Source organism: Crassostrea angulata, unplaced genomic scaffold (assembly GCF_025612915.1).
Source record: "Crassostrea angulata isolate pt1a10 unplaced genomic scaffold, ASM2561291v2 HiC_scaffold_47, whole genome shotgun sequence".
NCBI classification, from domain to species: domain Eukaryota; kingdom Metazoa; phylum Mollusca; class Bivalvia; order Ostreida; family Ostreidae; genus Magallana; species Magallana angulata.
This window is the reverse complement of record NW_026441602.1, coordinates 251,463-376,981: the sequence shown is the minus strand read 5'-3', so window position 1 is coordinate 376,981 and position 125,519 is coordinate 251,463. Positions and strand designations below refer to the sequence as shown.

General features: G+C 36.4%; 3 protein-coding genes, 1 long non-coding RNA gene and 1 pseudogene across 7 annotated transcripts in view; 1 reads left to right on the top strand and 4 right to left on the bottom strand.

The window, feature by feature from the left end:
- Positions 1-18,736: 18,736 nt before the first annotated feature.
- Positions 18,737-93,661, bottom strand: LOC128168765 (uncharacterized). Its single transcript, XM_052834902.1, has 34 exons — positions 93,562-93,661; positions 81,572-81,748; positions 80,943-81,129; positions 80,481-80,555; positions 74,627-74,708; positions 71,671-71,749; positions 71,312-71,456; positions 70,937-71,034; positions 70,366-70,470; positions 69,804-69,888; positions 68,852-68,949; positions 68,344-68,493; positions 67,419-67,659; positions 66,764-66,894; positions 58,442-65,687; positions 58,127-58,166; positions 53,794-54,873; positions 53,247-53,369; positions 51,830-52,344; positions 50,935-51,050; positions 50,462-50,580; positions 50,063-50,181; positions 49,256-49,397; positions 48,684-48,934; positions 46,137-46,194; positions 45,598-45,677; positions 44,813-44,990; positions 44,337-44,446; positions 37,496-37,610; positions 36,022-36,159; positions 27,143-27,333; positions 24,094-24,321; positions 23,538-23,766; positions 18,737-19,565 (listed from the first exon to the last, which is right to left on the bottom strand). Exons 1-34 carry the CDS (start codon positions 93,575-93,577, stop codon positions 19,416-19,418), a joined length of 12,897 nt encoding a protein of 4,298 aa, XP_052690862.1. The 5' UTR covers positions 93,578-93,661; the 3' UTR covers positions 18,737-19,415.
- LOC128168766 (uncharacterized) lies at positions 30,623-32,834 on the top strand (annotated as a pseudogene).
- A 7,799-nt stretch (positions 93,662-101,460) lies between the features above and the next one.
- On the bottom strand, positions 101,461-102,549 carry LOC128168786 (uncharacterized). Of its 3 annotated transcripts, none has more exons than XR_008241451.1 (3): positions 102,024-102,549; positions 101,735-101,858; positions 101,461-101,599 (listed from the first exon to the last, which is right to left on the bottom strand). It is a non-coding gene; the product is annotated as an uncharacterized LOC128168786 (long non-coding RNA). The 3 variants fall into 3 exon arrangements; XR_008241452.1 differs by having other exon boundaries at positions 101,735-101,849; XR_008241450.1 differs by lacking the exon at positions 102,024-102,549 and having other exon boundaries at positions 101,735-102,017.
- A 5,082-nt stretch (positions 102,550-107,631) lies between these two features.
- Positions 107,632-114,835, bottom strand: LOC128168763 (uncharacterized). The gene is made up of 3 exons (XM_052834899.1): positions 114,628-114,835; positions 112,973-113,064; positions 107,632-108,456 (listed from the first exon to the last, which is right to left on the bottom strand). The coding sequence occupies exons 1-3, from the start codon at positions 114,767-114,769 to the stop codon at positions 108,094-108,096; spliced, it is 597 nt and encodes a 198-aa protein (XP_052690859.1). The 5' UTR covers positions 114,770-114,835; the 3' UTR covers positions 107,632-108,093.
- A 4,035-nt stretch (positions 114,836-118,870) lies between these two features.
- Positions 118,871-125,519, bottom strand: part of LOC128168773 (serine/threonine-protein kinase LATS1-like) — a 30,149-nt gene continuing 23,500 nt past the window's right edge. For both annotated transcript variants that reach the window (XM_052834923.1, XM_052834924.1), the window contains 3 exons: positions 123,876-124,055; positions 123,531-123,637; positions 118,871-120,936 (listed from right to left, as the gene is read on the bottom strand). In XM_052834923.1, the coding sequence (XP_052690883.1) occupies positions 120,469-120,936; positions 123,531-123,637; positions 123,876-124,055 (755 nt within the window). In that variant the 3' untranslated portion in view covers positions 118,871-120,468. The remainder of the gene's footprint in view (positions 120,937-123,530; positions 123,638-123,875; positions 124,056-125,519) is intronic.

The following is a 125,519-nucleotide window of genomic DNA, read 5'->3' as shown; positions in this document are numbered from 1 at the left end:
TAAGTTTTTGGGAGTTGATTTTAATCAACTCTCCTATGCAGTTACTCAGACAAACCGAAAGTGAAACAGTGTTTGGACCTTAGCACAAATCATTGCTTCTGACAAGACTTAGTTCTTGAAAATAATTGATAAATTCGATGTAATGCATATATATGCTAAAGCATTGTTTTTCAAGGAAACTTATTTATAAATACTTTGAAAATAGTCAGATTTTAAATGGTACGAACAATTTAAATATTTTTTGTAGTCGTATGTATTCCTACGCACGAGTTCAATATAGTCTCGTTCAACTCGACGCTCGGCTGTCTCCGTATATCATTGTCGGGGATTTACGGTGTCAGCCGAGCGTTTGGTTGAACGAGACTAGAGTTCAATATTGCTTGGATCCATACAATTTTCGAGAAATTTGTTTATTTCTGATGCACAGTTTGATTGAATTAATTTTATCTTTAAATATTATTTAACAAGATTCATATTATAAAAATGTGCATAATTCAAATTAGAAACTACATGTACTTGTCATGCAAAATAACGCATCGTTGATTTTAAAATACATAAACATCGACAAAATCAACTCCCGTCAGTTCTTCAGTACTTTGATTTTAATTGCAAAAACATGCAAAATTAAAGATTACAGATTAATTTTATTTTGATGAATTGATTACCTCTAGCATTATATCTTGTATTTTAATGCATTAAGGGAAGCCGTGGGTCAAGCTTACAATCACTCACAGCTGGCGAGCGGTAGGAATTCTAAACGTTTCGTTATTATAGACAGAATTGTTACATGTTTAATTAATATTCATGTTCAAGATCAGATAGCTTAATTCGAAGAAAAAACAATATCAATAGATGGTTTTCCACAAAGATTAGCAGGATTTACCTCCTGTCCGCGGCCATGTTGCAAGTTAACACAGTGGGTTTTCTTATATGAGCAACCAACTTTAAAAGAGATATATAAACAGTCAAACGCTTTCTTTGATGATTCATGCAGGTTATGAAGGTGGTGACATTGCAGAAAAAATACAGAACCCGCATAAGCGAGTTGTGTAAATTTCTTTTGCAATGATCGCTACCTTCATTCATGTTCCGCATGAAACATCAAAGAAAGCATTTTATTGTTTATATTTACATAATTTTAAAAAAAAATTAATAAATCGATCGTAATAAGTCGGTGAAATTACTAAATAAATTACCGTTGATGTACATCAGTACGTTAACTAAGGAAACAGCCAAATCATCTTTTAAGGGAACTGGAGTCTGACATCATCATGATTATTTCGTGCAGTCCGTGATTTTTCTCAGGTCGATGAAGGTTTCGATCAATCAATACACGAGGCCTGTAAACTTCAGTCCTGTCATAGAAATAAACAGGGCGAAATCCACATATTATCTATTTAACAAGTTTAAGGAATAAACCTCAGAAAAACATAGCTATCTATATTGACATGCCCAGGATAACAAGTTGAACTCGGTAGAATGATTAAAAAACTGGAAAACCATCTATCAGATTAAACACAATACAGCCAGTCTGTTAGAGGGATGTATATTGCCCGTGAAGTGGTAAGTACAGGGAATCCATTTCAGCGTTACGTCATATCCGTCCTATATTAATATCGAAATTGTTGGAATTTTTTATTTTGTCTTATATTTATCAAAGTGGGTCCTACTCACTTAGCCATATTTTGTTTAAAGTGGTGTTTTTTTTCTTTTGAAATCTTTACTTTGACACCATATGTTATTAAGTAATCAGAAAGGTTTTGCTACACAATATGTATACATACCCCTTTTTCATAACACGTTTCCACCCTTATTCCATTTTTCCCCCAGTTTTAATTTACATTTTTTCAGTGAAATAAGATTAATCATAATCATTAGATTTTTTCTATGAATTTAAACTTATTTAATTCTATTCTATGATTACTGAAGTTTTTCATTCGTCAAGTTTTGGCAAGAAATTTATAAATCTAATCTAAGAGCGGTAACTCCGAAAAGTCAGGAAGTTCTAAAGTCAATAAATATACACAAGCGTGTATGCTTTACCAATGATTTACTGAAAAAATTATACGATTAAGTAAAAATTAAAATAATTTCCCGACCATCAAGTCAAATCTGGGGATATGGGGTCATTGTAATAGGGAGTGGATGGAAACTAAGTTTGAAGTTCCAATGACCTTTCATGAAACTAATGAACACTGTGGATACATCTTATATTTTTCAATATAAAGAGAATAAAACTTCATTTGTACGTATATTACATTCTACAAGACATAGAATATTGATATATGGACACTTTTATGTACAAACAGTAAACTACACTTCTTCATATGAAATGATCATTACATATTTAAACGAATTGACTATTACAAGGAAATATATCATATATCTGTAACGTAAAGAAATTATAGAACTATGTAAAAAAAAAAAACAACGCACAGTTCACATTATATATACATGAATTACATACTTACTTAATATGCCTTTTACCATTCTAGGGTACAGACCGATGACAATTTTTTCCACCCCTCTCCAGTTTTTGTTCATTCCGGCCATCTCTCAGCCAGGCGTTCTTTGGCCTGCCCCTCTTGCATTTTTCTTGGGGGTTCCAGGATAAGGCTAACCTTGTGATGTTATTATGTGACTTGCATAGAGTATCCCTATACCTTCACCTTTTCTGTATAATTTCTTCGTCAATAGGGTGACTCTCACCATGCTGGCCTCTTAACTCTAATATGGCAATCATCAACACTCTCATCAAATGTTCCATACCGCTCGCTTTATCTTATCCTAACAACTCTTATCCTGCTGTCCTCACCATTCTCACCATGCTCTCATCATGCTGTCATTACCATTTTTGGAATGCTGTATTAACCACTTTCATCATGCTGTTATCACCACTCTTATACTGTTGTAATCACCATTCTCATCCTGCTGTTATAACCACTCTCATCATGCTGTCATCACAATTCTTGTCATTCTGTCATCACCACTCTTATCATGCTGTCACCACCACTCTCATCATGCTGTTATAACCAGTCTCAACACGCTGTCACCTACACTCTCATTATGCTGTCACCACCACTTTCATCATGCTGTCATTACCATTTTTGTCAAGTTGTATTAACCACATTCATCATGCTGTGACAACCACTCTAATAACCATTCTCATCATGCTGTCATCACAATTCTTGTCATTCCGTCATCACCACTCTCATCATGCTGTCACAATCACTCTCATCATGCTGTCATTACCACTATTAGCCTGCTGTAATCTTCCTCATCATGCTGTCATTACCATTTTCATATAACTGTCATCACCACTTTCATCATGCTGTTATAACCAGTCTCATCACGCTGTCATCACCAATCTCATCACGCTGTCATCACCACTTTCATCATATTGTTATAACCAGTCTCATCACGCTGTCATCACCACTTTCATTATGCTGTTATAACCAGTCTCATCACGCTGATATCACCGATCTCATCACGCTGTCATCATCACTTTCATCATGCTGTTACCACCATTCTTGTCATGCTCTTTTAACCAGTCTCATCACGCTGTCATCACCAATCTCATCATGCTGTCATCACTACTCTCATCATACTTTCGTTACCACTCCTATCATGCAGTCCTCACCACTCTTATCATGCTGTCATTACCACTCCCATCATGCTGTCATCACAATTCTTGTCATTCCGTCATCACCACTCTCATCATGCTGTCACAATCACTCTCATCATGCTGTCATTACCACTATTAGCCTGCTGTAATCTTCCTCATCATGCTGCCATTACCATTTTCATATAACTGTCACCACCACTCTCATCATGCTGTTATCACCATTCACATCAAGCTGTCATATTCACCCTCACCCCACTGTCATCATTCTTATCATGCAGTCACCACTACTCTTATACTGCTGTCATCACTTCTTTCATTACGCTGTTATAACCACTTTCTTCATGCTGTCATAACCATCTCATCATGCTGTCATCACTATTCTTGTTATGCTGTCATCACTATTCTTGTTATGCTGTCATCACCATTCTTGTCATGCTATTATAACCACTCTCATCATGCTGTCACCACTATTCTTAACATGTTGTCATCACCATTCTTGTCATGTCATAACCACTCTAATAATGCTGTCATAACCATTCTTATCATACTGTTATAACCACTCTCTTCATGCTGTCATCACTATTCTTGTCATGCTGTTATAACCACTCTCATCATGCTGTCATAACCACTCTCTTCATGCTGTCATCACCATTCTTGTCATGCTGTTATAACCAGTCTCATCACGCTGTTATCACCAATCTCATCACGCTGTCATCGCCACTCTCATCATGCTGTTATAAACACTCTCATCTTAATGTCATTACTACTCTCATCAAGCTATTACCACAATTCTTGTCATGCTGTTATAACCAGTCTTATCACGCTATCATCACCAATCTCATCACGCTGCCATCACCACTTTCATCATGCTGTTATAACCAGTCTCATCACGCTGTCATCACCAATCTCATCACGCTGTCATCACCACTTTCATCATACTGTTATAACCAGTCTCATCAAGCTGTCATCACCACTTTCATTATGCTGTTATAACCAGTCTCATCACGCTGTCATCACCAATCTCATCACGCTGTAATTACCACTTTCATCATGCTGTTACCACCATTCTTGTCGTGCTCTTATAACCAGTCTCATCACGCTGTCATCACCAATCTCATCATGCTGTCATCACCACTCTCATCATACTCTCGTTACCACTCCTATCATGCAGTCCTCACCACTCTCATCATGCTGTCATTACCACTCCCATCATGCTGTCATCACCACTCTTATCATGCTGTCATTACCACTCTCATCAAGCAATCTTCACCATTCTCTTCATGCTGTCGTTATCACTCCTATCATGCTGTCATCACCATTCACATCATGCTGTCCTCACCACTCCCATCATGCTGTCATTACCACTCTCTTCACGCTGTCATCACCACTTTCTTCATGCTTTCATCACCACTCTCATTATACTGGTCATACACTGCATAGTAATATGCTCTCATAACCACCCTCAGCGCGATGTCATCATCCTTATCATGCAGTCACCATGCTGTCATAACCACTCTTATACTGCTGTCAAAACCATTCTTGTCATGCTGTATAACCACTCTCATCATGCCCTCATCATCATTCTCATCACGCTGTCATTACAACTCCCATCATGCTGTCATCACCACTCTTATCACGCTGTCATCACCACTCTCATCATGCTGTCATCACAATTCTCATCATGCTGTTATAAACACTCATCTTATTTTCGTTACCACTCTTATCAAGCTGTTACCAACACTCTCATCATGCTGTCATCATCACTCTCATAATGCTGTCCTCACCCATCTCATTATACTGGTCTCACATTGCATAGCAATATGTTTATGCAAAGTCATTCACATTTTTATAATGATCTTCTTAAAATTATGGTTCCTGTAAAGGGCGAAACGAAACAAATAATTTCTTACATCTTGTTGACATTACTGGTAATGGCATATTATATATTTATACTAAGCATTTATTCACATCAAATTTTAAACTCTACAGTGCGTTACTTGCAACCAAAATAGATTTTCTACTTTTTCGAGAAAAAAAATCGTATAAAAAATTAAGGTCATATATCCTTCTTTGAACAACGCTTCAGAAATGATACTCTAACGATCCATAAAATAAAATTATGGTGTAGCATTCCACCTTAAAAGGATAATCAAACATTGAGAGAGAGAGAGAGAGAGAGAGAGAGAGAGAGAGAGAGAGAGAGAGAGAGAGAGAGAGAGAGAGAGAGAGAGAGAGAGAGAGAGAGAGAGAGAGAGAGAGCGCGCGAGAGAGCGAGAGAGCGAGAGCGAGAGAGCGAGAGAGAGAGAGAGAGAGAGAGAGAGAGAGAGTATAATACAAATGTCAAAATACAATGTCCAAATTCATGTTATACTAGTATATTGAAACAATTCTTATTGTATGTTACAAACTGGGAACCGTCAAGTATGCTCTAAATCACATTGTATTCGATCGTTTTATTTTTACAATGTTTCAATATTTCATATTGAAAGAGAAAAAAAATTGTAGTTCATCTCTGTAACACAGTCTAAATTTTAGTACCTTTTCTTCAGCCCACAGAAGAGGATTCATAAAAAAATATAAGGACCTCCACATTCTGGTTTTCCCTGTCGGGTCTGGTCGCCTGTGTATAAGCAACTTCTTTAAACTATCATGTTATGGAAACTTACTTGTAAATAAATATTATATATTATATATTAAAAAAAGACAACATGTTCCGATTAACAACTCATGAATTCACTGATTAACACACGTATATTTGTATTTGCTAGTGCTATATACATGGTATACATGTATATTTCAAAAATCTGCCTATTGAATCGCTTTAATAATCTGAAATTTGACTAATCATAAATCTACTCTAACTTCCATACAATACGATCAGAGCATCGGGGATGGATTTATAAACGACTGTTATGTATCAAAAAATATTTTCATATACATTTCAATTTATTCTTCTGAATAACATCAAGTTTTACATATGTTGAATAACTTAATACATGTACAATGTTAATATTTCCTAATTGTAAACCAGATTTTAATACAAAGTGCTTGTACTGTCGGGATAAAATTCCTGGTCCACAATAAATCACCGATATGATGCTCTATAGATTGTATACAATGTACATGTGTCAATAAAAAGCCTACGTTTTATTTCACACTCCTTAGTAGGTTTTTAAAAAAAAAAACATTCCAAGAAAACAGTCATTTAATTGGACACGTATAACTTTGAATACGATATTTTTGGCCATAATATATCAATTAGTAAAAACCCTCAAAATACTTAACAGGTCGAGTACACTACCTTATATGGATAGCATTATTTAACACGTGACAGAATTTTCGTCAAACAGATTCTCCAATCCAGTGAATGAGTTGCAATGCATGACGGTCTACAACGTGTTTACGATTCAACAGACGCACGTGGTTTTTGTCTGTTTTATTCACAATATTTAATTGCTTGCTGGAATGTTTGTACATCTTGATTTTTACTTTAGAAGGTAAAAAAGGAAAGATTACGTACCATTAACTTTGTTCCATGCTCACAGTGAAAAATACTGTTGTTTTATTTGATCAATTGTTGCTTCAAAAATGATCAGTATCAAACGACTGACAAACATACGCATACAAGTACATACAGGTTTTGATAAGAAAAAACTGCACAGTTGTGTATTGGTAATTTTTTTTATTGTGCACTAGAAATAAATACAGGTAACCGTACATTTTTAACATACGTGAATAGCCACGGTAGTAGAAATGCACAAATATACAAACGCAGAAGCGCAAGCTGTGCAGCATATACTATTTTGTCCGTTAAGCATTCTGATGAATGTCCCTGAAGAAAATATCAACGCGCATTCTAATAATGTTGTCTTAAATATGGGATATCACGTGAAAAAACGGTACTCGCTGCTTCATATTCTAGAGGACGTACCTCTCTTTTGAACGTTGACAATGGGGTATTTAAATAGGTTGATATAAGTGCTCATATGCAATATTTTTTAAATGTGAGCATAGAAATTGAAGTTCAGACATAATTGTCCATATTAATTTCATAAATTCTGAAAAATCATTCAAAATGAGTTTCCAAAGAACAATTCAAAATGGTATATATTTTCAATACGCTTTGTATACACTGAAACTTGTAGTAGCCCACAATGCCTTGCAACTCATTCACCTGATTGGTTTGTCGATAAAAGTAAACAGATGGCTAATTTAGTATGCAGATTTATGCCGACGTCACAGATCGCTTTGCCTGAAGGAGAATACCGGTAATACACGCTAAAAATAGCCTCGACCTTCCGGCTCAGAGATGGCCAGGACAACAGTACATATATGAGTAGATCTTCATATATCAGTTACAGTATTTAAGGAGTAGTACATATAGCAGTAGATCTACTTTTATCAGTAACAGTATTTAAGGAGTAGTACATACAGCAGTAGATCTACATTTATCAGTAACAGTATTTAAGGAGTAGTACATACAGCAGTAGATCTACATTTATCAGTAACAGTATTTAAGGAGTAGTACATATAGCAGTAGATTTACATTTATTAGTAACAGTATTTAAGTGGTAGTACATATAGCAGTAGATCTACTGTTAACAGTAACAGTATTTAAGTAGTAGTACATATAGCAGTAGATCTACTGTTAACAGTAACAGTATTTAAGGAGTAATACATATAGCAGTAGATGTACATTTACATCAGTAACAGTATTTAAGTGGTAGTACATATAGCAGTAGATCTACTTTTATTAGTAACAGTATTTAAGTGGTAGTACATATAGCAGTAGATTTACTTTTATCAGTAACAGTATTTAAGGAGTAGTACATATAGCAGTAGATCTACTTTTATCAGTAACAGTATTTAAGGAGTAGTACATATAGCAGTAGATTTACATTTATTAGTAACAGTATTTAAGTGGTAGTACATATAGCAGTAGATCTACTGTTAACAGTAACAGTATTTAAGTAGTAGTACATATAGCAGTAGATCTACTGTTAACAGTAACAGTATTTAAGGAGTAATACATATAGCAGTAGATGTACATTTACATCAGTAACAGTATTTAAGTGGTAGTACATATAGCAGTAGATCTACTTTTATTAGTAACAGTATTTAAGTGGTAGTACATATAGCAGTAGATTTACTTTTATCAGTAACAGTATTTAAGGAGTAGTACATATAGCAGTAGATCTACTTTTATCAGTAACAGTATTTAAAGAGTAGTACATATAGCAGTAGATCTACTTTTATCAGTAACAGTATTTAAAGAGTAGTACATATAGCAGTAGATCTACATTTATCAGTAACAGTATTTAAGGATTAGTACATATAGCAGTAGATCTACATTTATCAGTAAAAGTATTTAAGGAGTAGTACATATAGCAGTAGATCTACATTTATCAGTAACAGTATTTAAGGATTAGTACATATAGCAGTAGATCTACATTTATCAGTAACAGTATTTAAGGAGTAGTACATATAGCAGTAGATCTACATTTATCAGTAACAGTATTTAAGGAGTAATACATATAGCAGTAGATGTACATTTATATCAGTAACAGTATTTAAGTGGTAGTACATATAGCAGTAAATCTACTTTTAACAGTAACAGTATTTAAGTAGTAGTACATATAGCAGTAGATCTACATTTATCAGTAACAGTATTTAAGGAGTAGTACATATAGCAGTAGATCTACATTGATCAGTAACAGTATTTAAGGAGTAGTACATATAGCAGTAGATGTACAATTATCAGTAACAGTATTTAAGTAGTAGTACATATAGCAGTAGATCTACATTTATATCAGTAACAGTATTTAAGGAGTAGTACATATAGCAGAAAATTTACATATATCAGTAACATTATTTAAGGAGTAATACATGTAGCAGTAGACCTACATTTATCAGTAACATTATTTAAGGAGAAATACATATAGCAGTAGATCTATATTTATCAGTAACAATATTTAAGGATTAGTACATATAGCAGTAGATCTACATTTATATCAGTAACAGTATTTAAGGAGTACTACATATAGCAGTAGATCTACATTTATCAGTAACAGTATTTAAGGAGTAATACATATAGCAGTAGATCTACATTTATCAGTAACAGTATTTAAGGAGTAATACATATAGCAGTAGATCTACATTTATCAGTAACAGTATTTAAGGAGTAGTACATATAGCAGTAGATCTACATTTATCAGTAACAGTATTTAAGGATTAGTACATATAGCAGTAGATCTACATTTATATCAGTAACAGTATTTAAGGAGTAGTACATATAGCAGTACCTACATTTATATCAGTAAAAGTATTCAAGGAATAATACATATAGCAGTAGACCTACATTTATATCAGTAACAGTATATAAGGAGTAGTACATATAGCAGTAGATCTACATTGATCAGTAACAGTATTTAAGGAGTAATACATATAGCAGTAGATCTACATTTATCAGTAACAGTATTTAATGAGTACTACATATAGCAGTAGATCTACATTAATATCAGTAACAGTGTTTAAGGAGTAATACATAAAGCAGTAGACCTACATTTATCAGTAACAGTATTTAAGGAGTAGCACATATAGCAGGAGATCTACATTTATCAGTAACAGTATTTAAGGAGTAGTACATATAGCAGTAGATTTACATTTATATCAGTAACAGTATTTAAGGAGTAGTACATATAGCAGTAGATCTACATTTATCAGTAACAGTATTTAAGGAGTAGTACATATAGCAGTAAATCTACATTTATCAGTAACAGTATTTAAGGAGTAGTACATATAGCAGTAGATCTACATATATCAGTAACAGTATTTAAGGAGTAGTGCATATAGCAGACAATCTACATTTATCAGTAACAGTATATAAGGAGTAGTACATATAGCAGTAGATCTACATATATCAGTAACAGTATATAAGGAGTAGAACATATAGCAGTAGATCTACTCTTATCAATAACAGTATTTAAGGAGTGGTAAATATAGCAGTAGATCTATTCTTATTCGTAACAGTGTTTAAGGAGTAGTATATATAGCAGTAGATCTACATTTATATCAGTAACAGTATTTAAGGAGTAGTGCATATAGCAGTAGATCTACATTTATCAGTAACAGCATTTAAGGAGTAGTGCATATAGCAGACAATCTACATTTATCAGTAACAGTATATAAGGAGTAGTACATATAGCAGTAGATCTACATATATCAGTAACAGTATATAAGGAGTAGAACATATAGCAGTAGATCTACTCTTATCAATAACAGTATTTAAGGAGTGGTAAATATAGCAGTAGATCTATTCTTATTCGTAACAGTGTTTAAGGAGTAGTACATATAGCAGTAGATCTACTCTTATCAGTAACAGTGTTTAAGGAGTAATACATATAGTAGTAGATCTACATTTATCAGTAACAGTATTCAAGGAGTAGTACACATAGCAGTAGATCTACATTTATCAGTAACAGTATTTAAGGAGTATTACATATAGCAGTACATATACATTTATCAGTTAAAGTATTTAAGGAGTAGTACATATAGCAGTAGATCTACATTTATCAGTAACAGTATTTAAGGAGTAGTACATATAGCAGTAGATCTACATTTATTAGTAACAGTATTTAAGGAGTAGTGCATATAGCAGTAGATCTACATTTATCAGTAACAGCATTTAAGTAGTAGTGCATATAGCAGACAATCTACATTTATCAGTAACAGTATTTAAGGAGTAGTACATACAGCAGGAGATCTACATTTATCAGTAACAGTATATAAGGAGTAGTACATATAGCAGTACATATACATTTATCAGTTAAAGTATTTAAGGAGTAGTACATATAGCAGTAGATCTACATTTATCAGTAACAGTATTTAAGGTGTAGTACATATAGCAGGAGATCTACATTTATCAGTAACAGTATTTAAGGAGTAGTACATACAGCAGGAGATCTACATTTATCAGTAACAGTATTTAAGGAGTAGTATATATAGCAGTAGATCTAAATTTATCAGTAACAGTATTTAAGAAGTAGTACATATAGCAGTAGATCTACATTTATCAGTAACAGTATTTAAGGAGTAGTACATATAGCAGTAGATCTACATTTATATCAGTAATAGTATATAAGGAGTAGTACATATAGCAGTAGATCTACAGTTATCAGTAACAGTATTTAAGGAGTAGTACATATAGCAGTAGATCTACATTTATCAGTAACAGTATTTAGGAGTAGTGCATATAGCAGTAGATCTACATTTATCAGTAACAGCATTTAAGGAGTAGTGCATAGAGCAGACAATCTACATTTATCAGTAACAGTATTTAAGGAGTAGTACATACAGCAGGAGATCTACATTTATCAGTAACAGTATTTAAGGAGTAGTACATATAGCAGTACCTACATTTATCAGTAACAATATTTAAGGAGTAGTACATATAGCAGTAGATCTACATTTATATCAGTAACAGTATTTAAGGAGTAGTACATACAGCAGTAGATCTACATTTATATCAGTAACAGTATTTAAGGAGTAGTACATATAGCAGTAGATCTACATTTATCAGTAACAGTATTTAAGTAGTAGTACATATAGCAGTAGATCTACATTTATATCAGTAACAGTATTTAAGGAGTAGTACATATAGCAGTACCTACATTTATCAGTAACAGTATTTAAGGAGTAGTACATATAGCAGTACATATACATTTATCAGTAACAGTATATAAGGAGTAGTACATATAGCAGGAGATCTACATTTATCAGTAACAGTATTTAAGGAGTAGTACATATAGCAGTAGATCTACATTTATCAGTAACAGTATTTAAGGAGTAGTACATATAGCAGTAGATCTACATTTATCAGTAACAGTATTTAAGGAGTAGTACATATAGCAGTACCTACATTTATCAGTAACAGTATTTAAGGAGTAGTACATATAGCAGTAGATCTACATTTATCAGTAACAGTATTTAAGGAGTAGTACATATAGCAGTAGATCTAAATTTATCAGTAACAGTATTTAAGAAGTAGTACATATAGCAGTAGATCTACATTTATCAGTAACAGTATTTAAGGAGTAGTACATATAGCAGTAGATCTACATTTATATCAGTAATAGTATATAAGGAGTAGTACATATAGCAGTAGATCTACAGTTATCAGTAACAGTATTTAAGGAGTAGTACATATAGCAGTAGATCTACATTTATCAGTAACAGTATTTAGGAGTAGTGCATATAGCAGTAGATCTACATTTATCAGTAACAGCATTTAAGGAGTAGTGCATAGAGCAGACAATCTACATTTATCAGTAACAGTATTTAAGGAGTAGTACATACAGCAGGAGATCTACATTTATCAGTAACAGTATTTAAGGAGTAGTACATATAGCAGTACCTACATTTATCAGTAACAATATTTAAGGAGTAGTACATATAGCAGTAGATCTACATTTATATCAGTAACAGTATTTAAGGAGTAGTACATACAGCAGTAGATCTACATTTATATCAGTAACAGTATTTAAGGAGTAGTACATATAGCAGTAGATCTACATTTATCAGTAACAGTATTTAAGTAGTAGTACATATAGCAGTAGATCTACATTTATATCAGTAACAGTATTTAAGGAGTAGTACATATAGCAGTACCTACATTTATCAGTAACAGTATTTAAGGAGTAGTACATATAGCAGTACATATACATTTATCAGTAACAGTATTTAAGGAGTAGTACATATAGCAGTAGATCTACATTTATCAGTAACAGTATTTAAGGAGTAGTACATATAGCAGTAGATCTACATTTATCAGTAACAGTATTTAAGGAGTAGTACATATAGCAGTACCTACATTTATATCAGTAACAGTATTTAAGGAGTAGTACATATAGCAGTAGATCTACATTTATCAGTAACAGTATTTAAGGAGTAGTACATATAGCAGTACCTACATTTATATCAGTAACAGTATTTAAGGAGTAGTACATATAGCAGTAGATCTACATTTATCAGTAACAGTATTTATGGAGTAGCCCATACAGCAGTAGATCTACATTTATCAGTAACAGTATATAAGGAGTAGTACATATAGCAGTACCTACATTTATATCAGTAAAAGTATTCAAGGAATAATACATATAGCAGTAGACCTACATTTAAATCAGTAACAGTATTTAAGAAGTAGTACATATAGCAGTAGATCTACATTTATCAGTAACAGTATTTAAGGAGTAGTACATATAGCAGTAGATCTACATTTATCAGTAACAGTATATAAGGAGGCTATGTGGTCAACAAATCAACCATCACATCTGCCTCAATTTTTTAGAAATTATTTCATAAGCTATAAACTATCATTCAGAAGAGTAAAGAAAAAATCCGAATAGATAAGCTTCGGAATTTGGATATTTTGTTGTTAATTCTATTTATAGAGCTCTCCTTATTAAGGAGATACGTATAGTCCAAAAATGGCCACGACCATCGAGCCTTCTCAAGAGCAGAAATCTAAATTTAAAAAAGGTTTTAAATTTTGAGCATCTTATGAACTACATTCATTATCTCAATTGATACTTGTCAATTACAGTACCTGATGATAAAAATTGATATATAGTATATAGATACATATTTGTCAAATATTTATTGTTTTTAAACATATTGACAATTTGTAAACCGATCCTATTGAATAGTTAAAATTGCTGAATATGTAGGCTACGAATCGTTATTGTTTGTTGTGTACTAGGAATAGTTATTGTTGAATGTGTTCGCTACCTATAGTTATTGTTTAATGTGTACACGAGGACTTGTTATTGTTGAAAGGGTACACTAGGAATAGTAGTTGTTGAAAGTGTACATTAGGAAAAGTTATTGTTGAATGTGTACATTAGGAATTGTTATTGTTGAAAGTGTACATTAGGAAAAGTTATTGTTGAATGTGTACATTAGGAATAGTTATTGTTGAATGTGTACATTAGGAATAGTTATTTATTACGAATATTTATTGTTGAATGTGTTAAATAGAATAATTCTTGTTGAATGTGTACACTAGCAATAGTTATTGTTAAACGTGTACACTAGCAATAGTTATTGTTAAACGTGTACACTAGGACTTGTTATTGTTGAATGTGTACACTAGGAATAGTTATTGTTGAATGTGTACACTAGGAATAGTTATTGTTGAATGTTTACACTAGGAATAGTTATTGTTGAATATGTACACTAAGAATAGTTATTAATGAAAGTGTACATTAGGAAAATTTATTGTTAAATGTGTACACTAGCAACAGATATTGTTGAATGTGGAAAGTAGCGGTAGTTATTTTTGAATGTGTACACTAGGAATCGTTCTTGTTTAATGTGTTCACTAGCAATAGTAGTTGTTGAATGTATACACTAGCAATATTACTTATTAGGTTTGTTACTGACTGTTTAAAGAAATTTATGGGGTCGGTAAAGTCCATAGAAGGCGAGGCGGAGCCAATAATTATTGTTGAGTGTGTATACTATCAATAGTTATTGTTTTGCCTCGGACTAGAATGTCGCGACGTCATTGGATGAAACGCGTCACGTGGCTGCCTTACAAATTTCTTTAAAAGGCAAGCGTCAAAATTTATAGCGCAACATGGCGGACGTAACGTTATTTGAACTGATTTTCTACACAAACGTTAGTGTACTTATCAAACTTTAGGTCCTCGACAAAACAAAACACTTATTAGGTTTGTTCCTGACTGTTTAAAGAAATTTGTGGGGTCGGTAAAGTCCATAGAAGGCTCGGCTCCGCCTCGCCTTCTATGGACCCCACAATATATATATAGCCGTATATATAGCCGTAAATAGTAAAACCTCTGATGAAAATATTTTGTTCGTCCAAGCATGTGTTCAATTTTTTTTAAAAAGAAAAACTGTTTAACAATAACTATTCCTAGTGTACACATACAACAATTACTTTATCTATAGTCTGTCCCAAGATATTTATGCTGCATATTTGAACAATTTTTAATAAAAATACACATACCTGTGACTGAAGTGCAATGAAAATCGATGAAATGGAAAATTCCAAGGATAACTTCATTCACACATTATCATTTTGCCTCGTAAAAATTCACAGGAACGAAAATAGATTTCCTACGGAGATTTATAATGGGAAATGTTGACATCTTTTCTGCATTCGGAAGTACTCGGGACCCCTCGCGCAATTTTTCAACGTTATCATCCGGGCGTCTTCATCTCCTTGGCAATGGAAAAACCTCGTAGACTTTTTTTTTTTAGCCGTGTACTGACATCCGACAAGCTAGAGGGGGCGTTTCAAAGGGGTAATCTTGGGATTTTTTCATACTATTGAATGAACATCGTCTGAACCAAGAGGTTTTATAAATATTAAATAATTTAAGAAAATATGCGGCAAAAATATCTTGGGACAGACTATAATGTACACATTCAACAATAAATTCTTCTAGTGAAAACTTATGACGTCGTTTTTAATGTCGCAGTGACGTAAAGTTTTGTGTTCTATAACGTCGCAGCCGGAGGGTTAAACACTGAACAATAACTATTCCTAGTGTACACAAACAACAATAACTATTGCTAATGTACACATTCAACAATAATTTTTGCTAGTGTACACATTCAACAATAACAATAACTGTTGTTAGTATTCACATTCAACATTAACTATTGCTAGTGTACCCATTTAACAATTACTATTGCTAGTATACACATTGAACAATAACTATTCCTAATGTACACACTCAACTCAGTATGTAATAAATATAATAATAGATACCCTTTTCCATATCACAGCTTGTATCAGCCCTCGACCAATATCAACCCTCGGGCCTTCGGCCCTCGGGCTGATATTGGAGTCTCGGGCTGATACAAGCTGTGATATGGAAAAGGGTATGTATTATTCTCTCTCTCTCTCTCTCTCTCTCTATATATATATATATAACCAGTGTAAGAAATTAATATTTAATGTTTGTCTATTTGTAAACGTCATTGTTTCTGTGCGCATGTGTGTGTGTTTTATTTACATCTTCAGGTGAGATTGTTTACGTGTAATTGTTTATTTTTATTTGACCATTTGACTACCAGTTTGACCTGTCTGACAATATTCTAAGTTTAACTTCTACTAACCAAACTTCCCGCCTAATTCACCAGGCCCACGCACACTGTGTCTTGCATTGAGAGGGGACAAACCTGTATGAAGATTAAGTGCAAGCTTTGTCTGCGATTAGCTGCCGGTGTCCGGTAATTCTTGTGTAATTTATTACTTATTCATGTAAATATATTCTATGTTTATAATTTAACAATTCCGTGTTTTAAATTAAATAACCTTTATCCTAATAATTGTACCGTATTCTGAGATAATTGTCAAATGAGTCAATGTTGTATTTTTTAGGTTTTTTATATATATATATTGAATAAATACATTTTATCATATATAGTTCTTTGAATGCGAAAATTAAAAATAATGTTAAATATTCAAAGAAGGATTTCAATTAAAGGGGGTACAGAATTATTATTTCAAGTAATTATAAAATCATTTGATTATAAACTCTTAATACATGTATATGAAGATTCAAACTCTCTTAAAACCTTTTCAGTTGTTGTCCGCCCAAGAAAAAAAAAATGGGCTCATATAAAACAAAAACAGAAGGACAGTTTGTATGCTATATTTATTGGCAGTGATGTAGTGTTTCTTTACACAGACAACACAACTCTTCCAACATTTAGTAAACCAAATATAAAAAGCTACTGTCCACTTACTAAGTACTCACTGCACTACAACAATTGAGCAACCTCTCTCTCTCTTTCTCTTTCTTTCTCTCTCTCTTTCTCTCTCTCTCTCTCTCTCTCTCTCTCTCTCTCACACACACACACACACACACACACACACACACACACACACACACACACACACAAATATCTATATGAACAGATTCATCACATGATATAAGAAATATAAATATTCATATGAACTTTCACTTTGCTCACATTTCACCACAGCTTTACATACATAAACATTCCTAATCACTTGTACCAACATCAGATTTACCACATGATCAGAGAATATTCTGTCAATAATCAAACCCTAGAAGCATCTACACCACCTATACATGTTATAACGATTTAACAAATATCATACATGCACTAAATTTGGTAAAAAAATTTTATAACAAATAATATCCCTTGTAGGAACTCCTCTATAGGAGAAGTTAATATCCTGTTTCCTATAGCAGTGCCAAATGCAAAACTCCTTAAGCCTTTTGATTTTTTTTCAGATAATCTAAATTGAGTCAACAAAAACAATTATGGATGTGGTTAAAATTTGTTTTGTTCTTACTATGCAGGCAGGATATTTCGTATGATAATTCTAACTTTTTTCATGTGTTTATATTTTTTACATTTCAGGAGAAATGTATATACATATAAATTGCTGAAGAGTTCCAACAAGGGAGGTAACTCATTTTTATCACAACATTGAGTGAACTCTCATCATCAAGCACTACAACAAGTAAGCATTAACAGAAGATAAACATATGAAAGAGGAAACAGAACAAGCCATGGACCTTACAACAGTAACGGGTCAATAAAACACTCTTCAATGGACAATGTAACACCAAGTACAGATTCCATTGTAGTCTGTACATACAATCACTCAATGTGTATGTACACACAGTCACTCAATGTGTATGTACACACAGTCACTCAATGTGTATGTACACACAGTCACTCAATGTGTATGTACACATAGTCACTCAGTGTGTATGTACACACAGCCACTCAATGTGTATGTACACACAGTCACCCAATGTGTATTTACACACAGTCACTCACTGTGTATGTACACACATTCACTCAGTGTGAGATCTTGAGGGGATAAGTAATATCAGATATAAAACATGGACAAATGATATCATAAACAAAGTACAAGGAAAATGGAATCCACATCTCATCTTTACATCTCCAATTATTCTACAAAATAAAGCACCTACAATGTCTATAAAATTCAAGTCCAATATAGCTGCAGTAATTATCACAGATAAACGCCATGGAGACCAAAACCATGACAACAATACAAAACCATGACGACAAAAAACTATGGCAACAATACTAAGCCAGAGCTTGAGCAACTAGGATACATGAACCTGTCATGTTTACATCATGTGATGAAGATGATGAACGAATGAGGAAATGTTTTGTAAAAAATTAGTCAAGTAATGCTCTGTCCAACTCCTAAAAACAGTCGAATTAAGTTTTCTCTCTTTGATCTAGCTTGTCAAAGTGCTGAGTTTCTCTCAGCTTATGGAAGCACACATAAAGCAGCCTAAGCAGTCGATCTTCATGTCTCTCTGTCACCAAGCCGATAGAATAAACAGTTTCTTCGCAATTTGTAAGCTTACATTGTATATCATGTCCATGACAGCATATATAAATTGTTAAGTTGAGCCCAATATCACAGTTTTGTATTAACCCTGTGTTCTTATAAACTTGCAGAACATAGTTCTCACAATACTGATAGTAAAGGTAGTTTAGTTTCATTGATATACATTGTCTTCTCATTACACAGCAAACAGAAGCCTTGACTGTGCAAACTGTGGGGTAGACATTTCCTTGAAGCTGTTTCTTGTTCTGCTTCAGTAATTTAACTATTTTCATTAAGACAAAGAGGGATTTAATGACCAGGTGTCTCCTCTGTAAAAAAACACCATAAAGTTCCTGAAACTGGTCACATAAAATTCCTGAAGTCAACTCTGCCAGTTATATTCCAAAAGAATCAGAAATCTAAGACTTTGTTGACCACCTCCCGGAGTTGTGTCCCTTTCTGTACGTCCTGTTTAGCAAGGACACGGCGGAACATGATTGGACAGTCCAAAGACACGCATGGCTGACTCTCATCCTTGACCCCCATACAGGTGTTACACACCTACAAACAAAACAATGGCATGTTATCTACAGGAATATCACAGACAAAACGGAACCAACATTTGAACAAAATAATTCAAAAGAATCTGCAATAATGTACAAGTAACAAAGAAAACAATTCTTGGAACAAATTATAGAGCCTTTCACAGAATCAGAATATCGACAGTCTCTACTGTAGATTTATTGCATATTACATTCAAACAGATTGACAGCTATTCCATTGTTCACTGTAAACCAAATCTTCAATGACAGATATTATTAACTTGTACATCATAATAACATGGATAAAATAATTCCACTGGAGATTGTAAACTAAGTATTCTTAGACAGGTAACTAACTTGTAACCTGTGGTAAAGGTAACTAACTTGTAACCTGTGATAGAGGTAACTAACTTGTAACCTGTGACAGAGGTAACAAACTTGTAACCTGTGACAAAGGTAACTAACTTGTTACCTGTGACAGAGGTAACTAACTTGTAACCTGTGACAGAGGTAACTAGCTTGTTACCTGTGACAGAGGTAACTAACTTGTAACCTGTGACAGAGGTAACTAGCTTTTAATTAACTGTTACATAGTTAATTAATTTGTAACCTGTTTCAGAGGTAACTAACTGTAATCCTTGACAGAGTTAACAAGAGGCCCATGGGCCACATCGCTCACCTGAGGAACAATAGGTATGATAAAGTCAGCTTAATGGAGTCATAATAAAAACAATCTGGACAATGTACAATAATACATGTAGATTTTTCCCCCTTGGAACTGGGATAGCCCCGATTGCTGCCAATATTTACAAGAGCAGACTTTAATTACCTCTCCTGCACATGTATAGGGACTCAACGTTACGCAGGCAGGGATGTCCGCACACCTACGCAACTCAACAGGTACCAACGTTAACACAAGCAGGAATGACCACACACTTGCGCCAACAGCTCAACATAACGCAAGCAGGGAGTGCCGCACACTTGCGCTAGAAAGGCCAGAACTCTAGCAGAGATGACCATTTACTAGTGCTCCGCCACATCCACCACAAGCAAGTATGACCACACACTTGTATTTAAGCGATACAGGGCAGGAAAGAGCGCACACTCTGTGTCATAGGCTAGAAAACACGAAGATTAGATAGAGCATGGGTGTACACACACTCAATCTATCTGTAACTGTTCAAGTTTAACCCCAAACAATCGCACATTGTAATGCAAGAGACACTGTCCCTATATATGTGCCAGCCTAAAATAATTCATAGTATCTAAAAATTGGAAATCAAAAATAAACTAACTAATCCGGCCTAACCCAAAACTACTTATGCAGAACAACTTAAACACATTGAATATTTATTATTGTATAAAAATAATCATCACAATAATTGGTTAACAGTGGATGCATTAATTAAAATAATCAAGAATCAATAAATCAAGGGCAATAACTCAATACAGTAATACAAAAAGATTTTAATGAAAAAATAGCTGCCTGCCTCAATTTTATAGTCATATCACATGTTGAGTATTGCAGTTTTCTAAAAGATCCTTTTCAATTGTTTATATATGGGATATTTAGCTGCATCAAACTCTGAACCTTCTTGTGAGGCCGAAGAATTGTCCTGGAGCCAAAGTCTTAACAATTATAAAGAATCATCTTGCTGATCCGTTTCTAAGAAGAAGATTTTTAAAGATTTGCTCTATATATCCCTATGTAAAACTTTAACACCCCCCCCCCCCAATGTGGCCTCACCCTACCCCCAGGGATCATGATTTTCACAACTTGAATCTACACTACCTGAAGATGCTTCCACACAAGTTTCAGCTTTCCTGGCTGTTTAGTTTCTGAGAAGAAGATTTTAAAATATTACTCTATATATTCCTATGTAAAACTTCACCCCCCCCCCATTGTGCCCCACCCTACCCCCAGGGATCATGATTCACAACTTTGAATCTACACTGCCTGAGGATGTTTCCACAAAAGTTTCAGCTTTCCTGGCTGAATAGTTTCTGAGAAGAAGATTTTTAAAGATTTACTCTATATATTCCTATGTAAAATTTTAACACCCCCCCCCCCCCCACAATGTGGCCTCACCCTACCCCCAGGGATCATGATTCACAACTTTGAATCTACACTACCTGAGGATGCTTCCACACAAGTTTCAGCTTTCCTGGCTGATTAGTTTTTGAGAAGATGATTTTTAAAGATTTACTCTATATTTTCCTATGTAAAACTTCGACCCCCCATTGTGGCCCCACCCTACCCCCAGGGGTCATGATTTTCACAACTTTGAATCTACTGTACCTGAGGATGCTTCCACACAAGTTTCAGCTTTCCTGGTTGTTTAGTTTCTGAGAAGAAGATTTTTAAAGATTTACTCTATATATTCCTATGTAAAACTTCAACCCCCATTGTGGCCCCACCCTACCCCCGGGGGTCATGAATTTCACAACTTTGAATCTACACTACCTGAGGATGCTTCCACACAAGTTTCAGCTTTCCTGGCTGTTTAGTATCTGAGAAGAAGATTTTTAAAGATTTACTCTATATTTTCCTATGTAAAACTTCGACCCCCCATTGTGGCCCCATCCTACACCCAGGGGTCATGATTTTCACAACTTTGAATCTACACTACCTGAGGATGCTTCCACACAAGTTTCAGCTTTCCTGGCTGTTTAGTTTCTGAGAAGAAGATTTTTAAAGATTTGCTCTATATATACCTATGTAAAACTTCGACCCCCCATTGTGGCCCCACTTTACCCCCAGGGGTCATGATTTTCACAACTTTGAATCTACACTACCTGAGGATGCTTCCACACAAGTTTCAGCTTTCCTGGCTGTTTAGTTTCTGAGAAGAAGATTTTTAAAGATTTACTCTATATATTCCTTTGTAAAACTTCAACCCCCATTGTGGCCCCATCCTACCCCCGGGGGTCATGAATTTCACAACTTTGAATCTACACTACCTGAGGATGCTTCCACACAAGTTTCAGCTTTCCTGGCTGTTTAGTTTCTGAGAAGAAGATTTTTAAAGATTTACTCTATATATTCCTATGTAAAACTTCGACCCCCCATTGTGGCCCCATCCTACACCCAGGGGTCATGATTTTCACAACTTTGAATCTACACTACCTGAGGATGCTTCCACACAAGTTTCAGCTTTCCTGGCTGTTTAGTTTCTGAGAAGAAGATTTTTAAAGATTTACTCTATATATACCTATGTAAAACTTCGACCCCCCATTGTGGCCCCACCCTACCCCCAGGGGTCATGATTTTCACAACTTTGAATCTACACTACCTGAGGATGCTTCCACACAAGTTTCAGCTTTCCTGGCTGTTTAGTTTCTGAGAAGAAGATTTTTAAAGATTTACTCTATATATTCCTATGTAAAACTTCAACCCCCATTGTGGCCCCACCCTACCCCCGGGGGTCATGAATTTCACAACTTTGAATCTACACTACCTGAGGATGCTTCCACACAAGTTGCAGCTTTCCTGGCTGTTTAGTTTCTGAGAAGAAGATTTTTAAAGATTTACTCTATATATTCCTATGTAAAACTTCAACCCCCCATTGTGGCCCCACCCTACCCCCGGGGGTCATGAATTTCACAACTTTGAATCTACACTACCTGAGGATGCTTCCACACAAGTTTCAGCTTTCCTGGCTTTCTGGTTCTTGAGAAGAAGATTTTTGAAAATTTCTCGAAATTTTTCATTAATTTCTAATTATCTCCCCTTGAAAACGGGTGTGGCCCTTAATTTTCACAACTTTGAATCCCCTTTGCCTAAGGATGATTTGTGCCAAGTTTGGTTGAAATTGGCCAAGTAGTTCTTGAGAAGATGTTGAAAATGTGAAAAGTTTACGGACAGACGGACAGACGGACAGACGGACAGACAGACAGACGGACAGACGGACAGACGGACGACAGACAAAATGTGATCAGAATAGCTCACTTGAGCTTTCAGCTCAGGTGAGCTAATAAAAACTGAGTTTACCTGCACCAGGTCATGATAAACCTTCTCCCATCTCCTGATCCTATCACAGAGAGTGACACAAACATGCTGTGGGTCCTTGACACAGCTGTTACAGATCGGCTGATTGGTCTGTTTATCACATACTGGACAGTTAGTGGCTGAGAAGTATTGAGATATAGTTCCTTTCCGCTGGTCAGGGGCCATCAAGGACTGTGGGACAACCCTGACCACCTTGGGCATGTCGTTGTACCTGAGGTTCACAAAACAAGTACCAACATAACCATACTGGATAGGGAGAGACTCAACAGATTGGCAAGGGACAGACTTAACAGATACAATGAAAGTAAAATCAGACAACACCAGTTAGGCTGTCTCTTTCCTTTAATTCTAGATTCTGAAAAATCATGCAGAAATTATACAGAATTTTATTTCCATATTTATATAAGATTGAAATATTAAATCCTAAAAGAGTATGTTCTCTTATTGTAGTCAGTATTTGTCAGGTTAAAATATTTTTACCAATTTTCAATAAAATAATTTTCATATTTGAGGACAAATAAATACACTCTTTTCTCACCATGAGAAGACGTCGACCCCGAGCAGAGAGAAGACTCGGTCAAGCGGTGGCAGGATCTGCTTGGTAATGTAGTATGTGGCGTTGAGCCTGAGTGCGGGGTCAGACAGGACCTCCCCCGGCTGTCTCACCAGCTGTATGAGTGGCAGACCCGGACTGCCGTAGATGATCACGTACGGGACTCGTTCCCCCGTCCTGGGCTCGGAACGTCGGTCGTGTCGGAGCAGCTTCCTGTAAAACAAAAAAACTCTGTCACTCACTTCTACTTCTATCTTAGGGAATATGTCTATAACATTATACATGTATGAAGAACTGCTTATTCCCTTCATTTTACCTAAACAAAACATAAAGTAGTAGGCCAAATGTACATGTATGTAGAACTGATTTGTTCCCTTTATCTTATCTTAAGAACAAGAGGCCCAGGGGCCACATCGCTCACCTGAGCAACAATTGCCTTAATTCTGATCAAATTAGCATTACAGTATCAAAATATCTTGACAACTGAGTACAGTAGATCTTGCTAAAAAAAATTTGAAAATCTGCCAATTTTTATCCACCTCTTATTTTTTAGTAAAGCCCCTTTTGTTGTTGTACCTGTAAGAAGATTTTTCTCTATTCCTATAAACCCAACCCCCCCTCCCCATTTCATGGCCCCACTATTCTCTAGGGAATCATGGTTTCATCAAACTTAAATCTACCTTTAATCTCATAACCTGTGCTTTCACACTAAGTACTGAGTTTTGGACCTAAAACTTTCCCAGAATATTTTTCAGGATTGTAAAACTTGATCCCACAATTGTGGCCTCACCCTACCCCCGGGGACCATGATTTGAACAAACTTGAATCAACACTTCCTGAGGATGCTTCCATTTTAATTTGAGTTTTTCTGGCCTAATAGGTTTTGAGAAGAAAATTTTTAAAGATTTTCTCTATATATTCCTATGTAAAACTTGATCCCCCTATTGTGGCCCAACCCTACCACCGGGGACCATGATTTGAACAAACTTGAATCTACACTACCTGATGATGCCTCCACTCAAAGTTGAGCTTTCCTGGCCTAATAGTTTTTGAGAAGAAAATTTTTAAAGATTTTCTCTATATATTCCTATGTAAAACGTGATCCCCCAATTGTGGCCCCACCCTACCCCAGGGGACCATGATTTGAAAAAATTTGAATCAACACTTCCTGAGGATGCTTCCATTTTAATTTGAGCTTTTCTGGCCTAATAGTTTTTGAGAAGAAGAATTTTAAAGATTTTCTCTATATATTCCTATGTAAAACTTGATCCCCCAATTGTGGCCCCACCCTACCCCCGGGGACCATGATTTGAACAAACTTGAATCTACACTTCCTGAGAATGCTTTCATTTTAATTTGAGCTTTTCTGGCCAAATAGTTTTTGAGAAGAAGATTTTTAAAGATTTTCTCTATATATTCCTATGTAAAACTTGATCCCCCAATTGTGGCCCCACCCTACCCCCAGGGACCATGATTTGAACAAACTTGAATTTACACTACTTGATGATGCCTCCACTCAAAGTTGAGCTTTTCTGGCCAAATAGTTTTTGAGAAGAAAATTCTTAAAAGATTTTTATCTATATATTCCAATGTAAAACTTGATCCCCCAATTGTGGCCCCACCCTACCCCCGGGGACCATGATTTGAACAAACTTGAATCTACATTACATGAGGATGCTTCCACTCAAATTTGAGCTTTTCTGGCCTAATAGTTTTTGAAAAGAAAATTTTTAAAGATTTTCTCTATATATTCCTATGTAAAACTTGATCCCCCAATTGTGGCCCCACCCTACCCCTGGGGACCATGATTTGAACAAACATGAATCTTCACTTCCTGAGGATGCTTCCATTTTAATTTGAGCTTTTCTGGCCTAATAGTTTTTAAAAGAAATTTTTTAAAGATTTTCTCTATATAGTCCTATGTAAAACTTGATCCCCCAATTGTGGCCCCACCCTACCCCCGGGGACCATGATTTGAACAAACTTGAATCTACACTACATGAGGATGCTCCCATTTTAATTTGAATCTTTCTGGTCGATAGTTTTTGAGAAGAAAATTTTTAAAGATTTTCTCTATATATTCCTATGTAAAACTTGATCCCCCAATTGTGGCCCCACCCTACCCCCGGGGACCATGATTTGAACAAACTTGAATCTACACTACCTGATGATGCCTCCACACAAGTTTAAGCTTTACCGGCCTAATAGTTTTTGAGAAGAAGATTTTTGAAAAATACCAACAAATTTTCAATAATTCTCAATTATCTCCCCTTTAAAAAGGGCGTGGCCCTTCATTTGAACAAACTTGAATCCCCTTTACCTAGTGGTGCTTTGTGCCAAATTTGGTTGAAATCTGCCCAGTGGTTCTTGAGAAGAAGATGAAAATGTGAAAAGTTTACAACGACGACGACAACGACAACGCCAACGACGACAGACAATGGACAAATTGTGATCAGAAAAGCTCACTTGAGCCTTTGGCTCAGGTGAGCTAAAAACAATAAGTAGTAGGCCCACTTGGTTAACCAATATGAATGTGGGCTTAAGATCCCTTACTTTGACTAAGGTTTACAATATATTCAACATTACATAAGTTACCATGAGATCCCTTACTTTCATTAAGGTTTACAATATATTCAACATTACATAAGTTACCATGAGAGCCCTAACTTTGATTTAGGCTAACAATAAATTGAACATTACATAAGTTACCATGAGATCCCTTACTTTCATTAAGGTTTACAATATATTCAACATTACATAAGTTACCATGAGATCCCTAACTTTGATTTAGGCTAACAATATATTCAACATTACATAAGTTACCATCAGATCCCTTACTTTGATTAAGGCTTACAATATATTCAACATTACATAAGTTACCATGAGATCCCTAACTTTGATTAAGGCTTACAATTTATTCAACAATACATAAGGTACCAGTACTCATTTTAATCATATTTCAGTAAGAATTATATAAACTTGTTATTCCTCAAAAAGATTTACATCAAAGTATCTATTTTGATAGAGCCCTTACTTTGCTATCTCCAGGGCCGGGACACAGGCCCCTGGTTTGTAGCCCTTCATTCCGCGGTATTCCTTGGCAAACACACAGTCCTGCATGGAAACCTTGCCCTCCATGAACTTCCGACATTGTCTTAACACGTACTCCTTTACTTTGGAGACGTCCTTACAACCAAACAGGATCTTGATGGATCGCTCCAAGATCTACAATAAGTCTTTATCAATTAGTCATTCTGTCAAAGACAACATCTCATTAATCAAAGCACTGAAGAACTGACGGGAGTTGATTTTGTCAATGTTTATTTATTTTAAAAGCAATGCTATGTTATTTTGCATGACAAGTACATGTAGTTTCTAATTTGTATTTGAATTACACACATTTTTATAAAATGAATTTTTGGACTTGACAGGTACTTTCGACAAAAATGTCAAGAAACCCCTAAATGAATCATGTTAAGTAATGTTTAAAGATAAATTAATTTTAAACTATGTATCAGTAATAGAAATATTTCTCGAAAATTGTATGGATCCAAGCAATATTGAACTCTAGTCTCATTCAACCAAACGCTCGGCTGACACCGTAAATCTCCGACAAGCAAGAGAGACCCGATCTGCTAGTCGGAGATTTACGGAGACAGCCGAGCGTCGAGTTGAACGAGACTATATTGAACTCTGGCCTAGGAATACATACGACTACAAAAAATATCTAAATTGTTCGTACCATTTAAAATTTAGCTATTTTCAAGGTATTTATAAATACATTTTATTGAAAAACAATGCTTTAGCATACATTACATCGAATATATCAATTATTTTCAAGAACTAAGTCTTGTCAACAGCGATGATTTGTGCTAAGGTCCAAACACTGTTTCACTTTCGGTTTGTCTGAGTAACTGCATAGGGAAGTTGATTAAAATCAACTCTCAAAAATGTAGACACAACTCAAATCTTATGAACTCCCTTGTGTACTATATTTAGGGTCTAAAGACTTTGAATAAAAATTATTTATGTTTAGTTTCTCAGGCACCACTACATGGGGTAAAATGCTAGCTGCTACATTAATTCACTTTGTTACCATACTGAAAAGGGGAAGAACTCAATATACTAAAGTTAAAAACAAACAAAGGCTCAAGGGCTACATCGCTCATCTGAGTAACAACAGCCTAAATCTCTAATAAAAATATATATCTAAACATCTTATTTGAGTAGACCTTGTTTATATTAAAGATTTTCAAATTTATTCTCTACATATTTCTTCACATATTCTTATATTAAATATTGAGCCTCTTTTGTTGTTTCAGTACAAGGTTTTGAGAAGATTTTTCTCTTTTATTCATATGTAAATAAATGCAATGCATAAAAAAACAAGTTCAATTACGGTCATACACATTTACAAATTGATATTTATCCAAAAATATACCTCTTACAACAAAGTAACTATGTTACTTTGTTCTTGAGAATTTCAACATTTTATATATCAATTACTTATATAGTTTCAAAGCTCTTACAAAATTGATTTAATTTTTTTCAAATTTTGTTTTCTTAATCAAATTTGATACAAAGAGCAAGTTTGATTAAACGCTGAATATTATCTCAATAAATTACCTCTTTTATGAATTAAATCATTACATATCCAAAAAACGTAGCATACATTTACAATTATTTCATCTTAAAGAAAATTTCAGTTAAACTTTTGATAAAAGTTTTGCCAAAATTTAATACATTGATTTAAAGCAGATGGTTTTGCACAAGTTCCAAAATAAAGAAAACAATACTAAAAATATGAATCTGTATACAGTCTGAAGACTTTTTACGAACAAATTGTAAATCGTACGTTCACCATTCAAATAAATACACTACTCTTTAAATTTATAAAATATCTTTGAATCATATTTAGATATTTAAATTTTATAGGTAATTTAATATGAATAACAATGCTTATCTTTATTTAATTATCATTCGTATTCAATTACCTTTTAGATTAACATTTCAAGGTATATGATATAAAGATATTTCATGAATAAGAAAACTGTATTGGAATGACATGATTTATCAAACACATCGTTTTGACAGGATTGACATGATTTATCAACACATCGTTCTGACGGAACTGACATGATTTATCAACAAATCGTTTTGACGGGATTGACATGATTTATCAACACATCGTTTTGACGGGATTGACATGATTTATCAACACATCGTTTTGACGGGATTGACATGATTTATCAGCACATCATTTTGACGGGATTGACATGATTTATCAACACATCGTTTTGACGGGATTGACATGTTTTATTAACACATCGTTTTGACGGGATTGACATGATTTATCAGCGCTTCATTTTGACGGGATTGAAATGATTTATCGGCACATCGTTTTGACGGGATTGACAAGATTTATCAACACATTGTTTTGACGGGATTGACATTATTATCAACACAACGTTTTGATGGAATTGAAATGATTTATCAACACATCGTTTTGACGGGATTGACATGATTTATCAGCGCATCATTTTGACGGGATTGAAATGATTTATCATCACATCGTTTTGACGGGATTGACATGATTTATCAATACATCGTTTTGACGGGATTGACATGATTTATCAGCACATCATTTTGACGGGATTGACATGATTTATCAACACATCATTTTGACAAGAACTAAGTCATGAATTGACATATTGGTTTAACAACTTTGTATTCTTTTAAGTTATACTGACTTCATTACAAGACTAGTTGTTGATCTCGTTATTTACCGATCACATTTGTAGTATATTTTAGAATAATGGACATGTCATGTCCTTATCTCATTAATAGCTGTAGTATGCTCTCTATGTTTGTAAAACAAGAGACATTTCTGTCTTAATATCCTGTTTTTAATTTTCTGTTAAAGCCTTGTTTATCCAGTTACATGATTGCATAGAATAAATTAGGATTAGTTATTTAATGTCATCTATAATCAAATGTCCACAAATTGCATTTTTTCCCAGATTCTAATTCTAAAGGCTGTAAAATAGTAGTTGAAATAGATATTGAACAAGTTACTGATTCATTTTGAAAATGTCTACAAAATACAATGTAAAAATTATTATAATTTTTCTTTGAAAATATTTTAATTGCCATATATTAATTTTAAATACTTTTAAATTCCAGTCTGAACAAATTCACAATCAAGTGTAAACAAGTATGGAAATTATTTCACTTCACCTGACCATTAAACTTAAATTTCAGCCAAAATTGGAAAGACAAAAATTGCAGGACTATAAATACTAAAGTCACCTTTTACTCTGAAAGCAGATAATTTCTCTAAGTTGTGTATTCTTTACATGCATGTTTATCTATACAACTAGTAATTTTTATCTTTTTAACTCATGAATATTTTGACTTCCTTATGTTTGACTACTTGCAGATTTTGTGTATCAGAATAACAGCACCTAAGATAAAACTTCCTCCTCAACAGATACTGGGTGTGATCACTTTCAAAATGGAGTCTTTCCCCCAACAAATGTAAGTGCATTAAATTCGTGTCCTATAGTTTGATTTTTATTGTAATTTATCAGATAATTTTGCTGTATTTAATGATTTCTAAATATATTGAACAGTGTTATTGAGAAACAAAAAGATAACTACTTTCCCAGTATGTACATTTAAATATCAACAGATGTGAGGGACTGCAGCACATGTCCGAATCAGTGTTTGTGGTACTGTGTGAGATAGTGGGAATCTCACATCAGGTGGCCATAAGGAGGGAGACAGCGAACATCATAGAGATGGTGGAGAGACGAGTGGCACCGTATGATGGGATTATAAGGATGTTGAGTGGAAGTATGAGAGAAGGGTTCAGACTGGAGGGATCAAATCTCGCCACCATGCACTGGCCAAACGACCACCGAGTGATCATGGATATGTCTCAGTCCGAGTATTACAACACAGCCAATACAATCTTGATTCTCTCTGACAGTTCTGAGAGTCCACCAGGATTCACTCTACTTCAGTTACTGACACCAACAAGATACAGAGACATCCAATCATCATGTGTCACAATGAATGATAGAGTCTATATATCTAGTTCTAAACACAGAGGGTTATTTTGTTCAGCAGTATTTCCTAATTTTACTGTACATGGACCCTGTGGTAATGGTGTTAGAAGAGGAATAGAATATGACACTGCCGTCTGTTTTGTTAGTGACTCTTGGCCTGTGTCTGCCTCCTCGTGGATAGACAGATGTCACTCATGGCCTGCCTCTAAGGTTGTTGGTGATATTGTCAGAAATGGTTGTCACTTTGTGGCAATAGGACATCCATTAGGACCCCATGAACATGAAGAATGGAGAATTTCCTTTTCTCAAGCAGAATATAAACTTGTGTACTCTATGAATCACTGTCAGTTTTTGACATATGGGTTGTTAAAACTTTTCTTAAAAGAAGTAATAAATCAACAATCAGAAGAAACCAATAAACTGTTGTGTTCCTATCACATGAAGACAACTATTTTCTGAGCCATTCAACAAAACATGCTACCTCAATGGTGTCCACAAAATCTCCTGGCCGGTTTCTGGGTCTGCTTTAAACTCCTACTTAAATGGGTGTATGAGGGGATCTGCCCAAACTTTTTCATCCCACAAAACAACCTGTTTCTGACAAAGGTCCATGGCTCAGCACAAAACAGATTGTTCCTACAGTTACATGAATTGTACAAGAAAGGTCTGGCCTGTCTGTTACAGAGTTCCTCTATCAGGTCCTACATCATTGATGTCCTATACAATCCCAGACTTTCTATTTGTACAGATGAGAGTATCATGAGATCAGAAGTTGATTATGATAAAGAACTAATCACTGAGTTGGAAAGTGTTAGACTTATTAGTGTGGATCTGTGTTATATTACCAAAGCCATACACATGATAGAACAGTATGTGGAGTCACCAAAGTCACTTTATCAAGTTGTTATATTACGACATCTTACAGCCTCAATTTTTCAACAAACTGCTTCTTTAGTACAAAACGTGTTTACTAACAAAAGAGCCAACAAACAGATGTATATTGCAGACAAAAAATCCTATCACATGCTGAAATTAGCAGCCAAGTTTGGGTGTATATCTGACATGTTGTACATTGCCATGTATTATTACAAGACACTCAGATACAGAGAAGCTTTATCTGTTATAGAGATGACAAAGGTCAAGTTAACACAGCCATATCTGATGTATTATGAACATGTAGACAGAGAGAGGTATGCAGAGGCTGAAGGGGGACAGTCCTGGTCTACAAAGATCAGACAGGCTGTAGCAGTGAATATCATACTTATCAATGAAATCTGTTATATCAGTGAACTAATACCAGAACAACAGTCAGCTCTACAGAACAGCAGGCTTGCATTACATATCCCAGTGTTTGTAATGTTACATTTCCTAGAGTTCTTGTGTTACAGACACATTGATACAACATTATCACAAGAAGCTCTAGATGAGCTACAGGTCCTAGTCCACCATGATCAGAAACTGTATATACGTGATATATACAGAGAAATCTCCTGGGAGATCCTGGGGATCTGTCAACAGATCACAGGGAACCTCCAGGCTGCTCTATACTCATACCAACAGTCACTAATCTCAGAGTATTTATTCAATGGTATACAAACTGCTACACAGGGTAGAATACAGGATATGGTTCAGTTAACACCACACCAGTATCAGTAATTTGGAATATATATCTGTCTTAACAATGGAAAGTCGTTGACAAAAATAAAATGACTGTATGTAAAGATATATGTATAGATTTCAACACAGAAAAATAACATGCACTTAGTTACATCCCAATATCTATATATAATTCTTAAATTACAATCAAAGTACTGAAGTACTGAAAGCCGGGCTCTTTTGGTGTGTCTTTATGCAGTAAAGACTGAAAATCTCAATCTCTCTTTCTCTTTCTCTCTCTCTCTCTCTCTCTCTCTCATGCTTTTAATGTCGGCAAAGTATCATAGAGCGACCAAATTTTGTAAGCGGCTATAAACAAAAAATATGTCTGTCTAGTAGAAGTTAAAAAGTTTAACAGTTGCTGCCTTGAATTTTGCAACAAGCATTATATATTCAATCCCCGTTTCTTCATCGCGCAGCAAAGTAGTTCATGGAAATTCATGCGCATTGTATGTGTCCAAAATGCATAGTAATGTTTTAAAAGAACGTTATTAAGAAGAAAACTAAAAAAGATACACAATTCATTCGAAATTTAAAAAAAGAAACAAAATGCCAACCCTATTGACAAAACGTGGCTCTTTGTGTAACTATTTGGTATAGTGGAAGCTTTACCTTGACGCTGTTTGGTTTTTTGTTTATCTGTGGAATTCATAGTAACATTGGCGATTTGCCTGCCTATAGCCAGGACTCTGCTTTCAGCAGAGCCCGGCTAAAAATGATGTAGACCTGCATATATTTTGGAGAGCAGAACGTCATATCTGGGTCCCCGGAGATAACCAATGTATTCAGCGATCTTCGTAAGGCCATAATGTCCGATGACGAGAGCCGATCACCAGTTTACTCACCAGTCAAGACAAAGAGGTCTGTGTTTGTGAGACACAACGAATCCCCATTAAAAATACCACTTGGTGATAGTTTTGAGGAACCTGAGATTGGTAGTGAAATCAAAGCGGCCACAAAGGCGTCAAACAGACATTTTCTTTTATATATAGAGGATATCTATATTGTGTGATTTTATATTTGCTTTATCCAACGAGTTGAAATAGTGTATATATTCGCGAGGCTTGCCAAGCGAATATAACCATTTCAACGAGTTGGATAAAGCAAATATAAAATCACACAATTATAGATGTTCTATTTATCTCATACAATTTGATTTATATTATGAAGCTTTTGAGACAGTCCCTTGTGTGACCCAAATTGTTTTTTTTTCAAAGATTAAAAACGATGATGCAACGTTGTGTTATGCGGCTATTGTGACCTTGCGCAATACAATTTAGTACGTCATTCCTGAGATAAATCTAACTGTTTTAATGTAAAGTTTCACTGAAATAAACCTTAAAATAATTTTTTAGCTCTAGATAATTTTTCTTAGAGCTTATTCACTTGATTAAATGGAAATTCCGATTAGAAGACTTGAATAATCAAGTTTGCGTTGTTGACATACACAAAGTTGCGAATGCTCGTTAGTTTGAATTGACTCGAACGAAGAACAGTTGTTGATGCATGATGTTTAATAAAACAAACACTAGGCTAGCCTTATGATTCAAAATTGAAAATAGTGAATAAGGATGCTTACTGGTGGTGGAATAAAAGTCTCATGAAACATTATCTCGGTAAGTTCTTGTAATAACTTGAATTTCTGTTAATTTAATAGTGACTTCGTATTTCAAATAATTTTGGACATAGAATAGAGAAGTATATGATTTATGTTTTGTGCTGCTTTAAAAACAAAAATAAGTTTATTTTCTTATAAAATAGGTATTGGTGCTTTACAATTCAATAACTCATTATGGTTACAAAATTCGAAGAAATTTCAAAGTTCAAAAATAAATTTATTTTTTTTAAACAATTTTCACAAGTTCATGATTTGAATACTTTAACAGTATGTTCCTATTATAATAACAAAACATACTTTAATTTATTTCAATTCCCGTTTGAAACAAGATTCCCTATGGTACGGTTGTTTACAAACAAATCCACGACACGTGCTATCTAAAATGCTCGACCAGAACAACTACATTATCGTGTTTATTTTTAGCAACAAAAATCACTAGATACGTTTATCGCTTACATTTATTTTGGAGACCGTGCCCGATAACTAATAAATTTACATCGCAAATTTTATTTCTATCGAGCACGCTCTCTAATTAAAATGTAAGCGATAAACTAATATAATATTTAGTGAATTTTTACACCTGATTGTATTCATCCGCCATTTCTTGATTAAGAAAATTTATACTTATGCAATGAGTTGTCAATAACCAGGTAGGCAAAGTTGGTTTTTTTGTACACAATTTAGTTTCATAAATGGAATAAAAATCTTGTAATACGTTTAATACTATAAGGAACTTATTTCTTATGCGCATTATGCGCATTTAAAAGGTGGTGCAGAGCATGAATTTGGAGGATTGCCAATCCAGACAATCGCTAGAAGGCTGTCAAGCATTAGCTCGACGCCTTAAAAATACAGAGGGCAGAGTCAGTGTTTTCAATATTCATGATGTAAAGAGACAGGGAAATGATGACAAAGCCGAGGAGAGGTGTTCTGGATATAACAGTGTTGGATCTGGACATCATCTGGACCGATCCAAGGAACCTGTTCTGGATGTATAAATGTGCTATTCTATATAAAAGAAATTACTGTGAATAAAATTCCGTGCTTATTGCTCATGGTGATTAAAACTTATAACAGCATTCAACTTTCTTTGCGTTTAGACTCGGAACTCTTCTAGTGTTACCCCAGCCGCTAAGATAAAATTCAAAGTCTGATTTATCAACAACGAACACAGCATAACCAACAAACGAAGTGTCCTTTACATAAATATCTTCTGACTCTTTGGACAAAAGCAAGTTTCATGTCATCATCGACAGTTCACATTTGTATGCGAGTTAGAAATCAGTCCTTGTGTTCACTTTATAAAGAAATTTGGGTATAACTAATAATCAAACAATAACATTATATTTTTTCTCTAATAAATGGTGTGTTAGCTAAAAATCAATGTATTGGCACTTGTGTTTGTGCTAAGATGAGTATGCGCCAAATTTCCTCGTTTTACATTATTTACACTAAATTTCACATCAACCATTTCAGAACATAGTCTTTAAATCTTCAGAGAGTTTCTGATGATGCCATTAGAACTGTTAACCTTGGATATTATTGATGTTGTCCCAAAACATGCGTTACCTTGGATACTGCAGCACAGGAGTCTCGCCGGACTGTCTCGATTCCTTTGGCGTCAAAAACTGGTTCCTTCTGGTCCAGGGTCTCGTAGCTATACCCAACATATCGCTTCTTTGTTTGTAGCACACAGGGATAGTAAACCTATAGAAAAAATGGAAATCTTAGACGCAGCTCAACCTACGAGTTCTGCTAACCCAAGCCGTATTTTTGGGAAAATAGGTCGATACTTCTTTCCCCTGACATGTGGACCTCGCCCTATTCATCGCTTCGCCCAATTTATTAATTTTTTCCTTTTTTTGGTTGGAAAATTTGATATGAAATTTTGCAAAAATTTATGCAACCCTCCAATAAAATCATGAGTGTTTACTATAATACTGCTTGAATTTCTGTGTAAAAATCGTATGGATTTTAATCAATATACTGTAGTAATTTATCATTTAAACAAAATTAAATGTAAATAGATTTATTTCTTCTTACATTTCTTACTTAGATCACTGACTGAATCATTATATGCTGTCATGCATTTTGATCGTGTGCTTACGATAAACAGGAAATCGATTTCGCGCGGTAAAAGTAAAATGAGAACCGTACAAAGGGTAATTACGGGGGGAAATATCGTCGGGTAGAAATTAAAAAAAAAACAATTTGTTTTCATAATAGAATACATGAACAAGTTTTTTTCTGTATATTCAACATAAAACTTTCGATGAAATTTTAGCCAGGTGTCTCTGAAATCAGTCTGGGTAACGCTTACTTTGTTTATACACAGTTGAACTCTCGGCACGTGCTCCTCATGCCTCCGGCTTCAGTAAGATCTGAGGTTGACTCGTATGTATATACACAGTAAAAAGTCACACAGAGACACAGGGTGGAATGTGCTACCGTAGTCATGCCTCCAGGCTAGGTAACTATCCCCCGGTTAACAGTAGTTAACACCAGTTTGTACACATGGCAGGGAAGTAATAAAAAACGATCTTAAATTCAAACCGGCCGTACTGAATTATTTGGTTTGAAAATTTTGAAGCAATTTCAGACATTTTCTTACGATGTTTTCAAGAAATACATTTTATTTCCCTTTTGTTTAAAACTGTGAAATAAGATTAAAGGCTACTATATGATAACGTTATTGGTTTAAACCATTTATTCATTAGAACTAGTGGTAATTTTTCGACCAATTCTTCGAAGTCGACCTATTTATACTTTTTTTATTTTATGGCTAAAAACGACCTCCTTCGCCCAATAAACCGTATCGACCTAATTATCGAAAAATACGGTATACAAATGTATACGTATTTCTGTTCATTTCATATACTATGGACATATCTTATTAATTGACTTTGACATGTTTGAGTTATCATATTAAATGTACCACATTTTCACGAGTTATTTGTGCTATACCTTCTAAAACTTAAGCTTGATTGGTTGAGGGTATTTATCGTAATCACATTAATCATTACTGTACAATTCTGTGTCGTACCTTCTCAAACTTAAGTTTGATTGGTTGCGGGTTCATGGCGGTCACAGCATCACAGATCTCGTGTCCGATCCTGAATGCCTCCTCTTTACTGCGACCCTTCATCTCAATGAACATACTGAAACAGAGGTCAGAGGTCAATAAACATACTATAACAGAGGTCAATGAACACAATATAACAAAGGTCAATGAATATACTGTAACAGAGGTCAATGAGCATAATATAACAGGGGTCAATTATCAATGAACATAATATAACAGAGGTCAATGAACATAATATAACAGAGGTCAATGAACATACTGTAACAGAGGTCAATGAACATACTATAACAGAGGTAAATGAACATAATATAACAGAGGTCAATGAACATAATATAACAGAGGTCAGTGAGCATGCTATAACAGACTGAGGTCAATGTGTAATGATCACATTGGTGAACAAGCTTTATCTCCAAGGAGCTCAATATCTCCATTAATACTGGGATTCCTTCAGTTACACAACAATATCAAACTCCTCTCCCCATATCATTGGATATTAATCGGCGTACTCCTTCTGCATGCGCGGATCCAGAAAAATGTACATGAACTCTTACCCAACCATTGCTCTTCTACAACCTCCCAAGTTACTCATCATGTTTTTGTTCTATAACACACCTCATCTCATCTGTCCCCCACCCCTAATGTCAAGTCTGGATGTCCCACCAGTCTGAGTCTACATCACTACACTAGATCCCCTCAATGTATGTCCGAGAGCACACTTCGTGGAATTTAAATTCTCACTTTTATTTATTTAACTTAACTAAATGAATAATAAAAGAGCCCGGTACGTTAGTTATAGCAAACCGGCCCTATTAAATGCTTCAAAAATAAAGTGAGATGATTTAAATAATCCATATATGGTTTTAAAGTTTATGATCCCAGGGACAAGTATGCGAAAATATTTGGGCGGATCGTAGCCCTATCATCAAGATATATAATACCCAAACCTATCCGGGATCCGGAAAATAATAACTTTTTCTGATTTTTCACATTGTTTTTTCAAAAATTTGATATGGTCACAAGCATCGGCCAAGACAATGAATTAAACAAAAATGCGTTGACTTAAATGCAAACAATTGATACTGGTTTTATTCCGGCCGAAGGCTGTGGCCACTTTGAATTTTGAAATTTTGTGTCATCAATCGTCTGCTTACTTTGACTTTTGCGAATCATGGCGAACAGAGTAAGGCAATTCAACGATGAAAAAGGAATATTCTGAGGACACGCGATTCAACTTTAAGGTATGTATTAATTACAAGGAATCTAGATAACACACAACATGACACAAATAATGAATTTTAGAAAATTCCTTGCTACATAATGATTTTATTCATTTGATCAACATGATCAATTGTTATTCTAATGCGACGATCGACTTTGAAACTATAAAACAGAATCAAATGCACACACACGTATTTATGTCGTAAACATTCAGATAGTGAGTTGTAAAACACATTCTTTAAATGTTACTAAGGTTAATAAATCATGAAAATGCATTTAATACAAATAAATAGTGGCTTTTAATGCTGTACCCGTAGTCTAAATATAGAACTGTTTACATTGACAACTACAGGGGCATTCAAAATTGTCTTCCGTGATCTGCGCATTTTTACGGTTTTGTTGAACACAATTAAAAATAAGTTGAAGTTTTTACATTTTAAAATTCGTCATGAGAGCATCAACCGTTTCCTTTTGAATGCTAGAATATGCAAGAATTGTAAACATAATACATATTTCAAACATATAGGCCTAAATATTTTTTTAAAAGGTGAAATAAATGAATCTCTAGCTGACACTGACTAAACCTATTAAAACACTAAATTGTTTCCTAGATATAAATAAATAATGTATGTGAGTTTATTAAGTAAAAGATGACAAATTAAAAAAAATAATCATATATCATGATGTTTAATATTTTTTAAAAAATAGACTGGTGTTTTTTTTTATTTGTTTGTTTCTTTCAAATGCATGTATAAAGAGAAGCTATCACAGTAGGTTAAAACTAATTGTACTGTAGACATGTATATATAATCCACTGTATTTTATTAAGATTAAATAAAAACTAGGTTGTTTATATATCTAATAAAAAAAAATCTGTAATCTTTTAAAACTGTATTGAATTAAATTATTTATAATTAACTTTAACATATTCACACAATCACAAAAAAATACAGCATACTATATTATATATGTGATCACCTCTTTCATCTCATTGTTCATTTCTTTTTTAAATGAGGATATGTTATGACCATGATGAATTCATTAAGAGGTAATTAAAATAAAATCTATAAATTAATTGTGGATCAATAAAATTATAATTTTAATACGTGTATTTCAAATGATGTAAATAGTATGCTAATTTTAAAACCAAATAAAATATGATTATTTATGATGATCAAGACTGTCAATGCAAACAAAAGAGAGAGAGAGAGAGAGAGAGAGAGAGAGAGAGAGAGAGAGAGAGAGAGAGGTGTTATTCAAATCAGATACCAATGATTTTTTGATTTTAAATAAATGATTAATTTTGTTTTCTTTAAAGATATGCCTGGTAGTGGTCCTAAGAATTATCCTTGTACACTCTGCAAGAAGCGGACAAAGCCAGATGAAAGGAGACCAGTGAATAAAGACACCAGGAAAATTCTACGAAAATGTTTTATGATAGACTGTGCAGATGGTGTTTTATGCAGAAAATGTCGACACAAGTGTGGTAATTTAAAACCAACATCATCTCGTACAGAGAAGTCATGTGTCCCACCCTGTGCAACTCCCATACAGAGTCCTGTGGGAAAAAGCACTGTTGTGAGCATGAAGAGTCCACCCTCTGTTACTTTGCCTTTACAAAGCACAGCAAATACACATGCCTACTGTGTATTGTGTAGAAGACCTGGTCCCAAACTTATTGTGGTTCCTGCACAGACCAGGTTCACCTTTTTCCTAGAGCAGAACATTTTGATATCTTCAGGTACCAATTATTTTTTCCTTTAAGCTTATAAAATTAAAAAGAGAATTAGCTTTTAAATATCTGTACATATATATACTAGTACATTCATGCTTGTCATGGTACATTTATATACATGTATCTACTGTAGTTTTTTATGATTAAGTTTATAATAAATCAATGTAACAAATGCAAATTAAATGAGAATTTGTCTCATATTGTAAACTTAATTTTAAACTCTTAATTTTAAACTCTTCATTTTAACAGGTGCTCGTTGTTGTCCAGCCCACATTGTAAATGACACCATCAACACAGAGTCAATAGAAAATCTGGTTCCACCCAAAGATACAAGTTTTGTCAACAGGACTACTATCATGGAACTTGTAGAACAACTTAGAGAAGAGGCCCTACAAAGAGGATCCAAGAGAAAAGATTTTGATGACCCTTCATCATTGTCAGACAAGGACTATCTCACTTTGACTGGGCTTAGGAAGTGCGACTTTGATGACTTGCTATTGCATGTTCAATCGGCAGACATAAGACCATCAAAGACAAGAACTGTGAGAACTTGCTTAGCAATTTTTCTGACCAAAATGAAGACAGCAATGGACAATAACATGCTAGGAGTTTTGTTTAACATGTCAAAACCTCAGGTTGGTGAAAAGCTTATTACCCGGTACAATTAAACAGTCAATTGATAAATATATTTGAATGAAGAGAATCAGAAGTGATTCATATGTCAGGTTATACTGGTATGCAAGTTTGTTGGGAGTATATCATGTATTTTTACTAGGTGGAATTCAGGAAATATATACCTCAATATTCATTTTTCTTCACTCAGATAAGGCGAGCTGTATCTTCTATAAGACAAGTTCTGTCCAACAAGTTTGTCCCAAACCACTTGGGTTTCAAACACATCACCAGAGATGCTGTGATAAGTGAGCACACAAGACCTCTTGCCAAGGAACTTTTTTCTCCCACCTTCAACCAAGCCATATTGGTCCTTGATGGAACATACATATATGTTCAAAAAAGTTCACAGTTTTCTTTTCAAAGGCGGTCATACAGTATGCACAAACAAAGGTAAAAAACTTAAGATAGAATAAGTATTGACTAGTATTGTATCAATTTTGTTTTTAACATATATTAATTAAGTTAGATCACGGAGAAAACATTTGTGTAATCTCAGCACAAAAATGTTTATACATGTATAACGTGCTACACATTTACTGTTAAACAAATATTACATGTACCAGTCATATATAATGAAAAGAATATTTGATCTTTTGAATCATGTAATACAATATAATCCTAATTAAGTCATTATCACAAATATTTAGAAGTAGATATTACTCATGACTTGAAATATTTATTAAACAGACATCTGTTGAAACCAATGATGATTGTCATCACCACGGGGAACATTGTTTCTGCCATAGGACCATATTTAGCTGACGGCAAAAATTCTGATGCCAAAATCCTCAACCATATCATTGGTACAGACACTGAAGAAATCAAAACGTGGCTCCAAGAGGATGACATTTTGATAGTGGACAGGGGCTTCAGAGACTCAGCAGGTGTATTAGCTGATCTTGGTATTCAGATGGAGATGCCGTCCTTTTTACAAAAAGGACATAAGCAACACAAAACTGAAGATGCCAATAGTTCTCGGTTGATTACAAAGGTACATTCATATACATGCACATATTAATTGTGTTTGGTCATTGAAAATTATACATTATATACATGCATATATATCTTATGTACATTGTAATGTATTGGTAAATGTATGGAATGATAAAGTTTTTCTTAACCATGATGATTACAGATAAGATGGGTAGTGGAATCCGTAAATGCCAGAATTAAGACATGGCGCTACTTGGCAAGACAGCTCCCGAATTCTCAAATTCCATATGTTGGGGAATATGTACGAATCATTAGTGCTCTCTGCAACAAATACAGGTGCTCATTAAGCATATTTGTAATCTATCTATGTAGTTACAAAACCAACAATATCCTGAACATATAATCTCTAGGTACTACAAAAAATCTTACTGAATTGGAATTTTATTGTAGGCCACCTCTTAGCAGTGGAGATGAAGAGAATGACTTGCAGACAGCTGCAAAGATGCGTCACCTCTCTACACAGACTAATCTGCTGCAGACTGAGGTAGAATCAAATAATTTGCAAAAGAAACGATATGTCTGGAGAAAGATCGATGACAAGAACATTGATATCCCCGACTTTCCCCAATATACAGAAGAGGAAATCCGGGAACTAACTCTTGGAGTTTACCAAGTTAAGTTGGCGAAACATTACACCCAGGAACACATGAGCCAAGAAGGGTATGAACTTTGGGTCGATCATCACCAACCAGGTCTCCTTGCTGTTAAGATCCAAAGCAGGCATACATCAAGCAAATCCTACCTATGCTGGATTAGATTTGAAGAGGGAGCAGTGACTTCGTGGTATTGCTGTTGCAAATCAGGCGCAAGAGTGGTTGGAACGTGTGCACACATTGCCAGTGTTATATGGTATTTGTCTTTTGCCAGACACTCCCGCGTAAATCTTGAACTAAGCAAGAACTGGTTGGACTCTGTATGTGATGCAGCCATTAATCCTGAGGTTGCTGAGGTTGTTGATGAAAGCGACAGTGAGTCTGAAGCCATGGAGGAATGACATTGAATGTATCTAGTTGTATACTGGGGTATTTTTGCAATTCAAGTGTGTCTATTATTTGTTTATTCATGACCAGATTTGTTCACTTGGTGCTTTTTTAAAACCCTGGAACTTGATGCCACCTTGTTTAAGATGCAAGTATATGTCCTAAAATTCATTTTTACATAATTATGTGAATAAATATACATGTGTATTATGCTCTCATCTGTTATTCACTTTTTGAAACATTTATAATTCATAATTGTGTTAAATTGATGTACATGTATAGAATACATTACTGCTACTCTAAATAGATTCAAACATTTAACTTTAAGTTAACTTAATTAATTTTGTCAGATTAAAGATTAAAAAGCTTGCATCGTAAATACGTGTACATGTAGGGCATGTATACATAAGTTATAATGCCACTAATGACGTAGTTTTTTATTATTTCTTTTTTTAAATACAGTTTATTTTGAGGGCTTCACAATATGTCATTTATATCATTGACTTTCACCTGGCATTTATCAAGCAATCCTTCATAACTTGTTATTAATGGCCATATTAGGGTAAATGTGCTTGCATATAGATCTGTTGTTGAATTTCTAGTGCAAAAAGGTCAAATCTAATGCAGAGATGGATTATGTGTTTGTTCTTATTATCTTTAATTGTGGATAAACCTCTTTACAAACACATATATGTACTATTATTACATGTGGTACTGAATTTTTTGTAAAATCAATGCAGAAAAATGTGCCATGTTAATGAATCCATTGCAAAAACGATGAAAGGGTATGTACATAGATATCGTCACTTTGGAGTGCCGTATTTTCAAAAGTAGTGATAGCTATACATTAATTTAAATATTTTTAGAACTAGCTTTTCATAGACATTATTTTTGCCAGTTCTTATGATATTTGAAGAAAGGGCCAATTTTCAGTACTAATGTACCTACCTCTTTTGGCATTTGTGATTTTATATTTTCATGATTATGTAAAATAGATGAATTGCCAAATAAAGTACTCACAAAAAAATAAGAAATCTACAGTATCTGTCTCCAGTTGAATTTTAATATTTAAATATCTTGAATCCACTTACTTGTCTGTTCGTCTCCCCTTCCCCCTCCTGTCCGTCTGTTCAAGGGTATCTAACCCGTCTCCCCTTCCCCCTCCCGTCTGTCTGTCTGTTCTAAGGTGCCTGTGTCTTACCTGTCCGTGTCCCCGTACACAACCCTGGCCCCCCACTCCGGTCGCTCTTCTACTAGTTTGATGGCTCGTTCCAGGGTCTCTCTTGCTTTTCTTACAATGCTGTCAGCAACCTTGATGTTCAAAGAAAGCAAACTGTCAGATTTTTATGTTAATACTTTGTTCACTTGTTAAAACACTTTAAACGGAGAGGTAGTCAAAGACTAGGCTTGGCGTGTCTAATCTCCAGTCATGATATTTTTACCCAATATATACAGATTAAATCAAGCACTGACAATACAATATATGAATTTTTTATTCAAAATGAGGGAAAGTCTACATTTGCTGAATATTTCCGACGACAAATTAAATGATTTTTTATTCCCCATCCTCCTTTTTAAATAATCATAAGACACTTAAATTTCATGTTAAAATAAGCACACTTATGACCACTGAATCCTCTAGTTGTTTCCCTGAATAAAAATGCATAAAAATTTCACCTCTACACAGGGCATCCGCCCGGAGAAGCTGGCAGCGGTGTATCCGTACGTGACGTTCGCGATCAGTTTGAGTCCGAGTTGTCGCGCGTCTAGCAGACGATGCAGCCCTTTGTCATTTTTATGCTCCTTCATCGATTTCTTCACCATGATTCTCGTGTTCAGGATCTCCTCTACCATTCTGTCAACAAACCAAGCGCAAATAATTAGCATAACTCTACATCTTAGAGGATACACTCATAACCTTTATTCATTTGATGTTGATTTTTCCTTTGCTGGATGATCTACTTAACAAGTTCAGAAGACAAGAATTAAGTATTTCACTAATATTCGTGATGTAAATTCTACAGGTAATGGTTTACTTACTTTGAGATGATCCCTATCTTGTATTAAGCTGTGATGTATAATCTATAGATTGTGGTTTACTTACTTTGAAATGATCCCTGTCCTGTATTTATCTGTGATGTTTTACATGTATAATCTACAGGTTGTGGTTTACTTACTTTGAGAAGATCCCTGTCTTGTATCTATCTATAATGCATTACATGTATAATCTACAGGTTGTGGTTTATTTACTTCGAGATGATCCCTATCTTGTATCTGTGATGTATTATCTACACTGTCAGGTTGTGGTTTACTTACTTTGAGATGATCCCTGTCTTGTATCTATCTATAATGCATTACATGTATAATCTTCAGGTTGTGGTTTACTTACTTTGAAATGATCCCTGTCCTGTATTTATCTGTGATGTTTTACATGTATAATCTACAGGTTATGGTTTACTTACTTTGAGATGATCCCCTTCCTGACGTGTTCCTTCACAAACACAACTCCATTTGGGGACACCGTAACATCGTTCTTGATCCTCTACAAAAATCAACATCAACATGACACACAGATCAACAGATATAAAACAAACGATCTTCTACAAAAATCAACGATGTCAACATGACACACAGATCAACAGATATAAAACAAATGATCCTCTACAAAAATCAACGATGTCAACATGACACACAGATCAACAGATATAAAACAAATGATCCTCTACAAAAATCAACGACGTCAACATGACACATAGATCAACAGATAAAAAACAAATGATCCTCTACAAAAATCAACGTCAACATGACACACAGATCAAGAGATATAAAACAAACATGCACCATTACTTGACTAGTATTCACAATAGGAATTCTGGTTAGGAAGTTAAGTGTTAAACCACATGTAGAGTATGTTTATTTATTCCTAAATGCACATGAAGAAAGGCCATACACATGTACAGTAATTCAATGGAGACCATGTACAGTTGTTTTATATACTCACGTTTAGAGTCTTTGGAGAAATACGGAGATGTGCACATCCAAACTCAATAGGACCCTCACTGAAAAAATTAGACTATATATATAACATTACCTTAATATGCCATGAATATTACACTTGTAATAAAATACACAAATTAAATATTCCTCCAACCGGTAACACGCAGAGGCTGTCTTCAGGTACAGACCAGCCATATTTGATCCAAATGACTCCTATTTCTAAATGTTTCAGTGTAGAGCATACCTAGGCTTAAAGAGGCATGGTCACGATTTTGGTCATATTCTATTTTTATGTTTTTATTATTTACAATGCTTTAGAAATGCATTTCTAAAGATAAAATAAAATTTGAGAGTCATTCGTAAAGTTATAAGCAAGATACAGGGCTCACAATTCTTTTTCATATAAACAAGGCTCGTGCCCCGGTTTTTTTTTTACATTGGTTCGATATACCAGGAAAAAATCTTTTTCCAGCCTATTTGTCTATTTTTTTATTTATTTTAAGCATAAATACATAGCTTCTAATGTTAAACATTCTTTTAGGTTTAAAACTGAAATTTTTATTTCAACGCTTAAAATGTAAACAATCACTTTGTGAATTTCAAGCTCTGTTACTCGCTTATAACTCAACAAATGACACTCAAATTTCAGTTGCCTATTAAAAATGCCTTTCTTAAGCAATGTAAATATTAAAAACAGAAAAATAATTTTTGACAAAAATCATGACCATGCCCCTTTAAGCATTTAAAGAAATTGAATTGTCCGGGATTTCTCTAAGAGTACAACAGAATAATTGACTTACCTGGCCTTCTTAGGAGTACAAGAGAATTCCAGACTTACTGGGCTTTCTCTAGGAGTTCTATATATACTACAGACTTACCAGGCTTTCTCTAGGAGTTCTATATATACTACAGACTTACCGGGCTTTCTCTAGGAGTTCTAGGAGTTTTATATATACTACAGACTTACTGGATTTTCTCTAGGAGTTTTATATATACTACAGACTTACTGGGCTTTCTCTAGGAGTTCTATATATACTACAGACTTACTGGGCTTTCTCTAGGAGTTCTATATATACTACAGACTTACCGGGCTTTCTCTAGGAGGTCTATATATACTACAGACTTACTGGGCATTCTCTAGGAGTTCTATATATACTACAGACTTACTGGATTTTCTCTAGGAGTTCTATATATACTACAGACTTACTGGGCTTTCTCTAGGAGTTCTATATATACTCCAGACTTACTGGGCTTTCTCTAGAAGTTCTATATATACTCCAGACTTCCTGGGCTTTCTCTAGGAGTTTTATATATACTACAGACTTACTGGGCTTTCTCTAGGAGGTCTATATATACTACAGACTTACTGGGCTTTCTCTAGGAGTTCTATATATACAACAGACTTATTGGGCTTTCTCTAGGAGTTCTATATATACAACAGACTTCCTGGGCTTTCTCTAGGAGTTTTATATATACTACAGACTTACTGGGCTTTCTCTAGGAGGTCTATATATACTAGACTTCCTGGGCTTTCTCTAGGAGTTCTATATATACTACAGACTTACTGGGCTTTCTCTAGGAGTTCTATATATACTCCAGACTTACTGGGCTTTCTCTAGGAGTTTTATATATACTACAGACTTACTGGGCTTTCTCTAGGAGTTCTAGGAGTTCTATATATAGTACAGACTTACTGGGCATTCTCTAGGAGTTCTATATATACTACAGACTTACTGGGCTTTCTCTAGGAGTTCTATATATACAACAGACTTATTGGGCTTTCTCTAGGAGTTCTATATATACTACAGACTTACTGGGCTTTCTCTAGGAGTTCTATATATATACTACAGACTTACTGGGCTTTCTCTAGGAGTTCTATATATATACTACAGACTTACTGGACTTTCTCTAGGAGTTCTATATATACTACAGACTTACTGGGCTTTCTCTAGGAGTTCTATATATATACTACAGACTTACTGGGCTTTCTCTACGAGTTCTATATATATACTACAGACTTACTGGGCTTTCTCTAGGAGGTCTATATATACTACAGACTTACTGGATTTTCTCTAGGAGGTCTATATATACTACAGACTTACTGGGCTTTCTCTAGGAGGTCTATATATACTACAGACTTACTGGGCTTTCTCTAGGAGTTCTATATATACCACAGACTTACTGGGCTTTCTCTACAAGGTCTATATATACTCCAGACTTACTGGGCTTTCTCTAGGAGTTCTATATATACCACAGACTTACCGGGCTTTTTCTAGGAGTTCTATATATACTACAGACTTACTGGGCTTTCTCTAGGAGTTCTATATATACTCCAGACTTACTGGGCTTTCTCTAGGAGTTCTATATATACTACAGACTTACTGGGCTTTCTCTAGGAGTTCTATATATACTACAGACTTACTGGGCTTTCTCTAGGAGTTCTAGGAGTTCTATATATACTACAGACTTACTAGGCTTTCTCTAAGAGTTCTATATATACTCCAGACTTACTGGGCTTTCTCTAGGAGTTCTATATACACTACAGACTTACTGGGCTTTCTCTAGGAGGTCTAGTCGCCCCACACAGGTGGAGAAGCAGTAGTTGTGTGCAATCATGATGGAGGGGTAAAGGGACTGGAAATCTACCACCACCACCGGGTCCGCGTAAAACCGTGACTCAGGCTCCAGGGTCAGGGCGATACACTCGGGGGCCCTCATACGGGCTCGCTGCTGAACGCTTGGGGAGGCGGGGATGAAGTTCATTGGTTTGGCTAACCTTAGCATCATGGACTCAACTCGATACTACAAGATGGATAGGAAACAAATTAATATATATTTCCTTGTTAACATTTCTTTATAGACAGAAAACTAATTAATGACAAATACACTGTATCAAGAATGTAGCAGTTTCTACAATTCTAAATTAATTCAGTCAAAACTTGTTATCTCAAATTTGAGAATCTAAGATTAAGAAAATATGAGAGGATTTGCGATAATGAGGTTAAAAGAACACAGTGGTTGGGACTTCAAGCTCAACATATCTGAGTTTTGAAATATCAGTTTTCAAGATATCAAATTGAACTGTACTAAATATGCACACAATATAAAAGACAAGACACCCACCTGAGAGCCTCTGGACAGAACGTGATAAAACTCAATCCCAAACACTCGGGCAAATTCACTCGTCCTCCCTATCAAATCCAGCTGGTCAATCACTTTAAGATTCCCCTGAACACGCGTAAGGTAGTACTTAATGAAGCGCCATCTGTAAAATAAAATGATACATTTCCTGACACAAAGACAAGGCTGATCAACAAAAGTCAAGTCAAAACAAGTGACCTGAACTTCTCTTTAAATCAAATGTTTAACAGCTTTTGTACTGACCTGTAGAGGTGTGTTCTGTGTTTGAAGAACTTTTGTACTGACCTGTAGAGGTGTGTTCTGTGTTTGAAGAACTTTTGTACTGACCTGTAGAGGTGTGTTCTGTGTTTGAACAGCTTTTGTACTGACCTGTAGTGGTGTGTTCTGTGTTTGAAGAACTTTTGTACTGACCTGTAGAGGTGTGTTCTGTGTTTGAAGAACTTTTGTACTGACCTGTAGAGGTGTGTTCATTGTTTGAACAGCTTTAGTGCTGACCTGTAGAGGTGTGTTCTGTGTTTGAACAGCTTTTGTACTGACCTGTAGAGGTGTGTTCTGTGTTTGAAGAACTTTTGTACTGACCTGTAGAGGTGTGTTCTGTGTTTGAACAGCTTTTGTACTGACCTGTAGAGGTGTGTTCATTGTTTGAACAGCTTTTGTACTGACCTGTAGTGGTGTGTTCTGTGTTTGAAGAACTTTTGTACTGACCTGTAGAGGTGTGTTCTGTGTTTGAACAGCTTTTGTACTGACCTGTAGAGGTGTGTTCTGTGTTTGAACAGCTTTTGTACTGACCTGTAGAGGTGTGTTCTGTGTTTGAACCAGGAGTTCAGGGTCTGAAGACTGAAGTGAGGCACTCTCTGGTGTATCACATGATGAGCCACGTTCTCAAATGTGTAAATGTTTAATGTCACCTGTAAAAATAAAATAGATAGGGATTAAAAGTAAGGACCACTGCATTAATTTCTTTATTTTGACCTAATAAAATTTAATCAAGCCTGTTTTGTGTCACATGTTATTTCTTTATAGCAAGTTTTCAAATAAAACAAGAATTGACCAATGATTAGAGCCAATTGTGTAAAATATGCATGTAGATAAGAAAAATATAACACTGGTTACAGAGGTAGTTAGGTGAGGAGAATAAAGAGGAGCCATGGTAACTATTGATGGGCTGTGGTCCCAATGGTTACACACCTCATGTCTAATGATCCTCCAGAGGTTAAGGATGACCCGCCCGGCGATGTGGATCTCCGAGGAGTGGTCAGACCCCCACTCATCACTCTCCGCCTTAAAGCTGCTCTTCTTCTTCTCATCTGGAAAATACAAAAGTTCCCGATTAAGAAAACTTAAATCTTATAAAAAATTATAAGTAGTTCTGTTCAAAGGGTACATTTGTTTCATCACATCATTCTTCTGTTTGTCAATCATTTTCTCTCTGGGAGAACAACAACTAAACTGAACAATGCCCACCCATCCCTTCTCACTGAACAATGCGCCCACCCATCCCTTCTCAATTACATGGCCCACCTATCCCTTCTCAATTACACTGAACAATGCCCACCCATCCCTTCTCACTGAAATGAAATGAAATCCTTGTGTTAAATTAGGAATTTACAGTAAGAAATCCCCCCCCCCCCTACACACACACACCACAGACACACACTTACCTGGGATGCGGGACATCTGAGCACACAAATTGACACTCAGCTGGGAGGCTCTCTGTAATAAGTACCCCCAGGAAAACTTCTGAATCTCAAACCCAACCAGAATGTCGGGGTCCCATCTAGTGAAGAAATATCAATATTAAATTTGTTCATATGAATTTTGTATTCACAGTGTATCATGATGAAAAAGATATCTGTGAGTCAATGCTCACAAGTGATACCAACCCTCTAATATAAATATACAAAATAAGCTGAGTCAACATTGAACAAAAATTTGACATCTGATTGGTACAAAAATAAATCGCATCAAACAGTAGGCCTAGACAAAAAGTGAATTAAAGCATCTGTTATGAATAGTTGCTGAGAAATCTTTGACGAACATTTGTTTAAAAATTCAGGCATAAAAAAAACAGCTGTCCTTTAGCAGGAAGTTGACGTCCAATTGGTACAAAATACCACCATAAGGCATGCCTCAATTAAGAGCATGCTAAAATTTGAAGCACCAGTGACGAATAGTTGCTGAGAAAAATTCAACAGAAATTTTGTTACAGAGACAGATACACACAAGGGTAAAACAGTACTTTGGAATCACTAGATTTCATGGTGGCTCAATTTTCGTGGAATTCTCATCCACAACTTAAAATCCTTAACGAATTAATAAAATAAAATCATATTATCTTTTGTTTGTATAAGAGATTGCACGAAACTTCCCCACGAACCTGTCAAATTAAACAATTCCCGAAAATTGGCCCCCACGAAATTTAATGATTCCACAGTATACCCCCTTCCCCTACTTAACGGGGGTATAACTATTAAACAATGAGAACTTATCCAAAATATCTTCTGTCTGGTTAAAATGGTTTTGAACACAGAGAGAACTTCTAGAATGTTACCATACCTGGAGAATAACTTGAGGACCTCCATAAACAGCTCCTCTTCATTTTCTACATACACCACGTCTAGGTCGTCCACCCCTGACTTTTGTAACAAGGTGTGTTCAGCCTCTCCCCGGGGAATTTTAGCCCCAGGGCTAGGGGTGGGGCTCACTGACCGGGGCCTCTTGCATCTCTGGGTCGGAGCCCGGGATGTGGAGGGCTGTGGACTGAGAGGTCGGGACGTGGACGGCTGGGGGGATGGCTTGACCTCCGACCCAGTGTCACGTGATGTGGAGGGTTGTGGAGAGGGCGGGTCAGGCTGCGTGGACTTTTTACGATTTTTTATTGCACTCTGGATCTCCTTTGATTTTTTGTCGACTAGAATCACGCCTGTGATGTCCCGCTGTTGGGCGTCTGTAGTGACATCATTGAGGATGTTGTAGAACACGGCCAGTATAGGATCGACCTCGGGGTCAGGCATCAGGTCACGGCGTGTCTCGGCATGGAGCTCCAGGCTCATCACCGTCAAGTTCTGTACCTGGATTAGAATCAAAGGCTTGAAATCATCACAGCCACAGTGGTATACAAAACAGCAATACAAATAAACCTGTTTTAGATTATGAAATTATGGAGTGGGTTTTTTTTTCAGTTCTTCCTGGTGATACACTGTCAATGAAGTGTGAGGTTATTCAAATTTTTTGTGTTTTTGAATAGGCAAAGGACTACGTGCGGTATGGTCAAATATCTGCCCCCGTTTTCAGCCAATCTTTAAATCGTATCCTATAAAAATAAAATCTTCAAAAATTTTTGTACGGAGGATGCCTATCACTTTAATCTTGATTTTAGTCATCATTCCTCATTCGCTGTTTATCTATGACGTCACTTAAATGACCTATTTCCCGCAAAGTTGCAAACAACTGAAAATAATCTCATTTTTGCTTTATATTTTGCATTCAAAAGTACAGAGTGCAGGTCTGCTCAAGTATAATTTTAACATTTGTTTTTATTCAGATAGTTTTACCCATTATATTAAAAAATGGTACTTGAGCAAGCCTGCGCTAAATGTTTCCCAGTCGAAAAACCATAGGAAAAGACCCTTATTTTGCTAAAAAATTCTAATTTTGATAAATTGATGTATTTTAGCCTAAAATACCTCAATTTATCAAAATAAGGCAATCTTCATATCCTTTAACACCCTATTTTTAATATGATTTTAACTATCTTTCACCTTATTTTTAAAGTTCTTTATAAAACTTTGCTTTTGGGGGAAAAAAATGCATAAAACCGCACATAGTCCTTTATTGTAAATACAATTTGTGTGGATATTATTTTCCCAATTTAGAAAAAATGTAGAAGATGCCAGTAAATAAGTCAATTTACATTGAAACATTTAAAAAAATATCTTCAGCTGTAATTTAAAAAATACTAAAATACACTAACCTCATGTAATGCCTTTGCCTTCTGGAAGTCATGTTGACTGACTTTGAATCCAAAGGAATTTTTGGGGGTTGGTCCATCAATCTGTGACTGGTTCCCCTTGGAATTGGTGGGCGTCGCCATTTCCTGCAAACAGACACACAGGTACAGACCACTGTACAGGCCACCCAAGACTCAATGCCTTGACAGATCAAAAGAAAGGCTGATGAAACACTCAGTGAAAATTCAAGAACAGAAAAAGAGCTGATGTTCAATGCTGGCAGGTTTCTTAGCCTATATTATACTGAAATGACAATCTCTAATGGAAAATATCTCAAAATTATTTTCAGATCATTTGCATTAAAAATAAATAATTTGTATGGTTAGAACTGTATATCTCTAGAAACAACAAATACATGTAGTTCAGAAATGTTGAAAATGTAACTAGCATAAAAGTAAGAATTTTAAAAATCTTAATCTGTTGAAGGAAATTTTGAGAATATAGATATACAAGGCATTTCCTAACACATGTTTAAATTTTGAATCAATAAAATCTCCAATACTACTATACCCTCATGTCTGCCGAGGACATCAGCGATCGCCTGGGGTCCCCCTTCTCAACCGACTCTTTACTGGGAAGAGGGACTCTCCTTGGGGTAAGGAAAACTCCCGGGGTCTCGAGCCTCTTCCTGGGGTTTTCCGGGTCATTGTCTGTACTGTGTGATATTGGGGTCACGTTGATCGTTTCTAGCAGAGATCTCTGATCACGTGAAGACACAGGCGTGCTGTGTACCGAACCAATCAAATTCCTCCTTACAGCATCACATGACTGCTTCTTTTCTTCAGATGACAACTGACTTAGCCTTGATTTGGAAGTGAGGGATTTCCCTGATTGTTGGGAATTTCTTCTGACTGACGGCATCGTTAGTTTGGAAGGGGAGGGGCTTATAATGTTTGCTGTGTCCCTCCTGAATGAGTGATGGGTGAGTTGGGGAGGGGAGGGGCTAATCACCTCTTCCTCCTCTCTCCTGAAGGAGCAGCAAGTCTGCTGGGGAGGGGAAGGGCCAATGATATCATCCCCAGACTCCTGTGATGACATCCCTGACCCAGATTTTTCCTCCATAGATAACTCTGTTCCCTCCTTGTCACAAGACCCACCATTCTTTTCCCCTGGGGAAACCTCATCTTCCATGTTGAATATTTCTGCTGTTTCATTAAAACTGACTTCTTTTGTAATTAGTTTAGTTTTTGGTGTTCTTACAGTGTCTTTGTCCTTAATCTGTGAGTAATGGATTAGTGGAACAATTTTGGTAAACTGGTTCTTCTGTGAGTTGCTTTGCTGGTTCTCCTGTGGGTTGCATTGCTGCTGTTTCTGGGCCTTCTCTTTCCGTCTTTGTTTCCTGTAGAGCTCTTTCTTTTCCAGCCAGAGTCTGACCTTGGCCTGAGATGGGGGTAGTTTACAGGGTACCATGGTAACTCGCCGGTCACCAAGCAGTGAGCACCTGAGGTTGTGGTCCCTGGTGATGGAGTCCATCACAGTCTGGTTGTCTGTCTGAGAGGGGAGGATCCGGTCTGTGGCCGCCAAGATCTGTCTGAAGGCGGCTAGCCCCTCCCCCGTCACAGTGCTCAGGTACTCCAAGAAACTGGTCACCTACCAAAAATAGAAAGGTCAAGGTCATCAGTCCACACATTGTTATAAGAACTGGCCCTACCGCCGCCAACACTTTACAATCCCTCAAATCAGTCCTCAACTCAGTCCTCAACTCAAATCCTTTAAAGGAGAGTGCATAAGTTTGAGATCAAAAGTCTGACTTGAGGTTGAGTAATTGACTTGAGGAGAGTTGTTGACAGCAAGGTCTGGTCCTCTACAGAATAGCAAAGACAGTAAGATCTGTTACCTACTCTCTGTAGAACGAGGCATGGCTATATTTAGGTTAGGATAGTCTTACAACATTACATTGACATTGTCTAGCTTACCAAAGACTTATAGTGCAAGATGGCACATACAAATGCTTTACTTAAGTTTGTCATTAATAATTACAATTCTTGCAATGTCTTCACTCCTAAAACTTACATAATTCTCGAGTAATAAAAAATCAATTACAGTACAAAAAAATAAAAACAAATTTGAAAACTTCTAGAAAAATCAAATTTCAATCACAAAAACTAAATTAAGGAAATGGAATCATTTCAAAATTTTACAAATGAAATAATTTGTAATGACATGCAAAATGAATGGAGATCAAACTGACAACAACATAAACTATTGTTTCAAGTGACTAACTCAAAATCGTGACACAGCAAACCATTAGTTAGATAAACACAAGAGGCCCATGGGCCAAGTCACTCACCCTAGCAACAATAGCCATTATGAAATCAGCTTTATGGAATCATATAAAAAAATATCTTGATGATTTAGTTTAACATATTCTGTATAAAAAGGTTCAAAATTTTCTCCCTGGATATTCTAATGTTTATCATTAAGCCCCTTTTGTAACAGGGTGATTTTATAGTCATATCACATATTAAGCATTGAAGTTCTCATGAAGATCTTAAACAATATAAGTTGTTATATTCAGTAGTATATTCTCACTAAATAACTCTATATAGACGAATAGTCAGTAAACGTAATATTAGCTCGTCCGAAAAATATTGACCAGTCAATATTTTTTTAATATTGACCAACTAGGAATAATATCTAGAGAACATTCCCTTTATTTCAAATAATCGCCTCTGATTAGTAGATTCGTTTGATGTGACGTAATTAAACCTACGCTTCGGGTCGGGCAATATTTTGTCCCTCGGGGGCTAATATAATCAATGTTGCCCTCAACCCCAGTCAATATTTGTATAATATAAAACTATAAATCCAACTTTAAACCCCTTGTGAGGCCAAGGAATTGTTCAGGGGCCAAAGTCTAAACAATTTTAAAGAATAATCAATATTTTGAAATGCTTGCATAAATGTTAAACCATGCATTAAAACATTTGAGTTTGTTTGAATAATTTAAAAAATTTTCCTTTGTCAAACTGGTCCCCCAAATAGTGCCCAACCCTACTCCTAAGGAATTTGATGAATTTGAATCTACACTACACTAAGGTTGCTTTCACTAAAGTTACAGCTTTTCTAGGCAAATGGTTTTATTATCAAAAGATTTTTAAAGATTTTATTCTATTTATTCCTATGTAAATTGGACCTCCACTGTCACTCCACCCTATCCCTGGGGATCATGATTTGAACAAACTATAATCCACCTTACCCCAGGATACTTCCATATAAGTTTAAGCTCTTTGTGGCCCATTGGTTTTAGAGAAGATTTAAAGATGTTATTCTATATATTCCTAGGTAAAAATTTGACCCCCCCCCCCCCATTGTGGCCCAATCCTGTCCCCGGGGATCATGATTTGAACAAAGTAATCCACCCTACCTGAGGATGCTTCTACACAAGTTTCGGATTTTTGTGGCTGATTGGTTTTAGAGAAGATTTAAAGATGTTATTCTATATATTCCTAGGTAAAAATTTGACCCCCCATTGTGGTCCAATCCTGTCCCCGGGGATCATGATTTGAACAAACTATAATCCACCTTACCCCAGGATACTTCCATATAAGTTTAAGCTTTTTGTGGCCCATTGGTTTTAGAGAAGATTTAAAGATGTTATTCTATATATTCCTAGGTAAAAATTTGACCCCCCCCCCCCCCCCCCCCCCCCCCCGATTGTGGCCCAATCCTGTCCCCGGGGATCATGATTTGAACAAAGTATACTCCACCCTACCTGAGGATGCTTCTACACAAGTTTCGGATTTTTGTGGCTGATTGGTTTTTGAGAAGAAGATTTTTAGATTTTATTCTATATATTCCTATGTAAAAATTTGACCCACATTGTGGCCTAACCCTGTCCCCAGGGATCATGATTTGAACAAACTATAATCTATCCTATCTGGGATGCTTCCATACAAGTATCAGCTTTTCTGATCAAATGGTTTTTAAGAAGACAATTTTTAAAGATATACTCTACAGATTCCTATGTAAAAATTGCCCCCTTCCTTCTCATTGTGGCCCCATCATGATTTGAACAAGCTTTAATCTACATTACCTGAGGATGCTTCCACACAAATTACAGCTTTTCTGGCTAAATGGTTCTTGAGCAGATCTTATTTCAATAATATTAGATTATCTCCCCTTTAAAGAGGGTGAAGCTCTTCATTTTAACAGACTTGAATCCCCTTCACCCAGTGATGATTTATGCTAAATTTGGTTGAAATTGGCCTAGCGGTTCTGAAGAAGTCAAGAAATCAATGTAAAATGTTTATGGGCTATTGGACAGATGGACGGACGGACAAAGAGATGGATGGACAGACAAAGAGATGGACGGACAGACAAAGAGATGGATGGACAGACAAAGAGATGGACGTCAGACTAATATTGATCAGAAAAATCACTTGAGCTTTCAGCTCAGGCGAGGAAACAGTATGGAGAGTCGCATACAAGCAGGAGAGAAAACTCAGTAGAGTGAAAGACTGAAAACAAAAGAAAGAGTAAATTCAAATTACTATCTGAAAATACTACCATCTGAAAGAGTGTGGACTATAACAATGACTGTTGTTTGTGGTTGCCATATACTTGATAATCTGTGATTTGTTTGTGATCAAGCCAGTAGATTGTGGGGATTGCAGAAGATAAAATTATCAAACCAAACTATTAAACTGTAAACAAAGTAGGAAATGAGTGATGGCAAGCAATAGAAGTTACGCCAATCATCTATATCTACTGAGAGTGTAATGGCAAGCAATAGAAGTTACGCCAATCATCTATATCTACTGAGTGTGTAATGCCAATCATCTATGGCTACTCTCCATTCAGAGTTAACAGTTAGAGCTGGTGCTAATAGAATAATGCTCACCCTATTATTCTGTAAAGTCAGAACTCGACCTCCCACCTCCCTACAAATACACAAACATACAATCACATCAGGACCTGCAACTGATATGTACCTCTCCTGTTCAGATTCATTTCTCCTTTTTATTTAATTTTTGATTCTTTGATTAAACATGTTAAGAAATGAAATACACATACATTCCTATACATCTATAAACTTATTTTTTAATTTACTTTAAATCCCATTACCCTGCAGAGAACAGACCCAATTTGTAAAAGATAAAGACCGAATAAATACTGCTGGTTCTGACATAGATTCTGTAATCCGATCAGTCCTTACCTGGGTTTCTCCGGCACATCATTGGCGTTGCTACAGAATGCGTCCTGGTTGACCACACACTGAAGCCCATACTGTTTGGCCGTCCCCTCCACCCTTAGGCGGCTTGGTGGGGGATGTTTGGGTTTGAGGACCTGCCTCTTTGTTGGAGTGAGAGAATGGGGAATCCTCTCTCCCCCACCCCCCTGCTGGGACGGTCGCCTTCTCCGGGGCAGAGTTGTCTTCTCCTGATGACCACCCTCGGTTTTATTGCCCGCCCCTAGCTTTGTAGGGGACAGACCTCCCGGTGAGGTTTCACTACTCCCAGAGTTTGGCACGCTCTCCTCCTTACTTCCTTTCACTTTCCTTGAGTGGTCTTTCTGTGCTAATTTCTTGGCATGATACACTTCACTGAACTTATCATTTGATGTCACTAAGTCCTGCTCCCTGGCAGAACCTGGATCTAAACAACCAGGGGCTTCATCTTCATACAAGTCAATATAAGAGTCGCTCCTAATCAGCCGAGGCGGACACTCTAGTTCCTGTTTCAGATCTTTACCAAACTTTGGAATGATGGGCGGTCCCAGATCGGGAGGGGAGACACTCTCCCTTTCACTCACAACGGGGATGTTTTCCTTCCCTGCCCCAGCGGGATTCAAGCAGTAGCTCTGTATTTCTCGATCAGTCAGAGGTCGTAGCCTCACTATGGCTTTACGTTTGATATGTAATGGTCCAAGCCTTGGTCCTGTGTTTTGTTCAGTGCGGTGGTTATCCCTGTCAGTGTCGGAGGAATGAGCACCATGTTCCTCATCTCTCAGAGGCTCATCCAGAACAGGTTCCATGGATCGGTCAAGATGATGTCCAGATCCAACATTGTTATATCCAGAACTTTCCTTGGCTTTGTCATCATTTCCCTGTCTCTTTACATCATGAATGTTTAAAACACTGACTCTGCCCTTCTGTATTTTTTCACTACCAATCTCAGGTTCCTCAAAACTATCACCAAGTGGTATTTTTAATGGGGATTCGTTGAGTCTCACTAACACAGACCTCTTTGTCTTGACTGGTGAGTAAACTGGTGATCGGCTCTCGTCATCGGACATCATGGCCTTACAAAGATCGCTGAATACATTGGTTATCTCTGGGGACCCAGCAATGTCCTTCAGATCTGTAGGGCTTTGTGCTCTGGGTGGAGATTTCTCCAACTCATCGGGGGGTGGGGGTGAATAAAGGGACATTGAAAACAGAGCATCATCATACTTGGTCCTGTAATCGTCGGTGGACTCGCAGTAAGACAGAGGCGAGTCTATGAGATTGGCCAGGGTAGCTTGATGTAGAACAGACAGACTCGTCATTAATTTCCCTGAGCAGGATCGAGTTCGCCGTTTCCGTGTCCTGTAACTGGCTCCATTAAATGCAGTGTGGATTTTTCTACACTTATTTGTCTTTTTCTTTTTCTTAATGAATTTCTGAGAAGGCTTTACTGTTTTACTGAAACTGTTTTCATCACTTTCTTTTTCATCTTCCATTTCATCATCATATTCATCTTCCTCTACACAAATCACAGAATCGTTCATACCCCATTCCTTTTCTGTCGCTGTTGTCACCTTTTTCCCTCGGCCCTCATCCTCGGAGCTGCTGATCTCTATCACTTCATCATTTGGACGGCCTCTTTTTAACAGCGACAAGCGACTTTTTCGTGGCTGAAAATAAGTGGAATCTTTGGATGAATCATCAGAGACGATATTTCCGAAAAATTTTGAGTCTTGAAAGGATTTAAATTTTTCAAAGATATTGTCACAAAACGGTTCATGTGCGGCCATTTCTGGTGCCTGAACGGTTTTGTGATTTGACCCATTTTTCTGATACAGTGAATTAAGCGAGAAAACTTGAGACAGTTTGACAACAGTTCCATTTGAAATATTTAACTTGTTTAGCTGAACTGTCATTCGTTTATGACCCTTGAACTTCCCCGTTACAAAATAATCCACACCTGGTATCTCTCGTTTCCTTTTCCGACTTTCTCGGCTGATGCGGACAGATTTCCTTGTTTTCTCCACGTCCGTCTCACTGTGATTTTTCTTCACTCCATCTTCATTAGTTTGCCATCTACTGTTACTCTCACTAGAGGACCTTGACCTGGTCATGTGACCTTCAAATTTATGACCTTCAAACACACAAGTGTTCCTGCTCTGTGTTTCTGGCTCACTCTTGTTTTCAGACAATGGGAGCATGTTTTCCAGATCTGAGCCTGTATTACTCGGGGGGCCACCTTCAGATTCCCCCAGGGACTCCACACATTTCTCGCTGTTTTGAGGTATTGTGGGAGTATTCTGATTCCCAGACAAATTGAGAACACTCTTTGATGATTGCGGTTGTTTTGTCTCAGTGAAATCAGACACACTGAGTTTGGGACATGATGGGTTGGACTTTATCAGGGACAAATTTTCTGATGATTTTGCTGTCGATGAATTGCGCCCAATATCATCAAGAAGATCTGTCCGACATTCTATTTCCTTGGTTAGTGTTGGTATCTGGTCAGAGATATCCTGGTCCATTTGACTGCTATCTGATTTGGATGCTGAACTTGGCTGTGAATCCAATGATGACTGTGACTCCATTAAACCAACATCCTCTCTCCTTTGTGTTACAGACTCTAGCTCCCAACCTTTGTCTCGACCTTTGTCCTTCTCAATACTCTCATTCATTTTTGACCCGCCCTGAGTGTCAGTCTCCTCTTGCTCATGTATTGAGTGTTCATAGTCTTTAGAACTGCTTTTAATTCTTGGGTCCAACACGTCAGAATTTAATAGTTGGCATGGATCAGGGACGGACTGATGCATGAAGGGACTTCTGCCGGTGACTGGCGTCTGTGACTGTACGGGAATACTGCTTCCCCTCGAGGCCTTCATCAAACTGACGTCTTGTAACACAGGGTCAGGTAAATCTTCGCCATTGGGGTCAACCACAAGAGGGAGTTTTTTGTGTGGATTCGGCTTCTTTTTATGTTGGACGGCTTTACTACAGGCCATCTTGGTGGAATATCCAAGTTGTTCCATTGTTCTATTATCCATTGGGTTAGGTGCATCACTATTTCTCTGGAGATACTTATAGAACTGGCCCTGATACTTGGACGTCGGTTCAAGCAGATTAAGCCTGTCCTCCTTTCTGCTCTGTAAGCCCTTGTCATCAGAAGCTCGCTGGTTTTGAGCCTTCCTGTTACTCACTGAGTCTTCACCAAGTCTCCGCCCATCTCCAACACAGTCCTCATCAGTATCCATGGAGCTGAAGGCTTTGTCAATAATGGAGGCCAGGGTGATCTTTTCAATCTGTTGTGGTCCACTCGTCTTGTCTTCTACACACCATAGCTCAGCAAAAGGCTTCTCACTCTCCGCCACCAATTTTGTGGCTCCTTTGGACTTGGCCACTTCCTCTCGTAGTTCTTCGTAACTTGGGTAAGCCTTCTTTTCACTGACAAAGGGCATGGTGTTTCCTCTTTTGACGGCTTGTACACATGATTCAGCACACAGTTCAGCCTGCTGTGGGTTATCTCGTACACACGGTTCAGCCTGCTGTGGGTTATCTCGTACACATGGTTCAGCCTCCTGTGGGCTATCCGAACGTCCCAGCTTACCTAGCTGTTTCACTGAGAGCTTCTTCAGTCTGACCACCTCTCTTCCAATTTTCAACAGACTGTATCTCCTGGCGTCCATAGGATGCATGTGTACATAATGGACCCTCTTTCTGGGTGACTGGTGACTCAGCTCGATGAATTGGAGGTGTTTGTGTGCTGGTGCAGGGACGGTGAAGCGGTAAGTATACTTGGTTGGTTGAACCGCCACAGGAGTAACTTCAGTCTTGCGGGGCCTCCCTCGCTTCCTCTTCACTGGCTGAATGATTTTCTGAGGATTTGGGGTACTGAATGACCGAACGATGGATGGGCGGTTCACAGATTTCTGTTTCAGTGAGCGCGAGACCTCTGTGCGATTGTTATTTACGCTAGAGGTTGACATAGTTCTTTCTCTTGATACAATTTCATTGCTGGATGCGGACACCCCACTCGAGCTACTAGAGAAAGACTTATTTCTTTCTCGACAAACTGAATTTGGAAGGGGCTGATGTCCAGGCTGACTTGAATCGGATGAAAGTTTGTCTCGAATAAAACTATCCACACTTGTTACAGAGCCCCTGCTACAGTTACTGGACACTGCACCGTCTGCTGTACTGGGGTAGGAGGGATGGCTGATGCTGCCTGGATTAGTCTGGCCGCTGTTCATTGGTCGATTTTCACTCACACTAGGAACGGAGTGTCTCCTCCCTTGGTTGGGCGTTTCGGATGCTGAGGTTGATCGCTTTTTGCGAGATTCCAATTCTACTTTACTCCTTATGAGTTCTGAGACATTGGTGGGTTTACGTATAGGAACTTCACAATCCACACTCTTACCAAGTTCATCCACAGAATCCGAGGCCTCTACTGGTCCCAAGTTCTTCTGAATGTAGCTCCTTAGCTCAGACTCGGAGCAGGAGTAAGGCTTCCCATCTGTGGCGATCTGTCTGACACTCTGGCCGAATTTGGTCTTCTGTGAAACGTTTGACACCAAGTTTTGTAAACTAAACAAGGAGCCCACAGAATGAGATGCCGTGGTCTGAGGCTGCCGGTCTTTGTCTGGTGTGTTCTCACGGAATGGAGAAAGATAACAAGGCTTGTTATCATAAGATGAAGATGATAGCCCTTCATAAGGTACCGGTGGTATCCCTTGAGGTCCCCCTGATGACTGATGAGATCCTGATGGTGAAATATGAGGTCCAGGCAGTAATACTTTAGGTCCTGTTGATTTCTGGTGATAACCTGATGGTTGGCGAGATCCTGGAAGACTTACTGGTGTCTGGAGAGGTCCTAGTGGGTGTTGGTAAGTCCTTAATGTGTTCTGATTAGGTCCTGATGATGTTAGATGAGGCCCTGATGGTTCATGAGGTCCTTGTAATGTCTGTGGAGGTCCGGGTGAATTCTGATTCAGTCCTGATGGTGTCTGATGAGGTCCTGGAGGTTTTTTAGGTCCAAGATTGGTTTGATAAGGTCCTGATGAATTCTGATAAGAAAAATTGATGTTTGTTGTAGTACCCCTTGAACTTTCAGATTTATCAGAGAAAGGCTGTGACGAACTGCTTGATCCACTCTTAGGTGAGGTGGAATCTGTCGATGTGTGGAATAAGGACCCTGGGGATGACAGCGATTTGGAGGGAGGAACAGACGGTTCAGGTTTCCTGAGTTTGCCGCCCTCCTCCTCATTCGCCAGCAGTAGCTTTTCCAGTAAATTCCCTCCACTGTAGGGTACCCCTCGTGGTTGGAAGGAGTTGGACTTCTTTAACACACTGCCCAGAGAGGACGCCTGTAACATGCTGCCCAGGGAAGACTGATTGGGGGAGTCCAATGGAGGTTTTGGACCCTCATTACTAGATTTTTTTGTGGACTTTTTGGGGGTGGCTTTCTTTTTGGTTGTGGCTGTCGTTGTACCACCATTCTCTTTCTTTTTGGAGCTCCTTTTCTTGACAGTGGTGGTGGGGTTGTCATTGATAGTAGACATGTGTGGCCCCCAGTGAGGGGTGGAGAGGTTTGGTTGTGAGTTATAACACTGGCCGCTGGGCTGAGGTCCCTTGTATGAGTGAGAGTGAGGGGAGAAAGAGGAGCTGGCATTATCACTTCTCTGTGAGTCCGAGACGTGAGATAGGGATCCGGATTGATAGAGAGGCTGGGAATTAGAAAACTGGGAGGAGGCATGACTAGAAAAACTGGAGTTCTGCTGACTTCCATCAGAGTCTCCACTGAAATTCCCCCCACTAGGCATGTGATACTGCTGGGTGTTAAAGTCCCTGGGTTCAGCACTTAGTCGACTTTTACTGCTGAAAGCTTCTTGACCACTATAATTCCTGTTGGACATCGCACTGTCCTGGCTGGTATCTAATGGAGTGGAGGTTAAACCACTTTCATTTACAGAAAGTGTACTGTTCTTTGGACTAGTCTGCGAAGAATACTTTGAATATGAAGATGAGAATGTGTTTGAATAGTTGTGCTGAGAAAATCCTTCCGGCTGAGAATAACCGCTGAATTCTGGGTAATGACCCTGAGAGGTACCACTCTGAGAATTGGAGAAAGTTTGGCTGCTTGGTTGGATAGCCAGTCTTGGAAAAATTTGTGAGCAGTTAGAATTCACACCCTGTTGAGTCTTGCTCTCCTGGCTGTTCTGAGAACCCCCCACTGGGGTTGATGTCATCCCTGGCTGACCTGAGGGAAACTGAGTGAGATGACCTTGAGAGGAGGTCATGCTATGGCTGCCCTGAGACAGGAAGTTTGGCTGGTTCTGTGGGTAGTACATCTGTTCCATTGCTTTTTCCACTGTTCCAATCTGTCCAGTCATACTGCTCTCCCCCTGAGAGAGCATTCCATCCGAATCACTAATTCCACCAAATTCTGAGAAATTCCACAGATTATTGGATAAAGTTTCATCGTTCATCAGAGCACTGAAGGAGTCCCTGCTCTCCATTACTGAGGGGGGATACCCCTGTCCCTGATTCTGACCGTGACCTTGAACCCTTGTCCGACTGCTGAAGGTGGACATAGGAGCTCCGATATTTAAAGGAACCGGGGAGTTGACACTTGTATTTTGTGACTGTGTATTGCCCTGGGTGTTCCCATGCGGTGATGGTAAGCCCTGCGGTGAAGATAAGCTGTGTGGAGACGTTAAACCATGTGGAGACGTTAAACCGTGTGGAGACGTTAAACCGTGTGGAGACTGTAATCCCTGGGGTGAGTGCTGACTGCGTGGAGAATTCGACATGTTCTGTGACTGTGGAAGATTTCTGTGTGAGCCCTGTAACCTTGGCTGTAGCTGACCTTGAGGTGAAGGAAGACCTTGACCTTCTGGAGGACACTGCTGCTGCATGCTTGGATTAGAGGAGTTCCAGGGAGTCTGCTGGCCCCAGGTCTGCATTCCAAATCCTTGTTGGAGATCTCCACCGTAACTTCCCTGGGGGTTCCACTGACTGTAAGAGTACGCCCCAAACTCCATGCCATAGCCCTGACCTTGGAAGTCATACTGGTTTCCACTGGGGTACTGGTTACTGTTGGGTCCATACAGCCCCTGGGGTGGGTTACTGAACTCTGGACTGAATGGACCACTCTGTGAGATCAGACCCACTGAGGGAGGAGTCTTGTCAAACCCCGACACCACCGGTCCCGTGGTACCCAGACGTTTCTTTTTGCTCTTCTTGGCTGGAAGAGAAATAACACAGCTTTATAACACACAGATGTTGATACACAAGGAGAGATATAAAAGCATTAAAACACCGAATATTCCTTATTATACACATACAGGTGAATCTCGATAACTCGAACTTCGGGGGACCATGATTAAACTTCGAGAGATCAAGAGTTCGAGAGATCGAAAGTTTAAAAAAATCCGGAATTTTTTGTTCCGGTCATTTTGGTTCTAAAATTATAGTAGCCGGAAATTTATATTTATAACATGGAAGGATAGTCTGACGTAATTTCAGTCGTATTCTCTGCCACATTACTTCAATTTAAACAATACAGAACTTACATGAATAGTTATGAAGTGTATTTTTTCACTTTAAAAACTTTTAAGCATATATTATGTTTTCTTAATCATTACGTTAGAATATTTTAAATAAAGAGCATTTACCCTAACATTCACAAGTTGTTGAAATTAATAGATCACTTACAAATTACTTATCTACCCTTTGAAGGAAGCAATGGGTAGTGTACCTTACGTAATCAACCAATTAACACTACCACGCTAGCCCCCAGGAGTTCACTCAACCGTCCAGGTAAGGTCCACGCGGAGCTATAATTATACGCTTGATCGGCCGCGTGTGTACACAGCAATCACTTCGAGTTATCAAGAGTGAAAAACAATGAAATATGTATAACGGGACCCAGGTTCTACTTCGAGAGATCAAGAACTTCGAGAGATCAGAGTTCGAGAGATCAAGAGTAAATTTGCTTAGTTATATAGAGAAAAAAATTGGGACCGTGAGTTCACTTCGAGAGATCAAGAACTTCGAGAGATCGAAGTTCGAGCCATCGAGTGTCACCTGTACTTAATTCTGTGATTTCCCCATTCTGTATGAATTTGGAGAATACAAAATCACTTCTATTGTATTTTGAAATACACATGTATTTCAAAAGTGTCAGAAAAATGAGAGTGAGATTTGCTTTTTGTTATTTTTTGCGTATTTTAATTCTTGCATTTAGATTTACAAGATTACAGTAACTAATAGATATAAGAAGGTTTATATGTTCTGTACAGCTGTCTGTTGAAGACGTACCTGGCTGCGGCTTCTCGTCATTGGCGCCATCAAACTGAGGAATCGTGTCCCCCTCCTCATCACTGACTGGCACTGCCTGCGAGTCGTTCCAGGTGGTATCCAGACCCTCCAGGTCAAACTCCTCACACTTCCTGATGGGAAAAACAAAAACCAAATAATGGACAAATAGAGAATAAATCTGAAACAGAGAATGAATAGAAACAAACAACACAATTCTAGATCATCAAACAACACAATTCTAGATCATCAAACAACACAATTCTAGATCATCAAACAACACAATTCTAGATCATCAAACAACACAATTCTAGATCATCAAACAACCCCTTCTCAATGGGAACAAATAACAACAAATTTAATGCATACAAAGAACAAATACAGAAGAAATAAAGAACAAAGGACAAATAAAGAACAAACAAAGGACAAATAAAGAACAAACAAAGGACAAATAAGAACAAACAAAGGACAAATAAAGAACAAACAAAGCAAACAAATCTAGGTCATAAAACTGAATTCTTCTTCTTGAGTTTTTTTGAAAAATATTTTTCATTAAAAAGTAGACATAAATTGCTGATTTATCCTATTATAAACACACTGAGGTTCTAATAAAGTACAACTTGATTAGCACAACTGATCCCCAGACACTAGTTCGTACCTCTCTCTGCCTTCCCCACTGTCCTGACTTCCATCTTCCCAAACAACCTGTGACATTTCTAGAGTTTCTGCCTCGTCTTTTTCTGTGGTCTCATCGTCGGGGACAACAGCGGCGTCCAGGAGGATGCTGTCCTTCTCCTCTAGCGTGGTGACTTCACCGGCAGCGGCCTGGGTTGCAGGGGGAGAGCTGTCGTCGGCCAGTGAAGCCAGCAGTGCCGCCAGAGACCGGTCCTGGGGCTCATCTGTAATATTGAAGCTTAGATCTCAATACTCCACCCAAATATTATACTCAGTCAAATTTTCATTTGAGGTTGTTCTACAGACAGGTGTAGTTAAGAATTACAATTTTATGTATAAGCAATCTACTATTGTTGAAGGTGTGTTATCATTTTAAGTTATTGATAATAAAAGTATCACATAATGCCTAGAAGGAATGAGGTGCACCAGACAGTTTTCTTAAAAATGACACAAGGGGAGAATAAGGCAGAACTATTCAATTGCTGTTTTGAGAGACTGGGGGTTAGGGTTCTACCCGAGAGCTGTGAGAATTTTCCTGATTTTGAGTTGGGAGGGAAATTAGAGTTCTCATCTGATTGCTGTGAGGGGAAAGGGTGGCAGATTCTCTCCTGATTGTTGTAAATTGGAAGGTTTTTTTTACCTGATTGTGAGTTAAAAGGGGGGAGGGGGGGTGTGGAGTTCTCATCTGATTGCTGTGAGACCACCTGATTGTTGTGAGTTGAGAGGGGGTCGCTGTGGGGGGAGGGGGGGGGGGAGTGGTTGATGGTTCTCAGGTGGGGGTTGAGGATCTCCCCTGATTGTTGTGTGTGGGGGGGGGGGGGGGGAGAAGGGGGGAGATTCCCACCTGATTGTTGTGGGGGAGGGGGAGATTCCCACTTGATTGCTGCAAGTTGGGAGGGGGTTCTGACCTGATTGCTGGGATAGAGGCGTCGCTGAGAAGTGCTGACTCATGGAGACTACTCTGTGGATGGAGTCCATGTTCACAATGGCCGCCCTGTCTTCTTCTTCCTCCTCCTCCAGGATCACAGTGCTCTGTGAGGCCTCCACGTCCTCCACGTCTAAAATACAAACAGCAATGAAATAGAAATATTTATCTATAGGAGTAATCAACATGTTGGAAGGGGGGGGGGGGGGGGGGGTTCTGTTATCTGATATTGCTAAATGTTCATTGTTTGCATGTTTTCTTCACAGACTTTTTCCTTCCTATCCATGTTTATATGCCTTTTGAGATGATATATGTGGAAAAACCAATCTTATTCTGTTTGTGTATACTATGGTAGATAAATTAAGGACTGATCATTCTCAAACTCAAATAAGTCAATTCTGACAGGCCACCTCGTGATAGAGGGGATCACAATTATTCATCCAAGTCAAAAAAGTTTAATGTTTATTTCGTTCACTTTTTCAAGAAAGTACCTTCGTTTTGTGTTGAGTGTAAATCCACACTAGATGCTGCCTGGGAAGGAATTATGTCCTCTTGGGATGATTCAGATATGGAATCCGATTGGCTGTCTCTGACAAAACAGATAAAGAACATATAATTTGATTGATCTTTGTGCACAAATTGTTTGCTTTGTCAAAGTCCATGACAATCATCTCCAGATACACAATAGTTTATACCATATTTACGTCAAAGGAGGTCTTAAAATGCTTGACAAAAATAGATTTAAAGAACAAATTATCTTATTGGTTATCTCTGACTTATGACTTTTTACTTTACATGTACAGGAGCTGGCTGGGGACTATTTACTTACAGGTATGGAAGCTGACTGAGGACTATTTACTTACAGGTATAGAAGCTGACTGAGGACTATTTACATACAGGTAAGGGAGCTGACTGAGGACTATTTACTTACAGGTAAGGGAGCTGACTGAGGACTATTTACTTTACAGGTGTGAGAGCTGACTGAGGACTATTTACTTACAGGTAAGGGAGCTGACTGAGGACTATTTACTTACAGGTAAGGGAGATGACTGAGGACTATTTACTTACAGGTAGCAGAGATGACTGAAGACTATTTACTTACAGGTAAGGGAACTGACTGAGGACTATTTACTTTACAGGTGTGGGAGCTGACTGAGGACTATTTACTTACAGGTAGCAGAGATGACTGAGGACTATTTACTTACAGGTAAGGGAACTGACTGAGGACTATTTACTTACAGGTAAGGGAGATGACTAAAGACTTTTTACTTACAGGTAAGAGAGCTGACTGAGGACTATATACTTACAGGTAAGGGAGCTGACTGAGAACTATTTACTTACAGGTAAGGGAGATGACTGAGGACTATTTACTTACAGGTAAGGGAGATGACTGAAGACTATTTACTTACAGGTAAGGGAGCTGACTGAGAACTATTTACTTACAGGTAAGGGAGCTGACTGAGGACTATTTCCCTGAAGCGGTCTGAGAGTGCTTGATCACTGTCACTTATCTCCACGGAAACCCGCTCTGCAATCAAATAAAGGACAAATCTAATTACTTTTTAATATATACAATCTATCAATAAATAAAGAGAAAAAATCTTAAATCTGTCAATGAAAACTATTAAAATTAGCATAACAAGTCTCAAAACTTCTCAAACTTGATCTCAAATATCCCTGAGTAATTGAAACTTGATCTCAAATATCTTTGATTAATTGAAACTCGATCTCAAATATCCCTGAGTAATTGAAACTTGATCTCAAATATCTTTGATTAATTGAAACTATCTCAAATATCACTGAGTAATTGAAACTCGATCTCAAGTATCCCAGAGTAATTGAAACTTGATCTCAAATATCTTTCATTAATTGAAACTATCTCAAATATCCCTGAGTAATTGAAACTCGATCTCAAATATCTTTGATTAATTGAAACTATCTCAAATATCCCTGAGTAATTGAAACTATCCCAAGTATCCCTTAGTAAACAAGTTTGTGAGTGTACCCTGGGAGGCGGGCGGGGTGATCTGGGAGGATTGACCCACATTCCTCTTCCTCTGTCGCTCATCCTCCCACAGCGCGGCCAGACCAGGATTGTTTCCAACATTAGCTGTAACAACAACATCAGTGGACTATCACCTTGATGTCCATTACTAGTATATCTTTTTTAATGAGTGCAGAAATGTTGTATTAAACACCCTTTACACTGTCTCCATCAATTTGTTTTTTTCTTTTTTACTTTTCTTTACTTTTAGGTTACTTTTCCCTGATTTAAATTTTTACACCCAATACAACAATGATCTCTATACTGTAAATTCCTTATATTACGCGAGTACTTAATTCCGCGATCCCGCTGTTTTGTATCAAATGGCGAGAATATAAAATCGCGAACGCGGAACATTTATCCATATTTCTTATAGTTATCAACTCTCAGAAAATAATTGCGAGGTTTTAAAATCCGCGAGGGATGCTTCTCGCAATTTTACGCGGATATAAATTCCTCACGTTTAATTAGGAATTTACAGTAGTATCCCCCCCCCCCCTTCCCCCAATTTGAAAAACGTTACTACAGCTACCATCTACTTCCTGTCGATTGAGGATGTCCGCAGCCACCACATCTACTTCCAGTTCACACGTGCTCTGTCGGAGAACGTCTGACCCCAGGTACATGTCCCTGAAAGGCAATGGATAAATCATGTGAAAATCAACTTCAGTTTCAAATTTTGTTAGGAAGAGGAGAATCGACTTTTAATTTGTTATAATCACAAAATTAACATCACATTGATTGTTTTTACAAATAAACACAACTATTATCAGATAGGCGTGTTTTGGCCTTTCTATCATATTGGCCTTTATTTAACCATTCAGAAAGGCCAGCGGTCAATGTAATGCTGCACTGTCCTTGGTTGACAGTCTGGGGGTCAACCTAATGCTGCCCTGTCATTGGTTACCTGGAGATGGTGTCTGAGTTCCAAAGAGGCTGACTCGGGGACAGAGATGCGTTATTGAGCCAGTCCTGGAGCGATCCATCTGGAGAAGTAGGGGTGGTCGGGTCAGACTGATGGAGCGACTCTGGGTCATTGGGGTTAGCATTCTCTGTCAAAACCATGTTATATACACATTTAAAGAGATGAACAGACAACATCTTCTCATAACACATACAAATTACAATTAAATCATTATGTTTTATATAAATTAAATTATTTTTATTTCGAACCTCAAGAGAGAATCTAAATTGGGAATGAAGGGTAAAGATCGGTGACAAACTTTATATAGAAGACTCTAATATTACAGGGTTCTAGTTACTCACCATCCTGGGCTTTCCTCCTGAACTTGACAGCTGCCACATTCAACATGTTCATCCCATACAAGTTGTAGTCAATGAACATCTAAACAGAAACAATCTCAGTCAGTCTACTATGGTCAAATAAGCATTTGCTCATCTCCATTATTTTCAGTCTTATAGTTCTAAAACATTTGTTAAAAAGGATGTTTGATGTTCTTTTCATATTGTACTAGACTTTGACCCGTGCGTGCACGGGTTGACATTGCATATCGGACACTTACGGATAGGTACATCGACACAGTTTATTATTGAAATTTGCATAACAAAGCTATAAGCCTACAATAATGGTATTAATTTCACTACACTTTCCTTAGTTTGGTAAATCTAACTGTGTCTCGGGAAAGGCACTCCCCACAGTTAGAATGCATCCGTTATACCCGTAATGTAGCAGAAAATTGCAGAATCGCTCCGGAACGATTATGGAGAAAGTTAATGAAGTTGCCTTGAAAATAACACTCAAATTCATCACAACAAACCTTTTTCAGACTGCAAATACCTTTTATCTAAAAATTTTAATCCACAGAATGGAAGAATTCAACACCTTTTCACCAACGTACACGTATTCTTTTTGTAAAACTGGGTCCGTAGGACATTATTCATTTTTACGATAAAACATAATTATTCTATCTTCACTCTAACAAATATAATGTAACTTTTTCACATGTAATCAAATATGTTTTCTCATCACGAAGACAAAAGTAATTATGTAGTTACATGTACTTGAAATGTATATATTTGTTATTTTATACTTTCTCTCATAAGAAATCAGTAATATATATGAACAGAATATATACCAGTATATGTATTAACATTTCTGAGTTTATTCATGCAGATGTGATATTGTGGAAACGTAAACTAAAGATCCCGTTAGCGTGAATGTATTGCGCAAGCGCAAGATTGTAAAATCCGAAAAATCCAAGTGATTTCCGGGAATTTTTGAGGAATTTTCGTTGATTATTAATTAGCGAAGCTTAACTGAGAAAAAATAAAAACACATTGGTAATCTGCAAGTACCAATTATGTTTAAAATATATAAAACAAAAGACAGTATTCTTCCGATTTCTCAGTATTAAAGACAAAAAATTCGAGTCTATTATTTTAATATAGTAGTATAGAAGTTTATCAAAGTGATTATTGACCTGTGTCTTGTAGTTAACCTGTGGTGTATATAATACTTGTACTTGTACACATAGTGTATAACGTAAAACATGGTTATAGCGAACACGCTTATAATGAATTGACGCTTACAGCGAAGTGATTTCATTCCCCAGGTCTCTATTTCATGTTGTAAACTTGACGGATATAACGAATTATGCTTATAACGAAGTTAAATTAGCCGTCCCTGGGACTTCATTATAAGCGTGTTTTACTGTATTCACATATAGTGTATAGAAAGTTACATGTAGTGTATATATACTTGGAGTGTGCACTACGTTACATGTAGTGTATATAGACTTGAAGTGTGTACCAAGTTATGTGAAGTGTATATTGACTTGAAGTTTGTACTAAGCTATGTGTAGTGTATATTGACTTGGAGTGTGTACCAAGTTTTGTGTAGTGTATATTGACTTGGAGTGTGTATCAAGTTATGTTTAGTGTAAATTGACTTGGAGTGTGAACCAAGTTACATGTAGTGTATATATACTTAGAGTGTGCACTACGTTACACGTAGTGTATATAGACTTGAAGTGTGTACCAAGTTATGTAAATTGTGTATTTTGACTTGAAGTGTGTACCAAGTTATGTGTAGTGTATATTGACTTTGAGTGTGTACCAAGTTATGTGTAGTGTATATTGACATGGAGTGTGTACCAAGTTATGTGTAGTGTATATTGACTTGGAGTGTGTACAAAGTTATGTGTAGTGTATATAGACTTGGAGTGTGTACCAAGTTATGTGTAGTGTATATTGACTTGGAGTGTGCACTAAGTTATGTTTAGTGTATATTGACTTGGAGTGTGTACCAAGTTATGTGTAGTGTATATTGACTTGGAGTGTGCACTAAGTTATGTTTAGTGTATATTGACTTGGAGTGTGTACCAAGTTATGTGTAGTGTATATTGACTTGGAGTGTGCACTAAGTTACGTTTAGTGAATATAGACTTGGAGTGGGTTCTAAGCTACATACAGTGTATATGTACATAAAGTATGTACAAAGATACATGTAGTGTATATCTACTTGTAGTGTTTACAAAGTTACACATAGTGTATATTTACTTGTAGTATGTGAAAAGTTACATGTAATGTGTTTTACTGTGGAATCATTTAATTTTGTGGGGGCCAATTTTCGTGGGTTGTGGAATTTTTGCTTATTCGTGGGGACGTAATTCCGTGGATGCGTCGGTTTTCAGTTTCAGAGGGAAAACTAAATCTTTTATAATTAGTTTTCGTGGAGGATGTCAATTCATGGGTGAGAGGTATCCATGAATACCACGAAAATTGAGCCACCTCGAATTCTAATGATTCCACAGTAACTTGATTAGTGTACGAAGTTACATGCAGTGTATATTCACTTACAGTGTACACCAAGTTACACATAGTGTATATTTACTTGTACTATGTACTAAGTTACATGTAGTGTATATTCACTTACAGTGTGTACCAAGTTACACATAGAGTATATTTACTTGTACTGTGTACTTAGTTACACATAGTTTATATTTACTTGTAGTATTTGAAAAGTTACATGTAATGTGTATCAACTTGAGGAGTGTACTCAGTTACATGTAGTGTACATTCACATACAGTGTGTACCAAGTTACAGATAGTGTATATTTACTTGTAGTATATACTAAATTACATGTAGTGTGCGAGGAAATTCTCCTGTAAGTTACTTGTGGTGTATATCCACTGGTGTATACAGACACCTGCTGTACATGGCACGTATACACCTGTAAGTTACCTGTTGGTGTGATTTTACCTGTAGGGTGTAAGGTATGTGAGACTCGTGGGGCTGAAATCCTTTGTTTAACACAGCTCCCCCCAACAATAAATCAGCAGCTCTGAAAAAAAAGCAAAAGAAATGTCTGTCTATTTTTATTATTTCTATTTTTGTCAAAATATTTCTTATGCATACAAGGGAAATACTATCCATCATCCTTTATTTTTAATTAGTACATCGACTTCAGTTTGGGTTCTTATCTATTAGCCTGTGTTGTCCACTCAACTGACAACAATACCTTTAACAACAGATACTGTAATTTCCTTATATTACGCGAGTACTTATTTCCGTGATCCAGCCGTTTTGCATCAAATCACTAGAATATAAAATCACAAATGCAGAGCTTTTCTCCATATTTCTTATAATTGTTAACTCTCAGAAAATAATGGCGAGATTTTAAAATCCGCAAAGCGTGTTTCTCTTCTTGCAATTTTACGCGGATATTAATTCCTCACGTTTAACGAGGCCGGGTCTAATTTGTTCTGCCCTAGATTTTTGGATGAAACTTTTTACATGAATTTCTGCTGATATAATTATTATTTTAAGATTAAAAAATAAGACATTTACCACACCGTTTGTTTAGGGGGTCATCTCAAAGTTTGTTAATCTTTGACATAGGACCCTTTGGGATTTTGCTTGAAATGTGTCGATTTTGCATATTTTTTACATTTTTTCAAAACTTTTGCCCTAGGGATTTCTTTTTCTGTTCTACATATTAAAGTTATTGCTAAAAGGCATCAAATGGTCAAATAAAACAAGAGGCCCATGGGCCACATCGCTCACCTGAACAGCAGTTCCTTGTAACATTACATTTCGTAGCATATGCTTTTTCTATTTTAAACATTGAACCCCTTTCTGGGGACCCAGTAATGGTCCGAGGTTTATGGTTGGCTTGAACAACATAAATAGTAACATAGGAATGAAAATGTGTAGCACTGCGGTGGAACCGCACGTACACAACCTGAAAAACTGAACGTAGAAGAGTTCCACTTCAAGAGGAATAACTCTCAGACTGTACAGAACATTAAGATAGATAACTCTTGGTTCCACTACATTAGAGTTTACACAATTTGAGGATCCTTGCATAGTAATCTCACAAACTGTAGCATTATAGTTCTCGAGAAGAACTTTTTAAAAACATTTTCAATATATCTTTCTATGTTAAACTTTGAACCCCTTTTGGGGCCACAGTATTAGACCAGTGCTAAAGTTTTAATTATTTGGAATCTACATTATTTAAGGATGCTTGCATAGTTATCTCACAAGCTGAAGCATTATAGTTCCCTAGAAAAAGATTTTTCAACATTTTCCCTCTATATTTCTATGCTAAACTTTGAACACCTCTTGGGGCCCCAGTATTAGATTGAGGTCACGGCTTTTATAATTTCGAATCTACACTATTTGAGGGTGCTTACGTAGTTATCTGACAAATTGATGCATTGTAGTTCTCGAAAAGAAGATTTTTAAACATTTTCCATATATACCGGTACTTCTACATTTAACTTTAAACCCATCTTGGGTCCCTAGTATTAGTCCAGGGGTCACTATTTTAAAACTGTCGAACCTTCATTATCCAAGGTTGTATGCATGATAGTAATCTCACAAATTGAAGCATTGTAGTTCTCGAGAAGAAGATTTTTTAACCTGTTACCTTTATATTTCTATAATAAACTTTGACCCCATCTTGGGGCCCCATTATTGGTCCGGGGGTCACGATTTTACGAATTAGGAATCTACATAAGCGAAGGATGCATGCATAGATATTCCACTAACTAAAACATTGTAGTTCTTGAGAAGAAAATTTTTAAACTTTTCCTTTGTTTTTTAAAATGTTTAAATTTTGAACCCCTCTTGGTGCCCATCAATTGTCCGGGAGTTACAATTTTTTGAATCTACATTATTTAAGGATGTACATGTATGCATAGTAATATCCCAAACAGTTGCACGATGGTTCTTGAGAAGATTTTAAAACATTTTCCTATATATGTTAAAATCTAAACCCCTCCTGGGGCCCCACTTTTGTTCAGGGGTCACGATTTTTACAATCTTCACTATATATACAACCTTTTGTGTATGTATTGGCATTTTTGGTGAAGTGGTTCTTGAGAAGAAAATTTTTAAACATTTTTCATATGTAGTTCTATGTTAAATTTTGATCCCCGCCTGGGGCCCCAGTTTTGGTCCGAGGGTCTCGATTTTTACAATTTAGAATCTTCATTATACATACAAGCTTTTGTGTAAATATTGGCATTTCTGGTGCAGTGGTTCTTGAGAAGAAAATTTTTTAAACATTTTCCTATGTATTTCTATGTTAAACTTTGAACCCCGCCTGGGGCCCCAGTTTTGGTCCGAGGGTCACGATTTTTACAATTTAGAATCTTCACTATATATACAAGCTTTTGTGTAATTATTGGCATTTCTGGTGCAGTGGTTCTTGAGAAGAAGATTTTTTAAACATTTTCCTATGTATTTCTATGTTAAACTTTGAACCCCGCCTGGGGCCCCAGTTTTGGTCCGAGGGTCACGATTTTTACAATTTAGAATCTTCACTATATATACAAGCTTTTGTGTAAATATTGGCATTTCTGGTGCAGTGGTTCTTGAGAAGAAGATTTTTTAAACATTTTCCTATGTATTTCTATGTTAAACTTTGAACCCCGCCTGGGGCCCCAGTTTTGGTCCGAGGGTCACGATTTTTACAATTTAGAATCTTCACTATGTATACAAGCTTTTGTGTAAATATTGGCATTTCTGGTGCAGTGGTTCTTGAGAAGAAGATTTTTTAAACATTTTCCTATGTATTTCTATGTTAAACTTTGAACCCCGCCTGGGGCCCCAGTTTTGGTCCGAGGGTCACGATTTTTACAATTTAGAATCTTCACTATGTATACAAGCTTTTGTGTAAATATTGGCATTTCTGGTGCAGTGGTTCTTGAGAAGAAGATTTTTTAAACATTTTCCTATGTATTTCTATGTTAAAATTTGAACCCCGCCTGGGGCCCCAGTTTTGGTCCGAGGGTCACGATTTTTACAATTTAGAATCTTCACTATGTATACAAGCTTTTGTGTAAATATTGGCATTTCTGGTGCAGTGGTTCTTGAGAAGAAGATTTTTTAAACATTTTCCTATGTATTTCTATGTTAAACTTTGAACCCCGCCTGGGGCCCCAGTTTTGGTCCGAGGGTCACGATTTTTACAATTTAGAATCTTCACTATGTATACAAGCTTTTGTGTAAATATTGGCATTTCTGGTGCAGTGGTTCTTGAGAAGAAGATTTTTTAAACATTTTCCTATGTATTTCTATATATGTTAAACTTTGAACCCCGCCTGGGGCCCCAGTTTTGGTCCGAGGGTCACGATTTTTACAATTTAGAATCTTCACTATATATACAAGCTTTTGTGTATGTATTGGCATTTCTGGTGCAGTGGTTCTTGAGAAGAAGATTTTTTAAACATTTTCCTATGTATTTCTATGTTAAACTTTGAACCCTGCCTGGGGCCCCAGTTTTGGTCCGAGGGTCACGATTTTTACAATTTAGAATCTTCACTATATATACAAGCTTCTGTGTAAATATTGGCATTTCTGGTGCAGTGGTTCTTGAGAAGAAGATTTTTAAAGACATGCACCCTATACTCACTGTTTCACAATTATCTCCCTTTTGAAAAGGGCTGTGCCCTTTATTTTAACAATTTATAATCCCTTTTCCATAAGGATGCTTTGTACCAAATTTGGTTAAATTTGGCCCAGTGGTTTTTGAGAAGAAGTTGAAAATGTGAAAAGTTTACAGACGGACGGACAGACAGACGGACGGACGGACGGACGACGGACAACGGGTGATCAGAAAAGCTCACTTGAACCTTCGGTTCAGGTGAGCTAAAAAACCTTTTACCTCCTGGTTTGTTCCAGGGGTCTTATCAAAGTTGATTTTTGTATGCCCAATTTCCCAGATTCGTCAGATAATGGCTATTTTTTATTTGACAAAGGCGGAAAAGGTGATCTATATAGTATTATTAAAACATTCAGACATATTTAAGTAATAAAAAATATTTAACATCACATATTAAGGGTCATTCATATAAAATACATGGTTACTGTCTTGAAATATATGAATTAAGCTATATTTAGGCGGGTTAAGAAAACGTGACAGAGGGCTAGGCTTGCTGAACCCTCTTCACGTTTTCGACCCGAGCCCAAATATAGCTTATACTTCGAGACATTTATGTTTATTCCACAATAAAACATTATTTTTACGCATCAAACGAGATATTTTCAACAATTTTCGCTGAATATCTGCAGTTGAAACTATCACGCCATGGCGTCAACCAAGCAAAAAGATGACGTCACAATACAAATGAAACGCTGTGCGAAAGCGTGCGTATTCGTTCTGTACTCGGCCTCGTTAATTAGGAATCTACAGTAATTATTTCATTAGAGTTAGTTCCCTTGTTAAAATTAAGAATAAATTATACATATAGGATGAGTGGCCTCATTAAACTATTCAGCTCATCATGACTCTATTGAAGAAAGCAGACTAAATGCTAAAATGCAGGTAAACTTTGACTTTTGCTATAAATCCTGTTTACAGGTTATCAGAGTTTCCTTGTAATGGAGGATTACCACAGAAGATAGTACTGATTAAATCTGCATACATTCTAAAACTTTTTCAGTGATAATGTGAGCAGATTAATGTCAAGAGTGATAATGTGAGCAGATTAATGTCAAGAGAACTTAAGCACTGTCTGTATACTCTCCCCCACTGCACCCCACCCACCCACCCCCTAAAACTTCTGACGGTATTCTGACAATTAAACAATTAACAAGTCTTCTTCACAGCTCTTATCTTCTATCTGATTGCTGCTATGGTAACCAGGTAATTCTTCAGAAGATCTAGGACACTTACAGGTAATGTATAGTTACTGTAGGGGTATCATAATCAGCACTTTATCAATGTTACACCTTGACCTACTTCTGCCTTCTCTCAGTCCAGTGAATCTTATGTATAATAATACATACAGTTTGTACCTATATTGAACTTTTGATACAAACCCATTCTTCCTAATCTTCATGTAAACCCGCTCAACAAGATCAGAAAATGACACCCCCTCAACACATTAGTTAAACTCAAACTCACATTTCATGCTCCATATATACAGTCATTATAATTCATCATAATAGTTCATGCAATGAATACAATTACAAAATTGATTTATGCATTCATTTTGAGTAAGATTAAAATTTGGGAGCAGAGGGCATGAGCTTGAGTTGGGAGCATACTCTCAAAAATCCTATAACCAGCTTCCACAAAATAATGTTGGGATTGTAGAAATATGAGACTTACGTCCAGATGATGTTGGGATTGTAGAAATATGAGACTTACCTCCGGATGATGTTGGAATTGTTGTATGATGAGACTTACCTCCGGATGATGTTGGGATTATAGAATGAGACTTACCTCCGGATGATGTTGGGATTGTAGAATGAGACTTACCTCCGGATAATGTTGGAATTGTTGTCTGATGAGACTTACCTCCTGATGATGTTGGGATTATAGAATGAGACTTACCTTCGGATGATGTTGGGATTGTAGTATGATAAGACTTACCTCCGGATGATGTTCGGTTTATAGAATGATGAGTCTTACCTCTGGATGATGTTGAGATTGTAGTATGATGAGACTTACCTCCGAATGATAGTGGGATTAAAGAATGAAACTTACCTTCGGATGATGGTGGGAATATAGAATGAGACTTACCTTCGGATGATGTTGGGATTGTAGTATGATAAGACTTACCTCCGGATGATGTTCGGTTTATAGAATGATGAGACTTACCTTCGGATGATGTTGGGATTGTAGAAGTAGATTTTCAGAAATTGCTGTTCTCTTTCATAAAACCCATACATCGGTCTGTTTAAAGAAAAATCACACATAAGCTAACACAAATTGTCAGACTTTAATTAAGGGACATTTTCACTGTTTATAAACGAAAAGTGAAGAAATAGCATGTTGGAAATTTAACCTCTTTAATTTGGTAATATCATGTATGAATATGTATGCCAACATATGTATATTGTGGAAATATCTGTTTTTCATTCAATGAAGCAAGTCTTCCTCTCTTGAGTATGTGTTAATATATTTTACAAGCGTATTGACATTGTATGAATGTTTACAGTAATGTATCCTCTTGTTGCCTCTACAGAGCACGTAATTAGTAAATGAATTGTTCTTTATTAAAATAAGTGGGTTCTCTGTATCACATAAACTTCCCCACTAGTTTTGTTATAGAAATCTTACATTCCGGAGACCATGTTGATTTTGTACACGTGCTGTGTCTCCGCGGAGGCATTGCCCTGGGCTACGTTGATGGCTTTATCCAGACTGTTGGCAAAAAGACGTAAGTATCTGTCCCAGGGCTGGGTTCCATCATACAGCACATACAAGTACGGAAACACGCCATGCACATGCATGCATGTCTTCTGACCTGCAAACAGTAACAAGATTTTTATGGACAGACCTAACATTGAAACAATATATACATTAATACCGAAAATTCAGCATCAGATCAGACTGTTTTTTAAGTTTAACTTGCTAATGCATTCATTTAAATACAAAACACAGTTGGATATACACAGTAATTTTAATAATTCTGATCAATTTGCTTTTTTCAAATGTGAATATAAGTAATAAACAGCAGTGTTAAAAGTTCAACGGGATATGAACTTGGTTGGTACATGATCAAATCCGGGCTTCACAAGATTTGATCATGTGACCAACCAAGTTCAAATCCCTTTTTAACTTGCTGTTTATTTCTTAATTATATAGATTCTTTTTTCTTAAAATAAATACGGTTTTGACAAATTGAGTCATTTTTAAATTGTAACCAATTAGAAAAGTCAGGTAAACGAGGCCCTGATTGAGCATACCTTGTGGAGTGGAGCCAAACACTCGGATGACCGGAACTTTCTTCACGACTGAGGCCCTAAAATCGGCAAACTGGACATCTAGGCCGGGGATGGGGGGGCCCTGGTAGTGGTCTGTTGTGACGATTCGTACTGCGAACATGCTGGACAGCCTCTCTGTTACAGCCTCAGATTCATTTTCTGTTAAAGTAAAAAAGAGAATAACTATAAATAATGTACACTATAAATACAATGCACCATGTAACTTGATTGGGGGGGGGGGGGGGGGGTGTTTGCCAGTGCAAATATTTGCATTTTGTTTCTAAAAAAAGGGTTCATATCATTTTTTGTTATTTTCTGCCATGTCTGAAAAAGCGGTACATCTTCTGAAGGGTCATGAAAAAGTGGTTTTCAGGATGAAATAAAATAATATCAAATTTTGTTGTTGAATTTCATGTGTTTGAGATGATATCACAAAATTTTATCAAAACATAGCACCCAACAGAAAATTCCGTTATAGGGTGATGAATCACACTTCAATATGTATTCTGTATTAATGCAACAGCAAACAGTTCCAGGACAGATGACATTAAATTCGTAACAGAGGAAGACAAAACAGCCATTAGATTTGTGAAACATCCCCGTTACAAGATAAAAGACAGTAGAAAACACTAGGAGAAACCCATTGTAATGTCTCCCCCAGGAATCAATATATCTGCAGCTCCGTGTGACTGCCCACAGAAATCAGCCGAATTCAGCAGTAGGAGAAAAACTATTGGTAAAGATGATCCACACAAGACATCAGCTAGAAACACTGGGTCATTATAGCCTTATGGAGTTCAAAGGTTTTAAAAATAGACGTGGTATCTGATACCAAGCAAAAGATATCCGATACATCATTCACTGATGGATGTCATCCGATATCACTCTTCAATGTGTGTCATCCGACTCGAGCTGTTAACTCTCAGAATTATCTCATCCTCCACAGAAATCTAACAGAATCACAGAAACACCACATGTAGACGGAGCTCAGACTTTGTACCACAACACACAGAAACACCACATGTAGAGAGAGCACAGACTTTGTACCACAACACAGAGAAACACCACATGTAGAGAGAGCTCAGACTTTGTACCACAACACACAGAAACACCACATGTAGAGGGAGCTCAGACTTTGTACCACAACACACAGAGAAACACCACATGTAGAGGGAGCTCAGACTTTGTACCACAACACACAGAAACACCACATGTAGAGAGAGCTCAGACTTTGTACCACAGCACACAGAAACACCACATGTAGAGGGAGCTCAGACTTTGTACCACAACACACAGAAACACCACATGTAGACGGAGCTCAGACTTTGTACCACAACACACAGAAACACCACATGTAGAGGGAGCTCAGACTTTGTACCACAACACACAGAAACACCACATGTAGAGAGAGCTCAGACTTTGTACCACAACACACAGAAACACCACATGTAGAGAGAGCTCAGACTTTGTACCACAACACACAGAAAACACCACATGTAGAGGGAGCTCAGACTTTGTACCACAACACACAGAAACACCACATGTAGAGGGAGCTCAGACTTTGTACCACAACACACAGAAACACCACATGTAGAGAGAGCTCAGACTTTGTACCACAACACACAGAAACACCACATGTAGAGAGAGCTCAGACTTTGTACCACAGCACACAGAAACACCACATGTAGAGGGAGCTCAGACTTTGTACCACAACACACAGAAACACCACATGTAGACGGAGCTCAGACTTTGTACCACAACACACAGAAACACCACATGTAGAGAGAGCTCAGACTTTGTACCACAACACACAGAAACACCACATGTAGAGAGAGCTCAGACTTTGTACCACAACACACAGAAACACCACATGTAGAGAGAGCTCAGACTTTGTACCACAACACACAGAGAAACACCACATGTAGAGGGAGCTCAGACTTTGTACCACAACACACAGAAACACCACATGTAGAGGGAGCTCAGACTTTGTACCACAGCACACAGAAACACCACATGTAGAGAGAGCTCAGACTTTGTACCACAACACACAGAAACACCACATGTAGAGAGAGCTCAGACTTTGTACCACAACACACAGAAACACCACATGTAGAGGGAGCTCAGACTTTGTACCACAACACACAGAAACACCACATGTAGAGGGAGCTCAGACTTTGTACCACAACAGGATTCCATACACAGCTCCACTTCCTCCACTGCTCATGAATCAATATAGCTCCACTTCCTCCATCGCTCCATGAATCAATATAGCTCCACTTCCTTCATCGCTCCATGAATCAATCCTGTTTAGAGGGATAAAGTGAAGGACTCCGTCACTCCACAGGAAGTGTCACAAAGATAACCCCAACAACAGACACAGATAAGTAAGGAGGCTAATCCCACAGACAAACTAAGTAAGGAGGCTAATCCCTGACCACAGACAAACTAAGTAAGGAGGCTAATCCCTGACCACAGACAAACTAAGTAAGGAGGCTAATCCCACAGACAAACTCAGCCATCAGTTTATGTCCTGATGTAATCATTCATTTAGATGACATCATGGGGGTTGGAGAGTTTAGGGGTGGTAAAGGGGGGGGGGGGGGGGGGGGGGGGGGGGGAGAACGGGTAAAAAGAACAGAGCATTTGTTTCAGATGCTCTGTACATTCGAAGGTTATACAACATATTTAATTCAATTTCAAATAAATTACATCTTGTACCCAACTGATCATGTCTATAAAAAGATTTGTAAAAGATCTGCGGAAACCCCCTTTACCGCCACTACCAGTCCACTATCACATGTCAAAGACTACCTCCCCCTCCCCCCACCTCCTCCTTCTCCAAACACGGTGGCACACACATTACACATTATATCTACATAGATATACACCGTTATCTACCTTTCGCTGTCCTGCTAGCACACACTGATGTTGGGGAATCCCCCAGTCTTGTGGAATCCCCCCCCCCACACATACACACTGGACCTATATTGCCTGGTGCAATCAGTGTCTTTAGTCAACACTGGAGATTACTCCCCATGCATTGTGAACCCAGATGGATGAAGAAAGTCTTACCTTGCTGAAATCTTGCAGCATGCAAGGAAACTTATTGAATGTTAATTCAAACAATATGTCTGTCTATGATGTCTATATGGTTCAAATACTAATGCAGGAATCTCTAAAAGATGCTAGTCCTGATAAATGTGTTGACCGGTAGCACGTGAGCAGGGAGAGAGAACACGAGGTGAATGAGATGTATGTGTTCATTGTTCCACATCACTGGGTATTCACCTCATGTCATCATGTCAACACACTGTACAGCTAGTCATGCACGAAATGAATGGACCCGACAAAGGTCAATAGGTCAGCCTTACTATGACATTCTTTTCTTACAATTTAGATCATCATTCAACAAAAAATTTCCATTCTGATTCTACATTCTTCATTTTAATTCTTCTGATTAATTTATAAAATCTTGATAGTCGCTGCACTTTCCTCACTCCGAATTAAAATTCAAACATGGTTCCTTTGAAAACAAGAGGCCAATTGGCCTTAACGGTCACCTGAGTAGCATATATCCCATACACAAACTTGTCATGGAGTGTCATATATGCATCTAATTAATTAGGTTTCATTTTTCATAGAAAAATTATAAATTTGTAATGACAACCACGTTTCAAAAAGAATTGTGAAACCTATTATTTTGGTGAAAAACTAAAAGATCTGGTCAACAAAATCATGAATTCAGTTTTCCTTTCAGGTGTGTGGGAGTAAAGAAAATAATTTTTTAACGTTATATGCATTAACATCTATACATCCATTTTGGCCCTGCCCTAGAGTCAAAACCCATCCTTGAGGGGACATGAAAATTAAAATTTCAGTAGAGGACTTCCTGGTAAACATAATTATTAGTCAGTTTTTTTATACAGATGTGTGAGAATAGAGAAGAAAATGTTTAAACATTATATGCATTAACATTATATTGCCATATTGCGCCCCCACCCCCCCCCCCTTCATGTTTTGAACCCCTGACTCAGGGGCCATGAATTTCACAATTTAGGTCAAGGAGATTGTGGATATCATAACCATGTATTCATTTTTTTGCCCACATGTGTAGGAGTAGAGAAGATTTTTTAAGATTTAAAACATTTTTACTATATGGCCATATTGGCCCAACCCTAGAGCCTGAACACCTAACAAAGGGGTCATGAATTTCACAATTTTAGTAGAGGCCCTCATGGACATCATAACCATGTATTCAGTTTTTTGCTCACATGTGTGGGAGTAGAGAAGAAGATTTTTTAAGATTTAAATTTTTTTTACTATATGGCCATATTGGCCCAACCCTAGAGCCTGAACCCCTGACCCAGGGGTCATGAATTTCACAATTTTGGTAGAGGACCTCATGGACATCATAACAATGCATTTAATTTTTAACAAATATATATGGGAGTAGAGAAGAAGATTTTCTAAGATTTAATACATTTTTACTATTTGGCCATATTGGCCTCACCCTAGAGCCTGAACCCCTGACCCAGGGGTCATGAATTTCACAATTTTGGTAGAGGGCTTCATGGACATCATAATCATGCATTTAGTTTTTAACAAATATATATGGGGGTAGAGAAGAAGATTTTCTAAGATTTAATACATTTTTACTATATGGCCATATTGGCCCAACCCTAGAGCCTGAACCCCTGACCAAGGGGTCATGAACTTCACAATTTAGGTTGAGGGCTTCATGGACATCATAATCATGCATTTAGTTGTTGACAAATATATATGATAATAGAGAAGAAGATTTTCTAAGATTTAATACATTTTTACTATATGGCCATATTGGCCCCACCCTAGAGCCTGAACCCCTGACCCAGGGGTCATGAATTTCACAATTTAGGTTGAGGGCTTCATGGACATCATAATCATGCATTTAGTTTTTGACAAATGTATATGGTAGTAGAGAAGAAGATTTTCTAAGATTAAATACATTTTTACTATATGGCCACATTGGCCCCCCCCTAGAGCCAGAACCCCGGACCCAGGGGCCATAAATTTCACAATTTTGGTAGAGGGCTTCATGGACAACATAACCATGCATTTAGTTTTTTCCTCACATGCGTGGGAGTAAAGAAGAAGATTTTTGAAAATTTGGCTTTTTTTGCATATTTGGCCCCGCCCGTGGCACCATAGGGGTGGTAGAGCCATGAATTTCACAATTTAGATTCTTCTTACCATACAGATGCTTTACACCAAAAACGGTAACGATTGGCCTGGTAGTTTTCAAGAAGAAGTCAAAAATGTAAAATTGTTAACGCACGACGCACGACGCACAGACGCACGACGCACAACGCACGACGACGGACGAAGACCAATTGCAATAGGTCACCTGAGTGACTCAGGTGACCTAATAAAAACTAATTGTCACCGTTGAGCACCTATATCAAACATGCATTGCAGTTGACGTTTTATTCATTTCTATCAGAGAGCAGTGCACTTTACTGCAGGTCATCAAGATCTGTGAGGATCCACACTGTAACCGCTAACTTCATGCCAGTCAGTAAATCAACACCCCACCAGGGTTTCTTTTATGTGGATACATTTAGAATATTTACTGATGACAGCCCAACCTGGGAAATCTCATAAAACACATGGGCAGCCTACTGTAAAGTTCTGCATAAAGTCCTTATTAACAGAGAAGGTTGGCATTAAAACTCTACCTTTAATTTCTTCTTTTTCTTCTCTCTTTCTCTCTCTCTCTCTCTCTCTCGCTCTCTCTCTCTCTCTCTCTCTCTCTCTCTCTCTCTCTCTCTCTCTCTCTCTCTCTAATGATATATTAGTATCAGGGACTGTGATGGACCACCTAGAACCTATGTCAGAGAGGTAGTCTAAGTCTATCAAATTCTGTTCTAAAATTGATAAAAATCCCCAAACAAAGAGACAATCCCATCAGTACAGTTTGTATATACAGTCTAGTACAAATCTGTTACCATCCCAACCAACTTTCTAAGGACCATTCTAAGTAAAAATAGTTTGAGAACGGATTTTGCTTCACCCTCATCATTATAGTGTACTGTACACAGCATAGCTCCACTGTAAACCCAATGCTATAAGTAATATAAGAGCACATAATGCAGACGAGTACCCCGTCCTGTGGACAGCTACTGTATATACTTATGTCACACCTGACTAAGGTGACAGGAACACAGATGAAGGTGAAGTAATCAGAACACCTATACATTAGCAGTGGTAGTGGGGATATTTTAACTACACAGACACTGTGACACGCACAGCGAGCACATACATTAGACCCGGGGTGCAGACAGTCTGACTTGTTAAGTTTATGATGAATAGACTGATTATTGCTGATTCATCAAGTGTTTCCCAGATGAACAATATCATGGACCCTTTTTCTTTATAAGATTTAGAACCTGTCCCCTTTTTTCTCCTGTACACTCTAATATGACCCTTATTCTAATCAAATTTAGAACCTACCCTCTTCTATCTCCAGGTACAATATGTACACTGCAGTATGATTACGATATTTGAGTGTAAGAGTGTACAATTCAACATACTGAATACATAGACAGCATTACTTTCCCTCTACAAACTGGCTACCTAACATTGCCACACTGTTAACTAGCAGCAGGGAGCAGCATCTTCTGCCATGTACTGAACAAGACACGCTTCTGTTGGAGAAAACTTGTTTACAGAAAGCACTCAGCTGAGAACTCACAAACTCACACCTTACACACACACTATTTACACACACAATACATACACAGTACACATGGACACACCACAAATATTATACACAGAGATACTCAGACAGATCACCTGGTTATACATCACCCCATAACTTCCTGTTTAATGATGTACACAGGAGGGTGGCTGCCTCCTACTATAAACAGACCAACCTCTAGTCCAGGTATAAACAAACTGACCTCTAGTCCAGGTATAATAGACCGACCCCTAGTCCAGGTATAAACAGACTGACCTCTAGTCCAGGTATAATAGACTGACCTCTAGTCCAGGTATAAATAGACCAACCTCTAGTCCAGGTATAAACAAACCAACCTCTAGTCCAGGTAAAAATAGACCGACCTCTAGTCCAGGTATAAACAAACCGACCTCTAGTCCAGGTAAAAATAGACCGACCTCTAGTCTAGGTATAAACAGACTAACCTCTAGTCCAGGTATAAACAGACTGACCTCTAGTCCGGGTATAAATAGACCAACCTCTAGTCCAGGTATAAACAGACTAACCTCTAGTCCAGGTATAAACAGACTGACCTCTAGTCCAGGTATAAACAAACCGACCTCTAGTCCAGGTAAAAATAGACCGACCTCTAGTCCAGGTATAATAGACTGACCTCTAGTCCAGGTATAAACAAACAGACCTCTAGTCTGGGTATAAATAGACTAACCTCTAGTCCAGGTATAAACAGACTAACCTCTAGTCCAGGTATAAACAGACCAACCTCTAGTCCAGGTATAAACAGACCAACCTCTAGTCCAGGTATAAACAGACTGACCTCTAGTCCAGGTATAATAGACTGACCCCTAGTCCAGGTATAAACAAACCGACCTCTAGTCTGGGTATAAATAGACTAACCTCTAGTCCAGGTATAAACAGACTAACCTCTAGTCCGTGTATAAATAAACTGACCTCTAGTCCAGATATAAACAGACTAACCTCTAGTCCAGGTATAATAGACTGACCTCTAGTCCAGGTATAAACAGACTGACCTCTAGTCCAGGTATAATAGACTGACCTCTAGTCCAGGTATAAACAGACTAACCTCTAGTCCAGGTATAAACAGACTAACCTCTAGTCCAGGTATAATAGACTGACCTCTAGTCCAGGTATAATAGACTGACCTCTAGTCCAGGTATAATAGACTGACCTCTAGTCCAGGTATAATAGACTGACCTCTAGTCCAGGTATAAACAGACTAACCTCTAGTCCAGGTATAATAGACTGACCTCTAGTCCAGGTATAAACAGACTGACCTCTAGTCCAGGTATAATAGACTGACCTCTAGTCCAGGTATAAACAGACTAACCTCTAGTCCAGGTATAAACAGACTAACCTCTAGTCCAGGTATAACAGACTGACCTCTAGTCCAGGTATAATAGACTGACCTCTAGTCCAGGTATAAACAGACTAACCTCTAGTCCAGATATAAACAGACTAACCTCTAGTTCAGGTATAATAGACTGACCTCTAGTCCAGGTATAAACAGACTGACCTCTAGTCCAGGTATAAACAGACTAACCTCTAGTCCAGGTATAAACAGACTGACCTCTAGTCCAGGTATAATAGACTGACCACTAGTCCAGGTATAAACAGACTAACCTCTAGTCCAGGTATAAACAGACTAACCTCTAGTGCGTGTATAAATAAACTAACCTCTAGTCCAGGTATAAACAGACTGACCTCTAGTCCAGGTATAATAGACTGACCTCTAGTCCAGGTATAAACAGACTAACCTCTAGTCCAGGTATAATAGACTGACCACTAGTCCGTGTATAAATAAACTGACCTCTAGTCCAGGTATAAACAGACTGACCTCTAGTCCGTGTATAAACAGACTTACCTTTAGTCCAGGTATAAACAGACTAACCTCTAGTCCAGGTATAAACAGACTAACCTTTAGTCCAGGTATAAACAGACTAATCTCTAGTCCAGGTATAAACAGACTAACCTCTAGTCCAGGTATAAACAGACTAACCTCTAGTCCGGGTATAAACAGACTGACCTCTAGTCCAGGTATAAATAAACTGACCTCTAGTCCGGGTATAAACAGACTAACCTTTAGTCCAGGTATAAACAGACTGACCTTTAGTTTGGGTATAAATAGACTAACCTCTAGTCCAGGACCCCTCCTCTGTTCCCATTTATAGCAGAGCTTCCTCGTGGACCAACTTAGATCCCGAGAATCAATGGCAATCAATAGATGGAGACCGTAACACGGAGCAGACGGTATAACGGAGAAACTACACAGGAGACTACGGAGAGTTCCACTGACTGAACAACACTGCACAGAACTAACACACGACTGTCGGCTCTTATTCACTTAGCAATCATGCTTCTCAAAGGAAATGAATGTTCAATGAATGTTCTTTACAGAAATAGAAGCCAGAGAGAATTTCCAGTTGGTACACTACTGTCTGCAGGTCGGACAAGATAAGAGGTAGGCAATAGAACATGTGCGTTGTGTGAATTGTAAACACTTGATCGCCACAGTTCACGAATTCCTCCCCAGCACTGCTTACAGTGTATGTCTTGTGTTCCCCAGAAACCTGATCACTGCGGTGTTTGTTAGATTTGTTCAAGGAGTTCATAACTCATTGCAATAGAAAACACAGAGGACCAATTACTGGGGAGGACAGAGGACTCTCACTGACCAACCCAGGGGGGATTGGAGTCTAATGAGTGGGGGGCTTTATTCCCGATCCTTTAGGGCATGTTTCAGGTCACTGTTCAATTCACACAGACAGCATGGACTTAGGAACCCCCCCCCCTCCCCCTCGGTGAATCTGAAGACTGTGCATGCCTGAGAATGTTCTCAAAGAACTAACGACATGGATATCATGTGTCACATACAGAGTGGGGATTCTCGGAGACTCCTCAATAGACTGTGTGTTGATTTACTCTCCTGGAACGTCAATAGAGTGTGTATAATTGCCTCATGTTCTGATAACCAGGAGAATCCCCACAGCTCTGGGGCCATCCTTTATTTCATTCTCATACATATAATCCTGAACATTCTAGGCTATTATTTCATTCATTATTTGTTATAATCATGATATTATTTTTTTCTCTAAATGTATATGCCCCCTGAGGACCCTTGATTGAATAAATAAATATAATCCTTCCTAGGGCCTCAAACAATATGAACAAAACATATGGACAGTTCCCATCGGTCTAATCTTAGACCCATTGCAATGGCTGACCCCTCACTCAGCACTGGGCACTGTGTTCTCCCCAAACAAAACAGCTGATATCAAACAGGAACCAATAATCATGTCACACATCAATAATTAGGTCACACATCAATACAAACCATCTAACACACAGCTGAACCTAAACTAAAAGGATAACTAACAACACAAAAGGTCATCAAACTTAAAGCAATTAAATAGGGCACGGTGACCCAGATGTAAATAGAAGGTCAAACTCCAGTCACATAGACATATAACTACAGGATCATCACTGCCTGGATGTCATTATAAAACACTTCCTACTACTTACTTTAATGCCTCACACATGGAACTGGTCCTTCACATAAGACATGAACTCTCTGACCCCTGCAGTGTAAGAGTCCCTGAATGTCTGATCACAACATCACTCAGCAGGTCCCTATGTTCTGAATGAGAAATATTCAGATCTGGTTCATCAGCAGTTCCCTGACTATTCTACAACATGTGGTTTCTGTGCTTGGTCAAGCGGAGTAGCTAGACTGCCCTGCCCACACCACGACCTCACTGTCCTTGGTGGCCCATTGACCCCATCGGTCATTGCTGACCCACCACTTACTGTAATCATGTTAACTAATTGTGCCCCATCGTTACACTACTATAGAGTAATCACCCAGGCAAATAGGAGATCCAATAGAAACTAAACACCTTGGTTACTGTCCACAGACAGGACATATCGTTACATGCACACGATGCAAGCAAGATACATTTAGGATTCATCAAAATTAAGAAGGTATAGTTTTAGTCAAATTTTGCACTGATTAAAAGTGTTTTATGAAACTTCACAAAAACTGAAAATGGGGCTCTTATTTACCCAAAAATTAAAATGTATGAGTAATTACCTTTTTAGATTTTTACAAAGATAATTGTGACACCATAAGTGCTATTTCCTACATTTTTCTTTGAAATTATCATCAAAAGCCTTCTTTAAAATATTATTTTTCACAACTGCATATGCACAGTTCTGCAAGAATAAAGAGTTTAATAAAAATAAAGTACAAAGCCATTGAAAATTATAACGAGAGACAAAAGAAAAAAAATTACTACAAACAGTAATCCCCACGATTAATTATCAATCCTTGAACAAATAAACAGCATCCCATTCAATCTTGACACAATACACTAAACACCTGCTATTCATAGGAGCAGGGCTATCCACAACCATGCCAGGTGCATAATGATTTCACATCCATTTTAATCATCCACACCTTTGTATATTTCATGCACTTTCCGTAATTTCACTGAACATTAAGCATGATATATATTTCCTGACAATTATAAAACTTTACAAAAAGGACCCGATCAGGAATATTAATTAACAGGATTAATCAGTTAATGGCTTCTCAATCGGGTCACTTTGCTTCAAATTCTGAGTTACTGTGAACGTTCAAAACCACACTGACCAGTCAGATAATCAGAACAAAAGAATACAGGTCAGGTTTATTTCAAATATCATCCAAAACCACCAAAAAAATCAAAATAGTAAATTTTGAGTAAATGTATTTGTATAAAAACTGAGAGAATGCATTTGTGTAAAGAAGGCATCTATTAACTCCTAATTAGAAATTTTAAAAATACATTAGCTCAAGGCAGTAACTCCCCAACAAGACTGTGTTATTGTGGCCCTGACAGGCATTGGCAGTGTCCGCTGTCGCGTTAACAAGTGACGAGGTTTGCCGTATGTCTACCTAGTGATGCATGCATGCCATTATTTACTGTACAAAACATTGACGGTACATAACATAAAAAATATATCCAAAGAATCCACTCCATAAAATATACGCCTTAGTTTGAGCACAACGTGGAAAAAAACTTAGAACACAGACTGTAGCACACATGCTATTCCACACACTTACCAAATAGCACGCTCACCCCAATCCCCATTACAACAGATTGTTCATTTTCAGTTTACATTTTCTAGCATTAGGACCATATTGGGTAGTAAAACGAATAGCATTCGATAATTTGTACTCTGAAAAACAATGCAAGCTTACCGTTTACCGCTTTCATTCAATGTTTAGATCGCAATAAGAACTTTTGCAATAATCGATCTGCCTTCTGTAAATTTTGTATAGACGCCCTCTTGTGGAGATTTTTGGCTTGACGTGAAACAGAAGCTTGCATTGTAGTATGGAGTTTTTACATATCAGACAAACGTAGAGATGAGCCAGTAGTTGACAGCTCCGTATGAACAAAGAGAGATAACTTATACTGTGAAAAAAAACCCATGTTGCTCAGGCCAGGAGGAGTGCAATGTGGTTATGTAAAGGAACTTACAAAACGTCGTTATTGAATATGGTCAGTCAAGTGAATGATCTTTAAAGAAAATGAATTTGTATTAAAAAAAAAACGTTTTTTTCACAAATAATATCAGGCACAACGTTAGCATCGGGGGGGGGGGGGGGCTTTTTTTGCACAGCAAAGATTTTTTTTCTTAAATTTACATACAAAAAAAAATAAATTAACATGGAGTTGCCCCCCCCCCACCTCCACTTTTATGGGACCATGTAAAAAATTGAATTAAATATAAGGAAATAAACAGTGACATTGATTGAAGTTAAATGTATAACCCCCCCCCCCCTACGGATTAGGATTTTCAGGATTTTGGAAAGTAACCTTTTATTTCTCAAGATCTCTACCCCCCCCCCCCCCCCTCCACTTTCAAAAACGATGCTACATGCCTGAATATAAATATTCCATTTTCTATAATTTAAACCTTTTTCTATCAAACGATGGCCTGGTTTCAGCAGGTTGGTCATAATCTTACAGCTCGGACACAATATACAGATTCGGCACATGTAACATTGGTGAATTACACTGCGACACTGTTATTATCTACATATAACTGAAATTCGACACATGAAACTGCTCAAACCACTATATAGTACTTTAAGACACGATTTGAGATGAAAATTTTATTTTTAGTTCTTATGTATGAAATGATTTACTTGTGCAAATTTTTAAATGATTCACCAAAATTTGAATGTTAGCAGTCAAGTTACAAGCGAGATTCAGAGGAAAGAAGTCGTTGTAAAGTAAACAAAGCTCGAGTCTTATATTTGTTTACAAATAATGTCAAATAAAGAAAGTACAATTTCTTTGACAAAATAACTTGCGGCAAACGAGATAAACTATAATTCAACGTGTTCATAAACTATTTCATCAACAACAAAAGCAGTAAAAAATTGAATCTTATACCAATATAACATATGTATGTAAACAATAAAAGGACTCTAGCTTTTTTTACAAAACAAAGAATTCTAACTTAAATTCTGTAACTCGCTTTTAATTCGACATTTGAAGTTCAAATTTTGACAAAACATTAAAAACATCCACATTGACCATTCTAGACTTTAAAAATGGAGAAATAAATTTTGAAAAAATTGAGCTCAAGTCATGTGTATGTCCCTTTAAAGAAACGATTAAAAAGAAAATCAGAAACAAAATGAAAGAAAAAAGAAACTCTTAATATGAAGGGAAAAAAATGATTAATCAAAAATATTTTCTTTTCATTTGACCAGGTGTAACGAAGAATTTTGACCCGGGTTGAAAATTGACCCGGGGGTCATTTTTCCACGTTGAATATTGAGACTAAAGGTGTTGAATAAAGACCCTAATCCGTTGAAAATTGACCCGCATCGTGGAATTTTGATCATGAAACCGGTTCAAAATTCAACAGCAAAGAAGCACAAATTAACGAATCAATATTATAACTTGAGTTTTTTAAATTAAAAATTATCAGTTTTTATACACTTATTCTTTAGATTTACATGTTCACATGTTTCAACGGGGGGGGGGGGGGGGGGGGGGGTTAAAATGAGACTTCAATTATTATTTTTTTTAATTTACATACACTGTAGTATCCCGTTAAATATGTACATGTAATAACTATTTTATTTTTAAAAAATTGTTTTATATTGTATAAAGAATGTTGCCTACGTCATAGTAAGACTAACGTCAAAAACGTATCAATACGCCTGACGTTACGTGTGAATTTTGTACAATTTTATGTCATTTTAAAGGTCAAATGACCGTTTTTATCTATAATGAAGAGTAAACAATTAAATTATAAGCAATGAATTCAATATTTATTAGTTTTCTACACTGCTTTATTTACAATGTTGCATGGAAAAAAAGATTTACATCGAATTCTGTAACTTTGATTTTTTTTATTTTATCTGCAACTCCTTTAGGGAAAATTAGAGTAGGAACTGCAACACCTTTTTTACTAACAGTAATTGTTTTCGATCGTCAATAAATTGGTAAATTGCATTTTTTTATTCATAATAAACTTTTCGCGTATAATTGCTGTGTGTGATATCTATTTATTTTTAAAGAAAGGTATGTTTTTTAATAATATTAGTATACATGGTTACACGTTAAAATATTCAATTCAGTAAAACTCTTTTTTTTTTTAAATTTGCTGGAGAAGTGTACAAATATAAATAATTTTAAAAGATTACAATACGTCATATTATTTAATTTTGGTTTTACGTTCACCCAGTAAATTGAAACTTTGATATTGTTCATTGTAAATTTTCTTAGTGGGTGTAAATAAAAAAAAATTACAGTATGTCATATTGAGATTTTTGTGTTTGCACCCACTCAGTTTGTTAAAACTGTGACTATCTGAATTTTGTATTCACACCCATCCAGCCAATAACAGTTTCCAAAATGATGATATGCTAACATGATTGTACTCTTTCATGGTCAATGCTGTAGTAACTATATCTTGAAAGCCGAATTTTGGTGTTTTGTTTGTTCCGTTACAATAACTTTTGATGTAACTAAATATCATCAAATCGCTAATTTTTCTAGGCATTAACAATTCTGCTTCATTGAATCTGTAGCAAGTTAGCAACCTAAGTTTTGTGCAGGATGACAATAGAATTTTGCTTTAAAGTTTCTAAATTGCTTTGATCACAAAAACTTATCATAAAGAGGGTGTTGCAAAACAGTGGGACTATTCCCTAACGTGGAAAGGATCTGTAAATATCCGTATCGCTTGAGAGCCACATCTAAATATAGAAACATTACGTAGACGACTATATTTACATAGCGGGTATGTTTCGTACGGAGGTAAAATAAACAAACATTTTACGCGCATTTCTATCGAACACGACAGCCACCGAATTCAGTCAGAAAGATAACCATATACATGATTTCTGTATTCGAATGTTAAAGTATCTCAATTTGATATCTACTGTCCAGCGTGTTTAAATTATCATTCTTGAGATACATGAATAAATCTTATTCTGACTCAGAGTTGTAATTATAACCATCCTATGTTTCTATAGTATCTAAATAAACGCTAAGTCTAGTAAAACATAGGTAATCACAGATTACAAAGCTCACCGAGACGAGACATCACTCTTATGAGACTTCACCTTTATGAGACCACCTTTATCATATTAAATGAAAATCATACTTTATGATCTTAGATATTCATGGATTCTGTTTTGACACAATATTGTATATCATCTGTTAAAAAATTGTATGATAATCATATGTTCATATGTTAATCAATACAATAATTTAAAATTAAATATTGCAACCTATCATATTTACAACATATATCATATAATACAATAAAATACCATAATAAACAATGATGAGATATGATATTGTTTTGTGTTATATGTTATTGTATTTGATCAAATAATACAATATCATAATATAATAAACAATATAGTATTATATTACAATATCATATTACATAATACATCATAACATTGAAACATATGATATTATATTGTATAATATAGTATGATATTGTATGATACTGTATCATTTTTGTTACAAAATATGATATTGTATCATATTATACAATGTTATTTGATACAACATTGTATCATATCAAATGATACAATATTATGTGATAAAGTAAAATATTATATAATACAATATTATATTATACATATTGTACCATATGATACAATAATACATTTTACAATATCATACAATACCATTTCATGTGAATCAGATGTGATAATAAATCATATTATAAACCAATATCATATTATACAATATCGTATGATACAATATTATATAATATAACAGTATCATATTATACAATTTCATGTGATATAATTCTATATTACAGAAACTAATATCATATTATACAAAATCGTATGATACAATATTATAGAAAATACAATATAGTATCATAGGATACAATATTATATTTTGCAATATCTTATGTAATAGTATCATGTGATTAAATACTAAATTAATAATACAATATAATATTATACAATATTGTATCATAATATACAATACTATACATAACGATATCATGATACAATATCATAACATAAAATATCAAAAAAAATTATACAATATCATATCGTATCATATAACTTTTTATAATATTACATATGATATTATATTGTATCATATTAAACAATATTGTTTCATACCATACAATACTATATCATAGGAATCATGTTATATCATTTATCAACAAACACATCTATCTATCGGGCAGGTTTGAGTGAGGTAGGAGATTTCTTTAGCATCCTTGATAATGGAGATCAGGCTCTGCATCTGAAGCAACCTCTGCGTTTCATTTATAATATAGTTAAATCAACTATGCAAGCTATCATCTATAAAACATGTGACATGTTCCAAAAAAACTAAACCTCATCCAGCATCCGAAACCTATGGCTCAGATTCAGCATTCAAGCCTGTCAGGTGCATCAGTATACATAAGACGCATCTCCATGCAAGTTTGGTGAAGTTCAGACCAGTAATAACTAAGATATCATCATCAGAGGGCACTAGCAATTAAAACCTTAACCTGCTCCAGCATCCGCAACCTTTGGCTCAGATTCAACATCCATGCCTGTCAGGTGTATCTGTATCATAAGACACACCATCCATTCAAGTTTGGTGAAATTAGGACCTGTAATAACTAAGATATATTTTATAGCATCCTTGATAATGGAGATCAAGCTCTGCATCTGAACCTTCCTCTGTGATTCATTCATACTACAGTTTAATCAACTATGCAAGTTTGAAAAAGTACTATTATCTATTAAACATGTGACCTGTTCCAAAAACTTAACCTTATCCAGCATCTGAAACCTATGGCTCAGACTCAGCATTCAAACCTGTCAGGTGCATCAGTATCATAAGACGCACCATCCATGGAAGTCTGGTGAAGTTAGGACAAGTAATAACTAAGATATAATCATCAGAAGGCACCTGTTTAAAAAACTTTAACCAGCTCTAAAAACCTTAACCTCCTTCAGCATCCGAAACCTATGGCTCAGATTCAGCATTTAAGCCTGTCTGGTGCATCAGTATCATAAGACGCACCATCCATGCAAGTCTGGTAAAGTTAGGACAAGTAGTAACTAAGATATAATCATCAGAGGACACCTGCAACAAAAACTTTAACCAGCTCTAAAAACCTTAACCTCGCCCAGCATCCGAAACCTATAGTTCAGATTCAGCATTCAAGCCTGCCTGGTGCATCAGTATCATAAGACACACCATCCATGCAAGTTTGGTGAAGTACGGACCAGCAGTAACTTAGATATTGCTATCAAAGGGCACCTGCAACAAAAACTTTAACCTGCTCCAAAAACCTTAACCTCCTCCAGCATCCGAAACCTATAGCTCAGATTCAGCACTCAAGCCTGTCTGGTGCATCAGTATCATAAGACACACCATCCATGCAAGTTTGATGAAGTACAGACCTGCAGTAACTTAGATATTGCTATCAAAGGGCACCTGCAACAAAAACTTTAACCTGGTCCAACAATCTTAACCTCCTCCAGCATCTGAAATTTAGGACTCAGATTCAGCATCCAAGTCTTTCTAGTCCATAAGTAGGTCCAGATGCATCATCCATGCAAGTTTGGTGAAGATAGGACAAGTAATAGCTTAGATACAGGACCTGCAACAAAAACTTTAACCAGGTCCGGACGCCGACGCCGAGGGTATAGCATAAGCTCCCCCTGACTTCGGCTCGGTGAGCTAAAAAGTACAAATTTTTCCGAACATATTTTCAGTAACCTATTGCTTCGTCACCGATTCAAACTTTCTAAAATGATTGTGTTTGCTTTTAACAACCTGTACATGTATCTTTGAAATCAGCTTACCCATATTAATTCATAAAAAGGGTGAAAAATCAACTTTCTACATTATTGCATACTAAGTACATTGTTTTAAAATCTCTTGTTCAGAAGAAAATGTTTATCAAGTTTATAACGGAGACTTCACACAGTAATGTTGAAAAAAAAAATAAGCAGGCATGCAAACTATTACATTACAAGAGTTTAAATAAATTTATTCAGACATTCTTAAATTATGTAAAAACATTACCTTTCCATGCGATTAAAAGAATTAAAATTTTTAAAAAAAAAATCTGTGTAACCATTTTTAAATTCATTTCATGGTCTTAAATAAGTTAATACAAACTTTCGAAATAAAATTCTACACTGCTTTATTTACAACGTTGCATGGAAAAAAAGATTTACATCGAATTCTGTAACTTTGATTTTTCCATTTTATCTGCAACTCCTTTAGGGAAAATTAGAATAGGAACTGCAACACCTTTTTTACTAACAGTAATTGTTTTCGTCAATAAATTGGTAAATTGCATTTTTTTTAATAGAAATAAGTAGTAGAAGATCACACAGCAGCGTTGGAGTAGATGGTTGACCTTCCTATCACAGCTACCTACATTATTAATTTAATTTAAGGTGGCTCGACACACCAATGCATTATTTGATGGATCGATGAAGAATTCTCTTTGAGAAATGATTATTCAAAAATGACGCCTATATCGGCCTCTGATTATTTTATATTAATTTTTTTGTATTTTTTTTTATAGAAACCGGAAACATCGTTTTAGCTGCGAAGAAGATATATTAGAGCCTAAAATTTGTTATCAATTAATGCACAATACAATTATCTATAAATACATATCAAAAACGGCCGGATAAACTTTAAAATATTTTTGTAAAAAAAATATTTATGAAAATGAAAAAAAAGGATTGTAGATATTTTTTAAATCTATGGATAAAAACTGCAGATAAACTGTTACTCGCATTTAACAATTGCTGTACAATCATATTTCAACAAGAAATTGAAACCAAATAGTGAAATTAAAGTATAAATGGAAAATTTTAAAATCGAACCAATCCCGATTGTAATTAAACTGATCCCGAACGAAATCACATAAAGTTATAATGAATATTAATCAGAATTTTGCAAAAATTTCAGGTTGTTTAGCTGTAAAATGGTTTCGTCATTTACTAACTTTATAATTTATATCAATTACTTAGAAAAAAAACTGCAGTTTATTTGTAAAATTTCAATTTTAAAATAATTCTGATCGGGATCAGTTTTTTTTCAATCGGGATCGGTTCAAATTTGATAAATAGCAATTTTTCCAAAATTTCACATTTTCATTTCAATTTCTTTGTAAAATATCATTGTTTAGTAAATAGTTTATGTGACTATATGTTATTTCTAAAATTTTATCCATAGATTAAAAAGATATTAAAGAATTACAATTTTGATTTTCAGAAATATTTTTTTAATTAAAAAATTAAACACTTGACCAAACGATCTTTGGCATGAATTTATTTATAATTATATTACACATTAATTGACAACAAGTTTTAAGCTCTAATATATTCTGTTTGTCTGCAAAACAGTTTTTCCTATTTCATACATGCCAACTTTTGAAAATCTCCATGGGGGATTTTACGCGCGATGACATTTTCCTAGAAGGAAATTTCGTGGCATTTTGTCGTGTGCTTTGTATAAACAATTGAATTCTTAAAAATTCATCTGTTTCTTTATCTATTTATCATTATCCTAATGTGTTTATCAAACAATCCCCTCTTTCAAATGAAATCATAAATAAAGTACATAACTTTATTTTCATATATTAAATCAATCTTTATTAAATCAATCTTTAAAATCTCACAAACAATAAATAGTATGGTATAGCAGTTCAAAAAGCACTTAATTCTGCAACGCAGTTGGCAAACAGGACCTCTGCTCTTGTGACATCTACAAAATAAAATGAATAATTTATTAAATTAAATATTAAAAGCATTTATGGGTCAAGTTGCTATAAAAAGTGAAAGAAAGTATTTATAATTGTTTCCTGGTCTAAAATTATAGCTTATTAAAGAATTTAGTTACCTTCATCTTGCTCCAATTTTGATTTCACAAAGAAGTTGGTATTAATTAGCAGGTGGTTTGGTGGATGGCTGTTTTCGTGTTCTTTGTAACATCATTCATTCCACCATGGTCTACCCTACAATCCCTCAAAATAAAAAAAAATTGTTACTCATAAAGTTTAATATATCTCTAAGTCTTCTTCTTGTAGATAATGTATTAGCTGTCAATCTCTCCTTGTGTCATGTGTACACAATAGAATGTACCCTTTCAATAAATATATTCAGTTGTACTATATATAAGTAAAACATACCTATTGTACGGCAATATACATGGTTGTCATCCAATTTCGATCCCGATAGTCATCCCGAAAATCGGGAATCTGCCTCCCTATATCGGGATGAAAGTTTCGTTTTCTTTGGTGGTTTAACCCCATTCTTGTCGAAGTTTGTGTACAAAAGTGTGGCATTTTGCTATCCATCCCGATACTTCCCGATTAATTACTATCAAAACATGCTCCTCATTAGGTTTGCAAACACCCAGACACAGGTAGCGTACAGGTAATTACACCAATTCACACATCCCGATATACACACATGCGATACAGGTAAACAGCAATGGCGGTCATAATCCCGCTTTTTGATTGGTTAGCGTAGACAAGCAGCGCGGGATTTGAAATTTTAGAAGGAAATCGGGACTATTGTCGTAAAACGGGTTGGATCTTTTGAGAATCGGGATTTCGGGGTATTTTGACAATCCCGATCGGGATATCGGGATTTGTATTTTTGACGACGTGAAATCGGGAGAATCCCGCAAAAATCGGGATAGTTGGCATGTATGCTATTTCACTGAAAAAATACAAAAAAATTCGTATAAAATAACTGAAAGCCGATATTGATCTCTGTTTTGTGGAATCATGTTTCAAAAAAGATTCTCTATCGATCCATAAAATAAAATTTTCGTGTGTCGAGGAACCTTAAACGTGTTAAATGTGTAGATCATGTGTATATAAGACATGAGGTACTTGAATATTAAATAATTATCTGAATATTTATCATATATGATTGTATGACATATTGTTGGTAGACATGTTCACTCTCACCTATATTAACAAACATATCACCTTCATTTATACCTGCAGAGATACAAACATAAGAATGAGATTTTCATGATCCAGCCCATTTAAAAAGAACAGTAAATAAAAGGGAACTGTATGTTAAGTAAATATACAGGTATAATACTTAAATAGGTTTAAACAGTGTACCTTAAGAGAATCAAAAACGCTTTGAAGATCTAATATAAGTATAAACATGGGAAACAATTTTACAATTATATCTATATGAAAAATCAGAACTACCATAAAGTATATAGTTCATATAAAATGGTACACTAATGTCAAAAAGTTGTTTAAAAAGTTCGTTTCTTTGTTGAGTGTATCTTGGATATCCAGGGGGAAAATCACATTTCCTTCAGATTCAGACCAACAGTATAAACATCGACTCACATCAGAAAAAAAATCCTTAAATAAGTAAGTTTTACTAGCTTTATTCCGTAATTGACGTAAAATAATATTTTGTATTGTCTTAACTGAAAGGTTTGTAAGCTCTAGGTATATTTTGTTTTTTAAGTTTTGACTTAAAAGAAAGATAAAGTTGATGAAATTTTCTTTGCTGCATGAAGATTATACTATAATTTACATGTAGACGGAGCAAAGCTATTGTAATAAGTATATAGTGGTAGATAGTAAAAAAGCTAATTCGATCTATGATTATATGCATGTTCAGTAAGAAAATATGATTGAATTTAATCTAACATATCTTGTGGTGCTAAACCATTTATAGTCTTGTAAAATATAATTAGTTTATGGTTATCCCTTCGAGATTGCAAGGTTTCCAAATTAAGCACACTATGTAAAATTATTTTAGAAGAATTAACTCTGATCCCTGTCACTGTCCTGGTTGCTTCAATTTGTACATGTTTAAGCAATTCGGATTTTTCCTTGATACAGCGGCTCCAAACAACATATCTATCAGTTGTATACTTTTCGCATACCTTTTCATGTATTTACCATTAATATAATTAGATAAACAATCCTCCGACTGTATATTTAGATGCAAACCTACCTTTTTTTAAATTGATAACATTTTTGCTGTATAGGGTATATGTTTTTTAATTTTGGGAAAATATATTACGTCAGTTGCCTGTGTTTCTAATTTACAGGTAAATAATAGAATTGAAGAAATAAATTGCATTGTTAAGAAGAACCATGACTGTATATGCAGAAAATTGGATGGTGCTTCAATAAAGTTAATCAGACAAGTTTATGAAAAATTATTTTTAAGTCGTCAAAAATTGAAAACATGTGTAATTATGTATATTTACATTCTACTGTGTTTTTCCATTAAATTCCGTGATGTTTAAATGCCTCTAATTGCAACAAGTAGTCAAAGGTCAAATTGACGAGTTTTATTATGACGTCACAAACGTTGAACGCTGTAAACTGCAACGTCACAAGCGAAAATCAAAGTTCACGCTTATGGCTGTTACTGTGGCTCTTCCATTAATATTAACTTACCCTTAGGATAAGATAGAAATTTTAAGGTATGAATCACATTTGCAGACAAGGCAAGAAGTTAAAAAAAATGTAAATATAAGCATTAAATCATGATTTTTTGAAGTATACACTCTCATAACTGCAGCGGTGTGTGCATACAAATTTTCATAACGCGCGTTAGCGCGTTACTCAATTTGTATGCACACACCGCTGCAGTTATGAGAGTGTATACTTCAAAAAATCATGATTCTTAAGTATTGAATCCTTATTTTTTGAAAGATATAGTCTCATAACTGCAACGGTGTGAGCATACAAATTGAATAACGCGCGTTAGCGCGTTATGAAAATTTGTTTGCACAAACCGTTGCAGTAATGAGACTATATCTTTCAAAAAATAAGGATTTAATGCTTATATTTACATTTTTTTACCTTCTTGCCTTGGACGCAAATGCGAATTATACCTCAAATTACTGTATTATCCTATGGGTAAGTTCAAATTAATGGAAGAGCCACAGTAACAGCCACATGCGTGATCTTTGATTTTCGCTTGTGACGTTGTATTTATCAGCGTTCAACGTTTGTGACGTCACAATTAAAACTCGTGTTTTTACCTTTTAGTACCCTGTCTGTGTTATGGTGCTATATCTGCAGTAGCTTTACATGCAAAATATATGGGGAATGTAAATATAATGCTATAATATGCTGTATATATACATAATTTAATTCTGGTTGTAACGCGCTTTCTGATTGGCTAAAAAAATTGTTTTATATTGTATAAAGAATGTTGCCTACGTCATAGTAAGACTAACGTCAAAAACGTATCAATACGCCTGACGTTACGTGTGAATTTTGTACAATTTTATGTCATTTTAAAGGTCAAATGACCGTTTTTATCTATAATGAAGAGTAAACAATTAAATTATAAGCAATGAATTCAATATTTATTAGTTTTATACGATATAAAATGGTTTGGAACAGTTTACGCTTTTTTATAAACCGCTTCGCGGTTTATAAAGCGTAAACTGCCCCAAACCATTTGATATCGTATAAAACAAATAAATATTGAATTCATTCCTTAAGTATAAAAAAAACCCAGTATATATGAAAAAGGATAAAAAATATGACAACCAATCATTTATTATTTTGTCAGTGAAATATTCTGACTTCTTCAAATTAAGCATAGGTATCTGACATTATATCCTTTTGTCTTGATATAAATATATATACCCTTTACCCAATAAAGCAGTATAGAGGTTATATATTTTTAATTATTAGAAAAATATAATACAACGTCAGGTGCCTGTCGAATAGAGCTCTGTTGAATTGCCTTAAAAGTGACGATAACGGGCAATATGTTTGTTAGATATATTTATCAGAGATTGTGACAAGTTTAAACTTTTTAAAATTCTGTCACATGAGGGAATGAAAACCATGTCATCTATGTCAAAAAGTATTCTAGCCCTACTCGCCTGCTCCATTCCGAAGCAAATGGTCATCTTCTTAGCTTTTATACATAGTATTGTAATAATAAAAGGATATCATATTTTCAATCTAAAAACTAAATGATTAATTGGACATATCAGCCTAAAAGAAATTAGCCACGTCCGCATATGTATCGGACAGTATGTACATTTTAAAACTGAAACTTTCAAATATGTGCATGATTGTACATTTAAACCGAGTAGAGTAAGTTCCAGTTCAGATCAAAACTCTGAGGTTGGGGTCAATTCTCAACAGGATCAATTTTCAACGGGTCGAGGTCATCAGAGTTTAGAAAAATCTTTCTCATACCGTTGAAAAATGACCCCGGGTATAAATTTCACGATTTTGGTCTCAATTTTCAACGTTGAAAAATGACCCCCGGGTCAATATTCAACGTTGAAAAATGACCCCCGGGTCAATTTTCAACCCGGGTCAATATTCTTCGTTACACCGGCAATAGTTTTCCAAAAATGTCCATCAACATCGACTTTGATACAATACTAAAAATCAAATCAAAACAAAACAAAACAAAACAAACAAACAAACAGATACAATATTAAAACCCAGAACAAAACAAAACAAACAAACAAAAACAAACTTGAATGATGATAACACTAAAACATTGAAGACTAGTATCAATTTACTATATGCTGGCACCAGAATTAGATATTTACATATCTACCGAGTATTTGCTGCGATTAAAAGTGGGGGGGGGGGAATCTCCCTGATGCTATGTGTCTCATAGTCATGTCTAACCTTGCAAAAAAAGCTAAAGCCCCCCCCCCCCCCCCCAGTTCTGACGCCCATGTGAAAATAAATCATAAACAAAACAATACAAGGACATCAAAATTTATTTGTACTCTCTTATCCACATTGATTCACAAAAGCTATCTCTGAATAATTTTACGAAAACCCATTGACTTCACTTTTGTAGCTTATCTTTGTTTTTGTAAATAAAAGCGAAATTTTTGCGACATATCACAAAACTTTTGCAAAGCTAGAGTTTTATATGTTTTGTTTCACGGCAACGTTACTAACATTACCTTATCACGAAACATGTTTTGCTCTATTGATGTCTATCAGAATTAGATATACAAGTATGATATCGTATTGCAAAATTAAATTATTCTAATGATATACAATAAACAATAGGCCCACAGGCTTTAATAGTCACCTGAGTACTATAGCCCATACCCTCAACTCTCACTTGAGTACCATAGTCCATACCAAATGCCTCAACTCTTACTTGAGTACCATAACCTATACCCAAGACCTCAACTCTAACCTGAGTACCATAGCCCATACCCCAGGCCTCAACTTTCACTTGAGTACCATAGCCCATACCCCAGGCCTCAACTTTCACCTGAGTACCATAGCCCATACCCCAGGCCTCAACTCTCACCTGAGTACTACAGCCCATACCAAATGCCTCAACACTCACTTGAGTACCATAGCCCATACCCAAGGCCTCAACACTCCCCTGAGTACCATAGCCCATACCCCAGGCCTTAAAAGTCACACGAGTACCATAGCCCATACCCAAGGCCTCAACATTCACCTGAGTACTATAGGCCATACCCAAGGCCTCAACACTCACCTGAGTACCATAGCCCATACCCCAGGCCTCAACTCTCACCTGAGTACCAGAGCCCATAACCCAGCCTAAATGCTCATCTGAGTACCAGAGCCCATACCCCAGAACTTAAAGCTCATGGGAATCTCATATTAGCTAAAGTGTCAAAAAAAACTAAAATATGGTAATGAACCCCCTCCCCCACACCCCCAAAATCTTGCCTCGATGAAGTGACTCAGGTGACCTAGAAAGTTTTCAATGAAGTGACTCAGGTGACCTAGAAAGTGATTCTGATAAAACAGAACACAAATACTCATGTTAAACATGTTTATTATAAATCATGACAGTCACTCTCAACACATACCATAATTTACATTTATAGCCACAGGGAGATTGATTTCTTTCTCTCACAGAAACGGGACATTTCTCCCCTGCATTTAGGCAAATAGACTTTTTATTGCATCATTTAATCATCAAAAAAAAGGTAATTTCACAACAATGCATTTGTCAAATCTTTGAAGAAAGTTTTATATCAAGATGACCTTCAGAATGTTAAATTTAAAATATAAAACTATACATTCAAAATTCAGAAAACAGTATATATCAAGTTCTATGATACCTAACACCTCTTGGCAGGTATTTCACACCCCCCTCCCTCCTCCCCAAATTCAAACACAATCCTGATCCAGATCCAAGATGATTCAGTAGGTAGCCATGTTGTTATAGGTAACGATTCAGTAGGTAGCCATGTTGTTATCGTCACCTTTTTTCAGGTCACCTTTTTTTAGAGTCTGACGGGGCTATCTGATTTGATTTTAAGTCTGTAGTTTCTACTTCCTCGGTGGATTCCTCTGTCTGCATTTCTTCAACATCCTCTTTGGGCATGATTACCTGTAACACCTGGAAATGGGTCAAAACATTCTGCATCTTGGTCGGGTCCACTTTGTAGTCTTTAGCTATGTCTGCTGCACTGTACTCCCCTTTGGTGTCCGAGTATTTTTTCAAAATGTCCAACATTTGCACAAAGTCAACTTTCCCGTGCGCTAACCGGTTAGGGATATGATATCCGTAGGTATCAAACGAAGTCTCGAACTCCTCGCGGTCCTGAGGGAGAGGCCGATTGGATTTGGATTTCACCTGAAAATGAAGGGAAACAATCAGGAACTAACAAGTTTAAGGGAAAAATTTATACGTAGTAAATAATAATTTCATACAATTTACAAATTTAAATCTGCTAGATTATCCAATACATGTATCATTAAATAATCAGACCTTGTGTTACTTCTCCTACGTTTTGGTTTCAGGATTAAGAAATAACAATTAAATAACATTAGTTTCATCAATTGTTAGATTAAAATTTATTAAGGATTGCTTTGTTGCTAAACTCCATTAAAAAAATCAAATCCTGTTCATCAAAGTAGGAAACAGACGACCAAAATTGTATCAGTAGTACTACTCCCTCCACAAATTGTATTAGTAGTACTATTCCTTCCACAAATTGTATCAGTAGTAATATTCCCTCCAAAATTGTATCAGTAGTACTACTCCTTCCACAAATTGTATCAGTAGTACTACTCCCTCCACAAATTGTATCAGTAGTACTATTCCCTCCACAAATTGTATCAGTATTACTATTCCCTCCACAAATTGTATCAGTAGTACTACTCCTTCCACAAATTGTATCAGTAGTACTATTCCCTCCACAAATTGTAGCAGTAGTACTATTCCCTCCACAAATTGTATCAGTAGTACTATTCCCTCCACAAATTGTATCAGTAGTACTATTCCCTCCACAAATTGTATCAGTAGTACTATTCCCTCCACAAATTGTATCAGTATTACTATTCCCTCCACAAATTGTATCAGTAGTACTATTCCCTCCACAAATTGTATCAGTATTACTATTCCCTCCACAAATTGTATCAGTAGTACTATTCCCTCCACAAATTGTATCAGTAGTACTATTCCCTCCACAAATTGTATCAGTAGTACTGTACTATTCCCTCCACAAATTGTATCAGTAGTACTACTCCCTCCACAAATTGTATCAGTAGCACTACTCCCTCCACAAATTGTATTAGTAGTACTATTCCTTCCACAAATTGTATCAGTAGTACTACTCCCTCCACAAATTGTATCAGTAGTACTATTCCCTCCACAAATTGTAGCAGTAGTACTACTCCCTCCATAAATTGTATTAGTAGTACTACTCCCTCCACAAATTGTATTAGTAGTACTACTCCCTCCACAAATTGTTTTAGTAGTACTACTCCCTCCACAAATTGTATTAGTAGTACTACTCCCTCCACAAATTGTATCAGTAGTACTATTCCCTCCACAAATTGTAGCAGTAGTACTACTCCCTCCATAAATTGTATTAGTAGTACTACTCCCTCCACAAATTGTATTAGTAGTACTACTCCCTCCACAAATTGTATCAGTAGTACTACTCCCTCCACAAATTGTATTAGTAGTACTATTCCCTCCACAAATTGTAGCAGTAGTACTACTCCCTCCATAAATTGTATTAGTAGTACTACTCCCTCCACAAATTGTATTAGTAGTACTACTCCCTCCACAAATTGTATTAGTAGTACTACTCCCTCCACAAATTGTATAAGTAATACTTCTCCCTCCACAAATTGTATCAGTAGTACTATTCCATCCACAAATTGTATCAGTATTACTATTCCCTCCACAAATTGTATCAGTAGTACTACTCCTTCCACATATTGTATCAGTAGTACTATTCCCTCCACAAATTGTATCAGTAGTACTATTCCCTCCACAAATTGTATCAGTATTACTATTCCCTCCACAAATTGTATCAGTAGTACTATTCCCTCCACAAATTGTAGCAGTAGTACTATTCCCTCCACAAATTGTAGCAGTAGTACTATTCCCTCCACAAATTGTAGCAGTAGTACTATTCCCTCCACAAATTGTATCAGTAGTACTATTCCCTCCACAAATTGTATCAGTAGTACTGTTCCCTCCACAAATTGTATCAGTAGTACTACTCCCTCCACAAATTGTATCAGTAGTACTACTCCCTCCACAAATTGTATCAGTAGTACTACTCCCTCCACAAATTGTATCAGTAGTACTACTCCTTCAACAAATTGTATCAGTAGTACTACTCCCTCCACAAATTGTATCAGTAGTACTATTCCCTCCATAAATTGTATCAGTAGTACTTCTCCCTCCACAAATTGTATCAGTAGTACTATTCCCTCCACAAATTGTATCAGTAGTACTACTCCTTCCACAAATTGTATCAGTAGTACTATTCCCTCCACAAATTGTATCAGTAGTACTATTCCCTCCACAAATTGTATCAGTAGTACTATTCCCTCCACAAATTGACATACTGGGTGCCCTGTAAACACAGGCACCTGACGTTATATACTGGCCAAAAATTTCAAACTCCTAACTTCATATATTTTATAATTTAATATAAATACATGTATTTACATCAGTTTTTAAGTTGTTACCACCAACGTCTGCTTTTTAAAATACTCAACTGTCCATGTCAAAAAAAAATTGCAAGCGTGGAATGCAATTTTGAAATATTTCTTGGATGTGTTTCTCAAAACAACTCGATTTAATTGATTCCCTACTTTTAGTTACTTATAAAAAACCCCCAGATAAAATGAATAATTTAAATGCGGCCCATGTCTGCCCAGAACCTGCAAGAGCAATTGACATAGTCCATGCCGGGAACAAAAGGTTTGTTTCCTTTCACAATATTTGCTTATTTAATTATAACCTTTAACAATGCTGTCATAAACAAACAAATTGCTATTCTAAATGCATAATGTTCATCACAGATCACTGGAGTTTTTTTTACAGCCACCACAAAATCATTTTAAAGCTTCTACAGAAACATGTGAAGGCCAAACGTCAGCAAAACCGCTATATTAGGGCAACTCACTTTGGGGAAAGATACCAAGCAGCACACGCAACTGCACGGCAAACTTTTGATATGCAGGGAAGGTCAATTTGTGTGGGACGAGATAGACCTGAGACCAGGACAGTTCCTCAGCATCAGAATTTAGCACAACTAGAGGGAAACCTCATAAACAAATGTAATAACTTCCAACAGAGGTTTTTATTCAATTGTGTGAACTCTACTAGGAACAGGTGTTGCTGTTATCCGTGGGGATGGGGAATGCACTCAGTATTGATGCTGTGATTTTCATATTGCAGGGTTCGACACTAACCTTAGTCCGTTAGTCACAGACTAATAGATTTTCATACCGACTAACAAAATTTCTGTCGAGTCAGTCCGGTTGGACTAATAAAAAATTTTGGTAAAAAAATGTGTAAATTAACGATGTGTGATTGTCGACATTTTAATGGAAAACCCTGACTATATTTTTATTATCTAGCATATGATACATTGCAGTGATTATAGAGTTACCGAGCGAAAACAACAGAGGTATGCAGGATATTATGGGTGACTTGATTATTTCTTTGCCGTAAGGGGATGTCCGAGAAAATAGATGACAAGCACACGTGTTCACAACAACAGCTTCCATAGGGACGCTTATGTGTTTTAAAAAAATAAAGGTCTCAAAACGAATCTCCTGCGAGTTGTTTAATTTAAATGAATTGTTTTACTTTAAATAATTTATGATAAATTGCTTATTATTTTAAACAGATTTTTAAAGAACTTAGATAATGAAAAGAACAAGGTAGCTCATAGCCTGGATCTAATTTGCATAGATCTATTTATAACATCTGTAATGGCGGCATACACCAAGGAATACGCAGCTCATTGCTATGTACTGCATAGCACAATACAACTAAACAAGTGCAACACCTGTAAGAAAAACATTATAGTGTATATTATGCACCCCTTTCTTACAAATTCTATTTAAAAACTCTGTACTATATATGAAGCAAATACGGTAATGCATTTTAATTTATTTTTGACGGGCACATAAAATTGCCTACGGACTAGTTAAAATAAACAGGCACTAGTCCGGCTGGACTAATGCATAAAAAAGTTAGTGTCGAACCCTGTATTGTAGGGTACATGTTCCATCTCAATTTTTTCATAAAGCCCTTAAACAAAGTTTGATTTATTATAATATTCTTTATACTTAATCAAAAAATAGCATCACATCTGACGTCATATACTGCCAGAAAAAAAAATATATACTGCCAGTGAGTGCAAATAAATAGGTAGAAATCATTTATCATATGACAATTAAATGTACCTGAAACACTTTAAAAACTGTGAGTTATGGCGGCCAAAGTTGACTCTTATCATAATTAGTTCTTTGGTAAACTAGCCTATGTACACAATCATCTACACAATTATTGCCTCTGCTGGGGTTTGAACCCGGGTCCTGGACATGCAAATTCAGCACTCCAGCTAAAGGGTTAACCCACTACTCAGAGCTAGTAGGAATGCCATATACATCACTGTACCACATTAGCGAATGTAACAGAGACACTCATTGCCTCTGTTGGATTTTGAATTTGAGTGCCGGATTTGTATGCCAGAGGACCTGGGTTCAAACCCCAGCAGAGGCAATAATTGTGTCTGTTACATGAAGACGAGAAGTAGAAATCTATAATTCAGACATGTTAAATTTAACTTTTTTGTTAAACGTCATGTAGAACAGTTGCTTTCATTTCTTACCCCTGGTGCTGGCCCATATGACTCCAGATACAAATGTTGCATTCGACTGTGAAGTTTTTCGTTCTTTTCAACGATCTGAGGGTCTGGATTGGCTAAGAATTAAAAGAGCATTCATAGATTAAAGAAAAAACCATAGGCATGAGTTTCATAAAGAAAATTTTATTCATATCGTTAAATTGGGTGGGACCAATAACTCAAATGGATTATTTTGACAGCAAAAATGTTCTTGCGGGCATGTGAGAGTAATGCTCTCCCAATAGATACATGAATATGTGTGAGAGAATAATATAACTATTTCTGACTTTAAAAAAAATACTCATGGTTCAAGATGACGGTCCATAATCTTTACCATTTTGAATCTCATCAAAAAAGATTTTTTCTGATCAGATTAAAACCCAGATTTAAAAAAGATTTTTTCTGATCAGATTAAAACCCAGATTTAAAAATTGTTAAGAAAAAATAAATAAATACAAAAATATGTTATTCTTCAGCAACTGATTAGTATCTGCTTTAAAATTCCAATTGTTTAGAGTTTTGCCACTTTGACAGATATTGTTGAGTGATATCTGCCTTTACTAGCATGACATCATACTGTAGATTTACACATTGAATACATACATGTAGGCAACAGGCCTCTGAATTTCTATAAGTTTATGCATTACAGGCAGGGTGTAAAATTAATTATAAATCTTATTTATTAATTTTTTGTTTCAAAAACGTAAGAAAACACGCTAATTGCGGAGTTGCCAATCTCTGTTATTTATGTCTCTGCTGTGTATCTATCAGTCTATAGGGGGATCCAACTAAGTACGCTGCTGATAAATCTTTAGATGATATCGACAGTGAAAAATGCGATAATATTTATTGGCTTCACGCTCAACATGGTCACATCGTAAACTGGTAAAACATACACTAATTTAATGTTCATGTCTGTCCTAGCTCTTTTAATCATCCAACTCTTTCCCGCTTGTACATGTTTATTGAATGTTTTAAGTGCATTGGATGTTGTATGTACAATCTTCATGTTACCCTTTGAGGGTCCTTAAAGTAGATCCAGTGTTCTGTGACGTCACACTTTTTTGTTACACTTTTAATTCTTTAAAAATTGTGCAAGATAGTGTTATTTATTTTATGTGAATATAATCACATGGATGTAATTAGAATTATTGGTAGGTTCAAGATATTTTCGCACTTAATTTTATACTAAATTTCCAAATTTTTATATATTTTATCTATGCAAAGGGGAAATAACTCTTTTTCTGACTTTTCTTTCAGCTGCATGTCTAAATGCTATAGTTTTTCTTATTCCAACGATTAATTTTAAAATATTTTTGTAATTTTAGTTTTCTGATAAAGTTGACATTAACATTAAACAAGAAAAACAAATTTCTGCCTACAAGATTTTACTTTTAACAGAAAAATAATACAATTTTCTAATGCTAAAATATGCTTTAGTTTATGTTTATCTGGCATCTCAAAAAGTGTGATGACATGTATATTTTTTCTAACAATTGATGACATCTAAGTCTATTAAGTCGAAATCAGTTCGGTTTTTCAACTTTCCTCAGAGAATTTTACGAGTATGGAGCTACCTTAATTGGTAAATAAAGGAAATTGAAAGATCCGTTAATTTCACCAATGTTGTCTTTACTTACAATAGACGTCCACTTGCTCATGTTTATTGTGCTTCGGGGCAGCAGTAGGTTTATCTTTCTCCTTTTCGATTTTTTTCAAAGCTCGTCTTTCAATATTATAGTAAGCCCTTGGATTAACAAACTTTCTCACAGATCCCCCCATACTTTTTACATAAGTTTTTCAAGTCTGACATTGAGAATCACGTTTCTTTGTTAGCTTCCGGTTGCGTCGTTATTAAACAATTCAATCAAGAAGAATTCGAGATCAAGCATGCAAATTCTTTCCAACTTCTACAAATTATACCAGAACAACACGAATTATAAAAAAAATGCGTTTATTTGTCACAAACACATTACAATACCATATGAAAGAAAGAAAGAGCGAAAAATAAACTAAGAAATTATTAGTAATTGATCATACAGTTTAGGATTGACCGTGCCTCTACCAGTGTTGTTTTCACTGTTTAGTTTTATTTCTTGCAATTTTCACTGTGTTTCAAATTTTTTTATTCTTGCTCCAAATAAACAAGTCTAAAATCACAGTTATTGTGAAAGTTCATGAAAAATTGCCTTGTATTTGTAATTATAAACACGATAATTTTCGTTCATAGTTAATTACTATTAGTTAGTGGTTTTCAATGATTTATGTGCTTCCATATGGATCTAGCAGATAACGACGCACTGCTCTATGTCAAGTCGACAGTTTACAGTGTAACGTAACAAAACAGGGAAAGCATTATAGGGATGACATTGTCGGTTACCCCCCCCCCCCCAACCTAATAACCAGATAATTGTATCAAAATACACGAGACATATTAGCGTAATTCATTTAATGCAAGTAAGCATTCTATTTATTTCCCTAAAAGCAATAGAAAGCAGGGTAGAAAACGCTGGTAGAAAAATATAGAAATGTGTATTTCATAACTTAATTTTTTTTGTTTTTACGACTAACCGATTACTGTTTTTACGACTAACCGAATACTGTTTTTTGTACTGAACCGCTCACTTAGTAAATCAGTTAACCGGTTAAAATTAACCCTATCTAAAAAAAAAAATGCAACTCAGGTATAAAAGGAAAATATTCGTGTGTATTAATACACGCTACATCACATGTAACCTACCAAAACGGTGTCAATATTAAACGAGGAGGAGGGCGAATTTCGCAGCATTTTCTATTACACGGTATTATACTTTCATGTTAAATACTGAAATCTGATTGGTTTAGATGCAGTTGATAATCCGTTTTATTACCTAATTCCTTTTAGTTTTCGGGGTTTACAATTTGCATATTGCAGATGGTTTTCGTGCCATTATGCAATATACTAAGTTGTTTTTTCATCTTTTGACTGCTAAAGCATTAAATAATTGTAAACTATTACCCTCAGCGTTAGCATCACGCTTAGCAACGGGTAACACAACGAATTGTTACATGTGCGTAAATTATGCGCGTACGGTTCGCCGTAGAATTCACGTCATTTCTATATAAAAGCAGTAAAAATATTCTCTAAAAATAATAAAATAAATAGTGCCTGTTTGGGAGGGTCTTCGCGTCGGATGACAATGGTTTCCTCGGGGTGTCAATTTCAACTGTTACCCTCCCAAACAGGCACTATTTATATAATAATATCCATTTCAGTCTCCCCAGGTGTGTTTCGGACGAGCAGGATCGTTTTTAAAGGGGTGGGGGGGGGGGGGGTAAGGTTAAGATTTTCCCGAAATCCTGAGAAGCAATTAAAAATAGTTTATCTTTAAAATCCTAATTTTTACCTGCTCCGAAATAGTTGGTGTCGTGGTACAACTTCTCCAAAAGTTTTCTGTATGTAAATTTAATAATATGTTTATTACTATTTATTGCCAAAAAAAAACCAAACAAACAAAAATTTATTTTTAAAAATAGCGAACATGAGACCACCCCTCCCCCGTGCAAACACGCGCCTGTGCTTATGAAAAATATGCTCTATAACTTTCACCTAACTAATAATCTAAACAAACAAAAAAGAAGAACGCACCTAAGCCCATGTCATGTTGTAAATGTATTAACTGCCTTCCGGTAAATTCAAAATTTACAACATGACACTCGCGTGGACGGAGAACATAGCTTAACAGACACACATACACACACACACACACACACTCAGACGAACAGACAGACAGACAAATCTCCCCTGTATTTCTATAATATTTTGTTCAAAGAAGTGGACAGGCAAATACTTTATTCTCTACCTTTCAACTTCTCAAAAGATAAGCGGTGGGTGGCGGGGGAGTAGGGGAGCTGATCTGCCCCAAGTCTCGAGGGAAAAAACCCCACTACGCGTAGCCGTGGGATAGGGGTGGGTGGGGTGGAATGAGGGGCGTAATGCGTTGTATCTAATGTATCTATGCAAAACTGTTTGATAATATGTTAAGTTTCCCTATAATTGTTTATATTGTCCCTAAACGATGTGTGTGTGTCTGGGGGGTGGGGGGGGGGGGCAGTTCGTTCAAAATATATTTTTATGTTTATTTTTACAATAGTTAAAACGACTGTGCAAAAAAATGGGGGTTGGGTGCTACATGTCTTTCTAAAGAGAATAAATTCTTACAGCTTTTCTCTGTGAAAAAGTTCTGCGATTTGTTGAGATGATCCATGGATTAGTCGGAGTTATCCCTCTTTCCTTATACTTAAAAATTTCTCATTGGATGTTATATCGTGTGGATTCTGGAGTAGCTTGAACACTTTGAGGCAGATTGCATTAAAATTCACACACACTCTTTATAAACAGCTAGCTCTTACCTTTCAAAGGCATGCATCTGTAGCTTGTAATGCTGTGCCCCCCCCCCTCCTCCTCCAGGTTGGGATAACTGCATCCCAAGAAACACCGGAAACCGTACCTATATATCTTCAGCATGTTTCTTGTCACACTGCACACAGCATCAAGTGACCACCATACGATTTGAGCCAGCAACCATTTGACATCTAGCCAAATCTCTGTACTCTTCTTAGCCAGCTTGTCAACTGTAAGATTTCTGAATTGTCTCCCTTTGCGAGTGCATCGTGAGAGAACTACTACTAGTATAAAATCATATATACTAACACTAGTTTTGTTTGTTATATGTAGCTGCAGGTCTGTAGTTCCCTTTGGATGGACTATCATCGTCATCCATTCGAATTTTTCAGACCGTGAGCTACAGACCTGCAGCTATGTTATATGATACATAAATAGTTATATGTTGGATCTATGAGCCACTACCCCAATGCGACATCTCATGAAGTCTTCAAGCAAGAACCCTGCATCTTAATTGTTCCATTCGTTGGTTCAATACATATGACTTAGAGCCAGGGGTCATCCCCTTCATTTATTTGGAGGGGGAGGGGTGGTTTCACATGGTCAACACTTACCTCTGCTTTAAATGGCAGTGTGTTATATACTGGCACACCATAGGAAGAGTTTCGCCCAGCACAGATGAAATAAGAAAAACAACACTCTAGATCCAAGCTCCATATACTTAGGATCCTACAGTGGATGGAGTGTACTCTACCAAACTACTCCCAGATTGTCTCACAGACATTATAACCAAGCATCAACATGTATATCTCCTTTAGGAACTATCTGAGGTACAAAACTATCTATCCAGAGACTTTCAATGGCTTCGATGAAATAGAATAAGTTAATGTAATGGACAAATCACCAGTCCCTGTCCTAAATACATACTCAGTTTTTCTCCACTAATTGGCCATCCAATATATTTTTCCAAAATGAAGTTCATATATGCAGCATAGCAGTGCCCATTCTAGACCAAAGAAATGAATACTGTGGTTTCATCAATATTCGTTGAATACCAATTTTCGTGGATTTCGTTGTTTAGTTGATCCACGAAATTAAATGTTCATTGAAGTGCAATTTTTATTAACATTTTGTATTGATAGGGTCATTGGCCACGAATTTACGTATCCTTGAAACTGTGATATTCACTTTATCCATGAAATTTGATGCCCTTGAAAATTAATGAAACCACAGTACTTAGATTCCAAAGTCAAATATATTTTAATATAATACTCCAAGGAAGTGTTTATTGCAAGATTTGAAAAGGGGAATAACTCAAGTTAAAGATTTTTTTACTAAAAATTTAAAAATGGAGTTATTCCCCTTTTCAGAACAGTGTCTGAAGCAATAACCAACACAACGCTCAAGTGTTCAAAAAAACTATTATTTCACGACGAAAAGTGAATGCATCATAAATTTTATGGACAACTTTGCAAGACCAGACACAACAAACGCCATACTCAGATTTTTATATTTTATTTGAGAATATTGCCAGTATACTTTACATATTCCCTTTATAGTTTTGTTTAGTTCTGTACATACCCTCAGACAATAATGTGGTCGGACATTTTAGTTTTACACTGTACAATATTTACACTTTTGACCACATCTGTACAATCCCAGGATGCTTTGCATTCACCTCTGTACATAAATAAAAAAACACTGAAATCTACAGATAATGCACCTTGTCGTTCATCATAAGCTCTAAGCTTAAAAAGATATATATCACAACTTTACATAATAATGATAGGATGAGTATTTACAATGATCATGAGGTTAGGAGGGGGTGAATGGGAACGGGGTTTGGGGGGAAATAGTTGTTCAATAGCAGTCACAAAGCCCCTAATGCCCCATTCATAAACAATGCAAAAATACTAAGGCAACAAATTCACCTCTCCTATAGGGAGAACATGATAAAAAATCAACAATACATTCAAACTTAACATTTAATCAAAACACAACCATCTCTCTCTCCTCTCTCTCTCTCTCTCCTCTCTCTCTCTCTCTCTCTGATTGCTATTGAACAATATCTTTAGTTTTATATAAAAAGCTATTAGCATTGCTGCATTAGGGATTCTTGTAAAATTCCAAATTCTTTCCAAATAAAGAACATAAAATAGCAGAGTACACAACAGAGTGAGGTTCTAGCATCCTCAGGTACGACCACAGCGAGTCGATTCTCAGAAATCCTGTTTCATGTGTAATATTTCTACATGATTGTGACCAATCTTTGCCTTTTTTGTGACTTGAATATAAAGAAGTCGTCTTGCTAAGCCCTTAAAATATTCCCATCGTTTCGATGTTCCGAAATCTCAGTATTTTCTCCCACCATAAAAACAATGTTTTCTTAATATCTACATACAAGATTCTTTTCACGTTTTAAGTTTATTGATAAAGAAAATATCTCTACTTTAATTGTCAACAGTGAACTTTTTGAATGAATTAGATATATATATTAATATAATAATGTTTGTACAATGGTGTACTTTCCACTAATTAGCATCACCCTGTCTTGTTTATACAACACTAGATTCACTACATACAGAATACAAAACAAACATTTGAAAGACCTTGATTAACAAATAACTTCTTGTTAATAATGTATTAAATGAAAGACGTGTGTTCCTCGTGCACCCCTCTATGACCAAAAGGCATCTGCCCCGAGTCGTCAAAATGACGTGACACAGACATAATGGCCTTAGTTTACCAGGCAATAAAAATGGAGGACACTCCTCCTTACTAAATATGACTCATTCCAATTATCCTTGTAAGAAAAAATTCACCCATTTTTATTCTTTGTTCACAATAGTTGAAAAACATTGTTCCTTAAAAAATTTAAATTCCTTTCAAGTTAAATAATAGGTTATGATATGGTTTACGAATTCAAAGTGATTACAAGTTAAGAATTTGGGTGCTTCTAACGTCCTGAAAAGACTCCAAAGTAAGCACTTCTGATAGTGCCACTTATTGTTAGAATATGCTAATATCTGACGTACATGGATATACGACAAACAGACATCAATAGATATCACAAACTTGCACCAGATATTCACAGATATCAGACATACACCGGTGCACTGGAGGAGTCTTTACTGGTTGGGGGGTCCTGGTTCAAGTCCACTACAGGGGGACATGGGTCTTCCTTCATTGATGGGTACGGATGACCTCCGTCATCAAAGAACCTGCGGAATGTAAACTCCAGGAAAGCATGCTCCGGATGTTTTCCATTTATTGGATGATCGGGCTTCTGCATTTCTTCATCAGAATCATCATCAAATTTACCGTCTATTTCGTCAAAGTAAGAGGTGTCCATGGCATGCTTTATTTTTGGTTTCCACGGAGGCTGTGACTTGCGCAGGCCTTCGAAATTAATGTCTTTAAAGTAGGGATGCCGCTTGATTTCTGTGGCCCCGTTTCGACCAAGTCGCTTGTCCGCGCTACAACACAGCTTGATAATGAGGTCCTTGGCAGCCTCGGAAAGGTTAGCCTCCGCTGGAATCTTTAGTGTTTCATCCCAGTGAATCACCTTCAAAAGAAAGTGGACTCAGTAAACTCCACATATAACAAAGATAGTGGACTAAGTAAACTCCACATATAACATAGATAGTGGACTCGTAAACTCCACATATAACAAACACAGTGGAATGAGTAAACTCTACATATATAACAAACACAGTGGAATAAGTAAACTCTACATATATAACAAACAAGTGGAGTAAGAAAACTCCACATATACAAAGATAGTGGAATAAGTAAACTCCACACATACAAAGATAGTGGAATAAGTAAAGTCCACATATAACATAGACAGTGGACTCGGTAAACTCCACATATAACAAAGACAGTGGAATAAGTAAACTTTACATGTATAACAAACACAGTGGACTCAGTAAACTCCATATATACAAATATAGCGGAATATGTAAACTCCACATAAAACATAAACAGTGGACTCAGTAAACTCCACATATAACAAACACAGTGGAATGAGTAAACTCCACATATATGAAGATAGAGGAATTATCAGACTACACATGAAGTAAGGACCGTGCTCTCATCAACATAACAAATGATAGTTTACTGTGGAATCATTTTTTTTTTTTTGCGGGGGTCAATGTTTGTTGCCAGCCGAAATTTTCCTTGTTGATGGGGACATAATTTTCTTGGCAGCAAGTTCTATATTTCGTAAATAAATATCAAACATATGCTTGTATAAACGTTCATGAGAAAGTAAATTCTTGGGCAAGGGTTATCAATGAAGCCATGAACATTGGTCCCCCAATAATAATGATGATTCCACAGTACTTGGTTTGTAATATATCCAACACCCACTAACTGAAATAAATCGCTCTCTATGTTGTAAGTGCAAAATCAGATGATAATTTGTGATTGCTTGCTTGCTCTCTCTCTCTCTCTCTCTCTCTCTCTCTCTCTCTCTCTCTCTCTCTCTCTCTCTCTCTAAATGTGTATTCCCATTGCCTTCACTAGCTTGAGGAGCTTGTTAACATTATGTAAACAGGGTTCTTTAGCACAGGACTACTGGATCCTGCTGTTATTGACACAGGCTTCTCTTATCTTTGCTATCAGACCAGGAATGCCAGCAATGTCCCATAAAACACAGCCAGGTATACAAACACACAGGTACACACAGGTAAGTAAAGTACACATACCAGTAATCTACACATACAGCCAGCAGTCACACACAGGTAGATCACACATACAGGTGAATTACAAATACACACATTCACATGTACACACACATGTACACTCACAGAGAGGCACCCTCACATGCAGGTAAATTACATATACAGAAAGATCAAACATGCAGATATAATTACACACACTGACATGAAGATTACACATACAGGTGAGAGATTTTGTACCACATATATAGGTCAGGTAGTATTCAGGTCAATTACATGTAAAGGTTGACTAACTGGTACATTACACATACATAAACTTATTATTCATATTGGTATGTTTACATGTGCTTATATTAAACATACAATAAAAAGGCAGTTCCTTCACAATGTGTAACCCCCCCCCCCCCCCCCCCCCCCCCAACTGTCCTTCCTTCTATTGTACTGACAAGTTATGTATAACTTAAAATAATTAAGATGTCTAAACGTGGATACAGTCAGAGTACATCCTAATGGAAGAAATTGGACATTGGATGGAGTCAAAGAGAAAGCCCCCCCCCCCATCCCCTGTCCAAACACAATGATCAAGGACTGAGCCAACTACATAATTCAATCATTATCAAATTTATACAGCCACAGTAAACATTCACTAAAAGTTCACAGTCACAAATCTCGTCTGACTACTGCATCACAGCTAACAATTTAGTGGAATCTTCACTAAATCGCCTCTATTGTGAATGGAGTTTCAAGTTTTTATGAGAAAATATTTTTGATTGATCATCTCAAAGAATTTTCCTTTTCAAATATTATAAATTAATGTGATTAGGCAATACATCAAAGAAACTCCAAAGATGAATGGTGTTCCCTCGGTGACGACCAGATACTTGACACTCGACACTCTTACAGAATACTAAATAATCTACGGAGGTCAGGGGTCAATGGGACAGAACAGCGAAAAGATCTGAAGAGGCTCCTCTATTGAAGTGAAGGGTCTAGACAGGTTTGTGTGTGACAGTGTAAGGGGAGCGGGCCTGATGAGGGTCATATCACTACACAAACATTAACGAATCTATCCCTCAATTAACCGGCTCCAACTGGACCTGATCTCCACTGAAGAGAAATTTCAAAAATCGTCCATATTCATGGAATGCATTCACCAACAAAATCCTACACTTCATTGAATCATTTTAAAGACAATTCAAATTTTGAAAAAATTTAGTCATAAAATGATGCACGAACTATTTATCACAGGAGAGAAATAATGCTACTGGTAATTCACGATAGGAATGAGAACCTAACATTGAAGATTGCAAATTGCAGGTGGAGACAAACATATACTACACAATGGATGGAAATTGTCAAGTAGTGAAAATACTGTAGAAGCTTAAAGGTGAGGGGAGAGGGGTAAGGGTAGATAAGCCTCCTTTCCTTCTGGGGGGGGGGGGGGGGGGGGAGCGAGGGGGGGGCACTTTTGACCTACCTTCCACTGGGTTTCTGCCGGTGTGTTTGCATAGAACGGAGGCTGACCAACTAACATCTCGTATAATATCACTCCTACACTCCACCAATCACAGCAGGAGGTGTAACCTGAAATTGACCAATCATAAATCTCATTACATTCAAACTTTAATGATTGCAACAATGATACATATCTCCTGAATGGTCTTTCGCCTGCATTTCTATTCTGTAATTTTTCATAATAATCTGTAAATTCTTGTTAGATTTTAATACTTAAGAATTTAATAAAGTAATATTAAAAATATTTATATAATGTTTAATATAAACAATCAACTCACTGATATGTAATATTAGAACTTCAACTTACCCTCCCGCAGTAGCACTTCGGGTGCGATGTAGTTGGGTGTTCCTACAAGGGAATGAGCAAGGCACCTGTGTCGTTCGCGCTGGCGACGTCGTTCTAGGGGTTTGAGTATTTCGTTACAGCGACATTCTACTTCCATTGCACAACTAACGTCCATGGAGTCCTGACGTGGATGTAGCCCATCTACAAAACCATAGACAATTACTTATACTTCACAGCCCATCTACAAAACCATAGACAGTTACTAACACTTCACAGCATTAATAAGAGGATGTAGCCCATCTACAAGATCATAGACAGTTACTAACACTTCACAGCATTAATCAGTGGATGTAGCCCATCTACAAGACCATAGACAGTTACTAACACTTCACAGCAAAAATCAGTGGATGTAGCCCATCTACAAGACCATAGACAGTTACTAACACTTCACAGCATTAATCAGTGGATGTAGCCCATCTACAAAACCATAGTCATTAACTTATACTTAACAGAACAAATCAGTGGATGTAGCCCATCTACAAAACCATAGACAGTTACTGACACTTCACAGCATTAATCAGTGAATGTAGCCCATCTACAAAACTATAGAAAATCAATGACATTTCACAGCATTTATCAAAGCATACATCCAAAAGAAAAAGTGACATAGAAATTCTGCAGCTGTGAATGACACTTAATTTCTCTCTAAAAGCTGCATTGTCAAATATCAGCCTTTAATCCAACCCTCAAACATGTACTTTATAACATCCAAATCTGTACCTCACAAAAATATCTACACTTTCACCAACTGTAGTTCTCTTACTATCCCCATACCATAGACATTCTGTAAATTGTAACAAGCATATATCATGTATACTTTTATATGTAAGTCAAATGTAAATGCATTCAATGATTGTTGTATATGTGTAATTCAGTCAATGTGTACATTAGGATTTCATTGGATAAAGACACACTGGCACAAACAAGTGACAACAGATGACGACTTAAAATATCTTAGTCTAACACATTTATTAACTGTTACTTAAAATTCTTGTACAAAAAACCCATGTACCTTCACATGTATGCAGTATACATATTTACTTTGTAAAAGATATACAGATTTGCATAAAATGTGTGTGTGTGTGTGTACTATTGTATTAAATATATACAATTCTAAAACACAAACAATCACATATACTCCTGTAAAAATAATGCCTCAACTTGGCCACTGTGCCACAGGAAATTTGATGGCAATGCTATAGTACTTCTGGTAAACAAAACAAAAACACCGTCCTGCTACAAACTTGTACAGAATACTAGTACACAGGTAGCCACTAATGAACACACAAACAACCTCACTACACATATTGTACAGTACACCTGTATAAATGTACATGTAACACCTGTATAAATGTACAGGTTACACCTGTATAAATGTCAGGGATGTAACTACATATTGGTCACCATAGCATAACACATACTACCTTATACACAGGTTGTTAAGTATGCTTGTGTAATGCATACAGGTAAACACATAGGAACACCTGTGTACAACACAATTATAACCTCATTACATGTTATACAGTATAGCTCTGTACATGTTGGGCATGTGGTATTGGTACACAAGTACAGTATTGGTACACACATACAATATTGGTACAAAAG

What these genes read in the sequence shown, in the direction of transcription:
- LOC128168765 (XM_052834902.1), bottom strand. An exon ending in TGACGAGAAGCCGCAGCCAG is followed by an intron (nt 65,688 to 66,763) that starts GTACGTCTTCAA and finishes TTTCTCTTCCAG; the next exon opens with CCAAGAAGAGCAAAAAGAAA. An exon ending in GGCGGATGCCCTGTGTAGAG is followed by an intron (nt 44,447 to 44,812) that starts GTGAAATTTTTA and finishes TTGAACATCAAG; the next exon opens with GTTGCTGACAGCATTGTAAG.
- LOC128168763 (XM_052834899.1), bottom strand. Translation starts at nt 114,769, where the DNA reads ATGGGGGGATCTGTGAGAAAGTTTGTTAATCCAAGGGCTTACTATAAT. An exon ending in TGAGCAAGTGGACGTCTATT is followed by an intron (nt 113,065 to 114,627) that starts GTAAGTAAAGAC and finishes TTTAATTCTTAG; the next exon opens with CCAATCCAGACCCTCAGATC. An exon ending in CATATGGGCCAGCACCAGGG is followed by an intron (nt 108,457 to 112,972) that starts GTAAGAAATGAA and finishes CTTCATTTTCAG; the next exon opens with GTGAAATCCAAATCCAATCG.